A 144,179-nucleotide genomic window follows, 5' to 3' on the forward strand; every position below is an offset into this window, starting at 1 on the left:
AAGTGAACCTCACCCCATCATCAGATTTAAACGCCTCACTAGGCTGACTCGGATGAAGTTGTATGCCTCATTTGTGATGTAAACGTTATATATAACGTAATAAATATAAAAGAAAAATAAGTCTGGTACAAAGTTATGTGTTTTATGATTTGATTTTAGTCCTGTTTTTTTTTTTTTTTTTTTGAATAATTAATGTAAAAGAGAGATAGATCTAATCATTGTACAGTGTATATACACTCACCGGCCACTTTATTGGAATGACCTGTATACCTGCTCTTTAGTGTAATGATCTTATCAACCAGTACTGTAGCAACAGCACAATGTAAACAATCGTACACAGACAGGGGTTTCAGTTAATGTACAGTATACATTAAGCATTAGCATAGGAAACATGGTCCAAGCGACTTTGACTGGCAAGGTTTTCTCAGAATCAGTGGAAAATAATTATAATAAAACATCCATTAAGTAGCAATTCTGTAAGCTAAAACAACTTTTTAAAGGGAGACACCATAACACACCTTGGATTTTTTACTAAGCTTCCACAGAATCGGGTGAAAAAACTATTATTTCAATAAAAAACATCCAGTGAGTAGCAATTCTATGAGCAGAAACACCTTGAAGTAGATGCCAGACATGCAGGTTTGAGTTTTGCAAACGTCTAAGATTTCTTTTATAAAGGTTTCACAGAATCAGGCAGGGAAATAATAATAATAGTAGTAATAATGATTAAAAACATCCAGTAGATAGCAATTCTATAAGCTAAAACACCTTTTTAAAAGGAGACGCCAGACATGCAGGTTTGAGTATTGCAAACGTCTGGGATTTTTTCGAAAGGTTCCACAGAATCAGGCAGTGAAATATTAATAATAATAGTAATAATAATAATAAAAACATCCAGTAAGTAGCAATTCTGTGAGCTAAAACACATTCTTAAAAGGAGATGCCAGACATGCAGGTTAGAGTATTGCAAATATGCCTGGGATTACCTCTAAAGGTTCCACAGAATCAGGTGGGAAAAAAAAAAAACATCAAGTAAGTAGCAATTTTATGAAATGTTTCCTCTCGGAATCAGGCGAAATAATAATTGAAAAATAATAATACAAACATCCAGTAAGTAGCAATTCTGTGAGCTAAAACACCTTCTTAAAAGGAGACGCCAGACATTAGTTAGGGTTAGAGTATTGCAAACATGCCTGGTATTTCCATGCCTGGTAAAGGTTCCACAGAATCAGGAGGAAAATTAAATAGAAATAATAATAAAAACATCAAGTAAGTAGCAGTTATGTAAGCAGAGACACCTTGAAAGAAAGCACCAGACATGCAGTTTAGAGTATTGCAATTATGCCTCTAAAGGTTCCACAAAATCAGGCAGTGAAATAATAATAATAGTAATAGTAATAATTACTCTAAAATGTCCACAAAATCAGGTGAAAAAATAACAACAATAATAATAATAAAAACATCCACTAAGTAGCAATTCTGTGGGCTGAAACACCTTCTTGAAAGGAGACGCCAGACATGTAGGTTTGAGTATTGCAAACTCGCAAATCAGACGGGGGGAAAATTATAATAACAATCAAAATAATAATAAAAACATCCAGTAAGTAGCAATTCTATGAGCAGAGACACCTTCTTAAAGGAAGACGCCAGACGTGCAGGTTAGAGCATTGCAGATACGCCTGGGATTATCTCTAAAGGTTCCACAGAATCAGGCAGGAAAGTAATAATAATAACATCCAGTAAGTAGCAATTCTGTAAGCTAAAACACCTTATTAAAAGAAGACGCCAGACATTTATATTTGAGTATTGCAAACACGCCTGGAAGTTTCCACAGAATCAGGCGGAAAAAAAATAATAATCATAATAATAATAAAACATCCAGTAAGTAGCAATTCTGTGGGCTAAAACACCTTCTTAAAGGGAGACACCATAACACACCTAGGATTTCCTCACAAGCTTGCACAGAATCAGGTGAAACAACAATAAAATTAATAAAAACATCCAGTAAGTAGCAGTTCTGTGGGCTAAAAACCTTTTTAAAAGGAGACGGCAGACATGCATATCTGAGTATTGCAAACACCTGGGATTACCTCTAAAGTGTCCACAGAATCAGGCAGGGAAAAACAATAATAGTAATAATAATAAAAAAAACATCCAGTAAGTAGCAATTCTGTAAGCTAAAACACCTTCTTGACGTAGATGCCAGACGTGCAGGCTTGAGTGTTGCAAACACCTGGGATTATCTCTTAAGTTTCCACGGAATCAGGTAGTGCAATAATAATAATAATAAAAACATCCAGTAAGTAGCAATTCTATAAGCTAAAACACCTTCTTGAAGTAGACGCCAGACATGCAGGTTAGAGTATTGCAAACGTCTGGGATTTTCTTTAAAGTGTCCACAGAATCAGGAGGAATAATAATAATAACAATAATAATAGTAATACTAACAATAATAATAATAAAAACATCAAGTAGGTAGCAATTCTGTAAGCTGAAACACCTTCTTAAAGGGAGACACCATAACACACCTAGGATTTCTTCATAAGCTTCCACAGAATCAGGTAATAAAACAATAAAATTAACAAAAACATCCAGTAAGTAGCAATTCTGTGGGCAGAAACACCATCCTGAAAGGAGATGCCAGAGGGTAATGACCAAGCTGGTTGTTGTTGACAAACAGGCAACAGTAAATCACATTCCCAGTCTTGCAGACAAGCATAACTCTATGCTACAAACGCATAACACAATTTATGCATTGGCATTACTACTGTAACATAGCCAGATTAAGGTTTGCCATGGGCATGAAGGCATTTTGTCCTGCAGAACTGCCGCTCACTGGATGTTTTTTCCCTTACATTCTGTGTAAACTTTAATACACTGATCAGCCATAACATTAAACACGCACTGTCCATTTTATCAGATCCACTTACCATATAGAAGGACTTTGTAGTTCTACAATTACTGACTGTAGTCCATCTATTTCTCCGCATACTGTTTTAACCTGCTTTCACCCTGTTCTTCAATGGCCAGGACCCCCACAGGACCACTACAGAGCAGGTATTATTTAGGTGGTGGATCATTCTCAGCACTGCAGTGACACTGACATGGTGGTGGTGTGTTAGTGTGTTAGTGTGTGTTGTGCTGGAGTTTTTAAATACCGTGTCCACTCACTGTCCACTCTATTAGACACTCCTACCTGGTTAGTCCACCATGTAGATATGATCTACTGCTGCTGTTTGAGTTGGTCATCTTCTAGACCTTCATCAGTGGGACGCTGTTGGCTGGATATTTTTGGTTGGTGGACTATTGTCAGTCCAGCAGTGACAGTGAGGTGTCTAAAAACTCCAGCAGCACTGCTTTGTCTTATCCATTGTCACGGCAGTTCTGAGAATCATCCACCACCCAAATAATACGAAGAACAGCATAAGGGGGCTAACAAAGCATGCAAAGAAACAGATGGACTACAGTCAGTAATTGTAGAGCTACAAACAGTCAAAGTGACTTGTATGAGGTTTTACCCCATAATGCGAACTGTCTGCATGATTTAATGCATCGTGTTGCTATAGAGCTGGTTGATTATTAATATAATGATCCACGATTAGAAAATGTAAAAATATACTTCTTTTTAATTCCCGTTGTCCTTTTAAATCTGAGAAAATCATGTGACCAACTACTGTTTGTATGTTCTTGCTTTTATTCGATCCGTCCTCTGTATTTTAACAGCTGCATTCCACAATGTAATGGGACTTGGCTTCCAGGACCAATCCATTTTCATCCTAATGAATGTCCATAAAGCAGACATGCGAGCTTCCGTGTGTATCGTGATGACTCTTGAGCTATAGATTTGCTATTGATATTGTGTAGGGACAATGGTATTTTTGTATTTAAAAGAATAAGAGAATTAAAAAATAGACAGCAGTTTGCGGCTGGTTTTGTAGCCTGTTGTGCTACTAATTTTTACTGTGGTTAATGGGCGAGCGGAGTCATGTTGAAATTATATTTATGACAGATATTTGTTTAATAGACACTGTAGGAAATCTAACTACATAGTGTCGAATAGTAAATATTTGTAAATATATTGTTATATATTAAAAGTGTTCTGAAGAGATCATGTTGCTCTTTTTTTGTTAATGTGTACAACAGGTACCTAACAGCAACCTAAATGTTTATATACACTTGTGGAGGATATGTATGTCATGAGATTTTTCAAAAAAAATAAATGATCTCTGAACTTCAAAAAACTTCAGTTCTTTTAATGCAAATAAAATAAAAATGCAGTGATTGTAATTATGGTTGGGTACAAAAGCAGCATCCAGGAAAGGCCGAGTCTCTGATGAGCAAAGATGATCAGAGAGACAATGTACCTTAAAAAAAAATTGGAAATGATTTGCATATTTCTCCGTCTACAGTGCATAATATCATTGAACGATTCAAGGAATCTGGAGAAATTTCAGATGGCACTGCATCAAGAACCGCCACTCGACAATAGCTGATATAACCACATGTGTGAGGGATTACTTTGGCAAACCTTTGTCAAGCACTACAATACAGAGTTACATGCACAAATGCCACTTAACAGTTTACAGTGCAAAAAAAAAGCCGTATGTTAACCATGTCCAGAAGCGTCGTCGACTTCTCTGGGCTCGGGGGCATCTAGGATGGACCATCACACAGTGGAAACGTGTATTGTGATCAGATGAATCAGAATTACAGGTCTTTTGTGGAAAAAATGGACACCATGTGTTCAGCAACAAGTCCAAAAGCCAGGATCTGTCATGGTATGGGGGTGTGTCAGTGCCCTCGGCAAAGGTCATTTACACTTCTGTGATGGCAGCATTAATGCAGAAAGGTACATTGAGATCTTAGAGCAACATGTGCTGCCTTCAAGACGTCATCTTTTCCAAGGACGTCCGTGCATTTTTCAACAAGACAATGCATCATTATAAAGGCATGGCTGCAGAAGAACAGGGTACAGGTACTGGACTGGCCTGCCTGCAGTCCTGACCTGTCCCCAATAGAGAATGTATAGAGAATTTTGAAATGGAAAATGCGACAACGACGACCCCGTACTGTTGCACATCTTAAGACGTGTTTGCAGGAAGAATGGGACAAAATAAGACCTGAAACACTAAATCGCTTGAATATCTCATGTTCATCCTATCTGCAATGAAATAAACGTCAAAGTAAATGTAAAAAACTGTGATGTCCATGCTGTCTTAACTTTTTTGATTTAGGGTTGTAGAATTTAATGCTTGTAACACACTTAAAATGTTAGGACACAGGCTAAATAAGAGTAAAAAGTTTATATAGTATTAAAATTATACCATTTTGAAACATTCCACAATAAGCAGGTGAACTGGTGGTAACAGGTGAGTATGGTATGCATCAGTGGCGTCTGCATGGGTGACTTGCATATGTGTGAAGGTTTCATGTAGGTAGAGGAATTTATTGGAATTTTAAAGACACAAGCTGCCATCAAACAGTACAACAAAGTGGCTTTGTAGACGTAGAGTGTGTATGCTTGACTGGCCTGCCTGCGGTCAAGACCTGTTCCCTATTGAAAATGTATGGTGCATCATGAGAAGAAGAATGACTGTTGAGCAGCTGAAGTCTGGTATCAATCAAGAATGAAGACTTGGTACTTGGTACTAGGTTAATTGACTGCAGCCGCTCAGGTAGCGCAGCGGTAAAGTACGCTAGTGCACTGAATGCATCGCATCGAATCTCGCATGAACAACGATTGACTGTTGTTCAGGGTTAGAGGGTAGAGAGTCGGATCATAGGTCCTCATAATTGGTAGGACTGTGGCTGACTGGTGGCGCCTGCACAGGGCTGAGGAATAACGCTGATGGGGGTGTGACCCTCTGTACACAGCGTACTCGACTCGTGCAAGTGAAAAATGCAGTCTGTACTGATTGCGTACCAGAGGGGCAAGTCAGTTGAAAGGCGTCCTCAGTCAGCGGTGAAGGGTCGGACCAGTATAGAGGACGCAATCAGGGTAATTGGAGACGACTATAATAGGGGAGAAAAATCGGGGGGGAAAATAGATAATAATAATAATTAAAAAAAGGTTAATTGACTGCTGTAAATGAAGTGAATGTGAGTAAGAGCGTTTACATACTGGCGAGGCTTTAATTCACTGTTTCAGAGTAGTGTAGGCACTGTCGCTTTACAGCAAGCAGGTCCTGGGTTCGAACCCCGAGTGGGGTGATCCGGGTCCTTTCTATGTGGAGTTTGCATGTTCTCCTCCCACAGTCTAAAGACATGCAATTGAGTTTGAATTGGAGATACAGGTACAAATTTGACCATGACAAAAACGTGTTTAACATGTTTGTGTAACGAATAATCTACCTGCTCTGTCATGAACTTAACCAAAATGTGTAAAAAATGACGTTAAAATCTTAATAATTAATAAGAATAACTTTAAATGTGAACAAACGTCGTGTTTAAATTATTTGGCTTTTCAGCCTGAACTGAAGCCTTTCAGCTTCGTGCTTCTTTCTTTTGAACCGTCTCTGACAGTGGACTGGTCCATTCGTAAAATAGGGGGATCGTTATGTCAACACCTAGCATTTTTCTATTATTTTATTAAAATAACGACAAACAATGGCCCCTTTTGAACAATTTCAAGTTCTATTTAAATACTTAAGAATTTTTATTTAACTAATTTAGTACAGAAAATGAATATAAAGAACGATGAGTTTCTGAACACCCCCCAAATGGAAGCGTTGACTGTTTCCTCTGTGAGACGTGAGGAACCGAAACAGCTGAGGCGGATGGCTGAAGATCTCGCTCGCTATTCTGACAGGAAAAAACACAACACAATTGTAGCAATAATACTTATTTTTTTAAATTTGTAATGTTTACAACAGCTTCAATTCGAAAGGATTTTCTTATTCGTACATGCTGTCTTCGAATGAAACGGTAAAGCTCTGGGTTTAATTAATATGTATTATCGGCGACATAGCGCTTTGACAGTTATAGCACCAGCCATTGATTTGCATAAAGCATCGGTAGTTTGTATGTTGTCATTGCAACATAGTGATAAATATATGTTTAAATATTCCAAACATTAATGCATATGTTGCTAGATTCATCAGAATCGTGCAAAGTATGCATACTGTGTTTGCTCCACTTACCATATAGAAGCACTTTGTAGTTTTACAATTACTGACTGTAGTCCATCAGTTTCTCTGCATGCTTTGTTACCCCCTTTCATGCTGTTCTTTAATGGTCAGGACCCCCACAGGACCACTACAGAGCAGGTACTATTTGGGTGGTGGATCATTCTCAGCACTGCAGTGACACTGACATGGTGGTGGTGTGTTAGTGTGTGTTGTGCTGGTATGAGTGGATCAGACACAGCAGCGCTCCTGGAGTTTTTATATAGTTGGTCCACCTTGTATATGTAAAGTCGGAGACGATCGCTCATCTATTGCTGCTGTTTGACTTGGGCATCTTCTAGACCTTCATCAGCGGTCGCAGGATGCTGCCCACGGGGCGCTGTTGGCTGGATATTTTTGGTTGGTGGACTATTCTCAGTCCAGCAGTGACGGTGAGGTGTTTAAAAACTCCAGCAGCGCTGCTGTGTCTGATCCACTCATACCAGCACAACACACACTAACACACCACCACCATGTCAGTGTCACTGCAGTGCTGAGAATGATCCACCACCCAAATAATACCTGCTCTGTAGTGGTCCTGTGGGGGTCCTGACCATTAAAGAACAGCATGAAAGGGGGTAACAAAGCATGCAGAGAAACAGATGGACTACAGTCAGTAATTGTAGAACTACAAATTGCTTCTATATGGTAAGTGGAGCTGATAAAATGGACAGTGAGTGTAGAAACAAGGAAGTGGTTTTAATGTTATGGCTGATCAGTATATATATATATATATATGCTAACCCCCGCTTGACTGAGGAGAGCAAACTGACACATGTCCCCTGCGACACGTGAGAAGTGTCCGACTGCATCTTTTCACCTGCATGAGACGAGTTAATATGCGGATCAGCCTTGTGCACGGAGAGCCACTCCCTGATCAGCATTATTCCTCGACTCTGTGCAGACCCCATCAATCAGCCAGCGGAGGTCGTAATTGCATCAGTTATGAGGAGTCCCAATCCGGCTCCCTCCCTAAATGAACAACAGCCAAACGTTGTTCATATAGGCGCCCAGCCGGGTGGCAGGACTGAGATTCGATAGCGTATTTTACCGCTGCGCCACCTGAGCGGCCATGTCATTTAAAAAGAAGACTTGATTGACACAATCTGTAATTTGTAGCCTCTTGTGCTGCATTACATTACATGGCAGTGGTGGGGCTTGAACCAGTGACCTTCTGATTACTAGTCCTTAATCACTAGGCTATGGCTTGCCATTTACAGCACCACATGAACCCACTACGTGCAGGTGAAAGGAAGCGGCCGGCTACTGCACGTGTTGGAAGGGGGCGTGTGTTAGTTGGCCCTCCTTGGTCAGGCGTGACCTTCGACACGTGTGCAGTAGCCGGCCGCTTCTTTTCACCTGCACGTAGTGGGTTCATATAGGCTACGGCTATCCCTTTACAGCACCAGATCTCTATATGAACCCACTACGCACAGGTAAAAAGAAGCGGCCGGCTACTGCACACGTGTCAAAGGGGGCCAACTAACACACGCCCCCTTTCCAACACGCGTGCAGTAGCCGGGCGCTTCTTTTCACCTGCGCATGGTGGGTTCATATGGTGCCGTAAAGGGAAAGTCGTAGCTTATATGAACCCACTACGCGCAGGTGAAAGGAAGCGGCCGGCTACCGCACACGTATCAAACTAACACACGCCCCATTCCGACACGCGTGCAGTAGCCGGGTGCTTATTTTCACCTGCGCATAGTGGGTTCATATAGAGATCTCTATTGCACACAGAGAGTCACTCACTGATCCCCATTATCCCCTGTCTCACTGTGCAGCGCCATCATACAACCAGCAGAGGTCGTAATTTCACCTGTTATAATGAATCCCTTCTATTCTTTCTTTTCCTCAGACTAGCCAATCATTGTCCATGTTGGCAGCACTCGTGGGGTAACGTGCGTTACCACCGCGCCACCCGAGCACCCCCAGACTATTTTTTCAAAGCCTGAGCCAATTACTAACTGAATAGCGTAACTATTACATGATACACCTTGTTAGATGCACAATATAACAGTCACAGTAGGTATTCTAATGAGAATTTAGAGGGCCAGCCTTGTCTGGGAAGAGTGGCTGTAGTTTTTGCCATTTTTATGACTGGTTTCAGTCTGATAAATGAGCGCAGCTAGGCAGGATTCGACTATGGGTGAGGTCACTCCACTTCCCCAAAGCAAATCTAGTTATAGGTAACCTGATCAATTTCAGCGCTATCAGTCACATTATATGATGTCATTCAAGCCCATGACTGAATGTGAAAATGTATTTGGCAACTGCTTACTGTTAAACACATTGATATGACATATAGAATAGAAGAATGCCTTTATTTGTCATATATACACCGATCAGCCATAACATTAAAACCACCTCCTTGTTTCTACACTCACTGTCCATTTTATCAGCTCCACTTACCATATAGAAGCACTTTGTAGTTCTACAATTACTGACTGTAGTCCATCTGTTTCTCTGCATGCTTTGTTACCCCCCTTTCACCCTGTTCTTCAATGGTCAGGACTCTCCCAGGACCACCACAGAGCAGGTATTATTTAGGTGGTGGATCATTCTCAGCACTGCAGTGACACTGACATGGTGGTGGTGTGTGGATGGTATGAGTGGATCAGACACAGCAGCACTGCTGGAGTTTTTAAATACCCTGTCCACTCAATGTCCACTCTATTAGACACTCCTACCTAGTTGGTCCACCTTGTAGATGTAAAGTCAGAGACGATCGCTCATCTATTGCTGCCGTTTGACTTGGTCATCTTCGAGACCTTCATCAGTGGCCACAGGACGCTGCCCACGGGGCGCTGTTGGCTGGATGTTTTCGATTGGTGGACTATTCTCAGTCCAGCGGGGACTCCACTCCAGCACAACACACACTAACACACCACCACCATGTCAGTGTCACTGCGGTGCTGAGAATGACCCACCACCCAAATAATACCTGCTCTGTAGTGGTCCTGTGGTGGTCCTGACCGTTGAAGAACAGCATGAAAGGGGGCTAACAAGGCATGCAGAGAAACACATGGACTACAGTCAGTAATTGTAAAACTGCAAAGTTCTGTTGGCCGCCCATGATCCTGTCGCCTGTTCACCACTGTCCCTTTCTTGGACCACTTTTGATAGATACTGACCACTGCACACCGGGAACACCCCACAAGAGCTGCAGTTTTGGAGATGCTCTGACCCAGTCGTCTAGCCATCACAATTTGGCCCTCGTCAAACTCGCTCGAATAATGTTGTGTGGTTATAATGTTATGCCTGGTCAGTATACTTTTGCCCATATATCAAATTTATTAAAGAACTAACTTGATTCCAGCACAGGTAAGACCAGCAGTTATTTGTTAAATCTGAACCATTATAAGTTGGGCAGTGGTCGCTCTGCGGTTAAGGTACTGGACTAGCGATCAGAAGGTCGCTGGTTCAATCCCTACTACAGCCAAGTTGCCTCTTAACCCTTAATCGCTCAAATTGTATTCTTAGCATCGGTGTTCGTCTGTGTGCGACAGGTGTAGCAGTCTCCATGGCGACGAGCGTCGTTCCGGGAGACAACCTACCCACTTATAAGCTGGTGGTGGTGGGCGACGGCGGTGTGGGCAAGAGCGCCCTCACCATCCAGTTCTTTCAGAAGATCTTCGTGCCCGACTACGATCCCACCATCGAGGACTCGTACCTCAAGCATACCGAGATCGACAGCCAGTGGGCTATTCTCGATGGTAAACCGCTTTATCAAGTGTGTATTTGTCTTGTGTGTGTGTGTGTACGTGTACACGTGTGTGTATTTTAGTTATCTGGGCTTAGAACCTGCAATAAGAGCGCACTGACAAGTGCACCTCGCAATAGCTAGGCTGTTTCAGCCATCACCAGACATAAGCCAGACATGTCCAGGCAGACGCCCGGCTGGCTGATAGCACTGCTAAGATTCGAACCCTGGGTCTCAGCAGTAATCCCCAGTGTACTTTACTCCTGTTCCACCCGAGTGTTGATAGGTTTTGATGTATGCACAGTTTATATATATATATAAAGCAGTGCTGGAATAAAAATGGGCCTTCCCCAATGCATTTTACCCCCTTGTTCTCCCCATTTTAGTGTAGCCAATCTGCTACTGGGGACCAAGGCGGCATCCAAATAGGGTGTGTATTTCAGACATCCCAAGTTGCAAAAACTCATTTCAGGGAGGTACCCCCAGACCTCGACCCCGACCCCCCCAAGCCCCCCCCCAAAAAAAGCTAAAAAACCTCTCGCACACACCAAAGGATATGGGTGATAACAGAACTTTTAGGAGCTGCTAACTGTTCGCGTTACAAACACATTAATGGGTACTACATAGTGCACTAGACAGTGTTAAAGATAATAGATATATGTTCCCTACATAGTGCACTAGACAGTGTTAAAGATAATAGATTTATGTTCCCTACATAGTGCACTAGATAGTGTACTAGATAATAGACTTATGTTTCTTACATAATGCCTTAGGTAGCGTATTAGTTAACAAATTTAGGTTCCCTACATAGTGCACTAAATTGTATATCAGATAACGGATTTATGTTCCCTACATAGTGCACTAGATATTATTTTAGATATGAATGTATGTTCTCTACGTAGTGCACTAGATAGTGAATTAGACAATTGGTTTATGTTCCCTACACAGTGCACTAGATTGTATATCAGATCACGGAAATATGTTCCCTACATAGTGCACTAGATAGTATTTTAGATATGAATGTATGTTCCCTACGTAGTGCACTAGATAGTGAATTAGACAATTGGTTTATGTTCCCTACACAGTGCACTAAATTGTATATCAGATAACGGATTTATGTTCCCTACATAGTGCACTAGGTAGTATTTTAGATATGAATTTAAATGTTCCCTACGTAGTGCACTAGATAGTGAATTAGACAATTGGTTTATGTTCCCTACACAGTGCACTAGATTGTATATCAGATCACGGAAATATGTTCCCTACATAGTGCACTAGGTAGTATTTTAGATATGAATTTAAATGTTCCCTACGTAGTGCACTAGATAGTGAATTAGACAATTGGTTTATGTTCCCTACACAGTGCACTAGATTGTATATCAGATCACGGAAATACTGTATGTTCCCTACATAGTGCACTAGATAGTATTTTAGATATGAATGTATGTTCCCTACATAGTGCACTAGATAGTGAATTAGACAATTGGTTTATGTTCCCTACACAGTGCACTAGATTGTATATCAGATCACGGAAATATGTTCCCTACATAGTGCACTAGGTAGTATTTTAGATATGAATTTAAATGTTCCCTACGTAGTGCACTAGATAGTGAATTAGACAATTGGTTTATGTTCCCTACACAGTGCACTAGATTGTATATCAGATCACGGAAATACTGTATGTTCCCTACATAGTGCACTAGATAGTATTTTAGATATGAATGTATGTTCCCTACATAGTGCACTAGATAGTGAATTAGACAATTGGTTTATGTTCCCTACACAGTGCACTATATTGTATATCAGATCACGGAAATATGTTCCCTACATAGTGCACTAGGTAGTATTTTAGATATGAATTTAAATGTTCCCTACGTAGTGCACTAGATAGTGAATTAGACAATTGGTTTATGTTCCCTACACAGTGCACTAGATTGTATATCAGATCACGGAAATACTGTATGTTCCCTACATAGTGCACTAGATAGTATTTTAGATATGAATGTATGTTCCCTACATAGTGCACTAGATAGTGAATTAGACAATTGGTTTATGTTCCCTACACAGTGCACTATATTGTATATCAGATCACGGAAATATGTTCCCTACATAGTGCACTAGGTAGTATTTTAGATATGAATTTAAATGTTCCCTACGTAGTGCACTAGATAGTGAATTAGACAATTGGTTTATGTTCCCTACACAGTGCACTAGATTGTATATCAGATCACGGAAATATGTTCCCTACATAGTGCACTAGGTAGTATTTTAGATATGAATTTAAATGTTCCCTACGTAGTGCACTAGATAGTGAATTAGACAATTGGTTTATGTTCCCTACACAGTGCACTAGATTGTATATCAGATCACGGAAATACTGTATGTTCCCTACATAGTGCACTAGATAGTATTTTAGATATGAATGTATGTTCCCTACATAGTGCACTAGATAGTGAATTAGACAATTGGTTTATGTTCCCTACACAGTGCACTAGATTGTATATCAGATCACGGAAATATGTTCCCTACATAGTGCACTAGGTAGTATTTTAGATATGAATTTAAATGTTCCCTACGTAGTGCACTAGATAGTGAATTAGACAATTGGTTTATGTTCCCTACACAGTGCACTAGATTGTATATCAGATCACGGAAATACTGTATGTTCCCTACATAGTGCACTAGATAGTATTTTAGATATGAATGTATGTTCCCTACATAGTGCACTAGATAGTGAATTAGACAATTGGTTTATGTTCCCTACACAGTGCACTATATTGTATATCAGATCACGGAAATATGTTCCCTACATAGTGCACTAGGTAGTATTTTAGATATGAATTTAAATGTTCCCTACGTAGTGCACTAGATAGTGAATTAGACAATTGGTTTATGTTCCCTACACAGTGCACTAGATTGTATATCAGATCACGGAAATACTGTATGTTCCCTACATAGTGCACTAGATAGTATTTTAGATATGAATGTATGTTCCCTACATAGTGCACTAGATAGTGAATTAGACAATTGGTTTATGTTCCCTACACAGTGCACTATATTGTATATCAGATCACGGAAATATGTTCCCTACATAGTGCACTAGGTAGTATTTTAGATATGAATTTAAATGTTCCCTACGTAGTGCACTAGATAGTGAATTAGACAATTGGTTTATGTTCCCTACACAGTGCACTTAATTGTACATCAGATAACGGATTTATGTTCCCTACATAGTGCACTAGGTAGTATTTTAGATATGAATTTAAATGTTCCCTACGTAGTGCACTAGATAGTGAATTAGACAATTGGTTTATGTTCCCTACACAGTGCACTAGATTGTATATCAGATCACGGAAATATGGTCCCTACATAGTGCACTAGATAGTGTATTAGATAACGCATTCATGTTCACTACATAGTGCACTAGAAAGTATAACTAGATGATGATTTGTGTTCCTTACATAGTGCACTAGATAGTGTATTACATAATTAATTATGTTCCCTACATAGTGCACTCAATTGTATATCAGATAACGGATTTATGTGTGTCCACCTATCCCTTTGGTGGATTTGGGCGTGAGGTCGGGTACGAAGAGCCACGACCTGACCTCTGCACCCTGGGCAACCAAGGTCCTTACACCATGTTAATAACCCCACCCCTTAGTAGACTGGGTGGAGTCTGCTGCAGGCATTAGCCAATTGTGCCTGCTAGAGGGCGCCCAGCCGACCGGTAACAGAGCCAACATTCGAACCCGGGAGCTCAGAATCTCGGCACTGGTGTGCTAGCGGATTTTCATTTTTTAACTGTGATCTCTGTTAGCAAGAAGTCTGGCTGAGACACCTGAACGTCAATAGAGGTGTCCATATACTTTTGACCTAACAAATGTATGTGATGTTTGGATTAAACTGTAAGTGTGCTCCTTCTGTGTATTATCTTTATCTATAAAGCTAAGCGTACTCTAAGCATAACGTGTGTGTGTGTGTGTGTGTTTGTGTGGTCAGTGCTGGACACGGCGGGTCAGGAGGAGTTCAGCGCCATGAGAGAGCAGTACATGAGGACCGGAGACGGTTTCCTCATTGTGTTTTCGGTAACGGACAAGGCCAGCTTCGAGCACGTGGACCGATTCCATCAGCTCATACTGAGAGTCAAAGACAGGTAATGGCAAGTGTTTAAATAGCAACCATGTTTAAACGCCCCCCTCCGACACGTGTGCAGTACCGACTGCATCTTTTCACCCGCACGAGGCGAGTTCATATGCGGATCGGCTTCGTGTACGGAGAGCCGCACCCTGATCAACGCATTATTCCTCGACTCTACGCAGGCGCCATCAATCAGCCAGCAGAGGTCTATTCAACTCTAAATCGTAAAGCCCACTGATGACACCCCGACTCAGATACAGCACTGGGATTCGAACCCACGCCCACCTGCCACGCCCATTTTTCAGCCCCCATTCACTTCTATTCATTTTTTGAAAGTTTGAGATATCGGCGCCGTTCCAACTCTAAATCGTAAAGCCCACTGATGACACCCCGACTCGGATACAGCATGGGGATTCGAACCCACGCCCACCTGCCACGCCCGTTTTTCAGCCCCATTCACTTCTATAAATTTTTTGAAAATTTAAGATATCAACGCCGTTCCAACTCTAAATCATAAAGCCCGCTGATGACACCCCGACTCAGATACAGCATGGGGATTCGAACCCACGCCCACCTGCCACGCCCATTTTTCAGCCCCCATTCACTTCTATTCATTTTTTGAAAGTTTGAGATATCGACGCCGTTCCAACTCTATATCGTGAAGCTCACTGATGACACCCCGACTCAGATACAGCATGGGGATTCGAACCCATGTCCAACTGCCATGCCTGTTTTTTTAGCCCCATTCACTTCAATTCATTTTTTGAAAGTTTGAGATATCAGCCCCATTCCAACTTAAAATCGTAAAGCCCACTGATGTAACCCCGACTCAGATACAGCATTGGGATTCGAACCCACGCCCACCTGCCACGCCCGTTTTTCAGCCCCATTCACTTCTATTCATTTTTTGAAAATTTAAGATATCAACGCCGTTCCAACTCTAAATCATAAAGCCCGCTGATGACACCCCGACTCAGATACAGCATGGGGATTCGAACCCATGTCCAACTGCCACGCCTGTTTTTCAGCCCCATTCACTTCTATTCCTTTTTTGAAAGTTTGAGATATCAGCCCCATTCCAACTTCAAATCGTAAAGCCCACTGATGACACCCCGACTCAGATACAGCATGGGGATTCGAACCCATGTCCAACTGCCACGCCCGTGTTTTTAGCTCCATTCACTTCAATTCATTTTTTGAAAGTTTGCGATATCAGCGCCGTTCCAACTCTAAATCGTAAAGCCCACTGATGACACCCCGACTCAGATACAGCATGGGGATTCGAACCCATGTACACCTGCCACGCCCGTTTTTCAGCCCCATTTACTTCTATTCATTTTTTGAAAGTTTGAGATATCAGCGCCGTTCCAACTCTAAATCGTAAAGCCCACTGATGACACCCCGACTCGGATACAGCATGGGGATTCGAACCCATGTCCACCTGCCATGCCCTTTTTTCAGCCCCATTCACTTCCATTCATTTTTTGACAGTTTGAGATTTCAACGCCGTTCCAACTTTATATCGTACAGCTCATTAATAACACCCTGACTTGGATAAAGCATTGGGATACGCGCACCTGCTCACGCGCTGCACCGCAATCACACTCGCATTTTCTCCGGAAACGCAATCTTTAGTTGTTCATGTAGCCGCCCAGCCCTGCCGGATGGCGGAGCTGTGATTCGAAACGATCGATCACCACCATACCACCATACCGCCCCCCTTTCCCCAGGACACAGCCGATCATGTCTCTGTGTAGACGCCTGGCTGGCCGCACCGCTGAGATTCGAACCCGGATCCCAGCAGTGGTGGACTGGCATAATATAGCATCCGTCTGAGAGCCTCCAGTTATCACTATGATTAATTGATTGCTTACCTATGAGGTCAAATACTTTTGGTACACAGGGTCATTTGATTTGGACTAGTAATCAAAAGGTCGCCGGTTCAAACCCCATCACTGCCAGGTTGCCCTTATATGCTTCACATGTTGATTGTTCCTGTTTATGTACTTGTGTGTTTAGGGAGGCGTTCCCCATGGTCCTCATCGCTAATAAAGTAGACCTGGTGCATCTGCGCAAAATCACAAGTGAACAGGGGAAGGAGATGGCGATGAAGCACAGCGTAGGTGCCTCTTTGATATTCGAAATGTACAACCCCAAATCAGAAAAAGTTGGGACATAATGGAAACATCCATTCCTGCATTTCAGGCCTGCAACACATTCCATAAAAAGTTGGGACAGTAAAGCATTTACCACTTTGTAATGTTGCTTTTATTTTGTCCCATTCTTCCTGCAAACATGTCTTAAGATGTGCAACAGTACGGGGTCGTCGTTGTTTAAAAATTCTGCAGGCAGGCTGGTCCAGTACCCATACCCTCTTCTTTCACATCCATGCCTTTGTAATGTGTGCAGCATGTGGACGTCCCTGGAAAAGACGACGTCTTGAAGGCAGCACATGTTGCTCTAAGATCTCAATGTACTTTTCTGCATTATTGCTGCCATCACAGAAGTGGAAATGACCTTTGCCAAGGGCACTGACACATCCCCATACCATGACACACCCTGGCTTTTGGACTTGTTCCTGGAATGCTGATTCAGCTGACCACAATACACGTTTCCACTGTGTGATGGTCCATCCTAGATGCCTCCGAGCCCAGAGAAGTCGACGCCGCTTCTGGACATGGTTAACATAAGGCTTCTTTTCTGCACAGTAAAGTATTAAGTGGCATTTGTGCATGTAACTCTGTATTGTAGTGCTTGACAAAAGTTTGGCAAAGTAATCCCTCACCCACGTGGTTATATCAGTTATTGTTGAGTGGCGGTTCTTGATGCAGCGCCGTCTGAGGGATCGAAGATCACAGGCGTTCAGCTTAAGCCTTTATTTTATTTGCTTCTTCCGTACTGTCCCAACTTTTTCTGATTTGGGGTTGTATTTTTTTTTTTGCTTAACGCAACTGTAATTGCTGTTTATTGGTCATTTGTAGGTGTTCCTGACTTTAAATTTACTGTTGGTTGCTTAGCTTTACACATATACAAGTAACAAACCTGAACTTCTTAAGGACATCAATTGCTTTCATTACATTTGAATTTAAAAATACCTGTCTTACTTGGTTGTTTCAAACCATACACATCACACACATCAGTAAAACCTTCCCAACTGTCACTAATGCAAATCTCAAGGATCTGTCGCAGTATGTGGCATGAGGGGATTGGGGTTTGTAAACGGTCTTCATGCTTACTTTGCCTCGTCACTGCACATATCCAGTTTTTATTAAAACCCCCGTCTGCTTTGTTGCGTAACGTTTTTGTCTTTAAATTATTTTGGCTTCATTTGATGTTTTATTTTATGTTAATTGAGCGTTTCTTTTCCCTTATAGATTGCGTATATTGAAACAAGTGCCAAGGATCCACCTATGAATGTTGATAAAGCATTTCATGAACTTGTCAGAGTGATTCGGTGAGTCAATTAACTTCGATCATGTGATTCAGTGTCAGATATTAGCAAGAATTCAAATATATATGTATTTCTATTTATTCTATTTATTTGCAATTCCGTTTATAATAAACTGTACATATACCAGGCATAACATTATGACCAGTTAGTGGGCCAAATTAGTGGGCCAAATTGTGATGGCTAGACGACTGGGTCAGAGCATCTCCAAAACCGCAGCTCTTGTGGGGTGTTCCCGGTCTGCAGTGGTCAGTATCTATCAAAAATGGTCCAAGGAAGGAACAGTGGTGAACCGGCGACAGGGTCATGCGCGGTCAAGGCTCATTGATGCACTGTAGCTCTACTGTAGCTCAAACTGCTCAAGAAGTTAGAATAGAAAGGTGTCAGAATACACAGTGCATCACAGTCTGTCGCGTATGGGGCTACATAGTCGCAGACCAGTCAGGGTGCCCATGCTGACCCCTGTCCACCCCCGAAAGCGCCAACAGTGGGCACGTGAGCATCTTACCTTACATGAGTTAAAGGATCTGCTGCTAACATCTTGGTGCCAGATACCACAGCACACCTTCAGGGGTCTAGTTGAGTCCATGCCTCGACTGGGCAGGGCTGTTTTGACACAACATTAGGAAGGTGGTCATAATGTTATGCCTGATCGGTGTACTCATTGCACGGCAAAGGATGTAGGTTATTATTTTGGGTATGATACATACACAACCTGCAGAGTGGGTGCTGACCTGCAACATGGGTCCTGAAGGTAAGCAGTTTGGCATGTGCTCCCTATGTCCGATGTAGGCTTTTTCTAGGTAACTTCGAACCTACAGAGGTTTAATCGACCACTTTAAATTGCCCCCGTTTGTAAGCAAGTGTGTATTGCCCTGTGAATGGTTGGCACCCTGTCCGTACTGGCAACCCCCTGTTAACGCCCATGGTTTTGGAATTGCACATATGACAGTATATCTCTCCATAATCTCTCCTCCTTCTGCTTTTACGTTTACCCCCTACAGCCAGCAGGTTCCAGAGAGGGCTCAGAGGAAGAAGAAAACCAAATGGCGGGCAGACAGGCCGTCCGCGCCAGCCAGGCTTCACTGTGTCCTATTTTGACTCTCTGCTTGAGCAGGTCAACCAGGCGATGATGGCTCGCACTGTTAAAACACAAATGTACTCAATTCTGTGTAATACTAGCATATACGGCATGTACGTACATCAGGTCTCACCTGCAGCCAGTTCAAGTGGTCCGGAAATTCAGTGTTATTAAGGTTTGGTGTATGAAATATGGATATGGGGGTGTAACGATACACAATAATGAGTTTTATTTATTTAATTGCTTGTTTATTTATTGTCCTCCTTGTTTCTACACTCACTGTCCATTTAATCAGCTCACTTACCATATAGGAGCACTTTGTAGTTCTACAATTACTGACTGTAGTCCATGTGTTTCTCTGCATGCTTTGTTAGCCCCCGTTCATGCTGTTTCTTCAATGGTCAGGACCCCCACAGGACCACCTATTTAGGTGGTGGATCAAACTCACTGTCCACTCCGTTACACACTCGTTCATCTATTGCTGCTGTTTGAGTCGGTCATCTTCAATCTAGACCTTCATCAGTGGTCACAGGACTCTGTTGGCTGGATATTTTGGATTGGTGGATTGACTGATATTCTCAGTCCAGTAGTGACAGTGATGTGTTTACAAACTTCAGATCCACTCATACAAGCACAACACACACTAACACACCACCACCATGTCAGTGGTGCTAAGAACTGCAGTGCTAAGAATGACCCACCACCCAAATAATACCTGCTCTGTAGTGGTCCTGTGGGGGTCCTGACCATTGAAGAACAGCATAAAAGGGGGTGAACAAAGCATGCAGAGAAACAGATGGACTACAGTCAGTAATTGTAGAACTACAAATTGCGTCTATATGGTAAGTGGAGCTGATAAAATGGACAGTGAGTGTAGAAACAAGGAGGTGGTTTTAATGTTCAGCCATACATTAACACAGAAAAGCAATGCTGTTAGGTTTAATATTATATTATATAATGTGGTTCAAAAATGATGCAAAGTACCAAATCATTTTGCACAAGAAGTGTATCATTACACCCCTATTAAAAAATCGCTCAGATTTAGCGTTGTTCGCTATATTGTACTAGTTATCGGACACTTGGAAGACTGTCCAGGAAACAAGCGCTGTGTTCTCTCTCAGAGAACAACTCGACACCCAAAACGAGGCCTTGTTTTTGTATGTTTGTACCTCACATCCGTCGCGTAATTGTAACGTAATCCTTTAACAGCACAAGGATTTATGTAAAGGATTTGATGCATGAATATACACCCATCAGGCATAACATTATAACCACCTTCCTAATATTGTGTTGGTCCTTCTTTTGCTGCCAAAACAGCCCTGACCCATCGAGGCACGGACTCCACTAGACTCCTGAAGGTGTGCTGTGGTATCTGGCACCAAGGTGTCAGCAGCAGATCCTTTAACTCCCGTAAGTTGTGATGCGGCGCCTCCATGGATCGGACTTGTTCGTCCAGCACATCCCACAGATGCAGGTGTACACGGTCTGCAACGATGCTTAGGTAGGTGGTACGTGTCAAAGTAACATCCACATGGATGGCAGGACACATGGTCTTCCAGCAGAACATTGCCTTCTTCCCATAGTGCATCCTGGTGCCATGTGTTCCCCAGGTAAGCGACGCACACGCACCCGGCCATCCACGTGATGTAAAAGAAAACGTCATTCATCAGACCAGGCCACCTTCTTCCATCGCTCCGTGGTCCAGTTCCGATGCTCACGTGCCCATCGTTGGCGCTTTCGGCGGTGGACACCCTGACTGGTCTGCGGCTTTCTATCAGAACCAGCATTAACTTCTTCAGCAATTTGAGCTACAGTAGCTCGTCTGTTGGATCGGAGCACACGGGCCAGCCTTCGCTCCCCACGTGCATCAATGAGCCTTGGCCGCCCATGACCCTGTCGCCGGTTTACCACTGTTCTTTCCTTGGACCACTTTTGATTGATACTGACCACTGCAGACCGGGAACACCCCACAAGAGCTGCAGTTTTGGAGATGCTCTGACCCAGTCGTCTAGCCATCACAATTCGGCCCTCGTCAAACTCATTCAAATCCTTACGCTCGTCCATTTTTCCTGCTTCTAACACATCAACTCTGAGGATAAAATGTTCACCTGCTGCCTAATATATCCCCCCACTAACAGGTGCCGTGATGAAGAGATAATCAGTGTTATTCACTTCACCTGTCAGTGGTCATAATGTTATGCCTAGTCGGTGTATTTTAGTTAATTTCACTTCAGACCAACGTCAATAATTTTTGCTAGTGGTCATAGATGTGTAAACATTGTTTATGGTGGAAATCTCATCAGTTTTAAGTGTTTTTTTACAGCCTTTTTACACCACCTAGAGGGGAAAAGCAAAATTTAACAGTTTAACAAGGAAAAAGGTGTTTAACGTCAGTCATTGTTTACCGCAAGCAGCCATTTACCACATAAAACATGGAGAATCGTTAGCTTAGCACGTTGGGGTTTATTTTATAAACAGTATACACGACCTCAAATCATAAAAAGTTGGGACAGTATGAAAAATGCAAATAATTAATGCATTTACTTAGACTTGTGTTTTATTGCAGACAGTATGAACTTCCATTCCTGCATTTCGGGCCCGCAACACATTCCAAAAAAAGTTGGGACAGTAAAGCATTTACCACTTTGTAATGAAGTCATTCCTATTCAATGTAAGAAACACTGCTTTTTTATTTGCATTTTCCATACTGTCCCAACTTTTCTTCATTTGTGGTTGTACGATGTTTGTAATTGTGGCTAATGACATTTACGTATTTTTAATAGTGTCCAAAATATTAATTTTATTTAAGGCGGCACGGTGGCTCGGTGGTAGCACTGTCGCAAGAAGGCCCTGGGTTTGATTCCCAGGTGGAGCGAACTAGGTCTTTTGTATGTGGAGTTTGCATGTTCTCCCTGTGTCCCTCTGGTTTCCTCCCACAGTCCGAAGACATGCAGTCTGATTTTGCTATTTCATACATTCTATACCAGTAAAACGCCCCTAAGTAAATAGATGCATGCCTGTTTTTGGCCTGTTTGGCCTATTATATATATACTTCGTATATATATATATATATATATATATATATATATATATATATATAGGTCGTAGTGCATCTGTTACCAGGAGTCCCTATCTGGCTTAGTTCCACCCCTATATGAACAACAGGCCAATCATTGTTTATGTGGCCACTCAGAGCTGAGATTCGATACGATGTACTTAAAATCACAGCTGTGGTGCGCTAGCATGTGTTTTTACCGCTGTGCCACCTGAACGGTTTGCTATTTGAATAACTTGACAAAATCCCTCAGGTGTACTGTATACTTGCTGTGTGCTAAAACAATGTATGTGCACCATCTTTGCACAAACTACACTGATCAGCCATAATATTAAAACCACCTTCTTGTTTCTACACTCACAGTCTATTTTATCAGCTCCACTTACCATATAGAAGCACTTTGTAGTTCTACAATTATTGACTGTAGTCAATCTGTTTCTCTACATACCTTTTTAACCTGCTTTCAGTCTGTTCTTCAATGGTCAGGACCCCCACAGGACCACCACAGAGCAGGTATTATTTAGGTGGTGGATGATTCTCAGCACTGCAGTGACACTGACATGGTGGTGGTGTGTTAGTGTGTGTTGTGCTGGTTTGAGTTGATCAGACACAGCAGCACTGCTGGAGTTTTTAAATACTGTGTCCACTCACTGTCCACTCTATTAGACACTCCTACCTAGTTGGTCCACCTTGAAGGATCGTGTCAGGATCTGCACACTTTGCTATTCATGTAGAGCCAAATCAGTATATAATTACAGTACGATGGCCATCTTTTGTAAAGTTTACTGTTTGTGATGTTTACAGCTGTTCTTGAATGTTGTACGAGACACATACTTTTAATAATACTGTACAATTAAAGTGAAACGTTTATCTATATCTGTAACACACATGTACACCGATCAGCCATAACATTAAAACCACTCACTGTCCATTTTATCAGCTCCACTTACCATATAGAAGCACTTTGTACTTCTACAATTACTGACTGTAGTCTATTTATTTCTCTACATACTTTTTTTAGCCTGCTTTCACCCTGTTCTTCAATGGTCAGGACCCCCACAGAGCAGGTATTATTCAGGTGGTGGATCATTCTCAGCACTGCACTGACACTGACATGGTGGTGGTGTGTTAGTGTGTGTTGTGCTGGTATGAGTGGAGTTTTTAAATACCGTGTCCACTCACTGTCCACTCTATTAGACACTCCTACCTACTTGGTTGGTCCACCTTGTAGATGTAAAGTCAGAGACGATCGCTCATCTACTGCTGCTGTTTGAGTCGGTCATCCTGTAGACCTTCATCAGTGGTCACAGGACGCTGCCCATGGGGCGCTGTTGGCTGGATATTTTTGGTTGGTGGACTTTTCTCAGTCCAGCAGTGACAGTGAGATGTCTTATCCACTCATACCAGCACCATGTCAGTGTCACCGCAGTGCTGAGAATGACCCACCACCCAAATAATACCTGCTCTGTAGTGGTCCTGTGGGAGTCCTGACCATTGAAGAACAGCATGAAAGGGGGCTAACAAAGCATGCAGAGAAACAGATGGGCTACTGTCAGTAATTGTAGAACTACAAAGTGCTTCTATATGGGAAGTGGAGCTGCTAACATGGAGAGTGTGTATGGCTGATCGGTGTATGTCTTATATAAGAGTATATAAGACAGAAATATTGAGTAAGAAATATATATAACTTTAAAAGTGCTAGCAGTTTGCTACCTTTTTGTTTGTTTTACTAATTTATTATTATTAATGATTCTTGATCTTTCATGTGTGTGATTTGCACCTATCAAAATGGAAATAAAGGGAATTTTGCAAAGGAATTGTACGAATTTATAATTTTAAGAATAAATAAGCCTTGTGAGAAGTCACCTGTTTTATGTAGTAATATAGCAGTGTTTATTTTATAGTGATGTAAATGTGCCTTGGTAAATGGACATGATCTGGCTGGAAGTATTTGGAAATCTGAACATGAGCTTGCTGGACATCCCATTTCAAAAGTCTCCGCTCTAATTCATCCCAAAGGTGTTCTATCGGGTTGAGGTCAGGACTCTGTGCAGGACAGTCAAGTTCTATCACACCAGACTGGCTCATCCACGTCTTTATGGAGCTTGCTTTGTGCACTGGTGCGCAGTCATGTTGGAACAGGAAGGGGCCATCCCCAAACTGTTCCCACAAAGTTGGGAGCATGAAATTGTCCAAAATCTCTTGGTATGCTGAAGCATTAAGAGTTCCTTTCACTGGAACTAAGGGGCCGAGCCCAACTCCTGAAGAACAACCCCACACCATAATCTCCCCTGTACCAAACTTTACACTCGGCACAATGCAGTCAGACAAGTACCGTTCTCCTAGCAACCGCCAAACCCAGACTCGTCCATCGGATCGCCAGACAGAGAAGCGAGATTCGTCACTCCAGAGAACACATCTTTACTGCTCTAGAGTCCAGTGGCGGCGTGCTTTACACCACTGCATCCGACGCTTTGCATTGCGCTTGGTGATGTGAGGCTTGGATGCAGCTGCTCGGCCATGGAAACCCATTCCATGAAGCTCTCTACGCACTGTTCTTGAGCTAATCTGAAGGCCACATGAAGTTTGGAGGTCAGTAGTGATTGACTCTGCAGAAAGTTGGCGACCTCTGCACACTATGCGCATCAGCATCCGCCGACCCCGCTCTGTCATTTTACGTGGCCGACCACTGTCGTTCCCAATCGCTTCCACTTTGTTATAATACCACTGACAGTCGACTGTGGGATATTTAGTAGCGAGGAAATTTCACGACTGGACTTGTTGCGCAGGTGGCATCATATCACAGTACCACGCTGGAATTCACTGAGCTCCTGAGAGCGACCCATTCTTTCACAAATGTTTGTAGAAGCAGTCTGCATGCCTAGGTGCTCGGTTTTATACACCTGTGGCCATGGAAGTGATTGGAACCTGAATTCAATGATTCGGATGGGTGAGTGAATACTTTTGGCAATATAGTGTATATAGTGTATGTAAAAGCACAGACAAACCCAGAACTATAGAGAAACAAGCAACAGTTACAAGGAAAAAGTTTGCATGTTCTCCCTGTGTCCACGTGGGTGTCCTCCGGGAGCTCCGGTTTCCTCCCACAGTCCAAAAAACATGCAGTCAAGTTAATTGGAGACACTGAATTGCCCTATAGGTGAATGTGTGTGTGTATGTGTGTCTGCCCTGCGATGGACTGGCGCCCCGTCCATGGTGTTACCGTGTGCCTTGCGCCCATTGAAAAGCTGGGATAGGCTCCAGCACCCCCCGCAACCCTGATTGGATAAGCGGTTAAGAAAGTGAGTGAGTGAGTAAATGACATAATTATTTAATTCATCATCTATAGTTCAAACTGTGGTAGAACAAAGTAATGATTTTTAACAAGTTTTTGGAAGTTCTAATTGCAGTCACTACAGATGGCCATCACGTCCAGTAGGAACAGCATCGTTGCCATGGCAGCCCTTACATCTACAGGCTTCAGCTGTGTGAAAAGGTAATGTCAAACGTCAGACAACAATAACATTAAAACCACCTCCTTTTTTCTACACTCGGTGCATATAGAAGCACGTTGTAGTTCTACAATTACTAACTGTAGTCCATCTGTTTCTCTGCATGCTTTGTTACCCCTTTTTCATGCTGTTCTTCAATGGTCAGGACTCTCCCAGGACCACTATAGAGTGGTGGGTCATTCTCAGCACTGCAGCTGCACTGACATGGTGGTGGTGTGTTAGTGTGTGTTGTGCTGGTATGAGCGGATCAGACACAGCAGCGCTGCTGGAGTGTTTAAACACCGTGTCCACTCACTGTCCACTCTATTAGACACTCCTACCTAGTTGGTCCACCTTGTAGATGTAAAGTCAGAGACGATCGCTCATCTATTGCTGCTGTTTGAGTTGGTCATCTTCTAGACCTTCATCAGTGGTCACAGGACGCTTCCTACGGGGTGCTGTCGGCTAAATATTTTTATTATTTTTTTCAATGCAATTCTCCCCATTTTCCTCTCGTTCTAGCACACTCAATTTTTGTCTTCCGCTGCTGAGAGATACCCGATTGCATCCGAGGAGAGCACATCGCTGCACACGCCTCTTCTCGCCCCTGCATTCTGCACAGGCGTCTCTTCCGCCAATCAGGGACCTTACACAGCGTATGAAGACCCACCCACCCACGCATAGTCCGGCCCCCACCCTGCAGATACGGTGGCCAATTAGTATCTGCTGCAGGCACTGCCAATTATGCCCGCTGGATGGCGCCCAGCCGACCGGTGGCAACACCGAGTTTCGAACCGATGAGTTCAGAAACTCGGTGCTGGTGTGCAAGCGGAATATCCCGCTATTATCAGTCCAGCAGTGACAGTGAGGTGTTTAAAAACTCCAGCAGCATTGCTGTGTCTGATCCACTCATACCACCACAATGTCAGTGTCACTGCAGTGCTGAGAATGATCCACCACCAAGGACGGATTAAGGATAGTCTGGGCCCCTGGGCAAAGAGTTGCCCAAACGCTGCGCTTAAGAGAAATTGAACATAATAATTTTGAAACAATACAAATTCAGAAACATTAAGTAAGGGCCTGAATCGCATATTTGCAACAAAACGTCTGTTATGAAATATGGTAGCTTGCCTGGCAATTTGTAGGTCCCTAGAAAGTCAAGGAGCCATGGTAAACGACTTCTATGGAAGTCATGGGGCCCTCGTGATCAAGGGCCCTCTAATGGTATGCCCTGCTCCTCTCTAGGGCCCCCTAAAAATATGCCCCCCTCTTTCCTAGGACCCCTAATAGCCAGAAGTCGAAGTCAGAGCAGTGCCACAACGCCTCATCCATTTTCATAAGGGGCCCAAAAGCATGGCTAGGGCCCCCAAAAGCATGGCTAGAGGCCCCAAAAGCATGGCTAGGGCTCCCAAGAGGCCCTGGGGTCAAAGTCCCTAATAGTCAGAGGATCCTTAAAATGTTGGGCCCTCGGAAATAAAAATATATTGTATCATAAATGTTGATAGGCATCGCAAAATGTTTTGGGCCAGGGCCCCCCCGGGGCCCCCTGACCTCAAGGGCCCCTGGGCGCTGGCCCCACTGGCCGGTCAGTAATCCAGCCATGTCCACCACCCAAATAATACCTGCTCTGTAGTGGTCCTGACCATTGAAGAACAGCATAAGGGGGATAACAAAGCTTGCAGAGAAACAGATGGACTACAGTCAGTGATTGTAGAACTACAAAGTGCTTCTATATGGTAAGTGGAGCTGATAAAATGGACAGTGAGGGTAAAAATAAGGAGGTGGTTTTAATGTTATGGCTGATCGAAATTAAATCGGAATTAAGTAAAAAATACGTCGTGGGAGGTGAACCCTGAAAACTGACGTGCACTGTTTTGGTGCATGAGCGGAAATACGTCAGCGGTAGTAAAACAAGGCGGTTGAACGTCAGTATTTTGAATGCTAGTGACTGGATTTAATGTAGCTATATACATATATAATATACAAATTATTTAAATTATAATATTTAAATTTAAAAAGCTAATTTTATAATACGCACAGGAATACAGACTGTTACTATTTGTTAATATGAACGAAAACCCAGCGGAGCTGTTGTGTTAGGTGAGTTATTTGTGTTGTTAGCTTAGCATCCGTTTGCTATCAACAATACATGACAGTATAGCTAAATATATTCTAAATATAGTGGGTTGTTACAGTATTAAACGTTTATTTTGCTTTGGCTTATTAATATCTGTATGGATATTAATGAGTTTGACTTGTATAATAAATATTACATACTCAATTAGCGTATGTAACAGTGTTCCGTACACTATTCAGTACCAGCTTGATACTGGAGTGAACGGAATTAGCGTATGTAACAGTGTTCCGTACACTTTTCAGTACAAACTTCATACTGGAGTGCACTTATAAACCTTATTGGTTTAATTTCTACCATCCAGCTGCAAAACCAACCCTTAGTATGTACTCGCTTTACATCTTACCTTACCCTGGTATTATTAAAAATAAGTCATACTGCCCAAAAAGAGCCTTAACGGTAATCCGTACACAATATATTACTGTTTACTGGGCATTTAAAATACACTACGGTGCTGAGGTGGGGTGGCTTGTGTTTGGACACAATGTGTTACATATATAAACACACAATTAGGATTAATTACACACAATTCACACAATTAAGTGTTTGACAAGGGCCAAATTGTGATGGCTAGATGACTGGGTCAGAGCATCTCCAAAACTGCAGCTCTTGTGGGGTGTTCCCGGTCTGCAGTGGTCAGTATTTATCAAAAGCGGTCCAAGGAAGGAACAGTGGTAAACCGGCGACAGGGTAATGGCCGGCCAAGGCTCATTGATGCACGTGTGGTCCGATCCAACAGACGACCTACTGTAGCTCAGATTGCTGAAGAAGTCAATGCTGGTTCTGATAGAAAGGTGTCAGAATACACAGTGCATCACAGTTTGTTGCATATTGGGCTGCATACCCGCAGACCAGTCAGGGTGTCCATACTGACCCCTGCCCACCCCCGAAAGCGGCAACAATGTGCACGTGAGCATCGGAACTGGACCACGGAGCAATGGAAGAAGGCTGCCTGGTCTGATGAATCACGTTTTCTTTTACATCGCGTGGATGGCCGGGTGCGTGTGCGTCGCTCACCTGGGGAACCTCGGGTCCTGCCATCCATGTAGATGTTATGTTACTTTGACACGTACCACCTAGTACCTAAGCATTGTTGCAGACCATGTACACCCTTTCATTGAGACGGTATTCCCTGATGGCTGTGCCCTCTTTCGGCAGAAATGGTTCAGGAACGGTTTGAGGAGCACAACAACGAGTTTGAGGTGTTCACTTGGTCTCCAAATTCCCAGATCTCAATTCAATCGAGCATCTGTGGGATGTTCTGGACAAACAAGTCCGATCCATGGAGGCCCCACGTCACAACTTACAGGCGTTAAAGGATCTGCTGCTGACATCTTGGTGCCAGATACCACAGCACACCTTCAGGGGTTGAATCTACTGTAATATAATCTAAAGGATATTATTAGATAAATTGTAGTATTCTTTTTGGCCCTTGAATGTTGACCCTGAGATCATTTGCTGTAATGTGTTTTTACTTGCAGATTAACTGTAATGTAAATCTAAACGATGGACGATTCAGATCAGGACTTCTCCATCCTCTGCTCTCGGCTTCTGAAGAGGGTCAAGCGGAAAGGGGAATCCGGCGATGAGAAGAAACCGGCACTGAAAGATGAAGATAAGAAAGATGAAGGTTCACAGGTACAGAGCAGGAGTAAACTTACATGTAAAAAAAAGAGAGAGAAGAAGGAAGCGGTAAAGGAGAAGGAGAAGATCAGGACAGATGAAGTTCTAAATGAAGGATCAGAGGAAGCAGTGGTGGAAGGAAACAAGCCGCAGGTGATATTGAAACCCATGTTATGGGTTAGCTTTACTTTGTTCGTCGGATATTCCAGAAGTGCCAGGCGGCACGGTGGCTAAGTGGGTAGCGCCGCCGCCTCACGGCAAGAAGGTCCTGGGTTCGATCCCCGGGTGGGGCGGTCCGGGTCCTTTCTGTGTGGAGTTTGCATGTTCTCCCCGTGTCCTCCGGGTGCTCCGGTTTCCTCCCACAGTCCAAAGACATGCAAGCGAGGTGAATTGTCCATTGTGTTTGAAGTGTGTAAAACATGATGTTAAAATCCCATTAAACAAACAAACAACCCAGAAGTGCCAATAACTTGCCACTATGTTTGGTGTAAACAGTGTGTGTAGTAGCCAACCGCTTCTTTTCCCCTGCATGTGGTGGGTTCATACAGGGATCAGTGATGCACATGGAGAGTCACACACTGATTATAATGATTTACTGTTGTGTTTTTTTTATTTGAGATAAGTACACTTGACTATTAATTCAGGTGGCGCGGCGGTAAAACACGCTAGCACACCAGAGCTGGGATTTCGAATACATCGTATCGAATCTCAGCTCTGCCATCCGGCTGGGCTGGGCGGCCACATGAACAACGATTGGCTGTTGTTCAGGGATGGGAAAGCCGGACCAGGGTTCCTCATAACTGGTGCAATTACGACCTCTGCTGGCTGATTGAGTTGGGGAATAATGCTGATCAGGGTGTGGCTCTCATTGCCAATTCCACTTTTTCAGGTCTCATGCTGCTTGTACCACCCCTGCGCTGTCCGAGAAGATCTGAAACTATCTTGTGCTTTTTCCTGACATACGCACAATCACTAGTTGTTGAGTCTCACAAAGAACCTGTATTAGATCTATATTACAAACTGAGACATGCTATAAACTCTTCAAAGACCCCAATTCTGCTGGTTTGGGTGCCTGGTCAGGTCAATAGCACCTGCCTCTTGCCAAAAATATGCAGAACCTCAAATATGCAATTTGTCTTTCAGCCCTAATAGGATTCCAGAGAATGGATTGCTGACTGGTGTGTGCTGTAATGCCATACTTGGGTGGATTGAAAACTAGGCATGTCACAGCGTTCTGCATTTTCTTCCAACTTTTAGTGTAGTCAATTTGTCTTCCGCTGCTGGGGGATCCCTGATTGCCGTCGAGGTGGGTGTATTGCTGCTCACGCCTCCTCCGACCCGCGCGCAGCCCTTAGCGGAACCCTTTTTCACCCATGCACTCTGCACAGGCACCTCTCTATGACGACCCCACCCACATAGTCCGGTCATCCCGCCCTAGCAGAAACGTGTCTGCTGCAGGCACTGCCAATCACGCCTGCAAGATTGCGCCCGGCCGACCGGTGGCAACGCCGAGTTTCGAACCGAGGAGTTCAGAATCTCGGAGCCGGTGTGCTAGCGGAATATCCCGCCTGGGCACCCTAAGGCTGTATTCTATTCTGACTGATATTTTATAGTGTTGCACTGAAATTGTTTTTGCCGAATCTCACCTTTCAGGAGAAGAAGGTGAGGGCGAAGGATAAGGTGCTGAGCAGGATGCAGAGGTTTAAGAGAGCCGATCCACCTCGCCTACAGCACACCGAGAAAGAAAAACCTACAGAAAACGCAGACAGTGTTGCTGAAACTCCAGCATCACTGCCCAATCAAGGTACGATTAAATGTCAGGGATGTGCACAAGTACTCTTGTACTAGATAGAACGTGTACTTAATGACTGATCTTAACATTGTGGGTTAGTAAATACATACTTGTAATGTTTGGACAGTATGGAGCAATAAATTCTGTTCTACAATTACTGACTGTAGTCCATCTGTTTCTCTGCATGCTTTGTTAGCCCCCTTTCATGATGTTTGCATTAATATTTGGGTGGTGGATGATTCTCAGCACTGCAGTGACACTGACATGGTGGTGGTGTGTTAGTGTGTGTTGTGCTGGTATGAGTGGATCAGACACAGCAGCGCTGCTGGAGTTTTTAAATACCGTGTCCACTCACTGTCCACTCTATTAGACACTCCTACCTAGTCGGTCCACCTTGTAGATGTTAAGTCAGAGGCGATCGCTCATCTATTGCTGCTGTTTGAGTCGGTCATGTTCTAGACCTTCATCAGTGGTCACAGGACGCTGCCCACGGGGAGCTGTTGGCTGGATATTTTTGGTTGGTGGACTATTCTCAGTCCAGCAGTGACAGTGAGGTGTTTAAAAAAAACTCCAGCAGCGCTGCTGTGTCTGATCCACTCATACCAGCACAACACACACTAACACACCACCACCATGTCAGTGTCACTGCAGTGATGAGAATGACCCTCCACCTAAATAATACCTGCTCAGTGGTGGTCCTGGGAGAGTCCTGACCATTGAAGAACAGCATAAAAGGGGGCTAACAAAGCATGCAGAGAAACAGATAGACTACAGTCAGTAATTGTAGAACTACAAAGTGCTCCTATATGGTAAGTGGAGCTGATAAAATGGACAGTGAGTGTAGAAACAAGGAGGTGGTTTTAATGTTATGGCTGATCAGTGTAAAGGCACTTCACTCTGAATAATGTGTGTGTGTGTGTGTGTGTGTGTGTTACAGAACCTCCCGAGAAAGCTGAAAGTGACGACGTGGTGGCTCAGAGATTACAGAAACAGTCAGACAGTAAAGCTGAAACCCATGCTGTGGTGGACGTAGAGGATGGAGGACTGTTCTTTTGCCAGCTTTGTTACAAAGATCTGTCAGCAATGAATCATCAGCTCCGCACTCAACACATTAACAGGTAACAAGTGGAGTCTGTGGTGGACACGAACAGATTCTGTATTATTTGTCTTGTGTGTAATCTAGGTTTGGTCATTCAGAGTGTTTGCTGGTCATTCATTTGTCTGAAACAAAAAGAAGACGGCTACAGTGTTGTAAACTTCACCTAACTTCAGCCTAATTTACAAATAAAATAAAAACACAGTGTTCCTTACATTTACTTCGACTTTTATTTGATTGCAGACAGTTTGAACCCGAGATATTTCATGTTTTATCTGCTCAACTTCATTTCAATTGTTAATATAAATCCATTCCTGCATTTCAGGCCTGCAACACATTCCAAAAAAAGTTGGGATGGGGGCAATTTAGGGCTTGCGATACTGTATTTGTGCTTAAATTTTATTTATCTAAATAATGAATGCCATTTAATTTTTGAGGTAGGTACAAACTATGCAGAGCAATGCTGCACATTTCCCCTTTTGTATAAAGGAAAAGTGAAATGAAATAAATCCCACATTAAATAAATAAATGAATAATACTAATAAAGAAAGTATCCTCACAGAAATAAATTTGGCTGGAAAATTCCGAACCTGGCAACCCTGTAGTGACGTCAGCCGTGCGAGTGGACACGGTATTTAAAAACTCCAGCAGCGCCGCTGTGTCTTATCCACTCATACCAGCACAATACACACTAGCACACCACCACCATACCATGTCAGGGTCACTGCAGTGCTGAAATTTACCCACCACCCAAATAATGCTTGCTCTTTAGTGGTCCTGGGAGAGTCCTGACCATTGAAGAACAGCATGAAAGGGCGCTAACAAAGCATGCAGAGTAACAGATAGACTACAGTCAGTAATTGTAGCACTACAAAGTGCTTTTATATGGTAAGTGGAGCTGATAAAATGGACAGTGAGTGTAGAAACAAGGAGGTGGTTTTAATGTTAAGGCTGATCAGTGTATAGCTCTGTTTCCAGAGCAGGTCAGATAAGGGGGTCCAGTGGTTGTTTTATATATATATATTTTGCATAATCAATCTTATTGATCTTCTGTAAGATATTCCTAAGATATGTAACAATTCCTAGGCCTTAAATTTAACCTGGTAAATGTGAAGCAGCATCCTAATGCACACTGGTGTAAACTGTGACCCCCTCTGCTTGGTTTCAGGTGTTTGGATAAAACTGAGAACAGTAGCTCCGGAGATCCTCCCCCTCGCCCTCCTCCTCGCCCCCGTGTACCCGAGTGCCCCATCTGCGGACGGGGCTTCAAGTCTGAAAAGACTCGTTCCGCCCACCTGAAGCGCTGCTCGGCCGCCATGGGCGTGTCCCCGGCCGAGCTGCTGCGGGTCCTGCACAGACAGGCTGCCGAGACTCGAAGCAACAGCGCGGACGAGCCTCGGTAAGTAAATCCGTCCGGCGCATAATGAACTCGTTATAGGTTTAGACTCGTGTCACATCCTCTCGTTCTCTAGAAGACCGACGGGTGGCAGTAGTGACACCTCAGACTCCAGCATGCCCAAGAGAAAGAAGGCCCGGAAGAGAGCTCCACGCATGGACGAGGACACCATGGTTGCCATGGCTTTATCTCGTTCTCTGCTGCAGCAGGAGATCGAGAGAGAGAGAGACAGGGAGGAGGAAAGACAGATACAGTGCCTACTGTCTAGCTCTCCTACGAAAATGGCTTCTGCACTAGTGCAGAAGAAAAGTGCACCAGGTACAGTACTTGGTTCATCACAGATATACCACTACTGATTTAAAGGGGCTTGAGGGGCGCTAAAACATTGCAGAGTAGTAAAAGTGTGTAATGTACTCCTTTCACTTAGGTAAAGGTCGTGGGAAAAGGAGGAAACTCCTTGCCGGTCCCCCACCCCTCCTCCTCATACAGGACCCTCAGACAGCTCAGATCCGGATCCAAGAGCGCGTGTCCGCCCTGCTGCTCTGTCCCCGACCTCCCACTCCTCCTACCCCCACTTTGCCCCCCTCATCACTTCCCACACGTCCAGACAGCGCCATACTCTGGATCAAGAGCGCCCTGCCTGGAGGAGGTCCAGCCACAGTGTGCGAGTTCTATACCACAGAGCTACGTACGTTCATACAGCCAGGAGTCAAATCAGAGGTGAGGCACAGGAAACGAACCGTCATCGATGCAAACTGACATTACACCCGGGATGTTTTTTTATTATATACTTGCGGCGAGTCACTTTTGTTATCGGGAAAATATAAAAATGTGCGTAATTTTACAGAAGTTAAATTATACTCATAAATTGAATGATAGAATCAATGGAAGCTAATATTGGAATGGAAGCTCCTTCTCAAACTTGAAAATACTCGTCCGTGTTGTGACACCCCCCCACTTTGTCCACAAAATTGGTTGGGAGTGTTTTAAACTCAGTTACCCGAGTAGCGTTTCAAGCTGCTTTATGCCTAGTTCACACTACACGATCTTTGCCCTGATTTTCGCTCGATTTGCCGGCTCGGGAGCAACTCGGCGTTCGCTCGGCGATCAAAACCCGGCTCTTAATCGCTAAGCGTGAACTACTCAACAACTCGACCCGAGCGGCTCGCCGAGCGCTCGGCGACCGGATCGAGATATCTAGCATGTCAGATATCTGAATGGGTGTTTCCCGACTGGCAATGAGTGCTATGTCGAACAGCCAATGAGAATGCAAGATACAGCGTAAGAAGAAATGCAGGGGAGGAGTGTAAAAGGCTGTACAGGGGCTTAATATAGTTTATATCATAATACACAGGTGTTACACACAAGTTTTACAGTATTTCTGACCTTATCGTTCTCTACAAAACACCAACGTTGCATTGCAAAAATATTTGTTAACCTCCAACTCACTACACAACAACCCAAGCCAAATCCACTCAGATTCATTAATTTTTTTCTCTTTGTTTTTACGAGCACAAGCTTTGATCGCGCGCTACTTGTGCATTTTAGGACGTGGTATCATTAAACCTTTCGTCACATCTTGAGTGTGTTTTCGTAACAAAACGATATTTGTGAGAGCAGAGAAGCTCGCCTGCGATTCCAGTTGGTGATAGGTCACAGGTGTCAAACTCAAGGCCCGCGGGCCAGATTCGGCCCGCCGCGTCATTTGATCCGGCCCGCGAGAGCTTAAACGACTGTACGATTGTTGTGATGGTTCGAGTCGTTATAGAGACGCGCTTATGATTTAATGCGCTCCTGCGCCTTTAAGAGACAACGTGACATCGTAGTCATGGCAACTAACTTTAACCTTCGCTAAGAAGCCATGTGACTTTTACGGCAAAAGAACGCGGGGTAGCGTAGTCAGTAATGTAAACAATAATAAATAAATACAAATAATTATATTGCAATATAATACCCAAGCATTGTCCGTAAGTAGTGGCGTTTATATTCTCAGTTGTTAGTAAAGAGTATATATAGTAAGAGTATATCACAGCGTTTTAGTTACAAATTTACCGTAATTAAATACTGTTGTTACCGTTACTATAGCAATTAGTAACTTTACACAAAATTTTAACTCGTTATTTTACGTTTGGTTAAATCTCATATTGTACCAGATGTAACACTTGACTACAGCTGTGTGCTTTTTACTGTATTAGGTTCTTTATTGTTTTTATTGTTTGTATTTTTACTTCATTTTGATGCACACAGTGTATCACACAGCTGGGAAGCAAATAAACCGACTGTATTCTGAAGAGAGCTGTCTGTCTGTCTGTCTGTCTGTCTGTCTGTCTGTCTGTCTGTCTAGCTGAGAAAGGGGGATAAACTATTAGTGAGGGCAGAATGATTGTCTTAAACTGCATCTTTCAAAATGCAGGCTGATTTTGTGACCTGCAAAGTGACACATCCCGCCAGTAGATGATGTTACACATATTTACACATGATCCTAAAATGTACAAGAAGATAATTAAGAAAATTAAGCATAAGTAGGACATTTAATAAAAGTGAAAACAAGTTTGTGCTTCAGGAAGAGAAACCGGTGCGTCTCTTGTGTTATGAGGCCGTGTCTGTGGTAAAGTACAGTAGAACAATATAAATGCAGAATTCAGCCTCCAAGAGAAACAGCAATGTGACTGCAATCACAGCAGGATACGTTACAATCGGCCCTTCGAGGGCCACCATAATGCTGATGTGGCCCTCGGTGAAAATGAGTTTGACACCCCTGTGATAGGTCGTGTAGTGTGAAACCCCCCTATCACCGATCAGATTGGCATTAGACTTCCACATCCTGGACGTTTCGACTAACCGGTTGCTTGTGTAACCAAGCGTCTTTAGAGTTTGCTGTACATAGACGAACAGTCGGAAGCATAATACTTTACTGGCTTGTTCTTTTGAGGCGCAGCACAGAGATGATAACGTCTGTAGAGAAGCACACTTTTCCACTTTTTTAGGGCCATAATAGGGCCTTAATAATGAGGAAATATTGAATTATTGATTCATTATTTATTTCATTTTGATCAAGCGCTTTATCCTGGATACATTGGATGTAAGGCAGGAATGTTCTACACAGAGTGCCTAACAATCACAGAGCTTTGGCCATCCTCCATCAGTCAGCTGATAGCACCACTGAGATTCAAACCCAGAACAATTATTTTAATTGCAACTTATTGGTAGACAAACCAAATGTCTAGTCTTGAGATTTAAAAGTAACAGAAGTAACAAAAATAATCAAGTTAAATAGTTAGTCTATTCAGCCTCTCTGTCTTTTTTGCTTCTGACTTTTTCCCCCCTCAGTGTGGCAACCTCAAGCCTCCTTTTACCCCAGCAATTAGAATGCAGCATACGTAACCATGCCTGCTATTAAAAAAAGATTGGTTGGCACAGTGGTCCAGTAAGGTAGCCCATTACAGCAGAGAGCTTGAGGTCCCTAATTCAAATCTCAGTAGTCTTACTGCCTTGGATGGCCGTCCATCAGACACAGCTGGGCGTTTTAAGGGAGGGTGGGTAGAACTGGGATTCTCCTCATTGCCGCGGCTACAATGTGACCTCTGTATGGAAGGATTCACATAGAGCGTAGCTGACTCTCCATACAGTGGTAGCCTAGTGGGTAGGGCTTTGGGCTATCAACCGGAAGATTGGCGGTTCAAATCCAGGCTCTGCTATGTAGCCACTGTTGGGTCCTTGAGCAAGGCCCTTAACCCTGTCTGCTCCAGGGGCGCCGTAAGTTGGCTGACCCTGCGCTCTGACCCCAGCTTCCAACACCAGCTGGGATATGCGAAGAAAGAATTTCATTGTACTGTACATCTGTATATGTATATATGACAAATAAAGGATATCTTTCTTTCTATCTTTCTTCTATACAGCTTGGGAATCCACCACTGGCTGGTAAAAAGAATCAGCCAGCCATTTCACACATACCAGAGGAAGCACATGCTAGTGTGCAGCTCTCCTAAACCTTTTTTTTTTTTTTTTTAAACAAATGCAAACTGCACCCTTCTTACCATAGTAAAAACATCAGAAACAGTGACGTATTCATTAATCGTTCTGCATTGATTGTGCACAGAAACATCAGTCCCTTTGCTCGGAAGTGACTCCGGTAAAACAGCATCCTGCAGCAGCCTCAAAAGCTACTACAGATCCAGAGCAGCGGTTGACAGACCGTCCCGCAACCAGAAACCTGGGCATGCCTGGCACACAGGCTCTCCAAGACCTCGTTGACCTGGCAGAGGAGGGCATGACGCTGACACAGTCCAGATGCACAGGTGAGAGATTGTTTATGGTTAAACAAGTTAGTTGGTCTATGTTAACACTTTCTAAATTGTCGAGGCCTCTGTGGTCCTTGCCTCAAGCACCCAAAGCCTCAGCGATCTATCTCTTTCTGGAGCTAGATTTTGCTTTAAATCGAGTCTTTATCAGTTAAATGATGCAGCAAATGAACATTATAAGAAAATTATTGATATGGTATTTTAGTAGCAGGGTATTATGTTAATACTAGAGATGGAACGATCGATCGGCTATGAATCGGTATCGGCCGATTTTTAATCAAAATATGCTATCGGCGATCGGCCGATATCTCCTAAAAGTAGCCGATCCGATCGTGTGATATATAAAAGATCACGTTAAGCTTAACAGCTCAGTGGATTGATCCAGACTTTGAGCTACGAAGCGCCAACCATCACATCACCATTCGTCAACAATCGTACAGAAACCACAGTGAAAGCTCTTCATGACCTAAAATAACATCGTTAACGCTGTGCATCATACATACGATGTAATTTTTCTGATTGTAATATTTACTTTAAAAAGATAAATCAACCCGGTCACATCTGAGTCGATTCTATCAGCACGTTATATAAACTCCTGGTTCACTTTGGTACATCGTGAGCGCTTCTTGCTTGTGATGTAGATGAGAACAGAAAACGTTACAGAGCCAATCAGAGGCAAAAGTTTATTCATTACCAAATTCGTTAGTTCAGGATCATCTGCTGAACTTTTAGGATCATCAGAAAACTTTTAAGCTCCTTAGACGGAACGAGTCTGACTCGGTTACAGATCTGTGGTACTAACAGTTTAATGAAGCTTTTTAATGTAAGAGAGTCACACAAAATGTTCTGTAGTAGCTGGTGTTTATTTAAAACCACGACATTTAATAAAGCAATAAGCCACGAGAGGCCGTGCATTACTGTGATTTTAGCACGGGGATGACGACTTTCCCCGTGCTAAAATCATAACAGTAATGCACGGCCTCTCGTGGCTTATTGCTTTTATAAAACGGCGGTCAACATAAAATATAATAAATACAACAATGTTTAATTCATAAATGTATTTATTGTGTATAAACTTACAATAAAGCGTTCTTCCGCGACGCAAAATAGTTCGATTAAAAGTGTTGCTAGGCAACATGAGGGCGAAAATAACATTAACTTTTTCTATTCAGTGGCGTATTGATATGGAATGATGTGAGGTGGTCCTAGGTGTGCGTTTATCGGGGATTTTACAACGGCTTCGAACGCGGCTCAGCCAATCAGATTTTAGGACCGGAACTATCCGTTTTATAAATAATAACAGTAAACACGGAGAGATAACTGAGAAGAGAAACTTACGCTTCGCATAAAATGAATCAACTCATGAATCAATGAATCACTTATAGCGATACTGTGAACAAAGCGTCTCTTCTAAAGGCACACACACACACACACACACACACACACACACACGCGCTGCTCCGGTTTATCTTCACTGTGAGGCTCTTTTTAAGTTTATTTACTTTATTTACTGCTAAATCCCGTCTATCGGCCGATAACCCTGAAAGGAGATCGGAGATCGGAATCGGTGCCAAAAACCCCGATCGGTACATCTCTAGTTAATACTGCCATTTCTCAATTATTCAACCCTTACATGATACTACTGGTTTTAAAACCTACTGCTAGTTTGTATGGCCTAAAGTTGATTAAACGGTTGATTAAACCGTCTGAAGAAGTCATTCGGATTGAGTGACGAAACGTATCTCTACAACAAACTTGTGTCCAGATGAACTGATTCAACTTTGTGGACATTGGGAAATGGGTATAAGGTAACTTCCCAGAGATACCACTAGGAGTAGTTTCAAACTCTGGAAATTCCAAATTTAGCAATCTCATCAGGACATAAAAGAAAAACCTTACCCGTCCTGCCATGAATGTAATGACTGTGTGAACACAGCGTAAACAACTAAATAAACAACTGCACTTGACCAAGAAGCATGGAAAGGCTTAACTGGAATACACCAGAAGCAATTTGGATAGGTCTGCAGATTTCTGGGACACAGGCTTATGGCCAGAAGAATACCATTCCCCCGATTAAGCGTCAAGCTGGGTCTGTGACCATCTGGGGACGTTGTTCTGCTACAGACACTATCAATCTTGACTGACTGTCATAATCCCTAGCACACTTCCAGGTCAATCAAAGCTTGTGCTTACTGTGGAGGTTTATTCTACCATTAAAAGTAAGAAGCGGACCCCAGAGTGTGTTTTTAATGCTCAGTGAGTGTTCCAGGCTCTGATGTTTCCTTTGCTCTACAGATAAGGATCCAGCTGTGGCTGAACCTCATCTGAGTGGATTTGTCCGTGAACCTGCAGACAACAAACATCAGATCCCATCGGTAACACTTCAAAAATAGTTTTTGTACATACACAGTTGCTTTAAGGGAATATTTAGCTACATAACACTGATCAGCCATAACATTAAAACCACCTCCTTGTTTCTACACTCACTGTCCATTTTATCAGCTCCACTTACCATATAGAAGCACTTTGTAGATCTACAATTACTGACTGTAGTCCATCTGTTTCTCTGCATGCTTTGTTAGCCCCCTTTCATGCTGTTCTTCAATGGTCGGGACTCTCCCAGGACCACCACAGATTCGGTATTATTTGGGTGGTGGATCATTCACAGCACTGCAGTGCCACTGACATGGTGGTGATGTGTTAGTGTGTGTTGTGCTGGTATGAGTGGATCAGACACAGCAGCGCTGCTGGAGTTTTTAAACACCTCACTGTCACTGCTGGACTGAGAATAGTCCACCAACCAAAAATATCCAGCCAACAGCGCCCCGTGACCACTGATGAAGGTCTAGAAGATGACCAACTCGAACAGCAATAGATGAGCGATCGTCTCTGACTTTACATCTACAAGGTGGACCAACTAGGTAGGAGTGTCTGATAGAGTGGACAGCGAGTGGACACGGTATTTAAAAACTCCACTCATACCAGCACAACACGCGCTAACACACCACCACCATGTAGGTGTCAGTGCAGTGCTGAGAATGATCCACCACTTAAATAATACCTGCTCTGTGGTGGTCCTGTGGGGGTCCTGACCATTAAAGAACAGCATGAATGGGGTCTAACAAAGCTTGCAGAGAAACAGATGGACTACAGTCAGTAATTGTAGAACTACAAAGTGCTCCTATATGGTAAGTGGAGCTGATAAAATGGACAGTGAGTGTAGAAACAAGGATCAGTGTATATTCTGTACAATCCTGGATCTTGTAGTGTGTGTGTGTGTGTGTGTGTGTGTACAGGTGACCGTATCCCGGTTGTGTTCGGATTTGGGCAGTATGGTGAATAACCCTCAGCTCAGTGATGTCCAGCTGCAGGTCGACACAGGAGAAGTTTACTACGCTCACTCCTTCATGCTGTACACCCGCTGCCCTCTTCTGGCTAACATGGTACAAAGCAACCTCAAAACCAGTCCACACGTGTTGAGTGATGGCATGTTAGGTGGGATAGTGTTAAAAGACCACTGCTCCACTTGTGCACCCAGTTCTAACTTTCATTAGGCAAACAGATGGGGCTCTGTGGATCAGAGTACCACAGATTTACATCATTATCATGTAACACGTTTTATCGAGTGCATTATATGTGTTTTATTTCTGACAGGTTTCATGTTGTTGTGCTTTACATTAATAATCATTATACCGTGTGTACAGGTGCATGATGAAGGATTCGGGGTGCAGGAGGAGGGCTTTCGTCAGGCTCAAAGACTATTACTGAATGATGTTTCGGGTGAAGCGGTCCACGCTCTGTTGCAGTATCTGTACACCGCCAGCTGTCCCCTTACGCATGCCTTGTTGCCACATGTAATCCAACTCGCCACCAGGTCAGTCTGATGGCACTGTGCACGAGAATCAGCCATTAGTAATCCAGTTATGGTCTTGTTTTAAATCATATATACACCAATCAGGCATAACATTATGACCACCTTCATAATATATTGTTGGTCCACGTTTTGCTGCCAAAACAGCCCTGACCCATCGAGGCACGGACTCCACTAGACCCCTGAAGGTGTGCTGTGGTATCTGGCACCAAGATGTCAGCAGCAGATCCTTTAACTCCTGTAAGTTGTGACGTGGGGCCTCCACGGATCAGACTTGATTGTCAAGCACATCATACAGATGCTCGATCTGTGGATTTTGAGGGCCAAGTCAACACCTCGAACTCATTGTTGTGCTCCTCAAAGCATTTTTGCTTTGTGACAGGGCGCATCATCCTGCTGAAAGAGGCCACAGCCATCAGGGAATACCGTTTCCATGAAAGGGTGTACAATACACATTCAGTATGTATGATATGACCAAAAGAATATGGACAGACTACGCTTAGTTGGCACAGCATTCTCAGCAGTGCTATCAGCCTGCCCGGTGTCTTCACAGACATGGTTGGCCACGTCTCATAGCCAAAGCCTTGTGATGGACTGGCACCCTGTCCAGAGTACTGTATGTCATGCTTTGGCCCAACAATTTCGAAAGCAACCTGACCCATTGCAACCTTGACCTGGATAAAACATTTAATTCTAATTAAATGAATGAATGAATGAAATGAGTGGACACCTGACCATTAGCTTGCTGGACAAAACTGTGGCTTTGTATGTATACCAGCCCTACTTTGTGTATATATAACAATGTGTCTCATATATAACAATATATAACAGATTTTGGAATGTGTGTCTCAAAAAGACTCACAATCAGTGTTCCAATTCATCCTAAATGTGTTGAATGAGGTCAGGGCACTTTATGGATCCACTTTATGGATCCATCTATTTTGTCCACACCTCTGTAATGCTGGAACATAAATGCCAACTGCTGCCACAAAATTGGAACTTGGTATTAATTTTTTTGCATTAATTTATACACCTAGAAAGGTGTTCAAAGGGTGTGGTTAAAACACCTTGACATCAGAATAAACACAGGTGTACACAGTGTAGTTGATCATTTCCTTATGGTTGTGTGTTGTAGGTTTGGTCTGTCTGAGCTTCAGCAGCAATGTGAGCAGCACTTGGAGAATTCAGACAACCCTAACGAAGATACACAGGACTCTTGTCCGGATCAAGAGCTTGAGGCTGGCCCCCAGCAGAGCCTGGCTGACACCCAGTTCATGGATCTCCTGCGGTCCATGTGGGAGCATGAAGAGAACGATGCAGAAGAGACTGGAGAAGCCGGAGGACAGACAAAGGGTGATGATGAAGCGGGTCGTGGTGATCATGAGATCAAAGAAGAAGTAGTGGATGAGGAGGAGCTTGACGAGATTTATGAGTTCGCAGCCACACAGAGGAAGAAGGGCAATGATGACGAGGCGGACAATGAGACCAACGAGGAGGAGGAAGATGAGAACAGGGAAGATAGTGATGACGTTAAAGCCAGTACTAGTCCTCCAGGTCAGACCATTAATTGCCAGCCTGATGCTAAGGCAGATACAGATTTAGGCCTCAGGAGAAACCCAGATGCTAGTTTAGATCGCAGCTATAGTCGCCTGTTCTCTGAATCCTGGGGGGAGTACATGGAACCGACTCAGACTCAACACAGAGCCCAATACAAAAACACACCTGCTGCACGTCGTTCATCTACCGTCAGTGAAGTGATAGACTTGAGCATAAGTCCACCACCAGGATCTGAAGAACCCGACCAACTCTTCCTTCCAGTTGCTGGCGTTTCTCCAGGTGAAAAGGAAGACCCCTCAGATCCAAACGACGTATCTAATGACCCTAAACAAACGTCAGGATTCACAAGAGCATGCTCTAGATCTCCCGTTCCTAGAGGAACCCATGTGGAGACATCGACCTCTGTACCTAGTAGTAGCAAACCCGCGGGTTCTCATTCGAATCGAAGCCACCCTGAGCTAATCGTCCTGTCTGACTGTAGCGACGACATGGACGTCGACCCTCCCGCTAGACCTAATCAGAGCTACACTCGCGTTAAAGATCGCCCTGAAGTCCGATCTTCTCAAACGTCTACACATCCAGAACCTTCCGGAATGGGTGGCGCAGACGAGTGCGGATTCAACACCTCGGCTGAGGTTTCCTGGCTCATCCCGGCGACTCCGGAACCCTCCGCGCGCGCCAATTCCTGGCAGACTGGCAGCAGCATGCGCCGCACCCAGCTCTTCCCTAAATCGTGCCCGTCGTCGTCAGTTTCATCCGCCTCTTCTTCTAAGACCGCGCATCGACCATCCAACGTAGAATTGCATCTCAGCAGTGAAAGTTCAGTCGATGACGCATCGAAACCACCCAGTGGCTCGATTTCCAGATCGTCCCAGACATCACAGAGTTCCTTCACGAAGCAGACGTTACGGAATACTGGACACGAACCTTGTAGCAGCACGCCCGTCCACTCGAACCCTCTTTTGAAGAAACTGGACGCTCTGGAATCTCCTCTGTTGAAGGAAGATGGGCTAAGAACCCAGAAATTTGGAGAGCTCGTATCTCTCCAGCTTAGCCCATTCCAGAAAGCATGTCGGAGAACTTCCACCAGTTTCCCGTCTCCAAACGCAGATGAGATGAAGACTGAAGAACCACCTGGAACGGAAGACCTGCCAAACACAGTGATAGAAGAGGAAGCTGGAACCAGTTTCTGTGCCTTCGACGAACCCCCAATAGCGTTTGACGATTCCTGGGGTCTGGGCGGTGCGCTGCCCGAGCAGCCACCGTGTTTCAGCCTGAAGCTGGACAGCAGTGAAGATCCAGCCAGTCCCGCAGAAGGTCCCGCAGAACGTCCTTCAGAACACAGAGGTAGAAGTGAGACCCAGGATCGAAGCGCCTCGCACAATCACAGTCTGCCGAACGCTGACAATTGGGACAGCTGGAACGGAGAGGATGAAGATGAAGTAGCTCCTGCTCCTCCACTCTCCGAGAGATTAGGTCCAGCGCCTCTCGCCAAGAGAGTGGCGCAGTTAAAGACACCGGGTAACACATCTTTGTTTCTCAGTCTAGGTCTGGTTCAGACGTTTTGAGCTGCTTCCCTTTGGGAATAAAAATAATGTTCTTTTTTTCTTAGTTGCCTGCAAGAAGAAGAATCAAGCCTCTCTGGTGCCCATCACACCCATGCCAGGCTTTTCAGACATGGACACACCCGAGTTAAAGAACAGACTGAACAGGTACAAAGAATTATTTGAATCTTAGAGTTTTAATTGCTGGCTGTGCCATCAACAAGTGAGGAACTTCCATCAGTGGAGAGAACGTATGAGCAGTAATAATTAGGGGTGGGTTTATAAAAGCGATTTTTCGATTCGAATCGATCTTTATTTGAACGATCCGATATCGATTCATATAAACGCGAGATCGATCTTTTAAATACGCCCCTTTTTACGGTGCACACGGAAATCTGTCACCCCCTTTAATCTCGCGTGACCAGCCAGTGTTTTTTCATGCAACGAGATCTGACCTGCACATCAGTTTAGCATGGCAGAAGCTCAAGTTATGACCACTACACAACTTTTTGCACTGATTTTCGCTCGGCGACGGGTCGGTGCAGGATTCGGGAGGAACTCGGTGTTCGCTCTGCGATCAAAACTCGGCTCTCGATCAATGTGAGAAACAGCGAGGGGAAACGCAGGGGGGAGGTTGGAAACAGGTGGTGGAGCGCAATATAGTTTCTATCAGAATACATCAGCACACGCGACCTGATCGTTCTCTACAAAACAAAATATTTATTAACCTCCAACTCACTATAGAACACGCCATGCTGCTCGTGTTGCCAAATCCACTCGGATTCATTTATTTCATCAGCGCACAAACTTTGATCTCTCGCTACTTGTTGATGTGCATGTTTGGACGTGGTATCATTAAACCTTTCATCACTTCTCACGTGTGTTTTCGTGACAAAACGTAGTTTTGGAGACCAGAGAAGCTCGCCTGCGATTCCCCCTGGTGATAGATGGTGTAGTGTAAAACTCCCCATCGCCGATCAGTCGTGTAGTGTGAACATTACAGCGACCAGGTGTTAATCAGTGTCGTGTCGTGTAAACTTGGCATAAGCTGTTTAACAGCCAGGTGTATGTTTACATTACATTTACAATGTTGTAGCGTGTCAGACATATAAAATAATAATAAAAAATTTATGTTACTGTTTTCTGTTTTGGATTAATTATTTATGTAAACAAAATACACAAATATTTTTAATAATGAGTGTTCTTTGTACAATTATCACATTCGTTCTCTGAACATCTGTACATATTTAAACAAAACCTGTTAATGTAACTCGAATATGCCTAAATGTGTTGAATCGAAATTGAATCGAAAATCAGATCGAAGATCGAATCGAATCGGGACCTTGTGAATCGGAATCGAATCGATCCAGGAAATTAGTGGCGATACCCAGCCCTAGTAATAATTAAGAGAAGTTTAGATGTTCCTATGTAGTTCTTTTAATCCATTGTCACATCTTTTTTTAACAATACGCGTTTTCGACTCTCAGAAAAGCTGATTCTTACAATTTCTCAGCACCCCGAGCTACAACACAAGTTTAAAAGTGAAACAGGAGGAAAATCCAGCTAAACACAGATACACGTGGACGCTTTCGGAGTAGATTTGACTGTTATTCCATACAAATGCATATGATTCGTCTCATGTTTGCAGTGATGACATCTTACCTCACCGCTCAAGTGAAGTGAAGGTACCACTGTATTAACAATTGAAACACAGCCGCTCAGGTGGCGCAGCGGTAAAACACACAGATCTCGAATCTCGGCTCTGCCTTGCCGGCTTGGGCTGAGTGGCTACATGAACAACGATTGGCCTGTTGTTCAGATAGGGGGCGGGACTCAAAGCCGGAGGGGGACACTCTCTCTCTCAAACTGGTGCAATTACGCCCTCTGCTGGCTGGTTGGTGGCACCTGCTGTACTATGTAGGTGATAAAGACGGTTCGATTGCTGTGCACGTGTCGGAGGAGGCGTGGAGTAGCCTCGTCAGCCCCAATCAGGAGCAGGGACCAGCATTAGTGAGAGGATGATAATAAAAATTATAATAATAAAAAAATAATAATAATAATAAAAAAAACAATTGACATTGGTTTTTATTGATCATAGACATTTATTGTTTGTTATATAATGATGGTCTCTCGGACAGTTTTAAAGGAAGTCATGACATTTCGTTATTACATAAAGTCAATAATGTGAATCAAATCAATACGACCTCTGCTGGCTGATTGATGGCGCCCGCGTAGAGTTGAAATGACGCTGATCAGGGTGCGGCTCTCCATGCACAAGGCTGATCCGCATATGAACTCGCCTCGTGCAGGTGAAAAGATGCAGTCGGTACTGCACACGTGTCGGAGGGGGCGTGTGTCAGTTGCGAAACTACTAAGTCAGCAGTAGAGGGTTGTATCAGTAGTGGAGAAGCGTAACGCAATCAGGATATTTATAATACCCCTGTCATTTTTAACAACACCAGGTTCGGAGTGCGCCCTCTCCCCAAGAAGCAGATGGTGCTGAAGCTGAAGGAGATTCATCAGTACACCCACCAGCTGATGAGCTCCGGCTCAGAGGAGGAAACCTCACCGAAGGCTCGTCCCAAATCTGCACTCCCCCAGCCTTCACTGCCCTGCTTCAAACAACCCGCCGCGCCTCCTCCGGTCTCTCCCCGCAAACTGCTGTTTAATGAGGAGGAGCAGGACGGCCTTCCTGCATCTCAGGATTCAAGCACCTCGTCCACCGCCGAGTCAGAGAGGTGAAGTAACAATCACAAAATTCTTATACTATAAATGAGGCTCTCTTACTACAGCGTTTATTTAGATACAGTTTCAGCTAGCACACCAGAGCCGACATCTCGAACTCGTCGGTTCGAATCTCAGCTCTGCTACATATTGAGAAGGCAACATGCAAAAACAACTTATAATTGTTATTATATACAATGCAAGCAGTTGAAGGTTTAGAGCCTTGCTCAAGGGCCCAGTAGTGGCAGCCTGGCAGTAGTGGGGCTTGAACCAGCAACCTTCCAAATATGTTTCTCATAGCATCACGCTAGTCCAATATACACTGATCAGCCATAACATTAAAACCACCTCCCTGTTTCTACACTCACTGTCTATTTTATCAGCTCCACTTACCATATAGAAGCACTTTGTAGCTCTACAATTACTGACTGTAGTCCTTCTGTTTCTCTACATACTGTTTTAGCCTGCTTTCACCCTGTTCTTCAGTGGTCAGGACCCCCACAGGACCACCACAGAGCAGGTATTATTTGGGTGGTGGATCATTCTCAGCACTGCAGCAGCACTGACGTGGTGTGTTAGTGTGTGTTGTGTGTTGTGCTGGTATGAGTGGAGTTTTTAAATACCGTGTCCACTCACTGTCCACTCTTAGACACTCCTACCTAGTCGGTCCACCTTGTAGATGTAAAGTCAGAGATGATCGCTCATCTATTGCTGCTGTTTGAGTCGGTCATCTTCTAGACCTTCATCAGTGGTCACAGGATATTTTTGGTTGGTGGACTATTCTCAGTCCAGCAGTGACAGTGAGGTGTTTCAAAACTCCAGCAGCGCTGCTGTGTCTGATCCACTCATACCAGCACAACACACACTAACACACCACCACCATGTCAGTGTCACTGCAGTGCTGAGAATGATCCACCACCTAAATAATACCTGCTCTGTAGTGGTCCTGGGAGAGTCCTGACCATTGAAGAACAGAATGAAAGGGGGCTAACAAAGCATGCAGAGAAACAGATGGACTACAGTCAGTAATTGTAGAACTACAAAGTGCTTCTATATGGTAAGTGGAGCTGATAAAATGGGACAGTAAGTGTAGAAACAGAGGTGGTTTTAATGTTATGGCTGATCGGTGTACATGTTAATGCTATGGAATGGATTTTCAAAACCGTGTTTAACAGTATTTCATCTCTGCAGGTCCAACCCGGAGTTATGCGACTCCGACTCCGGCGGCTCAGACACCGAGGGTGTCACCGCGTCTCAGGCAGCGGTCCGCGAGAAGGATAAACTCCAGGCCGTGCGTTCGTTCATCGCGTCAGACCCGCTGCTTTACCGCCAAGTGTTGCAGTATCAGCCGCTCTCGCTGTCTGATCTGAAGGCCAGGCTCCGGGCGGCGGGCATCAGGTTGGGCACCGCTAAGCTGCTAGACTTCCTGGACTCCCAGTGCATCACCTTCACCACGGCCAAACCGGGCCAGGCAGGACCCTCGCGCAGGAAAGCACGCACGGCAGGCAGGGGGAGGAAGAGAACCACCAAAGCAGCTGTTTAAGAGGGACTGTAGACGAGCCTCTTGGATGAGCTGCACGAGAGGGCCTGTTTTGTGAGTACACCATATTGTCACCATTGAGCACTTCTAAGTCAGGTTAAATATAATAAAATTTAATAATAATAAATTTTATTTATAGGCGCCTTTCAGGACTCTCAAGGTCACCGTACATAAAAGAATAAACATACAAACAGCATAAAACAGCAATAAAACAGGGAAAGAATTTTAAAAATATATATAGTCAAGAGAACAAGCTAAAGACTGTATGCTGTCCTAAACAAGTAAGTTTTGAGGCGTGATTTAAAAATGTCTAGAGAGTCAATATTACGAATGTCTGGTGGGAGGGAGTTCCAGAGACGGGGAGCCGAACGGCTAAAAGCTCTAGACCCCATGGTAGTCAGACGGGCTGGAGGGACAATAAGACTAATGGATAAGGAAGATCTAAGGGTCCGGCTGGGTCTATTTATATGAAGGAGCTTGGTGAGATATGGAGGAGCAAGATGATGGATAGCCTTAAAAGTGAGCAGTATAAGTTTATAGTCAATGCGAAATTTAACAGGGAGCCAGTGGAGCTGTTGAAGAACGGGGGTGATGTGATGAATGGATGGGGTTCTAGAAATGACACGGGCAGCAGCATTCTGAACTAGTTGTAGCTTATGGAGGGACTTGAGGGGGAGACCAAACAGAAGAGAATTGCAATAGTCGAACGGGATGTGACCAGGGAGTGGACCAGAATGGCAGTATTGTCAGGAGTGAGGGAAGGACGGAGACGGTTAATATGACGAATATAAAAGTATGCAGACCGAGTGATGTTATTTATGTGAGTTTGGAAAGACAAAGTGCTATCAAGGACGACACCCAGACTCTTTACCTGAAGGGAGGGGGAAACAAGAGTGTTGTCAATGGAAATTGAGAAACTGTCTACTTTAGCAAGGACAGATTTAGAACCAATGAGAAGAACCTCTGTTTTATCACTATTGAGTTTGAGAAAATTAGAGGAAAACCAAGACTTGACTTCCTGTAAGCAATTGCAGAGGGAGGAGGGAGGGAGGGTAGAAGTAGGTTTGCTAGAAAGGTAGAGCTGGGTGTCGTCTGCATAACAATGAAACTGGATATTATACTTATGGAAAATATGACCTAAAGGAAGAAGGTAAATGATGAAAAGAATAGGACCTAGAACCGAACCTTGAGGAACACCAGTAGTGAGGGGAGATGGTTGGGATGTAAATGTCTTTAATTGAATAAACTGAGTGCGATCAGAGAGATATGAGGTGAACCAGTCCAGAGGTATGTTGGAAAAACCAATGGCTGATAGTCTATGGAGGAGAATAGAATGGGAGATGGTATCAAATGCTGCACTCAGATCAAGGAGAATGAGTATGGATAAAAAACCTGAGTCTGCTGCAGTCAAAAGGTCATTTGTTATTTTGAGGAGAGCTGTTTCTGTACTATGATAGGGACGAAAACCAGATTGAAACTGCTCATAAAGGTGATTATTGGAGAGGTGAGAATGTACCTGAGAAGCAACTGTCTTTTCAAGGATTTTTGAAAGAAAAGGCAGATTAGAGATGGGACGAAGGTTATTGAAGTTGTTAGGATCTAGACCGGGTTTCTTTAAAATAGGGGTGACTGAGGCAGACTTTAATGACAAAGGGACAGATCCAGAGGTGAGGGAGGAGTGAATAATGGCAGTTATCAGAGGCAATATAGCAGGTAAACTTGCTTTGACCAGGGGTGTTGGGAAAGGATCAAGTTGAGAAGTGGAAGATTTTGATTTCTGGATGAGATTAGATATATCAGAGATAGTGGGAAGGTGAAAAGTAGTAAATGGATGAATAAGAGGGACCGACACTGGGGAAAATACGGTACAAGAAGTAACAGGAAGCAATTGCTGGTGTATCAGATCTATTTTAGTATTGAAAAATGACATTAACAAATTGCAATGATCGACAGAATAGAAGTGTGAAGGTAAAGAGTCAGGTGGGCGAAGAGTGGAAGTGACCAGAGAAAACAGGGCCCGTGTGTTTCCATCACCAGCTCTAATTAATTGGGAATAGTACTGGGATTTTGCTGTGTGAAGATTATCTTTATATAGAAGAAGATGGTTATGATATAGCTCCTTGTGTATTATAAGGCCAGTTTTCCTAAAGAGACGTTCCAGCTGGCGTCCTGTAGTTTTAAGCTGACGTAGATGGGGTAAAAACCAAGGAGCTGAATGGGTGAAAGAAACAGTCCGGGTTTTTAATGGAGCAAGTGAGTCCAGTAGAGAATGAAGTCCAGTGTTATAGTGACAAACCAAATCATCAGTAGTGGCTGAAAGACTAAGGTTAGGAAAACTGTCAATACCTGATAAAAGAGAAGTTAGATTAATATTTTTAATATTACGATATGTAATGTCACGTAGTGGTCTACTTTTAGATAGAATCATATTGATATTGAATGAAATTAACAAGTGATCAGAGACAGGGAGATCAGTGGCAGTACAGTTGCGGGGAGTTACACCAGAACAGCAGACTAAATCCAAGGTATGTCCTTTAGAGTGTGTTGGAAAGTTGATATGTTGTTGAAATCCAAAACTGTCCAAGCAAGATATAAAATCCTTAGTAGTAATGTGATTAACACTGTCCATATGTATGTTAAAATCACCAAGCACAATGATGTTAGGAAAATGTAAACAGAGCAATGTGAGAAATGCTGAAAAGTCATTTATAAAATCCTTATTGGGCTTGGGAGAACGATAAATAGTAGCCAGAACAGTAGGTTTTGGTCCATACAACTGTATGGCTGCTACTTCAAATGTATGGTAGACAGGTAGAGTGAGAGTGGAGGCTTTCAACTGCTCACGGTAAAGTATCGCGAGACCTCCTCCACGACCAGTGACACGCGGCTGACAGATGTAAACAAACCCAGTCGGCGTTAGCTCGTTCAGCTGGGCGAAGTCACCGGATTGTTGCCACGTCTCTGTAAGACAAAGAAAGTCAAACTTACGGTCGAGGAGGATGTCCCGGAGAAGAAGGCTTTTACCCGTGAGAGACCGAGTGTTGAAAAGCCCGACATTAACTACACAACGGTCCGAGGATGCAATGATGTTAGCCGACCTGGCTACTCTGACTAAGACAGCACAGTCCACTTTCCTGCCAGAATTTCTCCGAGAGCGACGAGTTTTAGACCAGATGGTGTTTATGGTAGTCGAGTCATCAATGTGGAAATTCCGTCGGGACCCACGATGGATGTATCTGCGCTGAAAAGGCCGAGCAATGTCCGGGTGAATGTGGAGTACCGGTGGCATATAGGGCAGGTGGAACCGCAGCTTAAGAAGTTCAGCAGCCGAGTACTGGTGTAAGGTTGCCGATGGTTGAAAAACTATGGACAATACAGCCCAAACAAGGACAAACCTTACAACTGAGTCATTATTCCACATGGTGACAAAATAGAGTTAGGAAGCAGCAGGTAGCGTCTGAGAGCAGAGTGATTCACATACAGGTAAGCCAGTTAAAACACACTGAATACACAGAGTTAATTCGTTCTGGTAGAGGACTGGGTTGGAGTCCAAGATCTCAGAAATCACAAGCTCATAACGAACAAAAATCATAAATAATAATAAAAAATAAAATAAATAAATAACCGGGGAGCAGCGGCAGCTACACGCGCCAGCGTACACTCGAACCGGTGTATGTACATGTCTGTACATGTCTGATATGTACATCATCGATTATTTTATAAGCTATACTTACCATACAGATAAACCTTGTGGAAATACAATTACTGACTGTAGCTTATCTGTTCTTTGTCACCACCCCTATATACAGTATACTACGTATATGGACAAAAGTATCACGGCATCTACATAATACACCTACAGGAGCTTTAGTGAGATCCTATTCTTAACCCACAAACTTGGAAGCATACAATCCAAAACATCTTGATATGCTGATGCTTTTAGATTTCCCTTCACTGGAACTAAGGGTTCTAGAAAAAACAACCCCATTGCTTTATCCCTCCTTCACCAGGTACAGCTAGAGTCAAGCAGGTAACGTTCTTCTGACATTCACCAAATCAGGACTTGTCCATCAGACTGCTAGATGGACTCCAGAGTCCAGTAGTGACGTACTTTACACCTTTCCATCCGAAGCTTGGCGTTGTGCTTGGTGCTGTAAGGCTTGCTATGAAGCTCAAAGTGCACTGATGTTAATACCAGGGAAGGTTTGGAACTCTGCAGAACGTTGGGGGCTTGTATGCACTATGCGCATCATCACTTCGTGGTTGGGTTCATGTCTGTATTTGGATGACCGACTGGCCAATAGCACTCAAGTACGCAAGGTAAAGGCTTACATATCTAAGTGCCTAATAACTGTGCATGGCGTGTATATTAAATAGTGATAAACTAGTAGGATGCACTATTACAAAAATAATATATTTATAATGCTTTTGCCATAATTTCTACCTCACGCCAGGTGACATTGCATCTGTTGCTGGATTTTAGACACCTTAATCACTGCCAATAACATCATCAGGCAAAATAAATCTAATTCATTGTATTTTTTGCCATCAAGTCCCTTTGTGCAGCTCATATGCACTTACTGTGTCATCGTTTCCTACAGTGGTGTTCAAAAAAATAGCAGTCCAACACCATTAACTTGATAAATCACTGTTTTTAGTAGAAAAAATTTACTTGAAAGTGTAGTAGAGTAATGAAAACAAAACAAACCCAACAATTAGGACGTGCATCCCACTCATTCTGAGTAATCGAAGCATTGATTGAAAGGGGGTTGTTCAAAATAATAGCAGTGAGGAGTTCAGTTGGTGAAGTCATTCATTCTGCAGAAGAACGGGTGTCAATTTTGGCCCTTATTTAATGTAGGAGGGTGGCAAATGTTGCACAGCTTGGTCATAGCACATTTCCTTTTGAAATACTGGGTAAAATGGGTTGTTCCAGACATTGTTCTGATGAACAGCGTACTTTGATTAAAAAGTTGATTGTAGAGGGAAAAACATACAGAGAAGTGCAGCAAATTCTAGGCTGCTCAGCTAAAATGATCTCAAATGCCTTAAAGTGACAACCAAAACCTGAAAGACGCAAAAGGAAGCGTGGAAGCTACTGTTCGAATGGATCAGAGAATAGCCAGAATGGCAAAGGCTCAGCCAATGATCACCACCAGAAAGATCAAGGAACATCTGAAGTTACCAGTGAGTACAGAAGATGATTAAGTGAAGCCAATTTACCAGCAAGAACTCCTTGCAAAGTCCCGTTGATAAGAAAAAGACGTCCTGAATGGGTTCAAATTTGCCAAGGAACACATTAACTGGTCCAAAGAGAAATGGCTCAACATTTGTGGACTGATGAAAGCAAAATTGTTCTTTTTGGGTCTAGTGGCCATAGACAGTATGTCAGACGACCCTCGAGCACTGAATTCAAGCCAAAGTGCACTGTGAAGACAGTAAAGCATGGTGGTACAAATGATGATATGGGGATGTTTCTCATACCATGGTGTTACACCTATTTATCACATACAAGGGATCATGGATCAGTTTAAATATATCAGAATACTTGAGGAGATCATGTTGCCCTATGTCGAAGAAGAAATGTCCTTAAAATGGGTGTTTCAACATGACAATGACCCAAAACATCTTGGTTACAGACAAACAAGATTAAGGTAATAGAGTGGCCAGCCCAATCCCCTGACCTCAATCCCATAGAGAACTTGTGGGCTGATATCTGAAACACGTTTTTTTGAGGCAAAACCCAAAATTGCAGAAGAACTGTGGAATGTAGTGTAATCATCCTGGACTGGAATACCTGTTCAGAGGTGCCAGAAGTTGGTCGACTCCATGTAACACAGATCTCGGAAACAATTGTTATGCCACTAAATATTAGTTCAGTAATTTAAAGTGAAACCTCAAACATTTTCAGTTTATAGATACATTTTTTGAGTTTTTAAAGAAAAATGCTGGCACTGCTATTTTTTTGAACAGCCTAATATTCATTTTTCTTAACTTTCTGTAAAGGATTAACACAAACTGGCTACATTTAGTTAATGTTTTGATTTAGAATTGAAAGTGTAGTATTTTCAGTGCGTTTGCATTTATGGAAATAAAAGTTATTATAATGATTTTGTGCTTTATTCACTTTTTTAAAGTCACTGCTATTTTTTTGAACACTACTGTATGGTGTGAGGCCACTACAATAGATCGTTTTTCACCGTGCAGACCTGCCGCTATGCCGCATGGTTTTTACTGCTTGTTGCTGAGCTCAAACTAGTATTTGGTTTGCTTCTCACCAGGGCCGGCGCTAGGGGGGGGCTGAGGGGGGGCATTGCCCCCCCAAATTGTGTCTTTGCCCCCCCAAGCACAATGCAAGCAACGGCTATTTTTAAAATTATCTCTGAACCAATCACAAAAATGCATTTTGTTTTACAGTGTGAAGATATTTCCTTGCTTATTCCTGATTGGCTCTTTGAGTCATATAAAAATCGGCAGACTGCCCCAAACAGTTCAGTTCGGCAGTATATGTTCTGTTAGTGTGAGCGAGAGGCAGGTATACTGGTAAACACTTTTTTTTTACAGAATTAGTATTCTTTTGTTTTCTTTATATTTTAATTTCCCAATAATATAAATATTCTCACTCATTCCTATTTCCACGTTTGAATATTCTCAGTCTGTGTGTAGGTACATTTGTCAGCTTTGACTTAAATTTGTATTAAAGCCTTTCAAGAAATAGAGTTGTTCTATTAGTAATGGCAATTTAATTAAAGGGGCGTATTAAAATGAAATACAATTAGATAATCTTTTTTCTCCATTTACATAATCAACATGTATTTTTTAATCATTGGGTTTTAAGTTTAAGTTCGAAAACATGGATTTTTATTTCTTTACCTCATACATCACTTTAAGCCAGTATCAATAGCTTGGCTGTCATCATTCATGCACAAATCAAGCCTTGAATATATTTCTGGCTTCAAAAACATGACTATCAACATGCCCCCTCATTAGGTTTTACTGCCCCCCCAAGCAAAGCAGTCCAGAACCGGGGCTGCTTCTCACCATTTCAGAGCACTGCCAGTGAGACATTTGTTTAAATGATGTATGCAGGACCGAAGCACAGACATGGAGAAACACAAACGGAGACTGGATTTGCATTTTAAATGCATTTAACGTTTTAAATTCATAATCCTGGAATTGCTTGTAGTGGCTCCGTAGCTCTTTTTATTACTTTACTGTTTTGTTTTTTTATCTTCTTGCGTCTCTATGACGAACATTGCCAGGGCGTTCTTGTAGAAACTGAAATACATCTCATACAGAACTGCGGAATGTGAATAAACTGTCGATACTGTGTTATTTTAATTCTGTTGCACAGTGGCAAAGCCAGCAGAAAGCGTAAATGCCGCAGTAAGTGAGAATATGCGCCCAGCATCATGCGCCCAAAACGCTTATCATGTGAAATCGGAATAAAAGCGCTGTCTCAGACGTCCACCCGTATAAGATCATGTTTTACCATCGTCAGAGAAGCACTATCCAGGGGTTTAACCTATTCTGTAAAATATAGAACTTTGCATATGCTGTTTAATATGTAAATAGTAAATGAAGAAATCTTAATTTAATTTAATATAACTTTTGATCTTTCCCCTTCACATTTTCATGTCAAGACCAAGCAGAAAAAAAGACTTCATTTCAGCACATCTAGAACTTCAACACGGGTTGTAAAGCTTGCTCGACTGTGGACATTGTCTCCCGTATTCCAGCAGAATGAAACCTCACCATCCGGATGAATGTAGGAGGTTCTGTTTTTGTTTTTTTGTTTTTTCTTCCTCCAACCTGGACAAAGATGCAACTGTTATGCACACTTAAAAAATGTTTGTACATTAATTTTTATAAGACGATTACTGACTATTTATACAGTAACAAGTTATAAATAAAATGTAAAAGAAAAACTGTTGTATTCATAATTTATTAATGTCACTGATTAACCAGGTCTGGGCTCTGGCCGGGCCACTCAAGGACATTCACTCAGTTGACTTTCTCTGAAGCCACTCATTCGTTTCCTTGGCTGTGTGCTTCGGGTCGTTGTCATGTTTAAGGTAAACCTTCACGCCAGTTTGAGGTCCAAAGCACTCTCTGGACTGTAGTCCATCTGTTTCTCTACATAATTTTTCAGCCTGCTTTTCACCCTGTTCTTCAATGGTCACGACCACAACAGAGCAGGTATTATTTAGGTGGTGGATCAGTCTCAGCACTGCAGTTACACTCACATGGTGGTTTATAAAAACACCTCACTGTCAGCGCCCCGTGGGCAGCGTCCTGTGACCACTGATGAAGGTCTAGATGATGACCAACTCAAACGGCAGCAATAGATGAGTGATCGTCTCTGACTTTACATCTAAAAGGTGGACCAACTAGGTAGGAGTGTCTAATAGAGTGGACAGTGAGTGGACACGGTATTTAAAAACTCCAGCAGCGCTGCTGTGTCTGATCCACCAACATGTCCGGGTCACTGCAGTGCTGAGAATGATCCACCACCCAAATAATACCTGCTCTGTAGTGGTATCCCGACCATTGAAGAACAGGGTGAAAGCAGGTTAAAACAGTATGTAGGGAAATAGACGGACTACAGTCAGTAATTGTAGAACTACAAAGTGCTTCTATATGGTAAGTGGAGCTGATAAAATGGACAGTGAGTGTAGAAACCAGAAGGTGGTTTTAATGTTATGGCTGATGGGTGTATTTACTTACATGCTTTGGGTCATTGTCTTGTTGCATCACACAGTGTCCCTTCCTTCAGCTCTTGTTTTGATACACATTTGAATTCATTGTTCCCTCAATGATCACAAGGCGTCCAGACCCTAAGCAGCAAAGGTTCTGATGTTGGTGTGCCATGTTCTTTTTTCCTACAATCTATTAAATTGTGCATTATACAATATATTGTTGTGCATTTGTGCTAGGGCTGCACGATATTGGAAAAAACTGACATTGCGATATTTTTTTTCCCTGCGATTATATTGCGATATTAAAAAAATGCTGGAATTTTCACCACATTATTAATAATATTAATAATGCATGTATCTTACTCTAAATAATAACTCATCTGTGAAAAAGGGTGGTGCCTACAAGGGATACAAAAGATTATGACAAGCTACATCTTTGTACTCGGTTGAAACTGAGCATTAAACTAAGAAAGCTTCAATATCACATGAGGGAATTAACAGGATTGACAAAATTGGTCATTTAATATTTTATTTCACAATCAAAACCTCTTCAAGTAGTAAACATTATTTTAAAAAACTATACAAACAAAAGAGCAGCTATACACCTGTTCGAAATCCCAGATTTCTTAGTTACTTAGATGCCTTAGTTACTAAGCACAATGCTGAGGCAGAACGAGTGAGACTCGAAAGCGTCCTTAAGGATGAAGTCAATCCCAGAATACACTGCGGCATCTCTTCTCTCAAACGTAAATAAATAATTATTAATTTTTAACGAGTGTTTTTCTTTGCAAGTTTGGGCTTGTCAGCAAATGTAACAGTTTTCTGTACACGAATCGAGATATGTTGACATGTTAGCGCCGTCCCACCTCATTCCATTGGTTTTAATGGCAAGATGCGAAATGCTAAACACGAAACCCGATGGAATCGGGCGCGTTCCAATAACCTGCCTTCTAAGTCATTGACTTATTAGGATCCTCTCTACTGTGGCAGCTGCCTATGTAGGTAGTACAGCAAGGCAGCTCACTAGGTTTTCGAACACACTGGTAGATATGTCATGGAAAATGAGAACGGTGTGAATTTTCGTTTTGTGTCGAGCAGCAAAAAAGTTTTAGCATGACGAATTTGATTTAATTTGCATTAAGTAACATCGCACGTCCTGCGATGTGACTATCGCGCATGCACACATCGCTGAAACGAAATATCGTGCAGCCCTAATTTGTGCTATATAAAAAAATATAGTAGTATAGTAGCATAGTAGCGGCTTCCTCCATGGTGGACACATGAACAATAGTGAAAGGTTGTTGCAGTTTGTAGTCTTTAATAGGTATTGGGTTTCCAACTCTTTTAGGACTGCATGTAGTGCTCTTGGAGTGATATTAACAGGACGCCTTCGGCTAGGGAGAGCAGCAATATGGTGGCAGTGGGAAGACAGGGGGCAGGACAGCAGACAGGAGACAAACCTTTGCATCAGCCCAGTGAAATGGGCACGGTGACATCCTGCCAGTGCCATTGAAGGATGTGTGGTTCTTCTTTTACTTGTTACTAATACACAAGACTGGACGACAACTGCATTGTACTGCATTGCCTTTATTTTCAGTACAACACAACCTGATTTAACAAATTAGCTTGGTCTTGAGTCCTTGTCCTGTACCCGCTAAACCAGTATAGTGACTTCCTGTCTCAGTTTTACAGAGCAGATAAATAAGCACCCTGTGCTGAATGCTAACCCTGGAGTACTATACTAAGAATTGGATGGCTTGTTGCTACATCTCCGCATGCAGACGGCTGGTCTGATCCAAATCCTCACATTACAGTCTTAAGAACTTTATGGACTTAACAGCGTGACTGCTAATAATGGGGGTGGGACTTCATTCAGCTTTGTAGACCTTTCCAGGTAACTGTCACTTGGAGGAAAACTGCACTGTGGTGGTACTGATGGTCCAATAAATCTCACACATGGAATAAGTAGGGACTTACTGGAGCACAGTCTCGCCCACACACCTGTGGCAAAAAAAGAAGATTCAGATTGGAAAGAGGATGGAAAATGTAATCTTGCCTAATGATGATGACTTGGGTATAAAAAAAATCAACCACATTATGCTGGTGAGGGTCGCATGGTCTGGTTTCACTGGACACCAGTACATTGCAAGGCTTCAGCTATCCCACTCAGACGAAACCAGTCGTGTGTGTAGACGCCTGGTCGGCCGATCTCGATGCTGGGATTTAAACCCGGCTAGTATGACAGCCACATGTAATTCAATTTTAAATTGAGACAACTTGAATTTGGTGGTACTGAAAGCTCTACAATCTTAGCCGCGTGGCCTCCAATATCCTTGTTAGTGATTGTAAGTTTGACTGCATCTAATAGCATGAGCCACGTGCATTACAATGGAAACGTTTATGAAGATCTGTATGAATCCCATGAAGATATAAACAAACAGGGTGTGGCACAAGGGTAATTACTAAGCAAGTTCAGGTCCCCTAAAAAAAACCCCAAGCTTTTAGGGTCGCCTACACGAACAATGATTGGGGACGTTGTAGCCTAGTGGTTAAAGTACTGGACTAGTAATCAGAAGGTCACTGGTTCAAGCCCCACCACCTTGAGCAAGCCCCTTAACCCTCAATTGCTTAGACTGTACACGGTCACAGTACTGTGTCAAAGTCGCTTTGGATAAAGGCGTCTGCTCAATGCAGATAATGTAAATCGCCTGCACGGAGACGAGGGATGAATGGGATCAGGGTGTGTCTCTCCGTACACAAAGCTGATCCACATATGAACTCGCCTTGCGCAGGTGGAAAGATGCAGTCGGCTACTGCACACGTTTCGGAGGGGGCGTGTGTTAGTCACGGCTCTCCTCAGACAGCAGTGGAGGTCGGCATCAGTAGAGAGGGAAGCATATGTGCAATTGCTTGATTGGATAAGGAAATGTGGGGAAAATTGGGTGAAAATGCAAACCCCCATCAATAACAAATAAGCGGTGGCGACACTGTCCACAATCAGACAAGTTTAACATTCCCATTGGCTTAGTGTTGGGGTCAGATGAGTTATTTGCCCCTAGTTAACCTAAGCATGTATAATCTAAAAAGGTAAAGCGATAAATCCCAACAACACTGTAAGTACTATCAAGTTGTAGAGGTGTTGCACTCTAGGGCCTTGTGGCTGCCAGTGGATTGGAAGTGGACGGGATAGGGATGAAAGCTTGAGTAGTTTGCTGAGTATGTACTGTCAATTGTACAATGTAGACATCGATACCTGTTCTGCGTGCCGGGTCGAGCAGGCTCCGGCTCACTGTTAGCCGCTTCTTGTTGTCTGATGACCTCCTGGGCCTGTTGCTGCATCTTCTCCAGCTTCTCCAGTGTCACAGATTTCAGAGGCAGGAGTTTTGGTTTGCACAGGATCAGCGTGGGGACGTCCTCCACTGACAGCTGACCTGCAGATGTGAGCACACACAGAAGCTACCGTGCTTTAAAACTTGCTTCACTATAGAGGCCAGAACATTAAAACCACTTCCTTGTTTCTACACACAGTCCATTTTATCAGCTCCACTTACCATATAGAAGCACTTTGTAGCTCTACAATTACTGACTGTAGTCCTTTATAACCTGCTTTCCCCCTGTTCTTCAATGGTCAGGACCCCCACAGGATCACCACAGAGCAGGTATTATTTAGGTGGTGGATCATTCTCAGCTCTGCAGTGAGTGTTGTGCTGGTATGCTTGGATCAGACACAGCAATGCTGCTGGAGTTTGTAAATACCGTGCCCACTCACTGTCCACTCTATTAGACACTCCTACCTAGTTGGTCCACCTTGTAGATGTAAATTCAGAGACGATCGCTCATCTGTTGCTGCTGTTTGAGTCGGTCATCTTCTAGACCTTCATCAGTGGTCACAGGACGCTGCCTACGGGGCGCTTTTGGCTGGATGATTTTGGTTGGTGGACTATTCTCAGTCCAGCAGTGACAGTGAGGTGTTTAAAAACTCCAGCAGCATTGCTGTGTCTTATCCACCCATGTCAGTGTCACTGCAGTGCTGAGAATGATCCACCACTCAAATAATACCTGCTCTGTGGTGGTCCTGGGAGAGTCCTGACCATTGAAGAACGGGGTAAAAGCAGGTTAAAAAAGCATGCAAAGAAACAGATGGACTACAGTCAGTAATTGTAGAACTACAAAGTGCTTCTACATGGTATGTACTGTATTTCCCCACACTTCAGTGGATTCGTGTGTGAAGGCAGTCTTGCGCATGGAGAGTCATGCACTGATCTCCACGTTTCTCTACTTCTGTACAGGCACCTCAGGCTACAAACCAGCGTCCTCACACAGCGCCTAAGACCCCACCCTCTTTTTAGTCTGGTCTTTTCTCACCCAGTAGACAGTAGCAATGCCAATTGTGGCCACTAGGGGGCACCTTTTCAGACAAGGAGCTTGCAGGGTAACGTAAAGTGTCAAAAATCACAGACAGCATTTCAGTTACCTTGTTTCGGTAGAACCTCTCTGAACGTGGACTTCACCTCAGGCATCTTCAAGTTCCTCTAGAAGCACCTTTAATAAAGTAAGAATAAGACAATAAGTACCGATTTAAATTCAATCACTAAGCGTAATGGAGTAACACACCCCGGACAGAACGGCAGTTGGCCGTCCCTCTAGTCTGGCTTGTCCAAAGATTGATTAATGCAGAGTGTCAGAGGGGTCAACAGTAAATCTCAGTGTATATAAGTATATATCTCGGTGTTAGAAGACTTATACAGCAGGACACTTACACAATTATTTGGAGTACTCATTAAATGTTAGTGGCACTTAATCGAGATTCGATCCAGGATTCGAATCCCTAGTTGTGTAATCGGTCGGTCGGCTGAGGCTCTGTGATGGACTGGTATTCTGCATAAAATATGGGCAGCAAAGGCCGCTCAGGTGGCGCAGCGGTAAAGTACGCTAGTGCACCAGAGTTGGGGTTGAATGCATGCTAAATGCATCGCATCGAATCTCGACTCCACCCTTCCGACTGGGTTGTGCGGCAGCATGAACAACGATCGACTGTTCAGGGTCAGAGGGTAGAGAGTCGGATCATAGGTCCTCATAACCGGTACAGCTGCGGCCCCCGCTGGCTGACTGATGGCGCCTGCACAGGGCTGAGGAATAACGCTGATGGGGGTGTGACCCTCCGTACACAACGTCCATTAGTGTATGAACTCGACTCGTGCAGGTGAAAAATGCAGTCTGTACTGATCGCGTACCGGAGGGGGCGCAAGTCAGTTGAGAGGCGTCCTCAGTCTGCGGCGAAGGGACACAATCAGGGTAATTGGACACAAATAGAACTAAAATGTATCTCTGAAATGACAAGTGGTCCTCACAGGCAGCCGCGGTGTTCAAAAAGAGGCAAGCCCGCCGCCAGGATGTTGGGCAGCCAGGACTCGAAAGGGCAAAAAAAAAAAAGACTTGAATTGGCTAACAGAAGACTGTCTGTGGTCATAATGTTTTGGCTCATTACTACAATGAAAACAACACTAATGCCCTTTTAAATTTGTAAAGCGTTGCATTTGAAAACCAAATTACTACTAAAATGACAAAAATGGTCTTTTAATTGCCCCAACACTTAATAAAAATAATTTTAACATTGTGAATTAAAAACCCGAGGTTGTTTATCTTTGCATTATTTAAACTTATCCACGACGCTAAGCGTTAGCAAGTTAGCAGCGGAATGAATACGAAAATATATTTTAGGTTTATTTATGCGTATATTTACCTAAATAAGTATATATTTAACATCCAAATTAACAACACAAAAGCAATCCGTTTAAATCCCAACGATACGCCGTTCAGCTGTGTATGTCTCGGTCCTCGGTCGTTAAGCAAAAAGTCTCTGTTGTGAGGACAAAGTGTACTAGATAGGGTGCATAGGCTGTTATTTCATCCCCTACAGAGTGAACAACAGTAGGGAATACCGAGTGATTTGGTGTTTCATTCAGGTTGCCTTGGACGCCATGGTTTTCTGTTCTAAGCTGATAAATACGCTGTTCAGCTGTGTATGTCTCGGTCGTTAAGCAAAAAGTCTCTTTCGTAAGGACAAAGTGCGCTAGATAGTGTGTATACGCTGTTGTTTTATCCCCTACATAGTGAACAACGGTAGGGAGTAACGAGTGATTTGGTATTCACTTAGGTTGCCTTGGACGCCTTGAGCTTCTCTTCTACTAAGCTGATAAATACAGACTCCTGGTTGTTCTTGCCACCTGGCGGACATAAAACTTGACCACCTTGGGTCCATTGTCACTGTGCTTGTCCATTTTTTTTTCTTAGCATGTATGAAAGCTAGTTTTGGTCATTCTTTGATTAACCATTTTCCATTTTAGTTGACTGCTTTATTCTGATCAGGGTTGTGATGGGTCTAGACAGGCAGTGGTGGACTAAGGCAATTTCTAGGGCAGGTTTGCCAGGATTGTACTTCTTTTTAACAGTCAGTCCCGGAAAATTTTAGCTCTTCCAGGACACATAATGTGTTAGTGTGTGTTGTGCTGGTATGAGTGGATCAGACACAGCAGCGCTGCTGGAGTTTTTAAATACCGTGTCCACTCACTGTCCACACTATTAGACACTTCTACCTAGTTGGTCCACCTTGTAGATGTAAAATCATAGACGATCGCTGATCTATTGCTGCTGTTTGACTTGGTCATCTTCTAGACCTTCATCGGTGGTCACAGGACGCTGCCTACGGGGCGCAGTTGGCTGGATGTTTTTGGTTGGTGGACTATTCTCAGTCCAGCAGTGACAGTGAGGTGCTGTGTCTGATCCACTCATACCCGCACAACACACACTAACACACCACCACCATGTCAGTGTAACCGCAGTGCTGAGAATGATCCGCCATCCAAATAATACCTGCTCTGTGGTGGTCCACTGGGGGTCCTGACCATTGAAGAACAGGGTGAAAGCAGGCTGAAAAGTATGTAAAGAAACAGATGGACTACAGTCGGTGAGTGTAGAAACAAGTAGGTGGTTTTAATGTTATGGCTGATCAGTGTATATTCTAGAGAAAAAGAACCAGTCAGTGTTGTCGGACGTCCAAGGGCTGGTTTCGTTCTCTTCTGCTCGCGTATTTTCTACTTAATATACTATAGATATTATCATTTTACCCCTTAAATCACATGATTAAATTAGGGAGTCATGTGAAGATTAAGTAGGACTAGATTTAAGAAAGGTCTGTACAACACATGTGGATACGGTAAACACTGTTTACACTCCAGTTAAAAAAAAGCCATAATAATAAGGTTCTGTAGCAGTTCAGTCTTTATTACCAAAAATACACCAGCAAAATCATAACATTTTATAATCTACTATGAGTAAATAAATAATCCAACTTCAAACTATCATCCAGCAGGACTAAAAGCATGTGAACATGAACAATAGTGTAGAAAATTATTACTACAGACTATGGTCGTTTCCCTCCTTTGGCAGCAGGGCTGGGCGATGTGACTCCAATATATCACAATACTGTACTACAATATAAATGATTAATCTCATCATACACATTGTGTAGATATGCTTTTTTACTAGTAAACAAAGGTAAAAACTAAAGAAAAAAACACCACAAGATTCAGCGTGATTACAAACTCACCCTGGCAGAAATTATCTGATTGAGGAGGGAAAAGAACAATCTGATGATTGAACGGACACATCAAGAAAATGAAAAGATACACAAATAAAAATAACGGCCTTTATTATCATGGAACAAATCGGGGGCTGATGAGGATCTGATACTAAATGGTAACGTTTTAAAATGTAACATTGACTAATTTGTTAACGGGCGGCACGTGGCTCGGTGGGTAGCACTGTCGCCTCACAGCGAGAAGGTCCTGCGTTTGATTCCCAGGTGGGGAATTGCCTTGTGTATATGCGTGTCTGCCCTGCGATGGACTGGCGCCCCGTCCAGGGTGTTACTGTGTGCCTTGCGCCCGCTGAAAAGCTGGGATAGGCTCCAGCACCCTCCCGCGATCCTAAGTGGATAAGCGGTTCAGAAAGTGAGTGAGTGTCGAAGGTATTTTCTATTGTTAGGGTGGCTCGGTGGGTAGCAGTCACCTCACAGCGAGAAGGTCCTGCGTTTGATTCCTGGGTGGAGCGACCCGGGTCCTTTCTGTGCGGGGTTTGCATGTTCTCCCTGTGTCTGTGTGGGTTTCCTCCCACAGTCCAAAAAAACATGCAGTCAGGTTAATTGGAGACACTGAATTGCCCTATAAGTGAATGTGTGTGTGTGTATGTGTGTGTAGGTGGATGGACTGGCGCCCCGTCCAGGGTGTTACTGTGTGCCTTGCGCCCATTGCGCCCCCCCCCCCCCCCCATGACCCTAATTGGATAAGCAGTTAAGTGAGTGAGTGAGTGAGTAATTTGTTCATATTGAAAAGCTGGGATAGGCTCCAGCATGGCGGCTCTGTGGGTAGTACTGTCGCCTCACAGCAAGAAGGTCCTGGGTTCGATTCCCAGGTGGAGCGATCCAGGTCCTTTCTGTGTGGAGTCTGGGTTTCCTCCCAGTAAGGTTAAATTGGAGATACTAAATTGCCCTAGGTGTGAATGTATGTGTGTGTTTTCCCTGTGATGGACAGGCGCGCCGCCCCGTCCAGGGTGTTACTGTGTGCCTTGCGCCCATTGAAAAGCTGGGATAGGCTCCAGCACACACACAACCCCCGGCGACCCTAATTGGATAAGCGGTTAAGATAGTGAGTGAGTAATTTGTTAATAGGTGGCCCGGTGGCTCCGTGGGTAGCACCGTCGCCTCACAGCGAGAAGGTCCTGGGTTCGATTCCCAGGTGGAGCGATTCAGGTCCTTTCTATGTGGAGTCCTAAGACATGCAGTCAGGTTAAATTGCCCTAGGTGTGTATGTACTGTATGTATTTGTGATGGACTGGCGACCGGTCCAGGGTGGGTCCTGAATTTCGCCCTTTGAATTGTACCCACTGCAACCCTGAATCAGGTAAATTGGTGGTAAAACAGACAATATTACAGTATATCTTTATATACTTTACGATATTGTAAATGAAATCACCCAGCCCTATTAGACAGCATGACTGTTCCCTTACTAGTATAGAAAGGAAACTCTAACTTTTGATCCTCTTTGGCTAGACTATTCATTTTTCCTTTTTCTTTTAGTGTTTTGACAGGTTGCCTTAAAAATAGAAACTCCTTACAAAAAAACAAAGAAGATAAAAGGTAAATATGACATAAAATCTACCGTATATACAGTACATGGCCGTACGACATATCAGCACATTACAACTCAACCAGCTCAAACTAATGGAAAGCAAGAACGGATGTATAAATGGAAGGCACGTAAACAGGCCGAGCACCGTTTTTATTTTAAACGATGTGTACAAAACTTCAGCTACAACCCCAAATCAGAAAAAGTTGGGACAGTATAGACAATGCAAATAAAATTCCTTACATTTACTTTGACTTTTATTTCATTGCAGACAAAATGAACCCGAGATATTTCATGTTGTTAATATACATCCAATCCTGCATTTCAGGCCTGCAACACATTCCAAGAAAAGTTGGGACGGAAGCAATTTAGGGCTAGTAATGAGGTGAATAAATAATGATGTGATTCCAAACAGGTACAAAAGTAGCATCCAGGAAAGGCTGAGTCTATGATGAGCAAAGATGATCAGAGGATCTCCAGTTTGAAAGGGATTTGCATATTTCTCCCTCTACAGTGCATAATATCATTAAACCATTCAAGGAATTGGGATCCCTCAGACGGCACTGCATCAAGAACCGCCACTCAACAATAGCTGATATAACCACATGGGTTATAATACAGAGTTACATGCACAAATGCCACTTAATACTTTACAGTGCAAAAAAAGAAGCCTTATGTTAACCATGTCCAAAAGTGGCATCGACTTCTCTGGGTTTGGAGGCATCTAGGATGGACCATCACACGGTGGAAACGTGTATTGTGGTCAGATGAATCAGCATTCCGGGTCTTTTTTGGAAAAAATGGACGCCGTGTGCGAAAAGGACCATCCAGACTGTTATCAGGGACAAGTCCAAAAGCCAGGGTCTGTCATGGTATGGGGCTGTGTCAGTGCCCTTGGCAACATTACATTAATGCAGAAAAGTATATTGAGATCTTAGAGCGACATGTGCTGCCTTTAAGACGTCATCATTTCTAAGGGCGTCCATGTATCATTCAACAAGACAATGCAAGACCACATGCTGCACACATTACAAAGGCATGGCTGCGGAAGAAGAGGGTACAGGTACTGGACTGGCCCGCTTGCAGTCCTGACCTGTTCCCAATAGAGAATGTGGAGAACGACGACCCCGTACTGTTAAAACATGTTAAAGCAGATAAAACATGAAATATCTCAGGTTCATCCTGTCAGCAATCAAATGAAAGTCAAAGTAAATGTAAGAAACTCCATGCTGTCCCAACTTTTTCTGATTTGGGGTTGTATAATTGATTTTCGTTATTTAAAAAACCCTACATGAAAATATCATTTACTTCTATGGAGGTATTGTTCTGCTCTAGTACATCATTCTAATACATAAATATGACATAAATAATCCTTAGTCTAGGTTTTAAACGTGGAGGTATGTCTAACGCGAGCCCTAAAAACGATGCCAAAAGTATGTAGACACCGGGGTATAATTTCCATATGTGCTTCCGATGCTTTGAGAATTAACGTGAATTGGACCTCTTTGTGTCTCTAGTGTGGTAAAACAGCCAAACCCTGTAATTCGAGCGGGCGTCCACATACTTTCGTCCATGCCAGATTATTGGACCATTTAGACCATGACAATGTTCGTGACTGTGCGCTGACCGGCCAGTCTAACGGATAAAGATACATTCCTGAACTGTGACCCTTCATTCGGACCTGAATAGAGGGTAAGTAGCACCAAAAAATAGAACGGCATAACGCAATACTGATATGTTTTGTTTCTACACTCACTGTCCGTTTTATCAGCTCCACTTACCATATAGGAGCATTTTGTAGTTCTACAATTACTGACTGTAGTCCATTTGTTTCTCTACATACTTTTTAACCTGCTTTCACTCTGTTCTTTAGTGGTCAGGACCCCCACAGGACCACTATAGAGCAGGTATTATTTGGGTGGTGGATCATTCTCAGCACTGCACTGACACTGACATGGTGGTAGTGTGTTAGTGTGTGTTGTTCTGGTATGAGTGGAGTTTTTAAACACTGTGTCAACTCACTGTCCACTCCTACCTAGTTGGTCCACCTCATCTATTGCTGCTGTTTGAGTCGGTCATCTTCTAGACCTTCATCAGTGGGCACAGGACGCTTCCCACGGGGCGCTGTTGGCTGGATATTTTTGGTTGGTGGACTATTCTCAGTCCAGCAGTTACAGTGAGGTGTTTAAAAACTCCAGCAGCGCTGCTGTGTCTGATCCGCTCATACCAGCACAACACACACGAACACACCTCCACCATGTCAGTAGTGGTCCTGGGAGAGTCCTGACCATTGAAGAACAGCATGAAAGGGGGCTAACAAAGCATGTAGAGAAACAGATGGACTACAGTCAGTAATTGCAGAACTACAAAGTGCTCCTATATGATAAGTGGAGCTGATAAAATGGACCGAGTGTAGAAAACAAGGAGGTTTTAATATGTGAAATGAGGAGACACTTGATGGTGCTGAAAACACGTCACATATTGTGACTAACCGAGCGTTCTAAAAAATGGATAAAATTGATATTTGGCTGAAACGAACACTTTAGGATACCACAAAGAAAGAGGAAAGCCAACAAACAAAAAGAAACTTAAATAACAACAGTTTTATATCTGCATGAAGCAGATTTAACAGTAAATCGGAGGCATGTTGGGAAAAATAAACGTGTGCAAAAGTTACTGGCCCTTACATGAAGAGGTTTAGATCTGGAGACGCTCCTGCACGTCTCACTGCACCGTGCCGGACTGTCCCGGGACGTTAGCCTGCTGCTCCTTGTTTAGTATGATGCTAATGATGTCCCCCTCGTGCTCCTTCATGTGCTCCATCAGCTGCTCTTTACTGGTGGACTCGAATCCGCAGATGCAGCAGCAGAAGAGCAGAACGCAGTACTCCGCGGCCGCCCGCGGGTGCCCCGCGTCGTCCTTCCTTACCGGTACGCCCTGTCCTCTCTGGGTTGGATCCGGCGACGTGGCGTCTTTCTTGTCCTGGGTGACGTACGAGCGATCCAGCGCTGGATCCGGTGTCGATTTCAAAGGCACAGCCAGAGATCTGATACCAAGAGGGGAAAAACATAATAATAATCGGGTTGAGGTCAGGACTCTAGTTCTTCCACGCCAAACTGGCTCATTCATGTCTTTATGGACCTCGCTTTGTGCCCTGGTGCGCAGTCATGTTGGAACAGGAAGGGGCCATCCCCAAACTGTTCCCATGCTGAAGCATTAAGAGTTCCTTTCACTGGAACTAAGGGGCCGAGCCCAACTCCTGAAAAGCAACCCCACACCATAATCCCCCCTCCACCAAACTTTACACTCGGCACAATGCAGTCAGACGAGTACCGTTCTCCTGGCAAGCGCCAAACCCAGACTCGTCCATCGGGAACACGTCTCCACTGCTCTAGAGTCCAGTTGCGGCGTGCTTTACTCCACCGCATCCGACGCTTTGCATTGCGCTCGGTGATGTGAGGCTTGGATGCAGCTCCTCGGCCATGGAGACCCATTCCATGAAGCTCTCTACGCACTGTTCTTGAGCTAATCTGAAGGCCACGTGAAGTTTGGAGGTCTGTAGCGATCGACTCTGCAGGAAGTTGGTGACCTCTGCGCACTATGCTCCTCTGCATCCGCTGACCCCGCTAAGTTGCTGTCGTTCCCAATCGCTTCTACTTTGTTATAACACCACTGACAGTCGACTGTGGAATATTTAGTAGCGCGGAAATTTCACGACTGGACTTGTTGCACAGGTGGCATCATGTCACGGTACCACGCTGGAATTCACTGTGCTCCTGAGAGCGACCCATTCTTTCACTAATGTTTGTAGAAGTGCTTGGTTTTACACACCTGTGGCCATGGCAGTGATTGGAACACCTGAATTCAACGGTTTGGATGGATGAGTGAATACTTACCGGCTACTTTGGGAGATAGCCTCGTTTATGGCTTTGTTAACTTGTTCGTAGTTGTAGTTCTGATCTCCAGCATGTTTCCACATGTGGGACTTGAGGGACGGAGGGTGGCTGCACACGTACCCACAGAGGGAGCAGCTATGGGATAAAGAATACATGACCGTTAGTGACATAGCATAGAAGAATTTGCTAGATCATCTGGTTTGACTGGATGCACATCTGGGTCTATAAAGGCCCGCAATTTACATCGTACTGTCAGGAGTGACTGGGCGAGAAGGTCCCAACTGACTCTCTGCAGCACTCCAGAGATCAGGACAGAAGCCACAGATATGGCAACCTGCTTGGAGTTTGAGGAAAAGGATTCTCTGGTCTACCTGGCCTGGCTAAAGTCGCTAATACCATCTCTGAATGCCTACATTTATCCAAGGTGGCAGCATCATACCATAGGGGTAGGACACAGAGACCTGAAAAACAGACAAATGCTGCCAAATATAAGAAAATCCCTGGAAAAAATGTCCTCCAACTCAGACTAGGACGACAATTCATCTTTCAACGGCCAAAACAACACTAGCCTCGTCTTAAACCACATTGAACATCTGTGGAGAGACCTGAAGATGGCAGATCGCAGATGTTCGTCATCCAATCTGACCAAGCTTGAGAGTATCAGCCATGAAAATGGGCAAAGACTGCCCAAATCCAGCTGTGCAGGAGTGTTAGAAGAGGGCGAGAGGAATGTTCCGTGTACCTGTACTGCTCGAGCAGCTGTAGCGCCTGGTGTTTCTGCGGGTGTTTCTTTAAGTGACTCTTCAGGCTGTTCATGTTGGTGGTGGCAAAGTCGCAGCCGCAGCACCTGTCGCAGATCAAAAACGCATAAATACAGCTCCACTCACCATATAGAAGCACTTTGTAGTGCTACAATTACTGACTGTAGTCCATCTGTTTCTCGGCATGCTTTGTTAGCTCCCTTATGCTGTTCTTCGATGGTCAGGACCCCCACAGGACCACTACAGAGCAGGTATTATTTGCGTAGCTGATTATTCTCAGCCCTGCGGTGACACTGACATGGTGGTGGTGTGTTAGTGTGTTTTGTGCTGGTATGAGTGGATCAGGCACAGCAGCGCTGATGGAGTTTTTAAACATCTCACTGTTACTGCTGGACTGAGAATAGTCCACCAACCAAAAATATCCAGCCAACAGCACCCCGTGGGCAGCGTCCTGTGACCACTGATGAAGGTCTAGAAGATGACCAAGTCAAACAGCAGCAATAGATGAGCGATCGTCTCTGACTTTACATCTACAAGGTGGACCAACTAGGTAGGAGTGTCTAATAGAGTGGACAGTGAGTGGACACGGTAGATGTGTCTCATACCAGCACAACACACACTAACACACCACCACCATGTCAGTGTCACTGCAGTGCTGAGAATGATCCACCACCTAAATAATACCTGCTCTGTAGTGGTCCTGTGGGGGTCCTGACCACTGAAGAACAGGGTGAAAGCAGGCTAAAAAGTATGTAGAGAAACAGATGGACTACAGTCAGTAATTGTGGAGCTGATGGGTTGTATGGTTGATGGGTGTATACCCATTATTATGTTTTCTAAATGTATTATTTCCCAATCTCGTCATTACCAATTCCCGACTGTAAATCACAACACCTTTAGACCTAGCCAATCGTTTCTATGTAGATGCCCGACTGGCTGATAGCACCACTGAGATTCCAACCCCAGATCTCAACTGTAGTGGGATAGCGTATTTTACTGCACTAGCACCCCTGATCTGATCAGAGAGGCGGATTACCGTATGCCCCCTCCGACGTGTTCGATCTGCGGCCCTTTTTTTCCCCTACCAGTGTTGGATTCCCACACAATGCCATGTCACGTATGGAAAGTTGCTAACTAGCACAGCGTGAGATTTGAACCTTAAACACCGCAATATAAACAAATAAATGAACACCTATATGGTTTGTCCGAACTGTGAATCCTGCGATGGTTCCGCACGCCAACGTACGTACAGCTGGTGTAGTCACACATATCACATTTAAACACTTTCTGCTCGCTGGTGATGCCTGCAAGAGGAAACAAACACAGTAAACATCGGGTGGAAGGCGGGAATACCCTGGACAGAATGCCAACCCACCCTCCCCCAAACATAGACGATCATATACACTATATTGCCAAAAGTATTCGCTCGTCTGCCTTCACACGCATATGAACTTGAGTGACGTCCCATTCTTAATCCATAGGGTTTAATATGATGTCGGCCCACCCTTTGCAGCTATAACAGCTTCAACTCTTCTGGGGAGGCTTTCCACAAGGTTTAGGAGTGTGTTTATGGGAATTTTTGTCTCCACTCTAAGGTGTTCTATCGGGTTGAGGTCTGGATTCTGTGCAGGCCAGTCAAGTTTTTCCACACCAAACTGGCTCATCCACGTCTTTATGGACCTTGCTTTGTGCACTGGTGCGCAGTCATGTTGGAACCGTAAGGGGCCATCCCCAAACTGTTCCCACAAAGTTGTCCAAAATCTCTTGGTATGCTGAAGCATTAAGAGTTCCTTTCACTGGAACTAAGGGGCAGAGCCCAACTCCTGAGAAAGAACCCCACACCATAACCAGACTCGTCCATCGGATTGCCAGACAGAGAAGCGTGATCCGTCTCTACAGAGAACACATCTGCACTGCTCTAGAATCCAGTGGCGGCGTGCTTTACACCACTGCATCTGACGCTTTGCATTGCGCTCGGTGATGTGAGGCTTGGATGCAGCTGCTCGGCCATGGAAACCCATTCCATGAAGCTCTCTACGCACTGTTCTTGAGCTAATCTGAAGGCCACGTGACGTTTGGAAGTCTGTAGCTATCGACTCCGCAGAAAGTTGGCGACCTCTGCGCACTACGCGCCTCTGACAGTCGACTGTGGAATATTTAGAAGCGAGATTTCACGACTGGACTTGTTGCACAGGTGGCATCATATCACGGTACCACGCTGGAATTCACTGAGCTCCTGAGAGGAGAGAAGAGCGACCCATTCTTCCACAAATGTTTGTAGAAGCAGTCTGCATGCCTAGGTGTTTGGTTTTATACACCTGTGGCCATGGAAGTGATTGGAACACCTGAATTCAATGATTTGGATGGGTGAGTGAATACTTTTGGCAATATAGTGTATGTGTAAACGTGTTTGCTTGAAGGACAAAGGGACAAAACACCTGAAATGTCATCGCTTGGTATCCTCTTGGTGCCAAAATGGCATTATTGGGCACTAGCGTAATAGACCGCGAGGCCAACCAAGTGCCTAGAAAAGGTTCTTACCCTCATCCATCATCTTTTCCGTCTCCTCGGGGCTTGGCGTGGTTTCACCGACGGGTACAGCATCGCTCACCCCGTGCTGCTCTCTCTCGTGGTTCTTTAACTGACTCTAAGGGAAGGCATTATCGACAGAAGAAGTTAAAGAAGGGAGCAAATACTTAATTAGATACAGCTCACCATACAGATCAACCACTGACTGTAGTTCATTTGTTCCTCTAGACCAGGGGTGTCAAACTCACGGCCCGCGGGCCAGATCCGGCCCGCCACGTCATTTTATGTGGCCCGCGAGAGCTTAAACGACTGTACGATTGTTGTGATGGTTCGAGTCGTTACAGAGACGCGCTTATAATTTAATGGGACACCTGCGCCTTTAAGCGGCAACCGTTGGCATCGTAGTCATGGCAACTAACTTTGACCTTCGCTGAGAAGCCATGTGACTTTTACGGCAAAAGAACGCGGGTAGTAATGTGAACAATAATAATAAATATAAATAATTATCTTGCAGTATAATACCAAAGCATCGTCTGTAAGTAGCGGCGTTTATATTCTCAGCTGATTGTAAATGTTTAGTGAGTATATCACAGCGTTTTAGTTACAAATTTACCGTAATTAAATACAATTGTTACCGTTACTATAGCAATTAGTATCTTTACACAAAATGCTAACTCGTTAGCGCTATTTTACGTTTGGTTAAATCTCTTATTGTACCAGATGTAACACTTGACTACATCTGTGTGCTTTTACTGTATTAGGTTCTTTATTGTTTTTATTGTTTGTATTTTTACTTCATTCTGGTGCACACAGTGTATCACACAGCTAAGAAGCAAATAAAACCGACTGTATTCTGAAGAGAGCTGTCTGTCTGTCTGTCTAGCTGAGCAAGGGGGATAAACTATTAGTGAGGGCAGAACAATGGTCTTAAAATACACTGTAAAATCCTACATTAACTGCATCTCTCAAAATGCAGGCTGATTTTGTGACCTGAAAAGTGACACATCCCGCCAGTAGATGATGTTAAGAAATATTTACACATAATCCCAAAATGTACAAGAAGATAAGTAAGAAAATTAGGCAGGAGGAAATGTAATGAAAATGAAAACAAGTTTGTGCTTCAGGAAGAGAAACCGGTGCGTCTCTTGTGTTATGAGGCCGTGTCTGTGCTAAAGGAGGACAATATAAATGCAGAATTTAGCCTCCAAAAAAAACAACAGACTGCAATCACAGCAGAATACGTTACAATCGGCCCTTTGAGGGCCACAATAATGCTGATGTGGCCCTCGGTGAAAATGAGTTTGACACCCCTGCTCTAGACTTTCTCACCCCTTGTACTCAACACTGGACCCCCATTGGAACCCCACTAACCAGATGATGTTTGAATGGTGGTTCACCTTCGAGAATTGATAAATGGGTTACAGTTGGGTGACTAAATGTAAAGTGGAACAAGTGGTATACAGTCAGTAATTGTATACCCTCTAGGTTCTTCTGAATGGTAGGTGTAGCCTGTCAAATAATCAATGAATGTAAGTATCACATATGTGTACTTACATTGCTTGATGCATAACTACTCTTGCCTTGATGTATGTGCCAAATGTATGTGGACACCCCTTCTAATTCATGAGTTCAGAGGGGTCAGCCACACCCATTGGTAGTTTGCAGCATAACTTTGCCCCATTTGCCCCATTAAGACATGTTTTGACAAGTTCGTTGTGGACCACGCCCACTGGAACATTAGTTCCTAGCCACAACTTCTCTGTGGCTGCTTTTTTTTTGACTGACTGGGCACATATTTACATTGGCATGGAAATTGGAAGTCCATGCTAATGTCCCATGGTTTTCTGACTGGATGTCTAACAAGCTTATAGTTAGGTGTCCACATACTTTTGTTATTTAGCGTACATATACACTGATCAGCCATAACATTAAAACCACCTCCTTGTTTCTACACACATTGTTCATTATATAAGCTCCACTTACCATATAGAAGCACTTTGTAGTTCTACAATTACTGACTGTAGTCCATCTGTTTCTCTGCACAGCCCCCTTTCATGCTGTTCTTCAATGGTCAGGACCCCCACAGGACCACCACAAAGCAGGTATTAGAGTAGGTGGTGGGCACTGCACTGACACTGACATGGTGGTGGTGTGTTAGTGTGTGTTGTGCTGGTATGAGTGGATCAGACACAGCACCTCACTGTTACTGCTGGACTGAGAATAGTCCACCAACCAAAAACATCCAGTCAACAGCCCCCCGTAGGCAGCGTCCTGTGACCACTGATGAATGTCCAGAGGATGACCAACTCAAACAGCAGCAATAGATGAGCGATCGTCTCTGACTTTACATCTACGGTGGACCAACTAGGTAGGAGTGTGTAATAAAGTGGACAGTGAGTGGACACGGTGTTTAAAAACTCCAGCAGCGCTGCTGTGTCTGATCCAGTCATACCAGCACAACACACACTAACACACCACCACCATGTCAGTCTGTAGTGGCCCTGTGGGGGTCCTGACCATTGAAGAACAGCATGAAAGGAGGCTAACAAAGCATGCAGAGAAACAGATGGACAACAGTCAGTAATTGTAGAACTACAAAGTGCTTTTATATGGTAAGTGAAGCTGATTAAATGGACAGTGAGTGTATAAGCAAGGAGGTGGTTTTAATGTTATGGCTGATCAACTCCTTAGGCAACAAGGGTATTGTGCAACTGGCAGGGGTCGCCAAAGTACACTGGGGAACTGGGTACATCTACATGCATAGCAAACATTTACCTTATAGTGAAACGTCTCCATACAGTGCTTGCACTGGTACATGCGACTCTTGCAGTGGTGGATCATGTGACTCTGCAAATCCTTGCTGTTGCAGGCGATGTGCTCGCAGATGGGGCACTGGTACGGCTGCCTCTGCCTGTGCACCCTCAGGTGCTGCTTGACGTAGCCCTTGTTCCCACTGCTGTAAAGGCACAGGCGGCAGCGGTAGGGTCTGTCACTTCCAGCAATGTAGTCCACCAGGCTGGCATCTGTAGGAGTGGAGGAATCTCCACCTCCAATCTCTGCCACCTCGCTAGAGTCTCTGCTATCATTTTGCACCTGGGCGTTGACCTGCAGTTCCTTCAGAATATCCTCGTCAGATGTATTCTGATCCGACCGTTCACGTAGGCGCTCGATGACGGTCAGCAACGATGTGCTGATCCCAGCTTTAAAAGGTCCTTCAACTAGCAAGTCTTCCTTGGAGCCTTGACCAAGGTTCAGAACAGTGGGTGAACCTCCGATCCCAGGCACAAGCTCTCCTGTCGCGGCTAAGGCGTCGGACGACTCGATTTTTTGACCCGTATCAGAGATCAAGCTTGAGGTGTCTCCGAGAGAGGTCCTATTCAGCTCCGGGGTCCTTAAGGGCATGGCAACGAGGGCTTCGGCAGCCAAGGAATGCAGTCGTAGGCACTCCGAGTGGGTCCGTCTGCGCGTAGGAGGGACGTTCTCGTCCGGAAGTGGATCGGAGACGTCCTTGTCCGTTTCCTGCTTGTTGCTACCGCTCCAGTCGACCTGTTCACCACAGTACATATGGTGAAGCTTGTTGTCTAGGCTCGCCTCCTGGGAAGCGAGCAAGTTCTTGTATCCGGAAGCTTCCGGGTTGAGAAGCAGAGACTTGGTGGCCACGTGCTCCTCGTGGCAAGGTAGTCTCTCTACGATGACGTTGACGTGACCGGCACTGTTGCCTCTGGAGCTGATGATCTTCTGTGCCGAGGAGAGCAAGCTGTCAGCGGTGGTATGCCGGCTCTCTGTCTCAAGCTCTAGCTCCCTCTGCGCCTCGGGGGTCACCTGGACCACACCAGGGGGTTCCTTCGACGCGGCTTCTTGGCAGGCATCCTTTGCCACAGATTCAGTATCGCATTTGACACCTTCTGATGGGCACACTTCAACTTGAATGGACGAAGTACCGTGCAGAATCTGCGCCCTCTCTCCGACAGGTGCCAGGACAACAATAGAATCATCTTCTCTAAGGTGTTCCAGTGAAGGGCTGTACACAGGAGGTGCGTCCCGCTGGTCGTCGTCATCCTCGAATATGGGGTAGGAGCAATCCACCAAGCCAGCATGCTTCCAGGCGTGTGTTTTAAGATTGCGCTGCTGCATACACTCATAGCTGCAGATCAGGCAGCGATACCGACCCTGCTCGTAGCTGTACCACTTCTTAGGAGGCACTCCTGGCCTTTTCTCAGGTTCGGTCTTGATAGTATACACTCCCATTCTCTCAGTCAAGTTCTCCTTTATGGATCCAGAACCTCGTTCTGATGGCGATGCGTTAGTATGCAACCTGACATGCGCCTCCAGCTCCTCGTGGTGGCTGGAAGTAAATCGACACTCTGAGCAAACCAGAACCAGGTCGCTCTTCTGCTCGTCGTGCTGCTTCAAATGCTCCTTCAGTGCGCTTAACGTCGGGGAAAGGAAGCGGCACAGGCTGCACTGGTAACAGGTCACAATCTGAGCGCTTTGATTAGAAGCCTCCTGTTTTGTTTGATCTGTCTGATCTGGCAGTCCTTGAGTCCTGGCTCTCTTGCACAGTGAGGCATCTTGACTCTCCTCTGTGATGCCCGTCACGGTCACCGGGGTGGAGGGCGTGGACGGGCACTTCTTCCCGGATAGAGCGCACCTCTTGGGCTGCTTCTCTACTATCTTACTGAGCTTTTCGATGACGTGAATGAGAGAGTCTGCCGTCTGTCTGTTCTTTTGCTGCTCCTGTTTGTCCTCCGTGTTATGACTGTGAGAGTCAGGGATGAAGACCTCCTGCTGGCCTTTGGAGTGAAATACCAGGATGGCAACGCCACTGCTGTCTTCCATTCCTGAGCAAATCAAAACAAAACATATTCAGACACCATAAATTGCTAACATTTGTAGTGTGTTGGCAAAGTCTTTGTTGGCAATTGCAGCTTTGAGATAATTATAAAAAGAAACATTTATTTCGACCAGACATAACATTATGACCACTGACAAGTGAAGTGAATAACACTGATTATCTCTTCATCACGGCACCTGTTAGTGGGTGGGATATATTATGCAGCAAGTGAACATTTTATCCTCAAAGTTAATGTGTTAGAAGCAGGAAAAAACGGATAAGCGTGAGGATTTGAGCGAGTTTGACAAGGGCCAAATTGTGATGTCTAGACAACCTGGTCAGAGCATCTTCAAAACTGCAGCTCTTGTGGGGTGTTCTCGGTCTGCAGTGGTCAGTATCTATCAAAAGTTCTCCACGAAAGGAACAGTGGTAAACCGGCGACAGGGTCATGGGCGGCCAAGGCTCACTGATGCACGTGGGGAGCGAAGGCTGGCCCGTGTGGTCCGATCCAACAGACGAGCTACTGTAGCTGCTTGAATGGGATCTCGAACACATCGTATCGAATCTCAGCTCTGCCTGCTGTCTAAGGCTGGGCGGCCACATGAACAACGATTGGCCTGTTGTACAGATATGGGCGGGACTACGCCGGATGGGGTCTCTGTCTCATGACTGATGCAATCACGACCTCTGCTGGCTGATTGATGGCCCCTGCACAGAGATGAGAAAAGAGTGCTCTCAGGGTGTGTCTCTCCGTACACAATGCTGAGCTGCACTGCACTGGTCAAGATAAGTGATAAGATGCATACGGCATGCTGCCCACGTGTCTATGGCTGACCCTGTGCTCTGACCCCGGCTTCCAAACAAGCTGGGATATACGGATGAATTGGTTGGTCAGTTTCGACTCACAACTTGATTCCGATCTTGATTCTTTTGATTCGGATTCGAATCGCTCTGAAATAGGTGAACAGGTTACAAAGTAAGCATTCATTAGTGCTTTTATTTTTTGGGAAGGGGAAGGGGGGAGGGTGTTTAAGGGATTTGTGACTGACAGAACCATGTGGTCATACCCTTATTTACGACCAGACAATACCAGCTGGTTAGCAGGCATTTACTACCAGGAGTCTGGCCAGGTCTTTCTCTTGTATGTAGTATGTACTGTTCTACTACCTCATTAATATAACTACTGTACATAATCCCAGGCTATTACATCACAAACCTAAGTATTTCATACAACTGTAGGGAAAGCCAGCTGTTGACTTAACTTGCCTGGCTATTATAGCACATCTGTAGCTATTACTGCATAAGTCTTAAGTAATCTAGCCTTTTACTTGCCTGTAGATCTAAGGTGTGGACTATCAGCTTACAGGTTAATACACACCAGATAAGCTATTGAGTCTTTATCTTCCAGCGCAATTACAGTGTGTTTAAAAAAAAAGATATGGTTTCCTTTACTTTCTCTCTCTGACCACAAACTGTTCCTCAAGTTCTGCTTTTCCTGGAAAGTCAGACAACTCTAGTAAGGTTTCACTTCCTAACAACAATGACACATGGAGGGTGAAGCGTTGGTCATCTGGAAGCATCCAAGTATAACTGGTTAGTATGTAAGTAAAGCTACAATCGTAGGTAAATGCAATAAAGACAAAAGCAATTACTTATACAATGACTTCAAGGGTTGGTACAGCAGTTGTAGCCTTGTGGCTGGACTACAAACTACTAGGTTGCCACTGTTGGGACCTTGAGCAAGGCCCTTAACTCTTATTGCTTACCAAAGTCGCTTTGGATAAAAAAAAATCCTTTGCTAAATGCCGAAATGAAATGTAAATACAGTAGTAGGGATGTAACGATGCACCACAAGACAGTTAAAAATCGATTCACATGTGTAACCATTCAAATCTGTTTACATGTATAATGAATCGATATTCACTTTAAACAGCAGAGGGCACTGGCGCTATTCACCTCGCCTGGTTGACGTCACTACAGGGTTGCCAGGTTTGGAATTTTCCAGCCAAATTTGTATATGGTCTTTAGTAGGGATGTAACGATGCACCCCAAGACAGCTAAAAATCGGTTCACATGTGTAATGATTTAAATCGGTTTACATGTATAATGAATCAATGTTCGCTTTAAACAGCAGAGGGCACTGGCGCTATTCACCTCGCCTGGTTGACGTCACTACAGGGCCAAATTTATTTGTGTGAGGATTCTTTATTTGTGTTATTCATTTATTATTAGTTGGATTTGTTTCAAAATTTCATTTTTTTTTTTTTTTACATAATAAGCATTATTTGGCATAGTTTGTACCTACCTCAGAAATAAAAGGCATTCATTATTTAGATAAATAATCGAATGATATCGTGAATTGAATCGCATCGTGGGTAGAGTGTATCGTTACATCCCTAGTAAATAGAAATAGATGCTCTTCCTGACACCACCACTTATGTTATCTGGGCTTTGAACTGGCACTAGCGTATCTCCTAATGTCTAGGCAACAACTAAAACATTCACCTAGGTTGCTCAGGTGAAGCAGCGGTAAAATACACTAGCACGCCAGACCTGGGATTTCGTATACACCGTATCGGATCTCAGCTCTGCAACCCGACTGGCTGGTGTTCACAGGGTGGGACCAGGGTTCCTCATAACTGGTGCAATTACGACCTCTGCTGGCTGACAGATGGCACCTGCGCAGAGCTGGGGAATAATGCCGATCAGGGTGCGGCTCTCCGTGCACAAGGCTGATCCACATATGAACTCGCCTCACATGTCGGTTTACATGTATAACGAATCGATATTCGCTTTAAACAGCAGAGCGCACTGGCGCTGTTCACCTCGCCCGGTTGACGTCACTACAGCGTTGCCAGGTTCAGAATTTTCCAGCCAAGTGTATTTATGTGAGGATACTTTCTTTATTTGTGTTATTTATTTATTATTCACTTATTTATATAATGTTGGATTGGTTTTTAAGTTTTTTTTTTTTACACAATAAGCATTATTTGGCATAGTTTGTACCTACCTCAGAAATAAAAGGGCATTCATTATTTAGATAATTGAAAGATAAGCACAAATACAGTATTCTATTTTTTTTAAGAGACATAATAATGAAACCTCGGTTTAATTTGTCTTTAATTTAATTTTGTTTAAAAAATCAGGAAAAAAATCGTATCGTGAACCCAGTATCGCATCATGGATAGAATGTATCATTACATCCCTGTTCTTTAGTTATTATTAGGGATGTAACGATGCACCACAAGACAGTTAAAAAACGGTGCACATGTGCCACGATTCGAATCGGTTATTCATTTAAGATGAATCAATATTCACTTTAAACAGCAGAAGGCACTGCCCGCTATTCACCTCGCCCGGTTGACGTCACTACAGGGTTACCAGGTTCGGAATTTTCCAGGTTATGTGAAAGTTAGAACATTTAATATGTTGCCTTGCATTGTTTTAATACTTTCTCTTCTTAAAATTCTGTCTACAATCAAGAGCAACATATTTAAAAATACACTCTGTAAGCATATAGTGTCATTTATTAAAATAAATGTATAACTTGGGTGTGCAGTCTAAAACAAGCCATATGAGAAAAGAATGGTCATAAATGGGACAGGCTAAAAATAACCGTCCCACTTGCAAGGGATAGCACTTTGTAAACTTAACACTTTGTAAATAGCTTGTTTAAGTGAACACACTTATTGTTTATTAATATTTCGAAACAGATAATACTTAGTATAAAAAAACTTGAACACTAATAGTTCAGTAGACGGTGAGATTTCTGTACGTCCGTCGTAGAAGGCAACACATGGCGTGTCTGGCTGTACTCAAATTGCCTCCATGAGCCCTACACGTGCACACTTTAAACTCCACGTGAAGCGGACCGTCGCGCACTACTTAGTACACTACTGCGCCTATTAGAACCAGCCCTTGTCTCGCAGTGTGGTAACTAGACAGTGAACAGGGTGTAATAAAGAGCAGCAATCATGCGACTTTTATAACATGCACATGAACTTACTGGTGCAGCAGCTGGAAGTGATCTTTAACCACCGGACTCACCTAATTTTCTGCTTTATTCTTCTGCACTAAAAATATTTACACATATATAAAAAACTAGCTGACTTTCTCACGCTATGATCAAAATGGCGAGAATGGAGCTGGGATCACGTGACTCGACTCGGTCAGGTGATCACGAAGGAATGTAAACTGACGACAGCTGCGGTGATTATGTGAGGTTTCAGTCATTGATTCATTCAGAGCCAAAGCAACTGTTAAAGCAGTTAGTCATATTTATTTTGTGGGTTCCCTTTGTCTACTGCTACTTAGCTTTTCCACCACATCTAAAAAACATGTAGAAGGTGGATTGGCAGCTCTCAACTCTCCAAGGGTGAGTGAGTATGTTGCCCTATGACAGAATGATGCCCTTCTTACCCTTCCTATAGTCTGCCCAGTGTCCAGGGATAACACAATTTAATAAAACTAAATTAATGTTTAAAACGCTTGAAGTAACATCCACAAACAGTAAATAATAATAATTAAAAAACCAATATATGGCCAAAAGTATGTAGACACCCTGTTTCTACAAGAGGTATTGCTTAAAGGCAGGCACGTGCACAGACATTTTTGGGGGCAGGTGCTCAAGCCAAAAAAAGGGCTTAAAAATATTTAACTTATATGTTTATTTTTGTTAACACAATCAATACACATCTAATCAAATAACTCAAATTATCAAATTCAATAAATAAATAAATAACAGGCAAAAACAAGGCCATATTGTGCGCTTTTTAATAACCAAACAATATATTAAATAATCATCAAAAAATAGCTCAACTTAAGACCTACCTTAAATCAGAAACCCATTTCGGGTAGTTAATGTTAACAATGGGCCTTTTATTATGCCAATAAAATAGACAGCTAAATAAGATATTCCTATTTATTTATCATTGTTGTATGCTGTTCTATATCATAGAGCATTATGTTTAGCCTTCTACATATATTAGTTTGTAATGTTAATTACCTAGCAAAATTATTCCTCATTTGTAAACCTCAACTGTTGAAGTATAAATGCTTGCATGAAAATAACTCCTTGACTAAAGGCGATTTTTTTGGCCAGGATGCTGTAATTATAAAATATTGTATGTTTGTATCTATTTTCAACACTTTACTGTGAGAGCTACTTGACATTCTCCTGCAAAATGTTTGTGCTCATGGTTTTTTTTTATTTTTCAGGCTTTCACATCAAAATAAGTAAGATTTTAAATGAAACAAAACTAGTGAAACACCTTTGGGGGAATTGATGACAGAGAGGGTAATATTTATTTTGAAATATTGATGAATGTAGAAAGAAATTGGGCTCCAGCAGAAAAGGCACTTTTCTCATCCAGGGCAAAAGGGCAGGTGCTTGAGCACCACTAGGGGGTCTATCTGTGCGCGTGCCTGCTTAAAGGCTGTAGCAAGAAGGTCCTGGGTTCGATCCCCAGGCGGGGCGGTCCGGGTCCTTTCTGTGCGGAGTTTGCGTGTTCTCCACCTTGTCCGCGTGGGTTTCCTCCGGGAGCTCCGGTTTCCTCCCACAGTCCGAAGACATGCAAGTGAGGTGAATTGGAGACGCTAAATTGTCCATGACCTTGTTCACCTTGTGAACTGATGAATCTTGTGTGAGATATGAGAGTCTTAATATGAGAGAATATCAGAGCGATCCGGGCGATTTTCAATCGGACTGAAATCGCCCAAAAGGGGCGGTACTGTACGGAACACAACTCGACGCTGATTGGACTACGATATTCGGAGGCAAGACAGACTAGGTCCAGAACAGTCACAGCCAGTTTAACACTTTACATTTTTTCCCTTTCGCCCTTTAGTGGTGCGTCAGCCGATCGATCGCCCTAAGGAACGAGCCGCCCATGGTAACGAGTAACTACCTGTTCTGGCATGAATGTAACCGAAGTGTGTAAAACATGATGTTAAAATCCTAATAAATAAATAATTTGCTCGTCTAAACCTAACTTGTTGTGTCACTCTTGACTTAACTTGCGACAAGTCTTTTAAATCACTGTTGAGGAATTTTGGCACTATATTGGAGGGTTTGCAAGCATGAACTGCCTGTTTAAGGTCTCACAGCTTTACGACCCCCCCAGAATATTGTCACAGAAGTCCTGGGGACAGTCTTGGCGTTCTTTTTGGTCAGCGGTTTTTGGTGTGCGCCTTGCAGCTCTCCCATGGATGCCATTTTTGGCCAGTGTCTTTTTATAACTATGGCAAGTCCGACCTACAGGTCTTAAGATGTTTGCTTGGGTTCTTTTGCCCTGTTCTTGGTGAAATGTTGGTGTGAAGGTTCCTCACTGTTCCAAGTGTTCTACATTTGGTTTGCTGGAATCTCAGAGCTTTAGAAATATCTCATAACCCTTTCCAGTCTGGTAGATTGCAATGACTTGGTTTCACATCTGTATTTGAACCTCTTTAGGGCATGGCATCACGCGCTGCCTTTTGAGACCTTCTAGCCTGCATCACATTGCCAGACACGTTCTATTAAGCAGGCATCCCAACTATCCCGGAAGTTCCGGGAGTCTCCCGCACATACATAGCGGCTCCCTGATGCCCGCAGGTCAGATAAAATCTCCCGGAATCTAAAACGAGCGGACAAGAGCGCACACACGCACACGCAGGTGACACAGACTTTATTCCCGATCGCGTATTAACTCCGTTATCTGATATACAATCTAGCGCACTGTGTAGGGAACATAAATCAATTGTATAATATACTGTCTAGTGCCCTATGTAGGGAACATAAATCAATTGTATAATATACTGTCTAGTGCACTATGTAGGGAACATAAATCCGTTATCTGATATACAATTTAGTGCACTATGTAGGGAACATAATTATGTCAAGTCAAGTCAAGTTTATTTATATAGCGCTTTTTACAATAGACATTGTCTCAAAGCAACTTTACAAAATCCAGGACCAACAGATACAAAAACCCCTGTTGAGCAAGCCGAGGGTGACTGTGGCAAGGATAAACTCCCTGAAAATTACAGGAAGAAACCTTGAGAGGAACCAGACTCAGCAGGGCCCATCCTTCTTGGGTGTAATACACTATCTAGTGCACTCTGTAAGGAACACAAATCATCATCTAGTTATACTTTCTAGTGCACTATGTAGTGAACATGAATGCGTTATCTAATACACTATCTAGTGCACTATGTAGGGAACATAAATCCGTGATCTGATATACAATCTAGTGCACTGTGTAGGGAACATAAACCAATTGTCTAATTCACTATCTAGTGCACTACGTAGGAAACATAAATTCATATCTAAAATACTATCCAGTGCACTATGTAGGGAACCTAAATCCATTAACTAATCCGCTACCTAAAGCATTATGTAAGAAACATAAGTCTATCATCTAGTACACTATCTAGTGCACTAAGTAAGGAACATAAATTATTTTCTAATATACAATCTAGTGCACTATGTAGGAAACATAAATCTATTATCTAGTGCACCCATATCCTTTGGTGTGTGCAAGAGTTTTTTTTTTTTTTTAGGTTTTCTTTTTTTTTTTTTGGGCTTGGGGGGGTCGAGGTCCGGGGGTACCTCCCTGAAATGAGTTTTTGCAACTTGGGATGTCTGTATTAAGGGATGTTTAGGTTTAACATGTTTGGCAGTAATAATTCCTGGTCTGGCTAGTAAAATCGAACCCATTTGACCGTTACATTTGGTTAAGTGGTTGTTTAAGTAGTTAAAGAGCCATATACACTTGTCACATTCTATATACTCTGTACATATACACATGTACAGTGCAAATATATACCTTGGAAGCAGGGGTCAAAGCACAGGGTCAGCCATTGTATGCCCCCCCTGGAGCTTAGAGGGTTAAGGACCTTGCTCAAGGGTCCAACAGTGGCTTTATAGGGGAGACTGGATTTGAATCAGGCTTTTTAAACCGAATTTTTACCTTTTATAGTGACTATAAATACTTAAAGCTGTATAATACTGCCATCTAGCGGTGGTTAGGTGTTCCTACACTTGATTAAAGATAAATTAAAATCATTGTTTTATCAGATCATGTGATATTTAATTTCAGTTACACACTTAACAAAGAGCTATTTATTGTTCATATATATTAATACAATTTAATAGCTATGCATAATCTTTATTTTAATTTTACATTTTGAAATGAAACCTTGAATTCTACCTTCATAATTTGTCTCAGGGCAGCATGGTGGCTCGGCGGTTAGCACTTCCGCCTCACAGCAAGAAGGTCCTGGGTTCGATCCCCAGACGGGGCGGTCCGGGTCCTTTCTGTGTGGAGTTTGCGTGAGTTTGCTCCCCGTGTCTGTGGGTTTACTCCGGGTGCTCCGGTTTCCTCCCACAGTCCAAAGACGTGCAAGCGAGCTAAATTGGATATACTGAATTGTCCATGACTGTGTTCGATATAACCTTGTGTGAACTGATGAACCTTGTGTAATGAGTAACTACCTGTTCCTGTCATGACTGTAACCAAAAGTGTAAAACATGACGTTAAAATCCTAATAAACAAACAAACAATCGATTCCTAGGTGGAGCGATCTGGATTGGGGTCCTTTCTGTGTTTGAGTTTGCATGTTCTCCCCGTGTCTGCGTGGGTTTCCTCAACACGCTCCTGTTTCCTCCCACAGTCCAAAGACTGACCTTGCCGTTCTTACCGCGACCTGGCATCGTAGTATACTTAATTAATGAAAATGTGGCAATCTGGTCCTACTGTGTATTACAAGATGTAACGTAAAGCCTCCACGAGGGGGCGTATGTGGACAAGTTCTTTTCGTGTTTATGTGCCTGTTAAAATTTGTTTATGCTTTGTGCTTATTTCTGGCTTAAAGGCACTGCCTTAGTGTCTGTGTATCATGTGGTGTGTCTCTATTCCAAAGACCTACCAGTAGGTGGATTTGCTAATCCAAAAGTATGAGTGGTTTACATTCATTCATTCATTGACTGTTTTACCACCACTTTATCCTATCCAGGGTCGCGGTGGGTCCGATTCCCGGGGCGAGAGGTAGGAAACACCCTGGACGGGTCACCAGTCATCACAGGGCAAACACACACACACACACACACACACACACACACACACACCTAAGGCAATTTAGTATCTCCAACTAACCTGACTGCATGTCTTTGGACTGTGAGTGGAAACCGGAGCACCCGCAGGAAACCCACACGGACACGGGGAGAACATGCAAACTCCACACAGAAAGGACCCGCACCACTCTACCTGGGAATCGAACCCATGACCTTCGTGCTGTGTGGCGTACCTAGAGTACCTAGATAAAACCCAGACTGACCACTGTACTTGCTGTTGTATCAGTGCATCATTCATCTGGCTCGGTAAGTGGCGCTGCCGCCACACAGCACGAAGGTTATGGGTTCGATTCCCAGGTAGAGTGCTCCACATCCTTTCTGTGTGGAGTTTGCATGTTCTCCCCGTATCTGCGTGGGTTTCCTCCCCTTACAGTCCAAAGACATGCAGTCAGGGTTATTGGAGATAATACTAAATTGCCCTGTGTGGGTGTGGGTGTGTGGGTGTGGGTGTGGGTGTGTGTGTAATCGGACCCACCGCGACCCTGAATAGGATAAAGCAGTGGTAAAACAGCCAATGAGTAATCGCCGCCTATCTTGTCACCCACTCATACTTTTGGAGTAGCAAATCCACCTACTGGTATGTCTTTGGAATATAGACACACCACACGACACACAGACACTAAGGCCGGGTTTTTTTTGCAGAGAAAATAATAATGATTGAATAAACGAATTTTAAAAGTTTACAGGCACAAAAACATGAATAGAACTTGTCCATGTCTGCCCCCATGTGGAGGCTTTACGTTACATCATGTAAACCACAGTAGGACCAGATTGCCACATTTTTATTAATTAAGTATACTTCGTTTTGTGTTTCGTCTCGATGCCGGGTCGCGGTGAAAACGGCACGGTCAGTGAATGTCAGGTCTCTAGGACCCCGGAGCTGTGCGGCACTCATGCCGCCCGCTGCCCGCCTCGCCTTCGCGTATGAGTTGTGCCGTGTAAACGCTCACGATGCTTTATGTTCGATAGCGACCCCGGCGTGTAATATCAGGTGTACCCGGCAATACCACGCGGACCGAAATGAGAGCCATACCTCGGCGCCGTATCCCGGTATCGTACGCGACCCCTCAGGACCGCTGGATGTGATTAGGCCTCTGTCACGTCCAACCCCCCCACCCCACCCCCCTTTCACCACCTTCACCCCAGGTGAAATATGAATGAAATTATCTCGGTGTGATTTGTGCAATTTGGGTGCAGGAGAAAGAGAGGGAGTAATAAGAGCGCCCGGGCGTCGTCGTTTCCTGTCGGCTACGCGACCGGGGGGGGGGGTCCGGCCTCTCTCTCGGGCACGGACCAGGCGCAGGTCGAGAAAGAGGGGGAGGAAAAGGAGTGCGAGGTGAAAGAGCTAACATCCCTAATGCACAGTTTGGATTTATTGTTTTAATTAAGTACAGGAGCAGTTCATCATAAAGTGTTTACGAACGCGGACGCGCCGGTGGAGGAAAGGAGGAGGCGGGTAGCGCCGAGGATTAAAAAAAAAAGTATAAATAAATATATAAATAAATAAAACGCCTTGCTTTCTTTGAGCGTTTTTGGTTCCGCGTGGCTCGGCGGCTCCTGTCGACGTCTTTCATATCTTCGACGCATTCAGGACGTCTCGGCGTGAATCACCGACGTCTCGTTTTACGGCGTCGCTCGGCCCGAGCCGCCGCGAATCCGTTCCCCCGAGCAGCAATTTTCAAAATGACTTCGGGTTTGCGCGGTTACTTTTCCGATTCCTGGGTATGTTCGCGGGCGCGAGCGGATCCTGACTGAACGGTGATGACGGTCGTATTTTCCGGATGCCAGTCTGATCTGTAGTACGACTGCGATGAAACGCAGCTTCGAAACAAGGCGGCGGTATGAAGAATAAACCGTGGGGGGGGGGGGGGGGTGGTGGTGGTGGTGGTGGTGGTGGGGGTGTGGTGTTAGATATAAGGGCCAGCACAGCCTATCTGACCCCTGTGCCATGCGTAATAAATACATGCTGTTTTTGATGTAGTCGGGGCTTCTCTATTAAGGGTTTTACCCCGCCACCCCCCAAATCCTACACTCCTGCCGAGCCACTTAGTCATGTTACATATCCGTCTTCCCGCGTGTGATTTTATTAACTCTAATATTCGCACTTCCTATTACCCAGGCTGCCTCTCACTCAAAAGCGCACCGGCTCGGCCACCAGATATACTCTCGCTCGCATTACACCCTAGCCCGGAGCCAGGCAGCCTGTTCCTTTCAAAACGTTGAAATTAGGTTATTTCTATTGATGTATTAAAGTAATACTTCAGTTTAACGGATTATTTTTGTTCCACGTGTTCCACCCCAACACCCCCCCCACACCAAACCAAACTGTGTCTGAGCTGATGAGTGATAGGACGAGAACCTGGGTTTCAAAACCTCCTTATTTAACTCTTCAGTTTGGAGATGATGTGACGAGACACTTGTTCAACGACCTAACGGTGGCAACCTGACAGTTGTGGGGGTTTAAACCAGCAACATTTTAAGTATTAGTCTGCAGAGGTACCACTGGCCACAACTTCTGTCAATAAAGTCAGGTCATGTAGGTCCTTGACAAGGACTTAATTGTGATGGCTAGACGACTGGGTCAGAGCATCTCCAAAACTGCAGCTCCTCTGGGGTGTTCCCTGTCTGCAGTGGTCAGTATCAATCAAAAGTGGTCCGAGGAAGGAACGGTGGTAAACCGGCGACAGGGCCAATGTGGGGAAAGTTAATGCTGCTTCTGATAGCCGCAGACCAGTCAGGGTGCCCATGCTGTCCCCTGTCCACCACCGAAAGCGCCAACGATGGGCACGTGAGCATCGGAACTGGAACACAGAGCAATGAAAGAAGGTGGCCTGGTCTGATGAATCACGTTTTCTTTTACATCACGTGGATGGCCGGGTGCGTGTGCGTCGCTTACCTGGGGGACACATGGCACCAGGATGCGTTATGGGAAGAAGGCGAGCCGGCGGAGTCAGTGTGATGCTTTGGGTAACGTTCTGCTGGGAAACCTTGGGTCCTGCCATCCATGTGGATGTTACTTCGACACGTACCACCTACCTAAGTATTGTTGCAGACCATGTACACCCTTTCATGGAAACGGTATTCCCTGATGGTTCAGGAATGGTTTGAGGAGCACAACAACGAGTTTGAGGTGTTGACTTGGCCTCCAAATTCCCCAGATCTCAATCCAATCGAGCATCTGTGGGATGTTGTGGACAAACAAGTCCGATCCATGGAGGCCCCACGTCACAACTTATAGGAGTTAAAGGATCTGCTGCTAACATCTTGGTGCCAGATACCACAGCACACATTCAGAAGTCTAGTTGAGTCCATGCCTAGACGGGTCAGGGCTGTTTTGGCAGCAAAAGTTGGACCAACACAATATTAGGAAGGTGGTCATAATGTTATGCCTGTTTTAAAAGTGTGACAGCCGGCGTGCCCTTTTGCGTGGCCCTCTTCACCCATCAGAGGAAACTTTCTCATCTCATAGGTGCGAGGGTAGCGTGAGTGGTAGGATGCTCACCCAAAGTTCTCCTGTCTTTCTTTCCGAGACTATGATTTGGGCACATGGGCGGCAGTGCCCCATATTGCACTGTCCTCCCATACTGTCCACTGTTCCCTGCAGTGGCTTAACTCCTTGCTCAGGGGTCCAACAGCAACAACCTGGCAGTGGTGGGGCTTGAACCAGCGACCTTTCGATTACTAGTCCAGTACCTTAACCACTAGGATTCATCTGCCTATTTCCTTTGTTACTTTGTATTAATACACCAGCATTCATTTTAGTTTGTGGCCTCACAGCAAGAAGGTCTTGGGTTCGATTCCCGGGTGGCGCGGTCTGGGTCTTTCTTTGTGTGGAGTTTGCATGTTCTCCCTGAGTCTGCCTGGGTTTCCTTCACATGCTCCGGTTTCCTCCCACACTTTAAAGACATGCAGTCAGGTTAATTGAAGATCTGTGCCTAACACGCCCCCTCCGACACGTGTGCTTCTTTTCACCTGCACGAGAATTCACATGGGGATCAGTCTCGCGCACGGAGAGTCACGCACCGATCCCCGTTATTCCCCGTCTCTGTGCAGGCGCCATCGGTCGGCCAGCAGAGGTCGTAGTTGCATCATTTATGAGGAATCCAGCAGACCTGAGATTCGAACTCACGGGTTCGAGATGTCAGATCTGGTCTGTACGCAGGCGTGTTCAAACCCTGTCTAATGTCCCTTTGAGGAAACACAGCTGGCTGATTTCTCTTCAGTACCAACCTCATGTGGTTGAAATGTCAGTCACAGATAAGTATTAAACCTCAGGTGCTTGTGATTAGTATAAAGGAAAAGCTCTGCTAGAAAAACTCCGCCTTGTGTTTTTAGCTATAGAAATACAACCCCAAATCAGAAAAAGTTGGGACATTTCATGTTTTATCTGCTCAACTTTATTTCATTTATTAATAAACATCCGTTCCTGCATTTCTGGCCTGCAACACATTCCGAAAAAAGTTGGGAGAGTAAAGTAAGTGTAAATGACCTTTGCCAAGGGCACTGACACAGCGCCATACCATGACACACCCTGGCTTTCGGACTTGTTCCTGATAACAGTCTGGATGGTCCTTTTGGTCTTTGGTCCGGATCACACGGCGTCCTGGAATGCTGATTTATCTGACCACAATACACGTTTCCACTGTGTGATGGTCCATCCTAGATGCCCCCGAGCCCAGAGAAGTCGACGCCGCTTCTGGACATGGATAACATAAGGCTTCTTTTTTGCACAGTAAAGGTTTAAGTGGCATTTGTGCATGTAACTCTGTATTGTAGTGCTTGACAAAGGTTTGCCAAAGTAATCCCTCACCCATGTGGTTATATCAGCTGTTGTTGAGTGGCGGTTCATGATGCAGTGCCGTCTGAGGGTTCGAAGATCACGGGCGTTGAATGGTTTAATGATATTATGCACTGTAGAGGGTTTGTACCAAACCATGATTACAATCACCTGTTTGGAATCACATCATTATTTAGTTTTTTCACATCATTACTAGCTCTAAATTGCCCCCGTCCCAACTTTTTCTGATTTGGGGTTGTAGAATGTAAGAATAATGTGTGATCTGGAACCGAGGTGGCTTTGAGGTGTTCAATCATCCAGCGGGTGGCGATGTAGGTCCACACGCGGACACACTCCGCGCCTGGCCGAGGCACCGGCCCGCGATCCATCCGTCACCCTTAGAACCACGCGAGCGTATTTAGGCGCGCCTTAGTCGTACCATAACACCCGGAGTGTGTCGCGAAAGCACGAAAGAGGAAAGATGTGGGCGAAGGAGGGGGTATGTCTTTTGTTGTTGTGGTTCGGTAAATTGATGCGATCCATCTGACCATGTGACTCCTGGAGCACACTCCCCGAGTGACCACTGAAGGGCTGGAATTGCATTGTGGGTCTTTAGGCAATAAGGGACGATGTATGTCTTTTATTTTGCCTGCAAGAACAAACAGAACGTCAGAGCGCCGGGCGGCTCCACTCTCTCATCCGTTTCGCGCTCTCTCACCCGAAAGTCCGTCCTCTCTGTAGGGGGTAATCGCGCCAGCGTGCCCGGCTTGTGTCGCACGATGTTTTCCAGCTGCTTTGATGCCTTTATTCGAACCAACCTGGTGCAATTTCTCTAGTCATGGTAACAAATGAGAATTGTCCTGCTCTTGTGTTGCTTTAGATTTGCATATTATATAAGACCACATGGTTTCATATTCAGCACGTCGAATCAGTTCTTGAACTTTCCTCATAAGCGTTCATGGGTCAAAAAGCATTTGCATAATTTATGTAAACACATTTTCAATATATACGAATAATAACAACAACAACAATCGTGAGACCGTCCAACCATTTATGCAAATAAACTATTAAAATTAATTTGCATCCTAATGTACATATCATGTAAGCACAATAACAAATGGCATCCTTTAGATGGCTATATATGCAGATTATACAACAAGGGCAATTTAGGGCTAGTAATGATGTGATTCCAAACAGGTGATTGTAATCATGGTTTGGTACAAAAGCAGCATCCAGGAATGGTCTTTGATGAGCAAAGATTTTGTCCAGTTTGTCCACAAATGTGTGAGAAAATGATTGAAATGTTTAAAAACAATGTACCTCAAAGAAAGTTTGGAAGGGATTTGCATATTTCTCCCTCTACAGTGCATAATATCATTAAACGTTTCGAAGAATCAGGAGGAATTTCAGTACGTAAAGGCTTATCTTCCATCCCTCAGACGGCACTGCATCAAGAACCGCCACTCAACAATAACTGATATGAGCACATGGGTGAGGGATTACTTTGGCAAACCTTTGTCCAGCACTACAATACAGAGTTACATGCACAAATGCCACTTAAAACTTTACTGTGCAAAAAAAAGTAGCCTTATGTTAACCATGTCCAGAAGCGGCGTCGACTTCTCTGGGCTCTGAGGCATCTAGGGTGGACCGTCAGACAGTGGAAACGTGTATTGTGGTCAGATGAATCAGCATTCCAGGTAAAGGACGAAAAGGACCATCCAGACTGGGTCTGTCATGGTACGGGGCTGTGTCAGTGCCCTTGTCAAAGGTCATCAACACTTCTGTGATGGCAGCATTAATGCAGAAAAGTACATCAAGATCTTAGAGCAACATGTGCTGCCTTGAAGATGTCGTCTTTTCCAGGGACGTCCAGCATTTTTCAACAAGACGATGCTTTCAAACCACATGCTGCACACATTACAAAGGCATGGCTGTGGAAGAAGAGGGTACGGGTACTGGACTGGCCCGCCTGCAGTCCTGATCTGCCCCCAATAGAGAACGTGTGGAGGAATGGATGTTTATTAATAAATGAAATGAAGTTGAGCAGATAAAACATGAAATATCTCAGGTTCATCCTGTCTAAGTAAATGTAAGAAACTCTGTGTTTTATTATTATTTGCATTAAATATTATTTCTTTGTAAATATAAGAATAAAATAATGTACTACGTTTTCCCTGCGTGTAATTTCTCCCGTTCCGTCCCTTAACTGACCGCGGTAGAATCAGCTTTTAAAACTATTTAGCTTTAGCCACTGAAATTAATGACTTATCGATCACCGAGCTGCTGAACGAAATGAAATGAATGAATAAATAAATGTAAAAAAATAACCAGTCCAGAGGTTTGTCCAGGTCTGCACGTAATAAGCCTCACGATTGTGAACGTTCTGCCTCGCAGGTCCCATTTCTCACCCATCATTAGTGTAATGTTCAGGTTACGGGAACGTACTTCTACTGGGAACGCTAAAAAAAAAAATTTATAGTTAGCGAATAGTGAATAGTGAGCGTTTCTATAATTTAAGCTCCGTTTGAGAATACGTACGTGGAGTAATGCGGAGTCTGATCGTGATGCCTGCGCGGAAAGTAAAGTGCACTAATTAACATTTTCCGGAGGATCTCTGCGGCGTTCGGTATTAGTGAGGAGAAACAAGCCTGGCTGGCTAATAAACAATTATTTATAGCAAATTATAGCCTAATGTATCAAATTAACGACATGCAGCGAATGAGATTTATAGCCAATGTTGGCTGAGTTTATTACATTTACTTAAGCTATTCGGCGGAGCGCGTTTTCGTATCAAACATATCTTTTTTATAGATTACACCGCGTGATAAAATCTGGTAGATTAACAGCGTTCTGCGTGTTTTTGTTTTCGTGATTTACGCCGGCTATAAACCGTGTTTATTGGACTGACGGATGAGATTAAATGGTCGGGTTTTAAGTGCAATGTCCACCTAATGTTAGGAAATAATCAGTGGAAATATTACCTTGTAAAGTTGAAATTATCGCACCGGTCAGAAACTCGGACTGTTTACTGCTGTAAATCTGCCGTTTACCCGGCCGGGCTGAACTGTGTGGACGTCCTCGACGATGTTGCCTTTCTACTCGACAACAGGATTGGTAGAAATGCTTTAGTGCATATTTACCCTTCAAAAAAAGTAATATGCACGCCCTCTTTTGCTGCCAAAACAGCCCTGACTGTAAGTTGTGAGGTCGGGCCTCCATGGATCATCCCACAGATGCTCGATTAAATTGAGATCTGGGGAATTTGGAGGCCAAAGTCGTTGTTGTGCTCCTCAAACCACTGCGCATTATCCTGCTGAAAGAGGCCACATGGTCTGCAACAATGCTTAGGTAGGTGGTACGTGTCAAAGTAACATCCACATGGATGGCAGGACCCAAGGTTTCCCATCAGACCAGGCCACCTTCTTCCATTGCTCCGTGGTCCAGTTCCGATGCTCACGTGCCCATTGTTGGCGCTTTCGGCGGTGCGCAGGGGTCAGCATGGGCACCCTGACTGGTCTCCGGCTATGCAGCCCCATACGCAACAAACTGTGATGCACTGTGTATTCTGACACCTTTCTATCAGAACCAGCATTAACTTCTTCAGGCTCCCCACGTGCATCAATGAGCCTTGGTCGCCCATGACCCTGTCGCCGGTTTACCACAGTTCTTTCCTTGATAGATACTGACCACTGCAGACCGGGAACACCCCACAAGAGCTGCAATTTTGGAGATGCTCTGACCCAGTCGTCTAGCCATCACAATTCGGCCTGCTTCTAACACATCAACTTTGAGGATAAAATGTTCACTTGGTGCCTGATATATCCCACCTACTAACAGGTGCCGTGATGAAGAGATAATCAGTGTTATTCACTTCACCTGTCAGTGGTCATAATGTTATGCCTGGTCGGTGTATATAGTATAATGGTATAATATCATTCTTGTGGTTCCAGTTTAGTATAAATATACACTATGTTGTCAATAGTAAATGGACTTTCGCATATGAACTTGTTGGGACCCATGATGTTCTTGAATCTAGTGAACTTTTTGGGACATATACTATAGAACGGGTTTTTTTTCAAACCCTTGGGTGGGTCGTGAGCCAAAAAAGTGGGTCACAGCGTTACGCTTTACCTCTACCGATACAACCCTCCACTGCTGACTGAGGAGATTCGCAACTGACACACGCCCCCTCCGACACGTGAGCAGTACTATCTGAATCTTTTCCCCTGCACGAGGCGAGTTCATATGCGGATCAGCCTTGTGCACGGAGAGCCACACCCTGTCAATCAGCCAGCCGAGGTCGTAATTGCATGAGTTATGAGAGAGTCCCTATCTGGCTATACCCTCCCTGTATGAACAACAAGCCAATCGTTGTTCATATAGCCGCCCAGCCCAGCCGGATGGCAGAGCTAAGATTCGATACGATGTATTCGAAATCCCAGCTCTGTTGTGCTAGGCTAAATAAACTAATTTTAACAGACCAATTAGTGTCCTCAGTTTCAAACTGAGGAGTTCAGAATCTTGGCGCTGGTGTGCTAGCAGAAAATCCACAGTATATATCTTTAAACCCTAATTCCATAAAATTTGGGACAGTAGGTACAATGCTAAAAAAAACAGCCGTATGGCAGAGCTGAGATTTGATACGATGTGTTGAAATCCCAGCTCTGGTGTGCTAGCGTGTTTTACCGTGTTTTACACTTTACATTTTAACAGACACAAAGACGAAATGAACTTGTACAGGAGCACCCCCTGTGGAGGCTTTAGGTTACGTATTGTAAACCACAGTGGGACCAGATAGCACTGGCTGCTTTCTAAAACTCCATCTGAACAATGACTTATCGTCAAGGGAGCAGAAAGATGTATGCCGCGATATTGTGCGACAATCACCGAAAACGATGACTGATCATCGCTAGGAATCTTCTACCGCGCAAATTGCATCATGGGTGACCAAAAAAATTGTTTACCCACAGTTGACTTTCCTTTCTTCTCTTTTCTTACTTCATGTTGTGAAAGTCTGAAAGCAAATTAACACAATTAACTCGCCCCTGAGGCGGCACGGAGCGCTTGGAGTTTGTCACCCCGAAATCGTGTTATCTGTGCGCGAAGGAGGGAAAACGCAATCGCGTTCTCGTGTTTTCCGTCTCTCATATTGGATTTTGACACCGCGAGTGTGTTCGAGTGGCTGAAAAAAGGCTGTCTGGAAAGCGATGGGGGGTCTCGGCTTATTTGAAATCGACTTCGAACCACAGATTACCTCAGTTGAACAGAAATAAAACACGAACCCGGAGCCGATTTCTCCCGATTTTTTAGCGCTGCCTTCCAGGAGGGTATGTTGCTGCTCACGCCTCCTCCGACCCCTTCTTTTCACCCGTGCATTTTGCACAGACGGCTCTCTATCTGCTAATCAGGGTCCTCGCACTGTGTTTAAAGACCTCACCCACATAGTCCGGTCATCCCGCCCTAGCAGACACGGTGGCCAGTCAGTGTCTGCTGCAGGCACTGCCGAGTTTCGAACCGAGGAGTTCAGAATCTCGGCGCTGGTGTGCTAGCGGAATATCCACAGTGTATTCCTCAAACCCTAATTCCATAAAAGTTTGGGACAGTAGGTACAATGCTAAAAAAAACAAAAACACAAAACATTTAATACATATACATTTATTTCAAAATTAAAAAAGTTAGGATATGTCAAAAAACAAGCTAGCACACCAGAGCTGGGATTTCGAATACATCGTATCGAATCTCGGCTCTGCCATCTGGCTGGGCTGGACGGCTGCATGAACAACGATTGGCTGTTGTTCATAGGGTATGATAACTGATCGAATTACGACCTCTGCTGGCTGATTGATGGCGTCTAAGTCGAGGAATAATGCTGATCAGGGTGTGGCTCTCCGTACACAAAGCTGATCGGCAAGGGGAAAAGTTGCAGTCGACTACCGCACGTGTCGGAGGGGGTGTGTGACAGTCTCGCTCTCCTCAATCAGGACGGAGGTGAGCACCAGTGGAGAGGAAGCATAACGCAATGGGGTAAAAATGGGATGCACTAAAATCGGCTGGCGCCCCCTAGCAGGAACAATTGGCAGTGCCTGCAGCAGACGAAATTTGCCACTAAAGTCTGATGGGGTGGGAAACAGGACTAAAAGGTGGGTTGGGTCTTTGACACTGTGTAAGGACCCAGGTTAGTAGCCCGAGGAGCCTGTACAGGAGATCAGTGTGTGACTCTCCATGAGTGAGACTGGCCTCACACGCAAATACCTACTTATGGGCGAATAAGAAGTGGTCGGTGAGTGTCGGATGAGTTAGTGGAGAATATTTTGCAATACTTCTTTAACAGGGCGTTTTTGTAGTCTGGGTATCATAATGTACGTTACGTTTTAACTAGAGATATATTAGAGTAGACTATATTGCCAAAAGTATTCACTCACCCATCCAAATCATTGAATTCAGGTGTTCCAATCACTTTCATGGCCACAGGTGTATAAAACCAAGCACCTAGGCATGCAGACTGCTTCTACAAACATTTGTGAAAGAATGGGTCGCTCTCAGGAGCTCAGTGAATTCCAGCGTGGTACCGTGATAGGATGCCACCTGTGCAACAAGTCCAGTCGTGAAATTTCCTCGCTACTAAGTATTCCACAGTCGACTGTCAGTGGTAATATAACAAAGTGGACGAAGTTGTAGCCACGTAAAATGACAGAGCTGGTGAACGGATGCTCAGGCGCATAGTGCGCAGAGGTCGCCAACGTTCTGCAGAGTCAATCGCTACAGACCTCCAAACTTCATGTGGCCTTCAGATTAGCTCAAGAACAGTGCGTAGAGAGCTTCATGGAATGGGTTTCCATGGCCGAGCAGCTGCATCCGAGCCTTACATCACCGAGCGCAACGCAGAGCGCCGGATGCGGTGGTGTAAAGCACGCCGTCACTGGACTCTAGAGCAGTGCAGATGTGTTCTCTGACGGAGTGACGGATCACGCTTCTCCACCTGGCGATCCGATGGACGAGTCTGGCGGTTTGGCGGTTGCCAGGAGAACGGTACTTGTCTGACTGCATTGTGCCGAGTGTAAAGTTTGGTGGAGGGGGGATTATGGTGTGGGGTTGTTTTTCAGGAGTTGGGCTTGGCCCCTTAGTTCCAGTGAAAGGAAGTCTTAATGCTTCAGCATGGGAACAGTTTGGGGACGGCCCCTTCCTGTTCCAACATGACTGCATGTCACTCAAGTTCATATGTGTGTGAAGGCAGACGAGCGAATACTGGCAATATAGTGTATGTATGGACTGCAGGCAGGCCAGTGTAGTACCCGCACTCTCTGATTACACTGTAAATGTATAGAATGTGAAACGGTGAAAGGATGGTCTAGTTTTTTGCCAGTGAGGTCTAATTTATCAGTGCTTATTCAATACTAGACCCTTTCTAGATGGTTCTTTTATACCCTAGCATTGTTAAATCACATGTTTAATAGTTTGGTCCCTGTCCCAATCTTTTTGGAACGTGTTCCAGACAAATATCATTAAAAAAGTATGTGACGTGGCAAGTTTCATTGAAAGGAACTCCAGTGGCCTGCTCAGTGCCCTGATCTTAACCCCACTGAACACCTTCGGGAGCAGTTGGAACATTAATTGCGAACCAGCTTTCCTAACATCAGTGCCTGACCCCTGAAATGCTTTTTCGACTGAAAAATATCTTGAGCACAAATATCTTGAGCAAAGACCCCCCAGAGGAGCAGATGCTGTTATAATCACAAAGGGGTGGGGTGGAGGGTGCATATTAATGCCTGTGGTGCTCAGATACAATGCAATACAGTGCACATAAGCTTATTTATTGGATTTAGTCCCTGCTGAGCAATAACGGTTACAATGATACTACATACACTGATCAGCCATAACATTAAAACCACCTCACTGCCATTTTATCAGCTCCACTTACCATATAGGAGCACTTTGTAGTTCTACAACTACTGACTGTAGTCCATCTGTTTCTCTGCATACTTTTTTAACCTGCTTTTACTCGTTCTTCAATGGTCAGGACCACCACAGAGCAGGTATTATTTAGACGGTGGATCATTCTCAGCACTGCAGTGACACTGACATGGTGGTGGTGTGTTAGTGTGTGTTGTGCTGGTATGAGTGGAGTTTTTAAACACCGTGTCCACTCACTGTACACTCTATTAGACACTGCTACCTAATTGGTCCACCTTGTAGATGTAAAGTCAGAGACGATCGCTCACCTATTGCTGTTGTTTGAGTCGGTCATCTTCTAGACCTTCATCAGTGGTCACAGGACGCTGCTCACGGGGCGCTGTTGGCTGGATATTAACATACTAAACATAGATACATATTAAAAGTAGATATATACTAAACATACTAAACATAGATACATATTAACAGTAGATTATATACTAAACATACTAAACATAGATACATATTAAAAGTAGATATATATTAAAAATAGATACATCTTAAACATACTAAACATAGATACATATTAAAAGTAGATATATACTAAACATAGATACATATTAAAAGTAGATATATGTTAAACATACTAAACATAGATACATATTAAAAGTAGATATATACTAAACATACTAAACATAGATACATATTAAAAGTATATTTATACTAAACATAGATACATATTAAAAGTAGATATATAATAAACATACTAAACATAGATACATATTAAAAGTAGATATATACTAAACATAGATACATATTAAGAGTAGATATATACTAAACATACTAAACATAGACAAACATTAAAAGTAGATATATACTAAACATAGATACATATTAAAAGCAGACACATTAAAAGTACATATATTAAAAGTAGATACATATTAAACATACTAAACATAGATACATATTAAAAGTAGATATATACTAAACATACTAAACATAGATACATATTAAAAGTAGATATACAGTATACTAAACATACTAAACATAGATACATATTAAAAGTAGATATATGTTAAACATAATAAACATAGATACAGATTAAAAGTAGATACATATTAAAAGTAGATATATACTAAACATAGATACATATTAAAAGTCGATATATATTAAAAGTAGATACATATTGAACATACTAAACATAGATACATATTAAAAGTATATATATTAAACATACTAAAAATAGATACAGATTAAAAGTAGATATACTACACATACTAAAATAGATACAGATTAAAAGTATATATATTAAACATACTAAAAATAGATACAGATTAAAAGCATATATATATATATACTTTTAATATGTATCTATTTTAGTATGTTTAATATATATATATATATATATATATATATATATATATATATATATACAGTATATTAAACATACTAAAATAGATACATATTATAAGTGTATATATATACTGTATATATATATATATATATATATATATATATATATATACGTATATATATATATATATATATGTATATATATATTAAACATACTAAAAGAGATACAGATTAAAAGTAGATACATTTTAAACATACTAAAAAATCAAACTAATCATTAGCCCTGTTTTTATCTGTGTGGGATATATCTCTCCTATGATGCATTATCATTCACTTATGTCTTTCCGTAACATGCTTTATTTTTATTGATCGGCTATTTACACTACACACTCCTGACGAGAAGCCGTCCGAGCTACAGATGAAAACACAGAGCTCAGACACTACTACAAACCACAGAGGCTCATTTGAGGCTGACCTCATTCTAACCTCTGACACCCTGAGGCTACAGGCTTTACCACAGTAAATGACCCGCTCACCTTGTTTTCCCTGCAGTACAGTCGTAGGTTACACCTCAACAATGCAGGCCGTGGCCTAACTAACTATGATCTGTATTTTTAATTAGTGTTTTGTTAACTGTGACTAACTGGTTATTCTATAATTATGGACAATAACAATTGGCTGTTCACAGGGTTTCTATATGTTTCTGCTGTATTGTATTCTACAGTGGAAGGCTTTTAAACAGAAGTGGACTTGAACTTGTGCAAACTCCACACAGAAAGGACCCAGACCGATCCACCTGGGAATAGAACCCAGGTCCTTCTTGCTGTGAGATGACAGTGCTAGATACATATTAAAAGTAGATACATTTTAAACATACTAAACATAGATACATATTAAAAGTAGATACATTTTAAACATACTAAAAATGGATACATATTAAAAGTAGATACATTTTAAACTTAGTGAAAATAGATACATATTAAAAGTAGATACATTTTAAACATACTAAACATAGATACATATTAAATGTATATATACACTATGTACAGTGTATCACAAAAGTGAGTACACCCCTCACATTTCTGCAGATATTTAAGTATATCTTTTCATGGGACAACACTGACAAAATGACACTTTGACACAATGAAAAGTAGTCTGTGTGCAGCTTATATAACAGTGTAAATTTATTCTTCCCTCAAAATAACTCAATATACAGCCATTAATGTCTAAACCACCGGCAACAAAAGTGAGTACACCCCTTAGTGAAAGTTCCTGAAGTGTCAATATTTTGTGTGGCCACCATTATTTCCCAGAACTGCCTTAACTCTCCTGGGCATGGAGTTTACCAGAGCTTCACAGGTTGCCACTGGAATGCTTTTCCACTCCTCCATGACGACATCACGGAGCTGGCGGATATTCGAGACTTTGCGCTCCTCCACCTTCCGCTTGAGGATGCCCCAAAGATGTTCTATTGGGTTTAGGTCTGGAGACATGCTTGGCCAGTCCATCACCTTTACCCTCAGCCTCTTCAATAAAGCAGTGGTCGTCTTAGAGGTGTGTTTGGGGTCATTATCATGCTGGAACACTGCCCTGCGACCCAGTTTCCGGAGGGAGGGGATCATGCTCTGCTTCAGTATTTCACAGTACATATTGGAGTTCATGTGTCCCTCAATGAAATGTAACTCCCCAACACCTGCTGCACTCATGCAGCCCCAGACCATGGCATTCCCACCACCATGCTTGACTGTAGGCATGACACACTTATCTTTGTACTCCTCACCTGATTGCCGCCACACATGCTTGAGACCATCTGAACCAAACAAATTAATCTTGGTCTCATCAGACCATAGGACATGGTTCCAGTAATCCATGTCCTTTGTTGACATGTCTTCAGCAAACTGTTTGCGGGCTTTCTTGTGTAGAGACTTCAGAAGAGGCTTCCTTCTGGGGTGACAGCCATGCAGACCAATTTGATGTAGTGTGCGGCGTATGGTCTGAGCACTGACAGGCTGAACCCCACCTTTTCAATCTCTGCAGCAATGCTGACAGCACTCCTGCGCCTATCTTTCAAAGACAGCAGTTGGATGTGACGCTGAGCACGTGCACTCAGCTTCTTTGGACGACCAACGCGAGGTCTGTTCTGAGTGGACCCTGCTCTTTTAAAACGCTGGATGATCTTGGCCACTGTGCTGCAGCTCAGTTTCAAGGTGTTGGCAATCTTCTTGTAGCCTTGGCCATCTTCATGTAGCGCAACAATTCGTCTTTTAAGATCCTCAGAGAGTTCTTTGCCATTAGGTGCCATGTTGTAACTTTCAGTGACCAGTATGAGAGAGTGTGAGAGCTGTACTACTAAATTGAACACACCTGCTCCCTATGCACACCTGAGACCTAGTAACACTAACAAATCACATGACATTTTGGAGGGAAAATGACAAGCAGTGCTCAATTTGGACATTTAGGGGTGTAGTCTCTTAGGGGTGTACTCACTTTTGTTGCCGGTGGTTTAGACATTAATGGCTGTATATTGAGTTATTTTGAGGGAAGAATAAATTTACACTGTTATATAAGCTGCACACAGACTACTTTTCATTGTGTCAAAGTGTCATTTTGTCAGTGTTGTCCCATGAAAAGATATACTTAAATATCTGCAGAAATGTGAGGGGTGTACTCACTTTTGTGATACACTGTATATACAGTGTATCACAAAATGTGATACACTGTACACCCCTCACAGAAATGTGAGGGGTGTACTCACTTTTGTGATACACTGTATATACAGTGTATCACAAAAGTGAGTACACCCCTCACATTTCTGCAGATATTTAAGTATATCTTTTCATGGGACAACACTGGCAAAATGACACTTTGACACAATGAAAAGTAGTCTGTGTGCAGCTTATATAACAGTGTAAATTTATTCTTCCCTCAAAATAACTCAATATACAGCCATTAATGTCTAAACCACCGGCAACAAAAGTGAGTACACCCCTAAGAGACTACACCCCTAAATGTCCAAATTGAGCACTGCTTGTCATTTTCCCTCCAAAATGTCATGTGATTTGTTAGTGTTACTAGGTCTCAGGTGTGCATAGGGAGCAGGTGTGTTCAATTTAGTAGTACAGCTCTCACACTCTCTCATACTGGTCACTGAAAGTTCCAACATGGCACCTCATGGCAAAGAACTCTCTGAGGATCTTAAAAGACGAATTGTTGCGCTACATGAAGATGGCCAAGGCTACAAGAAGATTGCCAACACCCTGAAACTGGGCTGCAGCACAGTGGCCAAGATCATCCAGCGTTTTAAAAGAGCAGGGTCCACTCAGAACAGACCTCGCGTTGGTCGTCCAAAGAAGCTGAGTGCACGTGCTCAGCGTCACATCCAACTGCTGTCTTTGAAAGATAGGCGCAGGAGTGCTGTCAGCATTGCTGCAGAGATTGAAAAGGTGGGGGGTCAGCCTGTCAGTGCTCAGACCATACGCCGCACACTACATCAAATTGGTCTGCATGGCTGTCACCCCAGAAGGAAGCCTCTTCTGAAGTCTCTACACAAGAAAGCCCGCAAACAGTTTGCTGAAGACATGTCAACAAAGGACATGGATTACTGGAACCATGTCCTATCGTCTGATGAGACCAAGATTAATTTGTTTGGTTCAGATGGTCTCAAGCATGTGTGGCAGCAATCAGGTGAGGAGTACAAAGATAAGTGTGTCATGCCTACAGTCAAGCATGGTGGTGGGAATGCCATGGTCTGGGGCTGCATGAGTGCAGCAGGTGTTGGGGAGTTACATTTCATTGAGGGACACATGAACTCCAATATGTACTGTGAAATACTGAAGCAGAGCATGATCCCCTCCCTCCGGAAACTGGGTCACAGGGCAGTGTTCCAGCATGATAATGACCCCAAACACACCTCTAAGACGACCACTGCTTTATTGAAGAGGCTGAGGGTAAAGGTGATGGACTGGCCAAGCATGTCTCCAGACCTAAACCCAATAGAACATCTTTGGGGCATCCTCAAGCGGAAGGTGGAGGAGCGCAAAGTCTCGAATATCCGCCAGCTCCGTGACGTCGTCATGGAGGAGTGGAAAAGCATTCCAGTGGCAACCTGTGAAGCTCTGGTAAACTCCATGCCCATGAGAGTTAAGGCAGTTCTGGGAAATAATGGTGGCCACACAAAATATTGACACTTCAGGAACTTTCACTAAGGGGTGTACTCACTTTTGTTGCCGGTGGTTTAGACATTAATGGCTGTATATTGAGTTATTTTGAGGGAAGAATAAATTTACACTGTTATATAAGCTGCACACAGACTACTTTTCATTGTGTCAAAGTGTCATTTTGTCAGTGTTGTCCCATGAAAAGATATACTTAAATATCTGCAGAAATGTGAGGGGTGTACTCACTTTTGTGATACACTGTATATGTATATATGTATATACATATATATATATATATATTAAACATTCTAAAGATAGATACATAATAAAAGTAGATACATTTTAAACATACTAAACATAGATACATATTAAAAGTAGATACATTTTAAACATACTAAAAATGGATACATATTAAAAGTAGATACATTTTAAACTTAGTGAAAATAGATACATATTAAAAGTAGATACATTTTAAACATACTAAACATATATACATATTAAATGTATATATACAGTATGTATATATATGTATATATATGTATATATATATATATATATATATATATTAAACATTCTAAAGATAGATACATAATAAAAGTAGATACATTTTAAAAATAGATACATATTAAAAGTAGATACATTTTAAAAATAAATACATTTTAAACATTCTAAAAATAGATACATATTAAAAGTAGATACATTTTAAAAATAGATACATTTTAAACATTCTAAAAATAGATACATATTAAAAGTAGATACATTTTAAAAATAGATACATTTTAAACATTCTAAAAATAGATACATATTAAAAGTAGATACATATTAAAAGTAGATACATATTAAATATAGATACATTTTAAAAATAGATACATAATAAAAGTAGATACATTTAAATTTTTTTAATAATAGATACATAATAAAAGTAGATACATTTGTGCTGGAGCCTATCCCTGCTTTTCAATGGGCGCAAGGCACACAGTAACACCCTGGACGGGACAGTAACACCCTGGACGGGACACCAGTCCATCGCAGTAAATACATATTCAACATACTAAAAATAGACACAAATTAAAAGTAGATACATTTTAAACATACTAAAAACAGACACACATAACACTGTTGTATTGCTAAGTCTGGACGTCATCTGTGTAAAGGTCTTCACTTACACATGGGTGTATTACTGCATTACTATACACGAACTCTAATACATCGTAGTTAAAACCTAGACGGTGTGAAAGGTGGGTGATAACGCGGGCCAAAAGTGTACGAAATATATGTGGGTGCGAGCAGCAAAAGAGGAGCAGAACTGAATGTCATCCTGAAAATAATATAAATTAATTGGCTGGAGCAAATCAGAGTGGAAAATCTGCACTGCTAGTAATTAGGTTTCAGATTACAGCTGACTGGAAACAGGAAGAGACGGGAAGAGAAAAAAACTTTTCCCCCTATTTAATTTCTTTTTTTTTATATCTCTATCTATTATTTTTTTTTGTGGTGGGGCTTAATTTGTCGTGAAAATTGTATTTCTTAAAAGGGCACCTAAACCTTGGCTTTAATTGGGGTGAACAGAAGGGCTAGTCAGCTCGGTTAAAATCTCAGAGGTGTTTTTTTTCTTTCTTTCTTTCTTTCTTTCTTACTTTTTCTCTGGCAGAGAATTGCTATTTTGTTGGGAAATAAATGAGAAAAAACTGTGAAGGATGCAGGTGAAATTAGTGGTGCTACCTGGTGATATTCGGTGTGGTGCCCTGACAGATAATAAAAGAAAACAAATGTATTGGCGCGATCGTGAGTTCCTACAGCAGTGTAATAGCTGAAGAACAAGGAACGGAACTGTTGGCCTCTCCTTATACTGCTCTAGTCGCATAACATTAGGTGTTGGACTTTGGAATCTCCATTCTGTGCTAACTGTTGTTTCTTATATGTTAACGACAGACGCGTTGCTCATCTCTGTACTTTACACTAACAAGCAGAGATGTTCACAAGTCACAAAATACGAGTCTAAGTCAAGTCACGAGTCTTTAGGCTGGAGTCCGAGTCAAGTCACGAGTCAATATAATATACACAAAACATATTTTGGAAATGTAGCGTAGAAATAAACAAATAATATGTACGTTCAGATAAAAAACAACAACAGATTAGCGACTGTATTTTGCCATTTTACTGAGTGCCTTTACTTTCCTAGTCATTGTGCAAATGAATGTAATTTCCGTAACAAGAAGGTACTAGTTAAAAGCTTCAACTGATACGTTTTGTTTTCATCGCAAAACAAAAGCGCGTGATAAATCATGGCACAGCGGCCAAAATCCAAAACACAGCAAAAACAAAGCTTATTTTCTTCCAGATGCTATTAAATTTATAACCGTGTGTTGTTCCATTAGGAATATAATCCGTTATTTTGTAAATGTGTCCTTATTATTAAAAACCTCCAAACTTTTCCCGGTTGTGAAGTAAAACACGAACTTGTTAGAAAGCCAATCGAGCGTTTCATTGACACATCATTTGCAAATAAATGCTGAATAAATGCAAATACCAGCATTTCTTACTAAAAATTTAAATCAGAAGGTCTGATTGGTTTAGAAAGCGCTCTTTCAACCATTAATGCCAATTCTGTATGAGCGTCCCATTCACCCCGGTTGTTCCTGTGAAGTGCACTACGTAGGGTATTCCACCATTTAAAGTGAGATTCCAATCCAAAGGTATGAAAATGTTCAAATGAATTGAACTTCAGACTGTGTAGGGAGTAGGGAGCGACGCTGTATCACTACGGCGGAAGCTGGCTGGAACATTTATCCATTGCGTGCGTTGCGGGTTAAGACGGCCGGAGCGTTATTAGAGAGCATGATGTCGGATCGACGTTTCATTCACCTTTAATAAAAGGCACTCTTGTTGTTTACGAGTCATTTCTTTGCGAGTCATGAGTCGAGTCCGAGTCATTTGAAACAAGTCTGAGTTGAGTCTGTGTGTCGCTGTGTGTGCAGTCTCGAGTCCCTATCTCTGCTAACAACCAAATCTCAATTTAACACTAATATTCTGGTGATATCAAACATAATATCAAACACTACATAATAGAAAGACTATGTGAACCAGCTGCTAGTACCAACTTTACCAGCCGTGGCACAACAAACTCGACCTGCCGCTAAGTAGGAATACTGCGCCTACAACTGGAAACACCCTAACTAACAGGAATTGTGTAGATTCTGCTAAATAAACTCAATTTTTCTTTACATCTGACACCTCAAGAGCTGCTGTGCGTTGTATAAGGGGCAGTATTTCATGTGGTGTAAGTGTGTGTGTGTAAGTGTGTGTGCATTGTGTGACCTTGGGCTACAAGCTTTAGTGTGCGTGCTGCGTTAATGCTCAGATCAGTCTTTAATGCTATATATGTCAACATTACTGACACAAGGTCTAATGTCCGTCTATATTTACGCAGACACCAACTCCATCACACACACACACACACACATACACACACCACACACACGCACACACACACACTTGTGTTGTGATATTCCTGTTATTGCCAACAACATAATAAGACAAAGCCAGAGGGAAGTGAACTGTGTGTGTACTGTGAAATTCTTCATCTTGAATAAGATATTTAAGGATATGTAAAATACACTATGTGGTCGAAAGTTTGTGGACACCTGAGGATTTTACATAAAATAGCATACTATATAAAAAAGTAGTCATTTAAAATAATAAAATAAATAAATAAATAAATAAAAAATAATTCAACAGAAATTACTTACTTAATTACAATATTTATATCTTCCTGTATTATTTAGCTGTATTTTTAGACATTCATATGATTTTTTATTTATATTTTCCTGTAATATATAGTTATAAATTTAGACAAATTTATATGACTTTTTATTTATATTTTCCTGTAATATATAGTTATAAATTTAGACAAATTTATATGACTTTTTATTTATATTTTCCTGTTATATTTAGTTATATATTTAGACAAATTTCTTTGACTTTTTATTTATATTCTCTTGTTATACTTAGTTATACAGGTATATCTAGACACATTTATCTGACTTTTTATTTATATGTTCCTGTTATATTAAGTTATATATCTAGAAACATTTATATGACTTTTTATTTATATTTTCCTGTTATATTTAGTTATATATCTAAACTAATTTCTAGGATTTTTTTATTTATATTTTCCTGTTATATTTAGTTATATATCTAGACACATTTATATGACTTTTTATTTATATTTTCCTGTTATATTTAGTTATGTATTTAGACAAATTTATATGACTTGTTATTTATATTTTACTGTTATATTTAGTTATACAGTATATTTAGACACATTTATATGACATTTTATTTATATTTTCCTGTTATATTTAGTTATATATCTAGACTAATTTATGACTTTTTATTTATATTTTCCTGTTATATTTAGTTATATATTTAGACAAATGTATATGACTTTTCATTTATATATATTTTTGTTATATTTAGTTATATATTTAGACAAACTTATATGACTTTTTAACTTTTATAATTTATTTAGTTATTTTGAAATAAAAATGCAATAATTAAATATTTAATTATATACATTTATTCTAATTTATTTATAATAAGTAATATTTATTTTAGGCATACTAGCATTATAAAAAAAAAAAACGTAAAATTTTTCAATTGTCAGTACCTATCACGGCCTATAGATGGCATTATACACCATACCTGAGTCTTTCCTATTCCACATTATGTTGCCATATGACGAGTGTGAGTCTTTGTTCCTCAGTCATCCCTCAGTGTTGCCAGAACCCTGCTGTGAATACAACACTTCCACATTTACAGAGCCTTACACACGGTCACATTCCATGACAAGCCCAGTTTGGGGGTTTATCAAACCCCACATGAACTCAAAGTTGCCAGATTGTGTATGAAATATGTCAAATAAAAGTAGTCAAGCAGACGGTTTATGTTCAAGTGTTTCTAAGGGCACAAGCCGTGTAAAGCATTTTAATGTGTGTGTTCTGTGATGTGATAATTAACTATATAGATGCTGACTGTGGGTTTGCGAGACAGTAAAATCAAACGCTATTAAAGTCACTTGGTATGAACTAAATAAAGATTGAGGATTAAGACAAACGGTTTCATTCGGAAAATGTTCTTTTTATGTTTTTTCAGCCGTTGATGTGCTTTATCTGGCATCTGGCAACAACACGGTCACTCCCTGTTCCAACCACTGTCGTCTGGACAAAGGTACCGGAGCATCGGAACCAAAACTACAGGACTTGTGATCAGTTTTTTCCCACGTGGAGTTAAACAGGTAGCACTAGACACACCTACAGGATCATGAGTAACTCATTTTGGTCTGTTATTGCCCTCTCCTAACTCTCCAGGGATATACCAGTACTCCAAAAACTACTCTTTCTATTTCTATATATACACTGATCAGCCATAACATAAACAACCTCCTTGTTTCTACACTCACTGTCTATTTTATCAGCTCCACTTACCATACAGAAGCACTTTGTAGTTCTACAATTACTGACTGTAGTCCATCTATTTCTCTACATAATTTTTAAAGCCTGCTTTCACCCTGTTCTTTAATGGTCAGGACCCTCTCATGATGGTGGTGGATCATTCTCAGCACTGCAGTGACACTGACATGGTGGTGGTGTGTTAGTGTGTGTTGTGCTGGTGTGAGTGGAGTTTTAAATACCGTGTCCACTCACTGTCCACTCTATTAGACACTCCTACCTAGTTGGTCCACCTTGTAGATGTAAAGTCAGAGACGGTCGCTCGTCTATTGCTGCTGTTTGAGTTGTTCATCTTCTAGACCTTCATCAGTGCTCACAGGATGCTGCCCACGGGGCGCTGTTGGCTGGATATTTTTGGTTGGTGGACTAGTCTCAGTCCAGTGAGGTGTTTAAAAAAAATCAGCGCTGCTGTGTCTGATCCACTCATACCAGCACAACACACACTAACACACCACCACCATGTCAGTGTCACTGCAGTGCTGAGAATGATCCACCACCTAAATAATACCTGCTCTGTGGTGGTCCTGGGAGAGTCCTGACCATTGAAGAACAGCATGAAAGGGGGCTAACAAAGCATGCAGAGAAACAGATGGACTACATTTAGTAATTGTAGAACTACAAAGTGCTCCTATATGGTAAATGGAGCTGATAAAATGGACAGTGAGTGTAGAAACCAGGAGGTGGTTTTAATGTTATGGCTGATCGGTGTATAATTTACAACTCCCTATAATACTGAGTACAATCTTATAGAAATCCTTTTTTCCTGCATTGTTTGGTGGCTTCATATCCCATCTACATTTTAATATTTATTTTCCATGTGAAGTTTATAATAATGTTGTTAAAATACATGTTTTAGTCATGTCCCCATGTTTTCACTTAGTCTTTTTAACAGAAATTTATATTATCTGTATCTACTGAAGGCCCTTTTCCCCCTGTATGTTTGTTAATATTGTAACTCTGAGAAGATTCATCTTAACATGCAGTACATTCCTGTTACCTACATGACGCTGGATCAGAGATGTTCACAAGTCACAAAATACGAGTCAAGTCACGAGTCAATATAATCTACACAAAACATATATTGGAAATGTAGCATAGAAATAAAGAAATAATATGTAAGTTCAGATAAAAAACAACAACAGATTAGTGACTGTATTTTGCCGTTTTACCTAGTGCCTTTACTTTCCTAGTCATTTTTGAATGAATGTAATTTCCGTAACAAGAAGGTACCAGTTAAAAGCTTCAACTGCTACGTTTTGTTTTATCGCAAAACAGAAGCACACGATAAATCACGGCACAGCGGCCAAAATCCAAAACACAGCAAAAAAAAAAAAAAATCATAACCAATGCTTACCTGAGCTTATGTTCTTCCAGATGCTATTAAATTTATAACCGTATGCTGTTCAATTAGGAATATAATCCGTTATTTTGTAAATGTGCTCATAATTAAAAACCTCCAAACTTTTCCCGGTTGTGAAGTAAAACACGAACTTATTAGAAAGCCAATCGAGCGTTCCATTGATGCATCATCTGTGTGACTCAAACTGAATAAATGCAAATAACAGCATTTCTTACTAAGAATTAAAATCAGAAGGTCTCAGAAAGCGGGCCAAAGCGCCAATTCTGTAGGGCCATTCAACACAGTTGTTCCTGTGATGTGCACTACGTAGGGTATTCCACCCTTTTAAGTGAGATTCCAATCCAAAGGTAATGAAAATGTTCAAATGAAGTGAACTTCAAACTGTGTAGGGAGTAGGGAGTAGGGAGTGACGCTTTATCACTACACTGGAAGCTGGCTGTGACATCTGCCCATTGTGTGCGTTGGGGGTTAAGACGGCCGGAGTGTTATTAGAGAGCAGAATATTTATAATAATAATAATTAAATATATACTCTATATATAACTGTCACACGTAACTAATGTTAACACATGCTGACACTAGGGACCCTTGTTGTTCACGAGTCATTTTTTTGCGAGTCATGAGTCGAGTCTGAGGTCGCTGTGTGTGCTGGATACCAAAAATGAATAACAAAGGCATAGCATTGTCTGATTACGTCTGATTTCTAATTGCCGTTGACCTCATGTGGACCGGTTGGTATTAGCTACAGATTCAGATTTAAATCTCAGTGGTGTTACCAGCCCAGCCAGACGCTCAACAGACCCAACCGGCCTTGTCAAAGGAAGGGGGGGTCGAACATGTATTCCCCTCATTACCGATGTACTTCGGATCTGGCTGTGAAGCAAATTACGAGTTACGTTTTATACTTTCCATGGCTAATTATTTGGTAGCCGCTCTGCATTCGTAGGTAATTTAATTGAGTACAAAGCACACGTCTGCAAGGCTGCTGTTATACCCTGAACATAAAAGTTGCTCTGACCCAAGGTTACGTTATTTGCATTAAAAACAGGTTTGGTTTGAGCCGGTATATTGCAGCGTGTGCAGCCTCTCGACTTTGCGGTGCACTCTCGTACGCTTACGCTTCCTGTGATTAATGATATCGTACAGCACTACGGCGCACATAATTCTTGTGTTATGTGCCAGCGCGCTTTCATGTACCCAGCCTTACCATGGCGCGGGTGTTTAAAGTCATTAGGAGTCACCTGGTTGCCAGGTGTGAAACTATTTACACTGCTGCACCAATGCAATTCAAGTCATTATCGTAGTGCAGAGTTGTACAGGATAATGAAACGCTGTTCGGGTACTTCTCTATTGTAGTAATTAAGAATGAAGCACTTTGTAGTTCTACAATTACTGACTGTAGTCCATCTGTTTTTCTGCATGCTTTGTTAGGCCCCTTTCATGCTGTTCTTCAATGGTCAGGACCCCCACAGGACCACCACAGAGCAGGTATTATTTAGGTGGTGGATCATTCTCAGCACTGCAGTGACACTGACATGGTGGTGGAGTTTTTAAATACACTCTATAAGACACTTCTACCTAGTTGGTCCACCTTGTAGATGTAAAGTCAGAGACGGTCGCTCATCTATAGCTGCTGTTTGAGTTGGTCATCTTCTAGACCTTCATCAGTGGTCACAGGACGCTGCCCATGGGGCGCTGTTGGCTGGATGTTTGTGGTTGGTGGACTATTCTCAGTCCAGCAGTGACAGTGAGGTGGTCAAAACTCCATCAGCATTGCTGTGTCTTATCCACTCACAACATACCAGCACAACACACGCTAACACACCACCACCATGTCAGTGTCACTGCAGTGCTGCAAATGATCCACTACCTAAATAATACCTGCTCTGTCGTGGTCCTGTGGGGGTCCTTCTTACTGTGAGGCGACAGCGCTACTCACTGTGCCACCCCGTTGCCACAAAGTTGGGAATTAGAAGGGCCGACCACACACCTAAGTAACTCTACCAGTGTAACTCCAAGCATCTCTGGAGTTGAACACTTAACAAAACACACACGCTCACAAAGACACAAGCAGAGGTCAGATTAACTGGACACTGGACACTGCATGACCGGGTTCTCAGTCTTGAACCCCTATATTGACATAAAGTTTGTTTCTTCATTTTTTTGGACGTCTCTCTTTCTCTATCTGTGTCTGATCAGAGAAGATTGATGTCTCTGTTTGTGTCCGTGGCCCCGGCTTTATCTCGGGCTGCGAGAGCCGGACGGACGGCCAATAGCAGAGGCTGCCGTGAGTTATGTCCTCGCGCGCCTTTAACAGAGCGACCGATGGGTTTTCAGCCACCCGCGGATTTTTGCCAAAAACAAAGTAATCAAGATTGAAAAGTGGGAAAGTGGGTGAGAAATGAGATATTGGCAAGAAGGGCTTATAGCTAGAAGCTTTTTATGTTGTGTGTGTTTATAAGCATTACACCTTAAATCTGTTGTAGTTTTATTATTATTATTATTACAGATTCAGTAATATTCAAAATTCTAAGTGAGTAATCTAGGGTTAGGGTTAAGGTTAGGGGTAGGGTTTGGGTTAGGGTTATATTCCATGCCTCCCTTGTCTCCACCCCTGCCTCTTGATTTGCCCTCACCTTCACCATGATCACCTGTTCCTTCTTGTGTCATCATTGTCATGTGTATAAGTTACCCATGCTCCCCAGCTCAGTTTGACGGCTTGGTTGAAAGCCTTAAACCCTCCTTGTTGTGGCTTTCTCTAATATAACCTTGACATCCATGTTCATGTTTGTAGCCTGACCTTGAGATCTATGTTCTTTGCTATAGTTAGCCTTGGTCTGAAACCTAGTGAGCTCTCTACATAGACTACACACTTTTGAGAAGAAGGCTGTCTAAATTCTTAGATGCCTTAACATGCTGCCTACTAAGGTGCCTTATTTTGAAGCCATAAACTGCTATGAGTCTCGTTAATTCATTTGCAAATTCAGGCGTTTTCAGTACACGGAGGGAGATGTTAGCTGGCACGCTAGCGGGTTGTGTCGCCTCAGCTCATTGGTTTGAATGGCCTGAGGGTAACTGTGTTAGCTTAGTAAACAAAAACTCTGGTGACATAATCGCCGCAGTCTCTGTCTAAGTAGTGTGTCTAAATAATCTGCCTTATGAGTTTGATGTTTTATTAGAATCCTCTCTACTTAGGCAGCTGCCTAGGTAGGCAGCAAGGCAGCTCCTTAGTTTTTTAGCAGACCTTCCTTGTTGTAGCGTAGCTCTAGTATTACCTTGATATACTGTATATGTGCCTTGTTATATCCCTGACCTAGATATCCATGATCCTTGTTGTCCATCTGGCCACCCATGTTGTAGTTTAACTTTAGTCTTAGCCCAAGTCTCTCTCTTGTCCTAGTCTTGGTGCTTCCCATGGTGTTTCGCCCCTCGTGTTCTTATTTGCAGTTAGCTTAACTTTAGCTCAGGATTTAGCATTCCTTGTTTAGTACAGTTTAGGGTTCATGTTAGTTTAGTGATTGATTCTGAAAAAAAATTCCCATTACTTAGTTTGCATTTAGTGTTAGTATAGCTGTTAGCTTTGCATTAGTCTTTAATCTAGACATCCATGTTAATCCCCCTTGTGTTCTGTGTGTATTGTTCAGTGTGTTTACTTGTTCCTTGTTCTGTTCCTGTCTTGCCTTGTATTGTATCTTCGTATTTCAAATACGTTTGTGCTTAGTTCTCTGCACATGCGTCCTCGGGCTGACAATCGTAATGTGATTTTGTATGTGTGAAGGAAAATGTTAATTAATACATAACCAAGAACGCATTGCTTGCAATTAAGTGACCTACAAATCCTGTTGCTCACAGTTTTACGACTTCTACAGATCCTGTAGTAGTTGTCCTCAAACTTCCTGTTTCTTACCTAAGTAACATCTGTCAACGTGTGAACTTTCCCACTGTCCCACAAGGACATTTGTCTTCATGTATATAAGGGGGATCATTCCCTTTCTTGGGATCGGACTGCTCAGATCTCTATGAGAGGCTTTGCCAGTCTGATCCTTCTTTGCAGATAAGAATAAACCTCTTTTCTACTTACAATCCAGTCTTCAAGGTATTTATTAAAAGGGTTTTTCCACCACAGTTGTCATTGTGTTTTTATTAAATGTGTAGCAACCACTATGTTGGATTGGTCGGTGTTATGTTCTTTTTTTTTATTATAATTTTTTTCCCCCTTTTTTCTCCCACTTTAGCGCATCCAGTTGTTCAATTTGCATCGTGCTTCCTCTCTGTCTATGCCGAACCCTGCCCTGACCGAGGAGATCGAAGCTAACCCATATCCCCTCCGAAACATGGGCAGCAGCCGGATGCATTTTTGCCACCCACACATTGATGAGTGTGGCGCCACCTAGCGTTGCATGCGGAGAGACACACCCTAAGGGCACTCTTCCTCATCTCTGTGCAGGCGCCTCTAATCAGCCGGCAGAGCTCATAATCGCATTCTGACAGAGAGAGACCCACATCCGGTTCTTTGTCCCGCCCCCCAACTGAGCAACCGGCCAATCGTTGCTCATACGGCCACTCGGCCTCGAACCGGTAAGGCAGAGCTGGATTCGATACGATGTACTCAGAATCCAGCTCTGGTTGCAGCGTGTCTTTTTACCGCTGTGCCACCTGAGCGGCGTTATGTTCTTATTGTGGAATGCTGTGTTAGCTTAATGCCAGATGTAACAAAACCCATGACTCATTAGTCCACAGAACATTATCCTAAAGTGCTCTTGAGATGTTTTTTTTTTTTTTATGGCAAATGTGAGATGAGATTTTATGTTCCTTTTAATCAGTGGTAGCTAATTAAACACACAGCCAGGCTTAATTTTAGCTATCTCTGTAAACTCTAAATTTTACTTATCTTGAACCTTAATATCAAAGTCAAGCAGATCTGACAAAAACTGGATCGTAGATCACTTTAAATAAGGGAGAAAATCACTTTTTCCAAGGTTGATATTGGTGTTAAAACATTTTGTTGATAATTTAAACTGGCTGTATGTTTTCCAAAATGTTACCCCCCCTTGCTTCTATTGTGTCATATCAGATTTTGCCTAAGATCAAGTGATCAATGAGCATTTGTTGGGTCAGACACTGATTTGGATGGAAATCCCAGCTTGCAATTGATGTTCCGTTTCCTTCCAAAGTTCCTATAGTACGGTTGAGGTCAGGGCTCTGTACTGACCACTGTAGATCCTCCGAACCATGTCTTTATAAACGTTGAATAGTACAAAGGAACATGAATGTTGCCACAAACTTGAAAGCCATGGGTGTGCCTGAAGCACCTAAAGCATTCATTAGAAGTGAGGATTTTGGGTGGTAGGGTAAATTTACTCACGATCTTGAGCCTGACGGAGAATAAAAGGTCATATACGCGCGAGCTGATTTACTCTAGGTGAGCGGTGGCATCCATCTCCGAGCCGGATGAGAGGAAGTGGTGGTGGTGGGGGGGGATTTGCACTTATACATAAACAACGCTGCTAATTTGTGTCTGTGATTGAGTGAGTCGAATATGTGTGTCATGTTAATGGATGACAAGTAAAGTTGGCATTCAGGTAGGTGGATTATACAGGGTGTGTATGTTATACAGTGTGTACGTGTGTGTCTGGGGGGGGGGGGGGTAGTTTGAGAGATACTATTGTTTTGCCTCTAGAGGTTTCATTAAGGCCACAGTGTTCGGAGGTAAGGAGTCATTCATCTCTTCGGTTACAAAGTGCCACGCTACTCTTTCTCTCTTCTTGTCAGCCGTCTCATTCTTTCATCCACTCCCGCTCCCACCAGTCAGAGATGGGAAATAAAAGAAAGGGATCACATGGACCGCCCCGGCCCGTTTGATGTGTCGCAGACCGGCTCGTCTAATGAACCCAACGTCTTGCCTGTACGTCTTGCCTGTACCCCCCCCAAAACGCTCATTAATTAGCCTTGTCAAAACTTTCACTTTTTTTGGGTCGAGACTAGGGGACGACTTCAAGAGCTTGAATGGGATACCGTTAATTAAAAACATATCAGATGAAGACCCACGAGCGCTAATCGCGATGCATTAACCCTTGCTTCCTGACAGTCTGGCTCCAGCCAAGACGTCCAAACCTAGTTGATCCCTTTTGTCCTAAACTTCCACCGCATTGAATATCCGAGGCGGGCAAGGAGAAGCGCAGCCTTGATTTAATTGCATTTTGTCCTGGTACTCCGGTTTTAATGAGAGGACTTGACAGTGCCTTTACGTGTTTTCGCTAAGCACGGTGAAGCGTAGTGGGTCGCACATCTTTTCCGACAGCGCCCGAGCAAAGATGGAATGCAAAGTCAGCTCCTGTACAGTCAAAAATGCACCAAATTGTGCTGACAACACCTCTTATTTATCGCCTGTGCTATATTATAGAATAAATATCATTATAATAAATGATTCATGTACATTTTAGACACATTTTCCAAACCTACCTCATAGACAAAACCTTCTACAATTACTGACTGTAGTTCATCTGTTTCTCTGCATGTTTTTTTAGCCCCCTTTCATGCTGTTCTTCAATGGTCAGGACCCCCACAGGACCACTACAGAGCAGGTATTATTTAGGTGGTGGTTTATTTTCAACATTGCAGTCACACTGACAAGGTGGTGGTGTGTTAGTGTGTGTTTTTAAATACCATGTCCACTAACTGTCCACTCTATTAGACACTGCTACCTAGTTGGTCCACCTTGTAGATGTAAAGTCAGAAACGATCGCATATCTGTTGCTGCTGTTTGAGTTGGTCATCTTTGAGATCTTCATCAGTGGTCATAGGATGCTGCCCACGAGGTGCTGTTGGCTGGATGTTTTTGGTTGGTGGACTATTCTTAGTCCAGCAGTGACAGTGAGGTGTTTATGCAGTGCTGAGAATGATCCATAACCTAAAAAATACCTGCTCTGTGGTGGTCCTGTGGGGGTCGTGACCATTGAAGGACAGCATGAAAGGGGGCTAACAAAGCATGTAGAGAAACAGATGAACTACAGTCAGTAATTGTAGAACTACAAAGTGCTTTTATATGGTAAGTGGAGCTGATAAAATGGACAGTGAGTGTAGAAACAATGAGGTGGTGAAGGTGAAAGGGGTGTGCATACCTTCCGGCTTGACTTAAATATATATTCCTTTCGCATATCCCACCTTGCTCAAGGCCCCAACAGTGCCTTCATACCAGAGCCTGGATTTGAACCAACAACAATCTTCCGATTAATAGCCCAAAGCTCAGTCCATGTAGCTCCCTATGAAAGCAGCTGAACTCATACAGAACTGAAGGTCCTTTAAAGCAGACAAAACAAAGAAACGAGTAAAAATATTCTAAACAAATGAAATGACCACAATCAATTCTGAAGCTCAGCGCCCAACTAATTAGAGTTCTGCATGGCAAGGCCTCTAGCTTCTCAGCCCCATTATTCTTACCTCACTTCTTACCTCGATCTACTTCACAGCACCAGAGAGGATACAGGACAAGCCTGACCGGGCTCTACACCCCAGCACTGTACTGCACTTAGTAAAGGGCCACCCACATGCTGCAAACCATTACCTTCCATTTATTCAAATGATTAAACCACATACAGAATATAATAGGGGAGTTACTTGGTCTGTGCATTTCTCTTGAGGTTTTCTTATGGGGATTACTGTTCTTACAAGATGCGTATAGTAAATTCTAAAAACTTCGGATCTGGCACCCTCCCTTGAACAACCAGCCAATCGTTGTTTGTGTAGGCGCCCAGCCTGCCGGTAGCAGAGCTGAGATTTCGATCCGACGAGTTGTGCTAGTGTGTTTTACCACTGCGCCACCAGAGCTCCCTTCACCAAGTGTTTCTGTGATCTCTGATAATGGTCAGTCGTAGCCTAGAGGTTAAGATGCTGGACTAGTAATCAGAAAGTTGCTGGTTCGAGCCACACCACTGCCTGTGTTGGGCCTGTGAGCAAGGCCCTTAAACCTTTACTTATGTGTTGGACAGCTTCAGTCATTTCAGCCTTTGCTTTGTTTTTTTAATGGTTTATGGGAATTTTTGACCATTCTTCCAGAAGCGCATTTGTGAGGTCAGACACTGATGTTAGACGAGAAGGCCTGGCTCGCAGTCTCCGCTCTAATTCATACCAAAGGTGTTCTACTGGGTTGAGGTCAGGACTCAAGTTCTTCCACACCAAACTGGCTCATCCATGTCTTTATGGAGCTTGCTTTGTGCACTGGTGCGCGGTCATGTTGGAATAGGAAGGGGCCATCCCCAAATTGTTCCCACAAAGTTGGAAGCATGAAATTGTCCAAAATCTTGGTTGGTATGCTGAAGCATTAAGAGTTCCTTTCACTGGAACTAAGGGGCCGAGCCCAACTCCTGAAAAACAACCCCACACCATAATCCCCCCTCCACCAAACTTTACACTCGACACAATGCAGTCAGACAAGTACCGTTCTCCTAGCAAGCGCCAAACCCAGACTCGTCCATCGGATTGCCAGGCAGAGAAGCGTGATTCGTCACTCCAGAGAACACGTCTCCACTGCTCTACAGTCCAGTTGCGGCGTGCTTTACATCACTGCATCCGACGCTTTGCATTGCTTTTGGTGATGTAAGGCTTGGATGCAGCTGCTCGGCCATGGAAATCCATTCCATGAAGCTCTCTACGCACTGTTCTTGAGCTAATCTGAAGGCCACATGAAGTTTGGAGGTCTGTAGAGATCGACTCTGCAGAAAGTTGGCGACCTCTGCGCACTATGCTCCTCAGCATCCGCTGACCCCGCTCTGTCATTTTACGTGGCCTAACACTTCGTGGCTGAGTTGCTGTCGTTCCCAATCGCTTCCACTTTGTTATAATACCACTGACAGTCGACTGTGGAATATCTAGTAGCGAGGAAATTTCATGACTTGACTTGTTGCACAGGTGGCATCCTATCATGGTACCACACTGGTATATATATATAATAATTATCTTTTGTAGTATTATAAAATTGTGCTTTCTATGCATAATGTAGTCATTTTTATTGCAAAAATAAATAATGCAGCATGAGCATCACTGTCCAGTTTGGTAATAATAACAGACAAAACAAATAATATTAATTTAAAATTGATGCATTTCACATATAAATCTAATAACTCCAAATCCCATCATCAAGAAAGACCAAGATTGTTCTTCTCTTCTTTTTTTTAAACCCACAAGCCTTTAATTTGCAATCACACCTGCTGTTATTGTGCTGGAGTAAACTAATCTCACTGTAAGAACGCTTGTCAGCCTCCAAACAGCTAAAATTAATGAATTTGATTATAGCTTTGTCTAATAGCTTGTGTATCACCTTTTCCAGGTTTTAATCACTACTGCAAGAGCGTACAGCCCAGGGGCGTACTTATTTCCTCTTCGTATGCCCCCTGTAACCAAAAAAAAAGAAAGAAAAATAATAATTGCTCAGCCAGGATTTAATAACAAGCAATAAAAAACTAACCAACCACAATTGAGCTATTATTAGCCATATTCATTTTACATTTCTGATGATGAAAGTTCAGCTTGTGTATGAACTGGACAAAAGCTGTTAGCTTTTTCTACCCACCTAGTCATTCCCAATTCCTCTTCCATGATGGATTCTTACAGAGAGCTGTACAGCATACACAGAGTCTCAATAAGCCCTATGTGTATACTCCACTAGCACTTTGACCAGATACCAATAGTCACTATTGTAGCAGCAATGAGCAAAAACTAGAGCCGACCTTTCCTCCTTTACACACGGCCAACTGTGTCTGTTAAGATTCTTGCCAGGCCGGTAGCATCACTGACATTTTACCCTGAGAGTTTGAACTGTCCACATGGTGCTAACCAAGCACCCCTTGAATTGCCATTTAATTCATCTACTTGAATCAAATATCAGCACAGATTCTATGGCAGTGGTGTCCAAACTTCTCGTTGGGGAGTAAAAAATGGGGTAAAAATATGCAAACACGGGCGACAGACTCTTTTGTAATACGGTGGTACCTTGAAGTGCAACGTCAATTGGTTCTAGGAGTGGTGTCGAGTTTAAAAGACGTTGAGTTTCAAGGTATTTTTTTCCCATTAGGATGTATGGGAGACCTGGTAATGCGTTCCATAGTCCCGTGGACTTTGGAATATTTTAGGCTAATGTAAAATAACGGGGTTGTTTTTGACACTTGACACTGAAAATAGCACTGAAATAAAAAGTGTGTTCTGCAGAGAGAGTTGGAGATTAATGCAACGGCGGTATTATGGTTTGGCGTGCATGAAAAGGTCACAAATACTGTAAAGCTTGTGTATGTGCCAGCGAATTTGGATAGAAACTAGGTTATGCCCCTGACCCTGACATTTACACTCCTCCCCCGGGTTTCCGCTCACTATGTATCTTGCGTTCTCATAGCTGTAGCTTGACATCGCACTCACTGCCAATCATAAACTGATCGCAACAGTTTTTACACTACAGGATTCTGAGTTGCTGACAGGTCCAGATATTTAGCATGCTAGATGTTTTTCTTGAGTCTGTGAGCGATCGGCAAATTGCTCGGATTCAGTCGTTGAACAGTTCACACATAGAGACCGAGAGCCGATTTTCGAGCCCTGAGCGAACGCCATGTTGCCTCTGAGCTGGCACATTTGTTGGAGACCAGTTGCAGAGCTGAAATCAGGGCAAATATCGTGTATTGTGAACTTGGCATTAAGGAATCCAGAAAAGAGAAAACTCAGTCCCTGAAGTGTAAGACTAAAATTTCCAACTATTCTTCTTCTGCAATTACTGACTGTAGTCCATCTGTTTCTCGACATACTTTTTTTTAGCCTGCTTTCACCCTGTTCTTCAATAGTCAGGACCCCCACAGGACCACCACAGAGCAGATATTACTTAGGTGATGGATCATTCTCAGCACTGCAGGGACACTGACATGGTGGTGGTGTGTTAGTGTGTGTTGTGCTGGTATGAGTAGACACTCCTACCTAGCTGGTCCACCTTGTAGATGTAAAGTCAGAGACGATCGCTCATCTATTGCTGCTGTTTGACTTGGTCATCTTCTAGACCTTCATCAGTGGTCACAGGACGCTGCCTACTGGGCACTGTTGGCTGGATATTTTTGGTTGGTGGACTATTCTCTGTCCAGCAGTGACAGTGAGGTGTTTAAAAACTCCATCAGCAGTAATGTGTCTTATCCACTCATACCAGCACAACACACACTAACACACCACCACCATGTCAGTGTCACTGCAGTGCTTAGAATGATCCACCACTTAAATAATACCTGCTCTCTAGTGGTCCTGTGGGGGTCCTGACCATTGCAGAACAGCATGAAAGAGGGCTAACAAAGCATGCAGAGAAACAGATGGACTACAGTCAGTAATTGTAGAACTACAAAGTGCTTCTATATGGTAAATGAAGCAGATAAAATAGACAATGTGTGTAGAAACAACATGTTAGCTCAGATTTCACTCCAGTACAGTACAGTCAGAGCCTGATGGTTTGTACTGATGGATTCTTCTCATGGGAAGCTCCAGTCAGCATCAAAAAGCATCAAACATGGAAAAAAAATGCTTTGTTCTGAGTCCATGTTCCTCGTAATGTTACGAACGTTTGATAGGCATCATACACAGAAGCCTGGAGAGACGGCCGTGATGTTCTGAATGAAAACAGGCTGTGAAACTGTGAGATTGTCTTTTATCAGAATGATATATAAACAAAACAGAAGCATTTAGACTCTAGTTCATCTGGGGTTTGTTGTATGAGAAGTGAGTAATGAATCACGTTCAAGTCTTAGACAAATGGGACCAAAAAATCTAGGTCAGTGATTGTTTAAATAATATGAACTAAGGACATATTAAGTAAATCTAATCTAATCTAGGCTGTTCGAATGTTCTAGAATGTTCTAGAGTTCAGTTCTGGTTATCTGGTTATCTGGTTAGCTCAAAAACTTTGGGGAAGACATGTGTCCCATTACATTTGGTAAATGCTTACACAGCATTACACAATTAAAACCTCATATCAACAATCAATTTATAATAAACAAACAATTTGCTACTTCAGGATCTTTGACTCTCAAGCCAATTAATGGAACCACACAGTTGGGACTGTAAAGCGTTTACCACACAGCATCCATTTCTTCCAAAAAAGACCTGGAATGCTGATTCATCCATTCAGCCCCATATTTGCCAGGTTGCCACTGTTGGGCCCTTGATCAAGGCCCTTAACCTTCATCTGCCTTCAATATATATGGTCACAATTGTAAGTCACTTTGGATAACACTCACTCACTTTCTTAACCACTTATCCAATTATGGTCGCAGGGAGGGGGGGGGGGGGGGGGTTGCTGGAGCCTAACCCAGCTTTTCAATGGGTGCAAGGCACACAGTACCACCCTGGACGGGGTGTAAGTCCATCGGAGGGCAGACACACTCATTCACCTATAGGGCAATTCAGTGTCTCCAATTAACCTGACTGCATGTTTTTGGACTGTGGGAGGAAACCGGAGCTCCCGGAGGAAACCCACGCAGACACAGGGAGAACATGCAAACTGCGCACAAAAAGCACCTGAACCGCCCCGCCTGGGGATCAAACCCAGGACCTAAATGGCAAGAATGTAAATAACACAGTACCATGTCAGTAGGCCTACAGATGGGTTACAGTCAGTAATTGTATACCCAAAATGCATCTGTATGGTAGCTGTAGCTGATAAATAAACAAGGAATGATCATGAAGTACTCGGACGAGTATATCTATTCTGTTCAGAGCCATGCTGGTTCAAGAGACTACCCAGAATACATCCTGGTTGGAGCTTATTGCAGACATACTTATTACATAATATTCACTTACACTCACTCACATCCGGGGCTATTTAGATTAGCCAATCCACCTATTGCAGATATCCCAAGTTGCAAAAACTCATTTCGGGGAGGTACCCCCGGACCCGAACCTCAACCCTGACCCCCCAAGCCCAAAAAAAAAAAAAAGCTGAAAAACCCCTTGCAAACACCAAAGGATATGGGTGATAACAGAACATTTATGAGCTGCTAACTGAGCTACTAAGCTAACTGTTCGCGTCACAAACACATTAATGTGTACTACATAGTGCACTAGATTGTATATTAGAAAATAATTTATGTTCCTTACTTATTGCACTAGATAGTGTACTAGATGATAGACATGTTTCAATTTTTGCTTTAGATAGCGTATTAGTTAACGGATTTAGGTTCCCTACATAGTGCACTAAATTGTATATCAGATAACGGATTTATGTTCCCTACATAGTGCACTAGATAGTATTTTAGATATGAATTTATGTTCCCTACGTAGTGCACTAAAAAGTATAACTAGATGATGATTTGTGTTCCTTACATAGTGCACTAGATAGTGTATTACATAATTAATTATGTTCCCTACATAGTGCACAAAATTGTATATCAGATAACGGATTTAATACGCGTGCGTGTGTGCGCTCTTGGCCGCTCGTTCTAGATTCCGGGAGATTTTATCTGACTTGCGGGCATCAGGGAGCCGCTATGTATATGCGGGAGACTCCCGGCACTTCCAGGAGACTCGGGATGTCTGCTATTGGCACAGGGAGGACATGCCCAGACAACTACAGTTCCTCCTAGAGCATATGGCTCTCTGAGCTGAATTCGGCACTCTGGAGCTCCGCTCAGCACAGCTGTGTATGCTTAAATCAATCAACTCCATAACCCTTTATTCCACTCTTTTATGGACAGCCTCACTTTGAAGAGTCTGATTTCTCCACGGGAGCACATCACCCCGTTTTATTTATTCCCCTCGCCGCACACCTGGCTCTCAGCGCGCCGATTTCTACGGCCCTCGAGGGGGGGGGGGGAAGGGGGGGGTGTAGAAACGGAGCCAGCCTCCATCTCACCGGGTCAGGCTGCGTGTGGGGGTAAATGTGGTACAAAATGTGGGGAAAACCTGATAAATAAACACAGAATAAGTGTTTGTGTGTGTGTGCTGGGTAAATGCGCATCGGTGTGTGTTTTGAGAAGATGGAATGGAATGGAAGTTAATGCTTATGTAAGGTGCTGTGCGGGAGAGGGTACATAGATCACTCACACACTCCATCTCACAAAAACGCCATCCATCTGACATCTCGCTGTCTGATTATGTGGGCACTTTACTGGCATAAATATTAATGCCACTCCACTTTATTTAGGACGTTGGCCTTTCACTGTGATGAGCCTGTTTAAAATAGTGTGGTAGTGAGGTGGAGTGGTGTGCTAAAAGAGAAGCGGACGGCAACTCGGTTGATCACATTCTACACTATAATATGACACAACAGCCAAAACATTAGGACCACCCCACCCCCTAAATGTGCATGGTAGCCTATTTTGACTAATGGGAGTTACTTGCAGGACCTGAGTGACTTTGATGAGGGTCAATATGCTCTGGCTGGACGTCTGAGTTAAAGAAGGGGCTTACAGGCTGCTTGATTGACACCAAGAGTGGTCATGGAAGGGCAAAGCCACCAACCATTGAGCGGTTTTTGGGTATCGGAAGAATGGAAGACCATTAACCTGTCCGACAAATCCTGTTTACCCATAGAAGATATGCCGTTGTAAGCCATGTTCTGATGATCCACCTTACATCATATGGGTATGGTAAAGGACCTGCTGTGGTAAGTCCTGGTACCAGATACCACATGACTCCCTTAGATGTCTTGTAGAGTCTCAGCAAGTCATATTATGCAGGTGGACTTAATATTTTGGGTTTTCGGTGTTGAGTGTTAACTTTACTCTGGTGTTGAAGAACTTAATGATTGCAGATCCAGCACCTTTGGAATTGGAACCCTTCCTGCAACTCCTGAGGTAAAACTAAGAACTAATCCTTCTGTTACAGACCGTAAAATAAAAAAAATGCCCTGCAGAGATCAAGCAAAGCTTCTTTTATGGGACTTGAGCAGATACCGCAGGACTTCAGTTGATCCGAGGCTTTAGATACATTGACCACATTGACCGGTCTTAGGAGAGTCGGAAAAGGTGCTACAGGGCAAGAAGCTTTAGAGAGAGAGAGGGGGGAGAGAGAGCTTTGCAGGGCTAAAGATTTCTCCGAGACAATTACAAACAAAGGTAAGAATCATTGACAGCAGGCCACTCTCAGACAGTCGAGCCTCTCAATATCTCCCAGAGGCCTTTGATGAATGAGGTTCAGTGAACGAGTCTCAGCACTGCTGAGAGAGCAAAACCCTCTTTAGCCAAGATCAGAGGGCTAATAACACTTTACGTTTGCCCTATGCTAGACCAGGCCAGTCTCGAAACTAGACTCTTTGCGTTTTGATGCTATTGTAAAAGCATTATTCTGAAGTTATCATCTTATCATATGACTGAACCTGACATGCCAGTAACTAGAAGTCAGTTCCGCAACTGGCAGGTTTGCAGAAGAGCTCTGTTGCATTTTGCGAATTCGATTTTGATCCGGTTCAGCATGTTTCCACCAAAAAAACGAGGTTCCAAAGTGTGAACTTTGGTTCACAGCTGGCACCAGAGATGGCACCATCTCTGCGGGCGTGTAGAGGTTTGGGTGCTTTTACATGAGAAGCTGCAAAAACGCTTTCGCGCTGCTGTGCTGTTGTTTCTTATGGAGCTTGATGCCTTCTCTGTCTTCTTATCACCAATAGGTGATCGATGCTTTAATCTGCGCTCTCCGCCATCATACTACTCTTTACTTACTTGCGCAACGCCCACCGTTCATGACACATGCTTGGTTCCCAAAAGCTGCTGGAAACGCGGGCTGGTTCTCTACAGAACACCAAGGTTTGAAAAAATCCGAACAGTCCCGGTTCAAGAACCAGAGTTCTTTTGGTGGAAAAGCTCTGACAGACTCCAAATAGACGTTATATGAGGGCTAGAAATCTGCAACCTGCAACCCAGAAGCTGTAGGAACCAATACTACCTTCTTCGTAATCACAATTATGTCTACTGGAGGCAACCATTGGCAGCATTTTAGACTTAGAGTCTTTGGGAAAGTAAATGACCCCTGTTCTATCTAGTTAGGGCTGAATTATGGGATGACCGATAAAAGCAACACTATCTAATCTGGGGGGTATACTGGTAGTTAAAGTCATGCTTGCGCCGTAACACTGTATGCAACCCAGACAAGGTGTCAGTCCAGCACAAAGTCTTTGATCAACCATAACATTAAAACCACCTCCTTGTTTCTATACTCACTGTCCATTTTATCAGCTCCACTTACCATATAGGAGCACTTTGTAGTTCTACGACTACTGACTGTAGTCCATCAGTTTCTCTGCATGATTTGTTATCCCTCTTTCACAGGACCACCACAGAGCAGGTATTATTTAGGTGGTGGATCATTTTCAGCACTGCAGTGACACTGACATGGTGGTGGTGTGTTAGTTTGTGTTGTGCTGGTATGAGTGTATCAGACACAGCAGCGCTGCTGGAGTTTTTAAACACCTAACTGTCACTGCTGGACTGAGAATAGTCCACCAACCAATAATATCCAGCCAACAGCGCCTCATGGGCAGCGTCCTGTGACCACTGATGAAGGTCTACTGTTGATGATGACTAACTCAAACAGCAGCAATAGATGAGCGATCGTCTCTGACTTTACATCTACAAGGTGGACCAACTAGGTAGAAGTGTCTTATAGAGTGGACAGTGAGTGGACACGGCATTTAAAAACTCCAGCAGCGCTGCAGTGCTGAGAATGATCCACCACCTAAATAATACCTGCTCTGTGGTGGTCCTGTGTGGGTCCTGACCATTGAAGAACAGGCTAAAAAGGTATGTAGAGAAACAGATGGACTACAGTCAGTAATTGTAGAACTACAAAGTGCTTCTATATGGTAAGTGGAGCTGAAAAATGGACAGTGAGTGTAGAAACAAGTAGGTGGTTTTAATGTTATGGCCGATCGGAGTAGAACCTTTCCCCCTTTTACCATTACAGACACCCTGACCCCTCCGTCTGGTTGAGGGAATAGCGCTTACCTCCAGCCGTCCCCCAGAGATCTCCAGAGTGTTTTACCTAGACAGGTAAGGGAGTGGAGGATGACGAATATGGATCGACTCTGCCGCCAGGCCCGCCGATTACATCACCATTTTTAATCCCCATCTGTCAATACGGCATGGGGAGAATATCCGGACCGTGGTGATGGATGGAAAAGGATGACACCCTCTGCTTCAGAGACTCTCTGTCGTTGCCAGTTCCTCTCTTAAAAGAAGTTCTGTTTAGTCTGTTGTCAGTTTTATGTATAATGATGCATCTTATACTGTATATACTGTCAGATTTAAGTGCTGTTAAATTAGATGCCTGTAATAACTCAAAAAAGAGTTGGGACAAAACCATGTTTACCTTTGTTATATTACTTTACTGTGTATAATTGTACAACCCTAAATCAGAAAAAAGTTGGGACAGTATGAACCCAAGATATTTCACATTTAGCCCTGATATTTTCAGGTCTGCAACACATTCCAAAGAAAGTTGGGACTGTAAAGCATTTACCATACTAACATTGCCATTCCTTCTCACCACACTTAAAAGACGTTTTGGCACAGAGTATACCAAGTGATTTAGTATTTCAGGTTTTTATTTTGTCCCATTCATTCTGCAAACACGACTTTAGGTGTTTCTGTTTTCAGGTAGGCAAGTCTAGTACCTGTACCCTCCTCATTTTGCAGTAATGTGTGCAGCATCTACGTCCTTCTTAAAGGCAGCACATGTTGCTCTAGGATCTCAATGTACTTTCCTGCGTTAATGCTGCCATCACAGAAGTGTAAATGACCTTTGCCAAGGGCACTGACACAACCACATACCATGACAGACCCTGGCTTTTGGACTTGTTCCTGATAACAGTCTGGATGGTCCATTTCTTTCAAAAATACACGTTTCTACTGTGTGATGGTCCATCCTAGATGTCTCCAAGCCCAGAGAAGTCGACGCCGCTTCTGGACATGGTTAACATGAGGCTTCTTTTTTGCACAGTTAACTTTTAAGTAGCATTTGTGCATGTAACTCTGTATTGTAGTGCTTGACAAAGGTTTGCCGAAGTAATCCCTCACCCATGTGATTTTATCAGCTATTGATGATGACGGTTCTTGATGCAGTCGTCTGTAGAGGGAGAAATATGCGAATCCCTTCTGCTGGAATCACATCATTTTTTAAACCTTATTTCTAGTCCCAAATTGCCCCCGTCCCAACTCTTTTTGGAATGTGGTGCAGGCCTGAAATGCAGGAATTTTCGCATTAAAGAAATCTGCCTAAACCAGCGTGAAACAATGTTCTGCGCTCAACCCATAGCAAAAAAAAAAAAGACAATCACGAGAGACCAACCGCTAAAATAAATGTACTTTTAAAGGTGGACCACCTCTGTGAGAGGCCTGTTTGGTGAACCCCTGACCCTGTGCTTCCCCTGTGGCTTTCTCGCTGTCTCTTCTCTAGGTCAGCATCTCCTCTGAAAAGCATATGTGAAACATCTCGCCCCCATTCATTACATCTGTCTGGGTAGGTTTGAGTTCCCATGCAGCCCCTCCAGCGTGTCTCCAGTGCGTACCAGCCCTGTATTCACCCTCGCCGCCTTCCCTATCAGACGCCAACGCAGACTAATGCGTCCCGTCCAACTCGGGCGAAATAGAGCCGGCGTCTGTGTATCTGCGGCCGGCGCGAGCGATCGATTCTTTCCGTTTCGCCCTGCATGCCAGAGCACGATGTTGTTTGCTAGTCGTAAGGGACGGCGCAGGACGGTGGCAGAGGGACAACAGAAATTGAATCTATTTCTTTGGAAAGCCTTGGGTTATCAAACTCATTAATCTACATGTCATGAACGGAGGATGAATAATTGTGTGTAGAATTTATCTGCCAGCGTGATAGGTACTTCTCAGCCTCCCCCTAGTGTGTGCATCCTGTGCTTTGTGCCCCAGCCCTTTAATTATTATACGCTTTGTCTTTGCCATCGCTGGTCTTTTGGGCGAGCGGGGGGACGGTGGGGGGGTGTTTTGTGCCGTCTGAAATATGCTACCCCTGCATTTAGAAGGACGCACTACCCTTAATATGACACACACACATTAGCCGAGGAAAAGGGTAGACAGATAAACAACACCAGCAATAATGTGCGCATTAAGGTGAACTTGTGCACAATCAGCAACATGTAGTGAAGTAGATAAATTGTTCCCCTCAGTGCAATATTTCAATAGCCATTTGGATCCGAGGAGCTTCCGCGCCCTGAGATTTACTTTGAGTTTTGTAGGTCACAGGTCTCTCGAACTGACGTTGCAGATTCGAGTTCGACTCAAATACATGCACATTAATAAACCAATTATTCCCAATAATAATATCTCTTCAGACCAGGAATAACATTATGACCACTGACAGGTGAAGTGAATAACACTGATTATCTCTTCATCACGGCACCTGTTAGTGGGTGGGATATATTAGGCAGCGAGTGAACATTGTGTGTGGTTCGATGCAGGGCTGCATAGCCGCAGACCAGTCAGGGTGCCCATGCTGACCCCTATCGTGAGCATCAGAACTGGACCACGGAGCAATGGAAGAAGGTGGCCTGGTCTGATGAATCACGTTTTCTTTTACATCACGGGGATATCCGGGTGCCTGTGCGTTGCTTACCTGGGGAACACATGGCACCAGGCTGGCGGAGGCAGTGTGATGCTTCGGGCAATGTCCTGCTGTTCTTCTGTTGCCGTTCCTTTTCACCACACTTAAAAGACGTTTTGGCACCGAAGATACCAAGTGATTTAGTGTTTCAGGTTGTATTTTGTCCCGTTCTTCCTGCGAACACGTCTTAAGATGTGCAACAGTACGGGGTCGTCGTTGTTGCATTCTTTATTTCAAAATTCTCCACACATTCTCTATTGGGGACAGGTCAGGACTGCAGGCAGGTCCAGTACCCGTACCCTGTTTTTCCACAGCCATGCCTTTGTAATGTGTGCAGCATGTGGTTTTGCATTGTCTTGTTGAAAAATGCATGGACGTCCGTGGAAAAGACGACGTCTTGAAGGCAGCACATGTTGCTCTAAGACCTCAATGTACTTTTCTGCATTAATGCTGCCATCACAGAAGTGTAAATGACCTTTTCCAAGGGCACTGACACGGCACCAGACCCTTGGCCCTTACGCACTGAAATTTCTCCTGATTCATTGAATGGTTTAATGGTTGCCCCTGTGCCAACTTTTTTTGCAATTTGTTGCAGGTTGGGTTCAAACTGTAAATGTAAGGAACACTGCATTTTTATTTTATTTGCAGTTTTCATACTGTCCCAACTTTTTCTGATTCAGGGTTGTATTTTTGCTAGTTTTCCCCCAGACTCCATCACCCAGACATTTATAAATGTCTCCACTTTGATCCTGCTGTATTGTTACCCGTCGTGCTGTTTTAGAAGATCAAACTTGATGAGACAACAACATGGAACAAAGTTGTTGACATTGAAAGGGGAGTTAGGAGACAAAACAAAAGCATTCTCAGGTGTTTATTGCTTTACACAACATGAAAGAGATCATTTTTGGAGGGAAAGAACAAAGAAATGAGGGGTGAAGTGAGACGGGTGGCTGGTGAGGGAGATGCCAACGGCATCACAATTTTATCCTGACTTTGATGTGCTGGTAACACATTACACATAAGTAAAAGTAAAAGTAAAAGCTCAGTGGGTAGCACTGTCGTCTCACAGCGAGAAGGTCCTGGGTTCGATCCCCAGACGGGGCTGATCCGGGTCCATTCTGTACGGAGTTTGCGTGTTCTCCCCGTGTCTGATGCATGGGTTTCCTCCGGGAGCTCCGGTTTCCTCCCAGTCAGGTTAATTAGGGACACTGAATTGCCCTATAGGTGAATGGCTGTGTATGTGTATGTGTGTGTGTGTGTGTCTGCCCTGCGATGGACTGGCACCCCGTCCAGGGTGTTACTGTGTGCCTTGCGCCCATTGAAAAGCTGGGATAGGCTCCAGCCTAACCCGTGACCCTAATTGGATAAGCGGTTAAGACACTACTGAGATCCTGGGTTCTTATAGGTGCTATTGGCCAGTCAGGTGTCCATACGGACATGACTGGCTATGTCTGTTCGGCCGAACAACCCTGGCCACAGGGGCGTAACTACCACGACATGAACTCAACCCCCCGCCGCCATGCCTCTCCACCGCCAACCCCCCACTCGCCAGGTCGTTATTATTATATTACAATATTGTTGCGGCGTTATGTGAGTGACATTCAGCTCAGCCAATCAGAATGCAGCACCCGGTTTATACATGTGCGTTCGGACGTTCTGCAGTTAGTTAGTTTTGTATTTGAGACTCAACGCCCACCCACCACCACACGCAGCACCCTCTACAGTAGCAAGTGACTAATGCTAGTAGTAAAGTGCGGTGATAACGAAAGCGAGTGCACAGCAAGGCATATTATATATATATATATATACACTCCACTACGCTCAGGAATTGCCATACAGAGGTGTTATAATTGAAAACAGGGTAAGGCAAGAATAGGGGGACCAGGTCAAACATTAGACATCCCTCTCAGTGTTGGACAGAAAGCCAGATCGAGCAGGTGATGTATTTTAAAAAGATCCCCTGACCCGTTCCTGCCCATTCAAGTGCCTGCGTTAATGGACTTAGCTTTGAAATGTGCTTTGTCTAGCAGATTTTACCAATGTGCTATTTCGGTTAAAGGACACGTGCGCTGACAGCCGCGCTGATGGAGGCCGCAGAGGGCACCGGTGGCAGTACAAGGTTTTTGGCAAGGTGCTCTTGGTAATTTTCAATTCTTGAGATTGAATATGGAAAAGTTTTGAAGGTGAAAAGGCATTACTGTCAAAGAACTCACTCTGAGTACAAGCCAAATGTGTACATACACTTGTTAGGGACAGGTGACGTAGAGGTGACGTCAACAGGTGATTGTTTAAAAACAATGAACCTCAAAGAAAGATCGGAAGGGATTTGCGTATTTCTCCCTCTACAGTGCATAATATCATTAAACGATTCAAGGAATCGGGAGGAATTTCAATACGTAAAGGCCAAGGGCGCAAGATGACACTGCATCAAGAACCGCCACTCAACAATAGCTGATATAACCACATGGGTGAGGGATTACTTTGGCAAACCTTTGTCGAGCACTACAATACAGAGTTACATGCACAAATACCACTTAAAGCTTTACTGTGCAAAAAAGAACCCTTATGTTAACCTTTCCAGAAGTGGCGTCGACTTCTCTGGGCTCGGAGGCATCTAAGATGGACCATCACACAGCGGAAACGTGTATTGTGGTCAGATGAATCAGCATCCCAGATCAAGTCCATAAGCCAGGATCTGTCATGGTATGGGGTGTGTCAGTGCCCTTGGCAAAGGTCATTTACACGTCTGTGATGGCAGCATTAATGCAGAAAAGCACAGTGAGATCCTAGAGCAACATATGCTGCCTTCAAGATGTCATCTTTTCCACGGACGTCCATCCATTTTTTTAACAAGACAGTGCATGGCATGGCTGCGGAAAAAGAGGGTACGGGTACTGGACTGGCCTGCCTGCAGTCCTGATCTGTCCCCAATAGACAGCTATTTGTGCAGTCTATACCTTCAGGTTTCAGTTCTTGGTTTATAGGAGTGGAACCTGATGTGGTCTTCAGCTGTTGTAGCCCATGTATCTTAAGGTTTAAGGTTTAAGTTCTGTATTCCATGTCTGTAAAGGGTCTTTATTTGAGTTAGCTTAGCCCTAATGTCAGCTTGAATTATCCTGGATAATCCTTGAAATTTTGTGCTTGCAGAACTGCTGCTCACTGGATGTTTTTGGCTGTTCAGACCATTCGGGTTAAACGCTAAGATCTGTTCTGTCATCTGTTTTCCTAAATAGTTATAGTAATAGTATATCGTATTGAATCTCAGCTCTGCCTGCCGGCTGGGCTGAGCGGCCACATGACCAACGATTGGCCCGTTGTTCAGACGGGTGGGATATTAAAAAAAGCCGGATAGGGTCTCTCTCATAACTAATGCAATTACGACCTCTGCTGGCTGATTGATGGTGCCTGCTCAGAGACACATGGAAAAGAGTGCTGTCTGGGTGTGTCTCTCCGTACACAGTGCTGATCCGCATTGCACTCGTCAAAGTGTAGGTGACAAAATGCATACGGCTGCTGCCCACGTGTCGGAGGAGGCGTGGGTTAGCTTCGTTCCCCTCAATCAGAGCGGGGATTGGCATTGGTGGAGAGGAAGCATGACGCAATTGGGCAATTGGACGTCCTAAAAAAAGGGAGACAAAGGGGAGAAAAAAAAACAACAACGATGTAAATATAGCAGATATTATAACCGTTCGTAATGAAGTGGCTAGTGAGCGTATACAAATAATGATAATAAATAAAACATGGCACAGATACCCACGTATGTAATAACACTATGGAACCCTATAGATTCCTGGTCCCTGAAAGCCACAGACTTGTCTCTGCTCTTTATGATATGTTGGTAATTAAAGGTGTGCTGGTGTAGTGATGTGTGGACACAGCAGAGCTGATATGGCTGGAGGAAGATAAATGAGGCTGGTAGATGTAATATCCCTGGACTTATGGGACTGCTCTGCTGTTGAGAAGTGTCACGGATGATTATTAATGTACGATACCGCAGCCAATGTAATGAGCGTGTCCGACCAGTAGTGTAAACACACCACATATATTGTTTATGAGCGTGCTTTAAAAACGGGGTTGAAACGGGAGATATGAAATATTGGAACACGCTCGTTTTGGTTGCTTGTCTTAGGAAGAACTGTGTTTATGAAAAATAGGGAAGAATTTAAAAAGTATTGTAGCATTACACAACCTAATGTATAGAAGAAAATAATTTAATTTTCTTTTCTTTTCTTCATTTAGTAAGGTCTAGTAAGGTCTAGTAAGGTCTAAAAAGGTCTAGAAAAGTCTAGTAAGGTCTAGAAAAGTCTAGCAAGGTCTATTAAAGTCTAGTAAGGTCTAGAAAAGTCTAGAAAGGTCTAGTAAGGTCTAATAGGGTCTAGTAAAGTCTAGTAGGGTCTAGTAAGGTCTAGTAAGGTCTTATTATGTCTAGTAGGGTCCAGTATGGTCTGGAAAGGTCTAGTAAGGTCTAGTAGGGTCTATTAAAGTCTAGTAAGGTCTAGAACGGTCTAGTAAGGTCTAATAGGCTATATTACAGTCTAATAAAGTCTAGTAGGGTCTAGTAAGGTCTAGAAAGGTCTAGTAGGGTCTAGTAGGGTCTAGTACGGTCTTCTTATGTCTAGTAGGGTCTAATATGGTCAAGTAAGTTCTAGTAGGGTCTAGTAGGGTCTTGTAAGGTCTAGTACGGTCTAGTACGGTCTATTAAGGTCTAGTATGGTCTAGTAAGGTCTAGTAGGGTTTAGTAGGGCCTAGTAAGGTCTAGTAGGGTCTAATAAGGTCTCGTAGGGTCTAGAATTGTCTAGTAAGTTCTAGTAGGGTCTAGTAAGGTCTAGCTAAGTGTAGTAAGTCTAGTAAGGTCTATCAAGGTCTTGTAAGGTATTTTAGGGTCTTGTAAGGTCTATTAGGGTCTAGTAAGGTTTAATTTTTTAGAACAAAAAGATCAAATTAGCTCTTCATTAATGACCAAACTTAATGAGACCTGGACAGATGACACACTTTAAGGTCTTGAGGTGCTTTAGGTGGTTGACCACATAACTGTTGGCGGTGTTGGTGTGGCAGTGTAATTCGGAAAGCATAACCACAGGTACATTTGTCAGCGACAGTAAGTAGGCATGCTTCCTCTCCACCAATGCTGACCCCTGCTCTGATTAAGGTGAACGAAGCTAACCCACGCCCCCTCCGACACGTGTGCAGCAGCCATATGCATTTTGTCACCTACACTTTGACGAGTGCAATGCGGATCAGCACTGTGTATGGAGAGACACACTCTGTCAGCACTCTTTTTCCGTCTCTGTGCAGGCGCCATTAATCAGCCAGCAGAGGTCGTAATTGCATTACTTATGAGAGACACCCTATACAGCTTAATCCCACCCCTATCTGAACAACAGGCCAATTGTTGTTCATGTAGCTGCTCATAGCTGAGACTTGATACGATGTATTAGAGATCCCAGCTCTGGTGTTCCAGCGTATGTTTTTACTGCTGTGCCACCTGAGCGGCCCGGTTATGCATTATTATTAATATGTAATCATAACAGTACTATAAATATTAAATAGCTAAATATTTAAAAAAGTGTATGTACTAGGTATGATCTCTGTTTTGATTAGTAAACGTACTAAGCTGTTCTGTACTGTCCTGGTTGAAAATAATCCAAAACATTTAGAACAAAGCTGAGGGTCTTGCTAACGTCTGGGGTTTCCATGCTAGAATGCTCAAAGTGAACCTGGCCCTCATGCAAATGCATCAATAAATAAATATCCCTTGAATTAAATGCAAAAGAGCGCATCAGTCATGTGAATTGAGAGTTACCGGCGTTGGAATTCATCCCATTTTCACCCAGGCTTTAACACATTGAGCGAAGTGTTTACTCTTTCACCCTCCAGTCACCGACAGATGGTGATGCTATGGGCAATCGCACTGTTTTATGAGGACAGAGGGAGAGAAAATGCCGCTCTTTCGTCTTCAATAGACAGTTAGCGAGACAACAAGCACCTCGACTGCCTTGCTGTCAGCCCAATTCATCTAGCTGTGGTACTAGTTATAAAATGACAGACCTGTAATATGATGATGTGAAAGTCTGGGGTAAAGCACAAGGACTTTTTGCTAACATGCTAACATCTGAGAGATCAACCCTGAAAAAGACTTGGACATCGCAGGGCCCAGTTGTGGTAGCCTGGCAGTGATAGGATTTAAATCAGAGGCCTTCCGAACAATAGTCTAGTACCCTAGCCCTATTCAAGGCACCTGGTGTATAAGGCAACAAAGCAACCCCAAAACATTACTGAGTCTCCTTTATGTTTAACAGTAGGCATTGCGTTCTTTGATTTGAAGGCCTAAAAGCGTAATTTTTGGTCTTGTTTATTTTCTTTTATTAATCCCGGGTGCCAGTCCTGCACCACAGATGAACACTAGCAATTTAACGTAAGTTTAATGCAAGTTGATGCTTGTTAATTGAGCGTTTTAGCAACGTGCTATTGTTTCCACAAATGTTCAATGTTCTTCTGACTTGCCTGAGGAAGCAAAGCAACATCAAAACATTACGGCATCTCTTTTATGTTTCACAGTAGGCATTCTTTATTCGTTCTTGTATTTGAAAGCTTAATTTTTGGTCTTGTTTAGTTTCTTTCATTAATGCCAGGGGCCAGTCCTGCGCCACAGATGACACACAGCGACTTCAGACTCGACTCTGACTCGTTTCAAATGACTCAGACTCGACTCATGACTCGTGAAAAACAAGAGTCGCTAGTGTCAGCATGTGTTAACATTAGTTACGTGTGACAATTGAAACGTAGTGCACTTCACAGGAACAACTGTGGTGAGCGGAACGCTCCTACAGAATTGGCGCTAATGGTTGAAAGAGCGTTTTCTGAACCAATCAGACCTTCTGATTTTAATTTTTAGTAAGAAATTCTGTTATTTGCATTTATTCAGTTTGCGTCACACAGATGATACGTCAATGAAACGCTCGATTGGCTTTCTAACGAGTTCGTGTTTTACTTCACAACCAGGAAAAGTTTGGAGGTTTTTAATTATAAGCACATTTACAAAATAATGGATTATATTCCTATTGGGACACACGGTTATAAATTTAATAGCATCTGAAAGAACATAAGCTAAGGTAAGCAGTGGTTATGATTTTGCAATGAAAATAAAATGCATCAGTTTAAGCTTTTAACTGGTACCTTCTTGTTAGGGAAATTACATTCATTTGCACAATGACTAGGAAAGTAAAGGCACTAAGTAAAACGGCAAAATACAGTCGCTAATCTGTTGTTTTTTTATCTGAACTTACATATTATTTGTTTATTTCTACGCTACATTTCCAATATATGTTTTGTGTATATTATATTGACTCGTGACTTGACTCGGACTCGTATTTTGTAAACATCTCTGCTGAGGCAGCAAAGCAACCCCAAAACATTACTGCATCTCCTTTATGTTTCACAGTAGGCGTTCTTTGTTCATACTTTGATCTGGTCTTGTAAACACAAAAGCAGAAGTTTGTGAACAGCTATTCTGGCAAAGTCTAATCTGCTCCTTTGGAGTTTTGAAGTGGTTGTTTAAGATCAATAAATTAATAACTGGAATTAATATGATACTGTCAAATAACCTTGTCTAAAACCCCCCCCCCCCAAAAAAAAAACACATTTTCTCTTTTAATTAATGTCAAACCAAGTGCAGAGGTAGCTTGAGGTAATTATGTGTCCTGCTCTCTATGTCTCTGTGCTGTTGTACCACAACAAATCAGGGTCCAATCCCCAGGTGTATACATAGCTGGGGGCTTTAGGGGACAGTATGGTGCAATCCATTTTCCTATCCACCCTCTTTAATAACACTGACACCCTCACACACACTCACACAACAACAAAAGTTTTTGAATCTCCTTCCAACTTTCTTCTCGCATCATGCCTTTCGTTTCTCCTTCTTTTTTTCCCCCTTCCTCTCCTGCCAATGCCGTGATACAGCCTCTCTGATTGCTATGCATTGTTTAGTTTCTTTCATTAATGCCGGGTGCCAGTCCCGCGCCACAGATGAACAATAGCAAAGGCTCCTGCAGGGGATCAATAGCAGATTGCTGATAGCACCCCGTCCATTCGCTCTCCAGATTACATGACAAATGGCGCGGGCCATGTGTTTTGACACCCCTTCGTTCTTGTAGGGTCCGGGCCCTGGCGCCGCAGACTCCCTCTAACCCCCTGACAGCAGCCCGGCTTGGGAGAACAATAAGCAACAGAAGAAGAGAAAGAAAAACATCCATATTGGCAATCTACTGTAAGGTCCGCGCCACGGAGAGGCCCGTATCCATCAACAGCTGGTAATTTTTGTTAAAGATTGAAACTGGGGGAAGAACGTTGGGTAAAGGGGATTTGGTGAGGCAGTTCGGTTGAAAAATAGCAATCGTTAGGACTCAAATCAAGCATGTGCCAGTGTTGATTTTTCTTAAAGTTGCTTGTAAAAAGTGCTAAGAATATTATAATATATATAGAAGCATTTTGAAGTTCTACAATTACTGACTGTAGTCCATCTGTTTCTCTGCATACTTTTTTAACCTGCTTTCACCCTGTTCTTCAATGGTCAGGACCTCCAAAGGACCACTACATAGCAGGTATTATTTGGGTGGTGGATCATTCTCAGCACTGCAGTGACACTGACATGGTGGTGGTGTGTTCACTCTATTACACACTCCCACCTAGTTGGTCCACGTTGTAAATGTAAAGTCTAAGACGATTGCCCATCTATTGCTGCTGTTTGAGTTGGTCATCTTCTAGACCTTCATCAGTGGTCACAGGACGCTGCCCACGGGGCGCTGTTGGCTGGATGTTTTTGGTTGGTGGACTTTTCTCAGTCCAGCATTGACAGTGAGGTGTTTAAAACTCCATCAGCGCTGCTGTGTCTGATCCACTTATACCAGCACAACACACACTAACACACCACCACCATGTCAGTGTCACTGCAGTGCTGAGAATGATCCACCACCTAAATAATACCTGCTCTGTGGTGGTCCTGTGGGGGTCCTGACCATTGAAGAACTGCATAAAAGGGGGGTAACAAAGCATGCAGAGAAACAGATGGACTACAGTCAGTAATTGTAGAACTTTAAAGTGCTTCTATATGGTAAGTGAAGCTGATAAAATGGACAGTGAGTGTAGAAACAACAGTTTTTACATTCCAGTAGCATCATTGCACTCACCTTAGTAATTTATTCACTTTCCCACTAGGTACATTTATCATATCTACGACAAACAGAAGTTCCCTCATTTACAAGGACAAAGCAGAGAAAGAGTCAAGGTCCTTCTAGAAGTTAAAAAACACTGACAAAAATACATAATTTGTTCATTGACACGTCCTCTATAATAACTAAACGCTAATATTTCTCATTTCATCAAGACTAATGACCAACGTAGGTGTCACGTCGCCTGTTTTAAGGAGAAACAAACAACCTCTGGGTGTAACCTCCTACCTTCTGACTTTCAAACACCTGTACATGTTTAGGACATGTTCTAAGCCCCGGGAAAAAGAAAGAAGATAGGGAGGACGATGAAAAGAGAAAGGATGGAGGGGTTTTAAGTTGTCTCTATTTGATTTTTGAGCTTAAAAGATTTGAAATAAAAAAGAACATGAAATCACACACTCAGTCTATTTCAAGCCACGTTAATGGGTTCCGATTACAGTTTATTGGTCAATATTATGTTTAGGGATGTTCTGATCACGTTTTTTTGTTCCCGATCCCGATCATTAATTTTCTTCCTGATCCGATACCGAGTCTCAAACCGATACTTCTATTTTCTAGATATTGTCTAGATAAGAACTAGATAATACTGTTCACACAGTGCACGCTTCAAGTACATTACAGTTATTCAAATTAATCCAATGTATATGTTTAACAACTGAATAGCTCTGCAGTGCTGTAGGAAAAAAATTGCCTGCATCCAAGCTATTGCTTAATGTTCTAATGGTCTAAACAAACTTACTGCAGCATTGTAGTAGTAAAACTAGAACACTCAGAATGAAGTGAAGGTTCTTTTTGAGGAAAATCGGCATCTCTGCCGTGTTAGCGGACAGCCGGTTCCTCTTCTCATCATATAATAATAAACTCGCTGTATTCGGCTGAGTGTTTATTTTTTAGGTGCCGTATCAAATTGGTAGTAATTGTAAATCGTTTGGTTAAATGATATCTGGTTTGTTTCTTATGAGCCTCCGTACTTGTATGAGTGTTGTAACTGTAACAAACTTTTCTGTGGTTGTATTGTGACAATGGTTTGATGGACGTTTCTACGCGAAGTGAGTGTATTTTGACCCTTTGGGGCTTCCATAGTGCATGGAATAGTGTGCTTGGCTAACGCGATGACTCTAGCTGTCCGCTATTCGGTACCATAACAGAAGAAGTTAATAAAGTGTTGTGTATTAAAATTCTACAGTAATGAACGCAGCTCTGCTCCTACCGCCTCGTGAAACGCTCGCATTGCAGACATTACACTTCACTGTTGGACTTGTTTCACTTTCCAATTTAAAGTATTTCCACACAGCAGACATGCTGATGTAAAACAAAGGATCGGGCTTAGGATCGGCCTTAGTAAAGCCGATACCGATCAGTTAAAAAAATGCCTTGATCGGCCCCGATTCCGATCTTTGAGATCGGATCAGGACATCCCTAATTATGTTGTTTTATTAGTACAGTTGAATCAGTTCATCTGGACACAAGTTGGTTGTAGACATACAGTGTATCACAAAAGTGAGTACACCCCTCACATTTCTGCAGATATTTAAGTATATCTTTTCATGGGACAACACTGACAAAATGACACTTTGACACAATGAAAAGTAGTCTGTGTGCAGCTTATATAAGAGTGTAAATTTATTCTTTTCTCAAAATAACTCAATATACAGCCATTAA

The 144,179-nt window shown here is 43.2% G+C and overlaps 4 protein-coding genes and 1 long non-coding RNA gene across 7 annotated transcripts; 2 read left to right on the forward strand and 3 right to left on the reverse strand.

Annotated features, from left to right (window-relative positions):
* Nucleotides 1–10,683: 10,683 nt before the first annotated feature.
* Nucleotides 10,684–19,628, forward strand: LOC134304366 (ras-related protein M-Ras-like). The gene is made up of 5 exons (XM_062989973.1): nt 10,684–10,876; nt 14,866–15,019; nt 17,023–17,122; nt 18,378–18,457; nt 19,456–19,628. Exons 1-5 carry the CDS (start codon nt 10,684–10,686, stop codon nt 19,550–19,552), a joined length of 624 nt encoding a protein of 207 aa, XP_062846043.1. The 3' UTR covers nt 19,553–19,628.
* A 9,917-nt stretch (nt 19,629–29,545) lies between these two features.
* On the forward strand, nt 29,546–57,584 carry slx4 (SLX4 structure-specific endonuclease subunit homolog (S. cerevisiae)). The gene is made up of 16 exons (XM_062989239.1): nt 29,546–29,591; nt 29,694–29,988; nt 31,489–31,639; nt 32,565–32,745; nt 33,892–34,122; nt 34,196–34,437; nt 34,547–34,839; nt 38,219–38,417; nt 40,716–40,795; nt 41,717–41,863; nt 42,125–42,294; nt 43,427–45,369; nt 45,461–45,560; nt 47,855–48,130; nt 49,308–49,710; nt 57,300–57,584. Exons 2-15 carry the CDS (start codon nt 29,719–29,721, stop codon nt 49,657–49,659), a joined length of 4,635 nt encoding a protein of 1,544 aa, XP_062845309.1. The 5' UTR covers nt 29,546–29,591; nt 29,694–29,718; the 3' UTR covers nt 49,660–49,710; nt 57,300–57,584.
* On the reverse strand, nt 57,300–58,471 carry LOC134303820 (uncharacterized). Its single transcript, XR_010007706.1, has 2 exons — nt 58,384–58,471; nt 57,300–57,468 (listed from the first exon to the last, which is right to left on the reverse strand). It is a non-coding gene; the product is annotated as an uncharacterized LOC134303820 (long non-coding RNA).
* Nucleotides 58,472–59,926: 1,455 nt separating this feature from the next.
* Nucleotides 59,927–64,289, reverse strand: bbip1 (BBSome interacting protein 1). 3 transcript variants are annotated; one of them, XM_062989240.1, is made up of 4 exons: nt 64,099–64,289; nt 62,830–62,897; nt 61,609–61,786; nt 59,927–60,356 (listed from the first exon to the last, which is right to left on the reverse strand). In XM_062989240.1, the coding sequence occupies exons 2-4, from the start codon at nt 62,873–62,875 to the stop codon at nt 60,329–60,331; spliced, it is 252 nt and encodes an 83-aa protein (XP_062845310.1). In that variant the 5' UTR covers nt 62,876–62,897; nt 64,099–64,289; the 3' UTR covers nt 59,927–60,328. The 3 variants fall into 3 exon arrangements, with proteins under 3 accessions (XP_062845310.1, XP_062845313.1, XP_062845312.1); XM_062989243.1 differs by lacking the exon at nt 64,099–64,289 and adding an exon at nt 63,590–63,633; XM_062989242.1 differs by lacking the exon at nt 64,099–64,289 and adding an exon at nt 63,116–63,235.
* Nucleotides 64,290–70,192: 5,903 nt separating this feature from the next.
* On the reverse strand, nt 70,193–79,565 carry znf507 (zinc finger protein 507). Its single transcript, XM_062989661.1, has 6 exons — nt 77,502–79,565; nt 74,739–74,844; nt 73,390–73,501; nt 72,179–72,283; nt 71,437–71,571; nt 70,193–70,586 (listed from the first exon to the last, which is right to left on the reverse strand). Exons 1-6 carry the CDS (start codon nt 79,563–79,565, stop codon nt 70,265–70,267), a joined length of 2,844 nt encoding a protein of 947 aa, XP_062845731.1. The 3' UTR covers nt 70,193–70,264.
* Nucleotides 79,566–144,179: the final 64,614 nt, after the last annotated feature.

Source organism: Trichomycterus rosablanca, chromosome 27 (assembly GCF_030014385.1).
Source record: "Trichomycterus rosablanca isolate fTriRos1 chromosome 27, fTriRos1.hap1, whole genome shotgun sequence".
Lineage (NCBI taxonomy): Eukaryota > Metazoa > Chordata > Actinopteri > Siluriformes > Trichomycteridae > Trichomycterus > Trichomycterus rosablanca.

Coding starts and splice junctions, on each gene's coding strand:
- LOC134304366 (XM_062989973.1), top strand. CDS start 10,684: ATGGCGACGAGCGTCGTTCCGGGAGACAACCTACCCACTTATAAGCTG. Junction 10,877..14,865: donor CCAGTGGGCTATTCTCGATG/GTAAACCGCTTT, acceptor TTGTGTGGTCAG/TGCTGGACACGGCGGGTCAG. Junction 15,020..17,022: donor ATACTGAGAGTCAAAGACAG/GTAATGGCAAGT, acceptor TTGTGTGTTTAG/GGAGGCGTTCCCCATGGTCC.
- slx4 (XM_062989239.1), top strand. CDS start 29,719: ATGGACGATTCAGATCAGGACTTCTCCATCCTCTGCTCTCGGCTTCTG. Junction 34,438..34,546: donor GCAGAAGAAAAGTGCACCAG/GTACAGTACTTG, acceptor CCTTTCACTTAG/GTAAAGGTCGTGGGAAAAGG. Junction 45,370..45,460: donor GGCGCAGTTAAAGACACCGG/GTAACACATCTT, acceptor TTTTTTTCTTAG/TTGCCTGCAAGAAGAAGAAT.
- bbip1 (XM_062989240.1), bottom strand. CDS start 62,875: ATGCCTGAGGTGAAGTCCACGTTCAGAGAGGTTCTACCGAAACAAG. Junction 61,787..62,829: donor AGAGGTTCTACCGAAACAAG/GTAACTGAAATG, acceptor TCACATCTGCAG/GTCAGCTGTCAGTGGAGGAC. Junction 60,357..61,608: donor CGACCCGGCACGCAGAACAG/GTATCGATGTCT, acceptor TTTTTGCCACAG/GTGTGTGGGCGAGACTGTGC.
- znf507 (XM_062989661.1), bottom strand. CDS start 79,565: ATGGAAGACAGCAGTGGCGTTGCCATCCTGGTATTTCACTCCAAAGGC. Junction 74,845..77,501: donor TGGAGACGTTTCACTATAAG/GTAAATGTTTGC, acceptor GCCTTCCCTTAG/AGTCAGTTAAAGAACCACGA. Junction 72,284..73,389: donor AGTTCGGACAAACCATATAG/GTGTTCATTTAT, acceptor GATCTGCGACAG/GTGCTGCGGCTGCGACTTTG.